Consider the following 102,812-nt stretch of genomic DNA (forward strand, 5'->3'; position numbering starts at 1 on the left):
AAAAATGGCCACAAAAAATAAAAACGATTGAAAAAATGGCCACAAAAAATAAAAACGACTGAAAAAATTAACGAATGGCCACAAAAAATAAAAACGACTGAAAAAATGGCCACAAAAATTAAAAACGACTGAAAAAATGGCCACAAAAAATAAAAACGACTGAAAAAATGGCCACAAAAAATAAAAACGACTGAAAAAATGGCCACAAAAAATAAAAACGACTGAAAAAATTGCCACAAAAAATAAAAACGACCAAAAAAATGGCCGCAAAAAATAAAAACGATTGAAAAAATGGCCACAAAAAATAAAAACGACTGAAAAAATAATCGAATGGCCACAAAAAATAAAAACGACTGAAAAAATGGCCGCAAAAAATAAAAACGATTGAAAAAATGGCCACAAAAAATAAAAACGACTGAAAAAATAATCGAATGGCCACAAAAAATAAAAACGACTGAAAAAATAGCCACAAAAAATAAAAACGACTGAAAAAATGGCCACAAAAAATAAAAACGACTGAAAAAATGGTCACAAAAAATAAAAACTACTGAAAAAATAATCGAATGGCCACAAAAAATAAAAACGACTGAAAAAATTGCCACAAAAAATAAAAACGACCGAAAAAATGGCCGCAAAAAATAAAAACGACTGAAAAAATAATCGAATGGCCACAAAAAATAAAAACGACTGAAAAAATGGCCACAAAAAATAAAAACGACTGAAAAAATGGCCACAAAAAATAAAAACGACTGAAAAAATGGCCACAAAAAATAAAAACGATTGAAAAAATGGCCACAAAAAATAAAAACGACTGAAAAAATGGCCGCAAAATATAAAAACTACTGAAAAAATAATCAATTGGCCACAAAAAATAAAAACGACTAAAAAAATGACCACAAAAAATAAAAACGACTGAAAAAATGGCCACAAAAAATAAAAACAACTGAAAAAATGGCCACAAAAAATAAAAACGACTGAAAAAATGGCCGCAAAAACTAAAAACGACTGAAAAAATGGCCACAAAAAATAAAAACGACTGAAAAAATGGCCACAAAAAATAAAAACGACTGAAAAAATGGCCACAAAACATAAAAACGACTGAAAAAATGGCCACAAAAAATAGAAACAACTGAAAAAATGGCCACAAAAAATAAAAACTACTGAAAAAATAATCGAATGGCCACAAAAAATAAAAACGACTGAAAAAATTGCCACAAAAAATAAAAACGACCGAAAAAATGGCCGCAAAAAATAAAAACGACTGAAAAAATAATCGAATGGCCACAAAAAATAAAAACGACTGAAAAAATTGCCACAAAAAATAAAAACAACCGAAAAAATGGCCGCAAAAAATAAAAACGACTGAAAAAATAATCGAATGGCCACAAAAAATAAAAACGACTGAAAAAATGGCCACAAAAAATAAAAACGACTGAAAAAATGGCCACAAAAAATAAAAACGACTGAAAAAATAATCGAATGGCCACAAAAAATAAAAACGACTGAAAAAATGGCCACAAAAATTAAAAACGACTGAAAAAATGGCCACAAAAAATAAAAACGACTGAAAAAATGGCCACAAAAAATAAAAACGACTGAAAAAATGGCCACAAAAAATAAAAACGACTGAAAAAATGGCCACAAAAAATAAAAACGACTGAAAAAATGGCCACAAAAAATAAAAACGACTAAAAAAATCGCCACAAAAAATAAAAACCACTGAAAAAATGGCCACAAAAAATAAAATCGACTGAAAAAATAATCGAACGACCACAAAAACTAAAAACGACTGAAAAAATGGTCAAAAAAAATAAAAACGACTGAAAAAATAATCGAATGGCCACAAAAAATAAAAACAACTGAAAAAATGGCCACAAAAAATAAAAACGACTGAAAAAATGGCCACAAAAAATAAAAACAACTGAAAAAATGGCCACAAAAAATAAAAACGACTGAAAAAATGGCCACAAAAAATAAAAACGACTGAAAAAATGGTTACAAAAAATAAAAACGACTGAAAAAATAATCGAATGGCCACAAAAAATAAAAACGACTGAAAAAATGGCCACAAAAAATAAAAACGACTGAAAAAATGGCCACAAAAAATAAAAACGACTGAAAAAATAATCGAATGGCCACAAAAAATAAAAACGACTGAAAAAATGGCCACAAAAAATAAAAACGATTGAAAAAATGGCCACAAAAAATAAAAACGACCGAAAAAATGGCCGCAAAAAATAAAAACGACTGAAAAAATAATCGAATGGCCACAAAAAATAAAAACGACTGAAAAAATGGCCACAAAAAATAAAAACGATTGAAAAAATGGCCACAAAAAATAAAAACGACTGAAAAAATAATCGAATGGCCACAAAAAATAAAAACGACTGAAAAAATGGCCACAAAAAATAAAAACGACTGAAAAAATGGCCACAAAAAATAAAAACGATTGAAAAAATGGCCACAAAAAATAAAAACGACTGAAAAAATGGCCGCAAAATATAAAAACTACTGAAAAAATAATCAATTGGCCACAAAAAATAAAAACGACTAAAAAAATGACCACAAAAAATAAAAACGACTGAAAAAATGGCCACAAAAAATAAAAACAACTGAAAAAATGGCCACAAAAAATAAAAACGACTGAAAAAATGGCCGCAAAAACTAAAAACGACTGAAAAAATGGCCACAAAAAATAAAAACGACTGAAAAAATGGCCACAAAAAATAAAAACGACTGAAAAAATTGCCACAAAAAATAAAAACGACTGAAAAAATGGCCACAAAAAATAAAAACGACTGAAAAAATGGCCACAAAAAATAAAAACGACTGAAAAAATAATCGAATGGCCACAAAAAATAAAAACGACTGAAAAAATGGCCACAAAAAATAAAAACGATTGAAAAAATGGCCACAAAAAATAAAAACGACCGAAAAAATGGCCGCAAAAAATAAAAACGACTGAAAAAATAATCGAATGGCCACAAAAAATAAAAACGACTGAAAAAATGGCCACAAAAAATAAAAACGATTGAAAAAATGGCCACAAAAAATAAAAACGACTGAAAAAATAATCGAATGGCCACAAAAAATAAAAACGACTGAAAAAATGGCCACAAAAAATAAAAACGACTGAAAAAATGGCCACAAAAAATAAAAACGACTGAAAAAATGGCCACAAAAAATAAAAACGATTGAAAAAATGGCCACAAAAAATAAAAACGACTGAAAAAATGGCCGCAAAATATAAAAACTACTGAAAAAATAATCAATTGGCCACAAAAAATAAAAACGACTAAAAAAATGACCACAAAAAATAAAAACGACTGAAAAAATGGCCACAAAAAATAAAAACAACTGAAAAAATGGCCACAAAAAATAAAAACGACTGAAAAAATGGCCGCAAAAACTAAAAACGACTGAAAAAATGGCCACAAAAAATAAAAACGACTGAAAAAATGGCCACAAAAAATAAAAACGACTGAAAAAATGGCCACAAAGCATAAAAACGACTGAAAAAATGGCCACAAAAAATAGAAACAACTGAAAAAATGGCCACAAAAAATAAAAACTACTGAAAAAATAATCGAATGGCCACAAAAAATAAAAACGACTGAAAAAATTGCCACAAAAAATAAAAACGACCGAAAAAATGGCCGCAAAAAATAAAAACGACTGAAAAAATAATCGAATGGCCACAAAAAATAAAAACGACTGAAAAAATTGCCACAAAAAATAAAAACAACCGAAAAAATGGCCGCAAAAAATAAAAACGACTGAAAAAATAATCGAATGGCCACAAAAAATAAAAACGACTGAAAAAATGGCCACAAAAAATAAAAACGACTGAAAAAATGGCCACAAAAAATAAAAACGACTGAAAAAATAATCGAATGGCCACAAAAAATAAAAACGACTGAAAAAATGGCCACAAAAATTAAAAACGACTGAAAAAATGGCCACAAAAAATAAAAACGACTGAAAAAATGGCCACAAAAAATAAAAACGACTGAAAAAATGGCCACAAAAAATAAAAACGACTGAAAAAATGGCCACAAAAAATAAAAACGACTGAAAAAATGGCCACAAAAAATTAAAACGACTAAAAAAATCGCCACAAAAAATAAAAACCACTGAAAAAATGGCCACAAAAAATAAAATCGACTGAAAAAATAATCGAACGACCACAAAAACTAAAAACGACTGAAAAAATGGTCAAAAAAAATAAAAACGACTGAAAAAATAATCGAATGGCCACAAAAAATAAAAACAACTGAAAAAATGGCCACAAAAAATAAAAACGACTGAAAAAATGGCCACAAAAAATAAAAACAACTGAAAAAATGGCCACAAAAAATAAAAACGACTGAAAAAATGGCCACAAAAAATAAAAACGACTGAAAAAATGGTTACAAAAAATAAAAACGACTGAAAAAATGGCTACAAAAAATAAAAACGACTGAAAAAATAATCAAATGGCCACAAAAAATAAAAACGACTGAAAAAATGGCCACAAAAAATAAAAACGACTGAAAAAATGGCCACAAAACATAAAAACGACTGAAAAAATGGCCACAAAAAATAGAAACGACTGAAAAATGGCCACAAAAAATAAAAACGACTGAAAAAATTGCCACAAAAAATAAAAACGACCGAAAAAATGGCCGCAAAAAATAAAAACGATTGAAAAAATGGCCACAAAAAATAAAAACGACTGAAAAAATAATCGAATGGCCACAAAAAATAAAAACGACTGAAAAAATAGCCACAAAAAATAAAAACGATTGAAAAAATGGCCACAAAAAATAAAAACGACAAAAAAAATAATCGAATGGCCACAAAAAATAAAAACGACTGAAAAAATGGCCACAAAAAATAAAAACGACTGAAAAAATGGCCACAAAAAATAAAAACGACTGGAAAAATGGCCACAAAAAATAAAAACGATTGAAAAAATGGCCACAAAAAATAAAAACGACTGAAAAAATGGCCGCAAAATATAAAAACTACTGAAAAAATAATCAATTGGCCACAAAAAATAAAAACGACTAAAAAAATGACCACAAAAAATAAAAACGACTGAAAAAATGGCCACAAAAAATAAAAACAACTGAAAAAATGGCCACAAAAAATAAAAACGACTGAAAAAATGGCCGCAAAAACTAAAAACGACTGAAAAAATGGCCACAAAAAATAAAAACGACTGAAAAAATGGCCACAAAAAATAAAAACGACTGAAAAAATGGCCACAAAGCATAAAAACGACTGAAAAAATGGCCACAAAAAATAGAAACAACTGAAAAAATGGCCACAAAAAATAAAAACTACTGAAAAAATAATCGAATGGCCACAAAAAATAAAAACGACTGAAAAAATTGCCACAAAAAATAAAAACGACCGAAAAAATGGCCGCAAAAAATAAAAACGACTGAAAAAATAATCGAATGGCCACAAAAAATAAAAACGACTGAAAAAATTGCCACAAAAAATAAAAACAACCGAAAAAATGGCCGCAAAAAATAAAAACGACTGAAAAAATAATCGAATGGCCACAAAAAATAAAAACGACTGAAAAAATGGCCACAAAAAATAAAAACGACTGAAAAAATGGCCACAAAAAATAAAAACGACTGAAAAAATAATCGAATGGCCACAAAAAATAAAAACGACTGAAAAAATGGCCACAAAAATTAAAAACGACTGAAAAAATGGCCACAAAAAATAAAAACGACTGAAAAAATGGCCACAAAAAATAAAAACGACTGAAAAAATGGCCACAAAAAATAAAAACGACTGAAAAAATGGCCACAAAAAATAAAAACGACTGAAAAAATGGCCACAAAAAATTAAAACGACTAAAAAAATCGCCACAAAAAATAAAAACCACTGAAAAAATGGCCACAAAAAATAAAATCGACTGAAAAAATAATCGAACGACCACAAAAACTAAAAACGACTGAAAAAATGGTCAAAAAAAATAAAAACGACTGAAAAAATAATCGAATGGCCACAAAAAATAAAAACAACTGAAAAAATGGCCACAAAAAATAAAAACGACTGAAAAAATGGCCACAAAAAATAAAAACAACTGAAAAAATGGCCACAAAAAATAAAAACGACTGAAAAAATGGCCACAAAAAATAAAAACGACTGAAAAAATGGTTACAAAAAATAAAAACGACTGAAAAAATGGCTACAAAAAATAAAAACGACTGAAAAAATAATCAAATGGCCACAAAAAATAAAAACGACTGAAAAAATGGCCACAAAAAATAAAAACGACTGAAAAAATGGCCACAAAACATAAAAACGACTGAAAAAATGGCCACAAAAAATAGAAACGACTGAAAAATGGCCACAAAAAATAAAAACGACTAAAAAAATCGCTACAAAAAATAAAACGACTGAAAAAATGGCCACAAAAAATAAAATTGACTGAAAAAATAATCGAACGACCACAAAAACTAAAAACGACTGAAAAAATGGTCAAAAAAAATAAAAACGACTGAAAAAATAATCGAATGGCCACAAAAAATAAAAACAACTGAAAAAATGGCCACAAAAAATAAAAACGACTGAAAAAATGGCCACAAAAAAAAATAAAAACAACTAAAAAAATGGCCACAAAAAATAAAAACGACTGAAAAAATGGCCGCAAAAACTTAAAACGACTGAAAAAATGGCCACAAAAAATAAAATCGACTAAAAAAATGGCCACAAAAAATAAAAACGACTGAAAAAATGGCCACAAAACATAAAAACGACTGAAAAAATGGCCACAAAAAATAGAAACGACTGAAAAAATGGCCACAAAAAACAAAAACGACTGAAAAAATTGCCACAAAAAATAAAAACGACCGAAAAAATGGCCGCAAAAAATAAAAACGACTGAAAAAATAATCGAATGGCCACAAAAAATAAAAACGACTGAAAAAATGGCCACACAAAATAAAAACGATTGAAAAAATGGCCACAAAAAATAAAAACGACTGAAAAAATGGCCACAAAAAATAAAAACGACTGAAAAAATGGCCACAAAAATTAAAAACGACTGAAAAAATGGCCACAAAAAATAAAAACGACTAAAAAAATCGCCACAAAAAATAAAAACGACTGAAAAAATGGCCACAAAAAATAAAATCGACTGAAAAAATAATCGAACGACCACAAAAACTAAAAACGACTGAAAAAATAATCGAATGGCCACAAAAAATTATAAAACGACTGAAAAGATTTTCGAATGCCACAAAAAATGAAAATGACTGAAAAAACTGTCGAATGGCGACAAAAAATTAAAAAACGACTAAAAAAAAACAATCGATTGTTTTTTTGTGGCTATTGGATTGTTTTTTGTGATAATAAAGCTTCAAATGAAGTTTTAACTTGCAAAATTGCTTTCGTACCATTTTTGACATCTGCATTTTGAAAATAAGTTTATCTTCATTTTGGTAAAAAAATATGGTTTAAAATGCAGCACATAGGCAGCCAACAATACATTCTAGTTACTTTGTATTTTTTTTAGTAATTTTCGTGTTCTTAGGTTAGTGCAGGTACACACTATTTAATCAACCAATCAGAAGTGAGCATGTTTTGTGTACTTCAAGTCTAGTGGAAACTGAACATAAAAACATTAAGTGAAGTTAGGTGCAAACAAAACTTCAAATTTTTAATTTAAAGCCACCTAGCGGAATAATGCCAAAGTTGTTAGTTCATGCGTTCTCTCACCAGAGGGCTAAAAGTTTGGTTTGAAACTTGGCTAACCAATTTACCTGAGATTCATACCAATTTTTGACAATTGTTCGTGTTTACAACCTAACCTCCAATACAAACATATCGTAAATTCTCCAAAAAACGTCCACAAATCACGTGCATGGGTTTTTCAGCAGTTTCAGATGCAAAATGTCAACCAGATCATACACATCGTGTATTAAAATCGGAGGTGTCCCCATAATCCCTCCATTGGTAAGTGAACGACCCCCACAGTCCAGAATTTGACCCAAATTACTTCAGATTACCCCACAAATCCGCGAACAATGTCTGGGCTATAAGATAAAGGCCATCGAAATTGAGAGGAAGGCGGAGCGAACTCGGCTATTTAAAAAATGTTTGGACGATTTAGAACGACTTGAACATCAGACCAAAGATTTATCGGTCCAGACAACGTTGGAGAATCAGTTGGAGTTTATTGAGGAATCGCCTAGTCCTGTGCCTTATTGTAAATACAAAAAGCTGCAAAATTTAACGAGCGAAACCGTAGATGTGAGCGAGTATAGCGATGAAGGAGTCAAGGTTTTAAACGTGGGGGCTCAACAACTTGCAGAGCCTGGAGACATGGAGAAAATCATTCCACCTAAACTGATAAGAAGTAATTCGTACACTTTGGAGAGCCCCAGTCCTATTCTGTTGGCACACTTGGAAAAGGAAGCCCGAAAATGCGTGGAATTAAATGAGAGTGACTCCTGCAGCAGTTCACCCATCACTATAATTGATAGTGAAATTGAGCCCTCTTTGCAGGCTCTAGACACGGATATTTTAGTACAACAGGTCGTTGTGACCACCCCTTTAAAACCGCGAGAATTAAATTCCAGTTTTGACCCCCAACTCTTGGAGATCCTGGATAAATTGCCCGATGAACACGCGAGAAACATCCTCGAGATTTTATCGAAACAAGAAGAGACCAACAAGACAATCAAAGAGATCATAAATGAAGACGAAAAATCAATCAGTGTCTCCGTATCCAGTCAGTCCTTGTACTACTCGACGTTGTCTCCCGACACCACAAGAGAGAGCCCCCCTGAACTCAATCTAATAAATTTACGGAATCTCAAGAACTCCACTATGGACAAAGAAACAGCAACGCGGGTGATCCAGGCCTACGTGCGCGGATATCTCGTGAGAAGACTGATAAGGACTGAGAAGGTCCAAGGCTTGATCAACACGATCAAAGACGCGATTGTTTGCGCCGTCCAGTTGCATGGGGCTGAAGTGATCGAAGAATCGGACGTGGAGCTTCATCGGCGACTTATCCAGCAGGTTTCAGCGGCTTGCTACGCTTTTCATGACATTTTTTTCACGCTTTCGACCAAAGAACAGATGGGGGTTATCAGTACGGATCGGCAGCGAAAAGTCGAAAAGGCCAGTCGGCCTCCGTCTGCTACCAGCTCAAATTTATCGCTTTCTCGAAGACACAGCGCTCGCATGATCAAATGATTCGACCAAGTGGCTTAATAAAACGGATTATATGTCTATTTTTTATTATTATAACAATAGCGAATATGACTAAATAAAGTAGTATTTTATGATTATTTACACGGATGGTTGCTATTTATAACAGATGATAGTACATTCACATTAACTTAACCACATACCAGACTAATTACAATTATACATAAACAATTTTATTGAAGGCACATAACTTATACTTTTCTTGTAGTTTATTAGCTCCTAAATGACTTATCACTTCATGCAAGGAATGATCATCGCTACGACGTAAGCTAAGAAAGTCTATCGGATTAGTAGTATACAAGCGTTCGATTTAAGAAGTGTTGCTAAAAGCGAGTTGTTAACGACATACCAAAATATACACACAAACGTTGCTTGGACTTGAAATTTGAAAATAAATAAGATTTGTTAACACCGATAAAAATTTATAAGTGGGAAAATCACTGTGTTGTCTCAGTCGGATGTCACTGCGTCGTAATGTGAAATACTGGTCCTATCCTCAGGAACACTCGGCGGAGGATCGAGCGCAGCTCCGCCTTCAAGTCGAAGCACACAATCTCGCACAACAGAGGGTAGTACCTCGACACGTGAACAGCGAACTGCAACCGAAACGGCGTCAAATCAACTCAATTCATTGCAGAACACAGTTTGGCGAAGAGAATTTTATTCGAAAAAAAAACCCATTAAATCGCAAACAATGTATTCTAGAGCATCATTTTTTTCAAAAAAAGTCAAATTTTAAATGATCGTAGGTTGAATTACTTTTATTTTGAAAAATTATGTAAATAATAGTTATTTATTTTGACTTTTCGTTTGAATTTGAAACGTCATTCTCTCATTTAGGGGAATTTCATCAGCTGGGAAATAGGTTGGTAGCAACCCATTCAAATCAAACGATTGCAGATTAATGTAAATTCAAATGTGTTTCAACTATTGTGGTATCTTTACTTAATTAATTTACCTTTATTATTTTTGAGGGTCATTGGCCTCCAAATCTGCACACAAATTGACACAATTTACATTTATGCAGCGATGCCAACTTGTAAAATAAAACCAACTATTCGAAATGTCACGTTTGATTGCCTAGACATTCAAAAGCTGATTTTCTTGCCGCAAATGAGGATCACAAATCTCATGAAAAGGCGCACAATAGTTATTTGTTTCACTAGGCTAGAAAATGGTCTTTTGGAAATGCGAGGAAAGTATTGAAATCCGAGCCCGGAGGGCGAGGATTTCAATTTCCGAGCATTTCCTAAACATTTTCTAGCCGTGTCAAACACGAAATTTTGTGCGCCGACAATTATTAATAGTTATTTATTTTGACTTTTGATTTGAATTTGAAACGTCATTCCCTAATTTAGGGGAATTTTATCAGCTGGGAAATAGGTTGGTAGCATCCCCCTCAAATCAAACGATTGCAGATTAATTTAAATTCAAATGTGTTTCAGCAAATTTTTGTGGTATCTTTGCTTAATTAGTCTACCTTTATTATTTTCGAAGGTCATTGGCCTCCAAATCGGCACACAAATTGACACAATTGACATTTTATGCAGCGATGCCAACCTGCAAAATAAAACCAACTATTCGAAATGTCACTTTTGACTGCCTAGACATTCAAAAGGTGATTTTCTTGCCACAACTGAGTATCACAAATCTGATGAAAAATGACGGAGGCGCACAAAAATATATATTCTGTTGTCGATCATAGAATTTTAACCAGATAAACCATCAAAAATAAAAAAATAAATAAAAAATGCAATTAGTAAAAGTAATTTTCCTTCGGCGAACTGTTAAAACTCACCCTATCGTCCGGCATTTTCAGCAGCCTCGTCAAAACCAGCAGCAACAGCATCGTCCACTCCTCCCGATGCGCCTCGCTCTGCAACTTCAAGAAGTAATCCAACGCCTCTTGACACACCCCGATCAGCTTGGGCTCAATCAGCGACCAATGCTGCCGCCGACTCTCATCACAGTACATTTTGAAGAGGATCCGCAGCGAACACGCCAAACTGTGCGTCTCCTGCTTCAGCAAATTCGGTTTCGTCGATCCTTTGTACCCTGCTTTCCACAACAAGTTTCGCTGTTCATGGTCCAAGTTGAAGGCTTTGGCGAATCTGTGCGCCTGCAGCAAACAGTCCGTCAATTGGAGGAGATGGGGGGACGTCAACACTCGGTACATCCCCTGTTCCTCTCTTTGAAATTCAGTCAGAGCGCCGTTTCCGGCCATATCAGCCGCCGCGAGAGCCAAAGTCTCAGCGTCTTCTTTGCGCGAAGTCGCCGGGTAAAACACGATGTTATCAATCGTTTGTATCAACTCCAACTGGACGGCGCTCTTAATCGTCAACTTGTTGAAGAGCGCCGCGTCGGAATTACTCCTCTCCAGAGTGATGGGCTTCTTGAGAATCCCCTTAACATCGCCGTTTTGTTCAATAACCGCGGTGGTCTTCATCCAGTCGGGTTTCCACGTCAGAAGAGCACTAGGAACTGTTGAATCGAAGATATCCAGCATGCAGCGACACGTCCGCTCCCAGGTCGCCTCATCGAACTTGTGTCCGTTGGAATTGACCAAATTCTCCAAACAGTTCGTTCCAGATCTCGCTAGTTGTTCGTTGTCTTGTTGAACGCACCAGTGGAGTTGGTTGTACAACTCCCCCAGGAGAAGAGGCCCCAGCACGTCGAAATACTGCGTGAAGACGTCGACGATGGCGTACAAGGCGTGGTTGCAAGTTGTGGTCATCCACTCGGCTTTTTCAGTGTGCTGCTCCGGCAACTTCATGTTGTCGAAGATCCTGAAGAGGATCTTAAACAGATCTTTCCACCAGTGGCTCGAGAAGGTGTCTCCGTAGGTTTTTATGATCTCGAACATCACAGTCAAGGCGCGCGTCCGTACGTCCAGCTTACACCTGCAAAACTACGGTGAAAATGCGACTTAATTGGAGTTTCCTCACCTGTTGACAACACAGGATAATGAGAAGAGCAGCGGGAACCATCCTCGCACCCAAATCCTGTCTTCCTCCGCGACGGTGACGTCGTTTTCCATGCCGGCGTGCTCGGCGAAGAGGTGAGCGCACGAACTGACGCTGTTGGCGCAAGAGCGCACGTAGCGGATGGCCTCCATTGAGGTGTCCAAGAAGCGGGCGTTACAAGCAAATTCCGATAAACACTTAACGGCGTCTTGGAAGGAGTCGATCATCGCCGGGAACTGCTTGTCGTACAATTCAGTGATAATTTTACCGGTGGTCTGGAAGGCCAGTTCCACGATGGCTTCTTCTTGGTCGCTGGCGGCGAGGTGGAACACCGAGAAGATGTTCTTCCAGCCGGATCTTATGTTGCTGGCTTGGGAGTTTACCATTTGCGCCACGCAACGAACCTGGGGAGTTAAATTTCAAGATTCTCAGGAATGGTTTTCGATAGAGGGAGGATTCCATACCAAATCGACCACTTTTTACCCTGACAGTTTTCGATTTGGCTGGAAGTTTTTCATCTTTTTTTTACCCTATGAAAAACAGTTCTTACAACGTTTTCAAATTTTTCAAAAGTTATGAATTTTTCCAGAAAAATGGCTTTTATATTTTCAAATAGCTATAACTTTTTCAAAATTAACTTATTGTTTATTAACATATATATTTTTTTAAACCGGTGATTCGGATAATCGAGGTTCTACTGTAATTTTTAACTTACCACCATGTCGCGGATGGTGGGCGAAACGTTCTTCTTCATGATGTGTTCAAAGGGCCTCAAGAAGTCCTTTTGGAACCGGAAATTCGGAAATTCTCCCTTCTCGATGAACTTCATCGAGAGCTGTCTCAGACTATCAACAGCAAAGAAGCAGATATCTTCGTTCGGATTGCACCCAACGGCGTTGAAATGCTCGCCCAGAACTTGCCAGATTCGCGACCATTGTAATCGAATCCGCCCCATATTATAGTACGAAATTTCCACGATTTTCTGAAGAGAGAACATTCGGGGGTGTCCTGGATGCGCGAGCTCCTCCAACGACACCTGGAGACCATTAAATCAGTACAAATTTTCCCAACCTCGATTGAGTACCTGACACAGAGCCTTGACGAAGTCGACGATAGCATCCCCGTCGAGCCTCGTCGACCCGGTGAAGATTCTATCCACGGCCACGACAACACTCTGCGAACTCGTCTGCCCGATGTGCTCCTTAGAAGTCGAGTCCGGGGGCTTGTGTCCCGGACCCGAGAGAAACTCCGGTCGAACCCCCGTCCCAATCAACTGAGCGAGTTCCAACTGAGATATACACTTGAGGATGTCCAACCAACTCGTCCCAAGGTAGTTGCCGTCGGTGTGTGCCACCATAATGAGAGTCTTAATAGTGTCGATGTTCTTCGCTTTCATATCCATGATGGGCGAGTTTGTCGTCAACAGAGTGAACCTGAAGATTCCAACAATAAAACAGCAAGAGCACCAGGAAACCTCACCTAGCTAGAGCTTGAACGTAGGCGTCCCTCTCCAATGTCATGTGAAAGATGCAGGCGACTCTGATGGCGCATCTGATGCCGTCCAAACACAACGTGGCGACTTCCGGGTCGTCGCAGTCCTGCAGCCCCACACTGAAAGCCGCCAGGAAGGAAGTCCAAGCAGTTTTGAACATCGGTCGGACGTGGTCTAAATGTTTGGCTAGAGTGAACGGGGCTTGGACGTGCGAGACCGATTCCATCAAGTTCTTCGCGGCGGTGGAAATCGCCTCCATCTCCATGTTAAAGAGGATTTTTCTTCGTTTCTCGCTGTTGATCTGCTGCTTGCCTGGTTTGTTGACGGTGTTCTTCATTTTGATTTCGTGTCCGGCGATTTCGTCGTAGATCTGCGATAAGTACTCTTCCGGAACGTCTTTACTCTCAGTGTTTCCGCGGTTGATTTTTATGTACTCTTCTTTCGTCATTTTGTTCTTCACCTGCGGCGAGTGCAAGTCGGTCGTCAACATGATAATAGAGAAGCCCAAGACGTAGGCGGTGTCGGCACTGGCGAACAATCCGTTATTCGGATTGCACTCGCAATACCGACTCGCGAATTTCTCCATCAAACGGTCGATTTTTTGGGCTTCGCCCGGCAGTCGAAACCCGTCAAGAAAGTGTCTTAGCGCCGCCACGAAATCCAAGTTCGCGAAGTCCATTTGGTCCACGTAAGTATACATGACTTCTTTGCAGAACTCGTCACTGTCCCCCAGATAGTCGCCGATGAAAGTCTTATCTAGCCTGTCTTCGTTGTGGAGGAACTTGGCGATCTCTTCATGACCACTCCCGAGGAGTCCCTGTTCCTGTAAATACGCCACGCCTTTGCGCGGCTTCCGGTTAAACAACTCAATCCCCGTCTCCCAGACTTCCTTCTGTTGTTTCAAGACTTCTAGTTGTTCAGGAGAGTCGAGAATCTCCTTGTTCCCGCTGGAGCAGTCGCTGGAATGGAGACTGGTCGTGGAGCCCCCGTGAGACTTCAGAGATGCGTTGTCGCTGCCATTCGCCGTTTGCTCTCCGAGGGTTGACTGCGAATTGGGGTTGACGTAGAGGTCTTTGCTCCACTCCACCATGCATTTGAGGATGGAGACGAGGCACTCCAGGCCCAGCATCTTCATGGCTCGCTCTGTTAGAGATAAATTAAAGGGGCCATTAAACTATAAAGATTAGGGCTTATCGGGATTATTGGATTACCTTGATTGGGTGAGGCCCCCAGCTCCACGGAATGCCTCCCTTGTGCCACCTTGAACAAATCATTGACTAGACGTTCAAACAGATTCGCGGCTGCAAGGTCACAGTCGTAATTCACGTAGATGTCCACCACGCTCTGCGCGTCTCCACAGATCCTCGTCAGCGCCTGGATGACCATCCATTTGTGTTCAAAAGACGAATTGGTGGTCTCCAGGATATTCAAGAAGATCTCTTTGAAGAACACCTCAATTTGCATCTTCAGATGCATCTTGAAATTGGACAATAGCGCCAGGAAAATCGCCAGAGACAACTCGAAAACTTTCGGAATCGAACTAACTCCATTCTTAGACAGAGCAACACAGAGATATTGTTTGATGGCGGTTATAAACATTTCGTTGGACCTAAAAACAGGACCGGCGTTCTGGAGGATGGAGAGGAGAAGCTGGAGGGAGAGAATCTTCGAACGGAGCTCGTGGGACTTGGGATCTGGTGTTCCCTCAGGAAGAGGCTTCATAGAGAGCTTGCAGAGCGCCCGGAACACCAAAAACGCGTCCTTTTGAAGGACATGAGTGAATTTGGCGGTGACGGCCGTGTCGTTCTCGCTGTGGGTGTCGACGCTCTCCTGCGACGGAACTCTAGAAACCCCAATTAGTACAAACAAACTTCAACGAGCTGCAGACCTGGGTAATGATGAGAGACTGCCTTCAGAGACCTGTTTACTCTCGACTTCTGTAACCACGTCACTGATGAGACAGTCGAGAATTTCACCAATAAACTCGGCGCTCCCATCGACTTCTTCAGGGGCGTCGACACTGTCCTCGATCTTCAAGGATTTGACCGACTTGGAGTCAATGCCATTGCAGGAGTTGTTCAGTTCTGATTGTACTTCAGCATCCAACGCTTGATTCTCCATCCGCGTGAAAATCACGTTTAGCATTTGCGTCAGAGTGGCGATCGCTGTGGTTTGGTTAATGAGATTTTTGCTCGCCAAGAAAATGTTGTAACAAGTTCTAACAGCCAAGAGGACGGTGCCTTCGTGGACCTCCACATGTTGACTAGTTACCACAGTCAAGAGGGCCTTAATGATTTGTAGTTGCACCCCTAAGAAAAATTGAAAGTTTAAAGTGGTTACAATGGAGGTACAATCAAACCTTCATCTGTTTGGGGCCCCGTGAAACAAGCACAGATGGTTTCAACTATCCGATCAATGAGTAATTTTCCGGGAGTTGTAGAGTCAGGTACATTTGCTGTCAGATGTCCATATGCAATCAACTTTTGCAAACAATCAAGCGCTGTTACGACAATTCTCGCAGATCTGCTCTGACAAGCCAGTTCAAACGGAAGGAAGTATTTTTCGGTGGTCAAAACGTTCACTTCTCCACTCTTTGGCATGGGAAGAGCGTCAGAGACTTTCTCTCCATCTGGCTCATCCTCCTTCACCTCCTTCTTGATGTCCTCTGTTAAAACAACCCAAGTCAAATCGAGGAAGTGAAACAAAATAAAACTCACCCAAGGCAACCTCACATGCTCTTTTCAGCTGCGAATGGTGAGACCTCTTGATTTCCTTATCATTGAGAATCTTTTCCAGCGCACGCAAGATGAACATTTCTTTGGTTTTGGAATTTGATTGCATCATTAAAATTAGTTAAAGCCTTTCAATTTATGCATGGGGATCATACTGTGTGACGTGTGAACTGTTCAGATATTGAACCATTTTGTTTAGACATTTGCGCGTTTCAGAGGTTTCTCAATGCGGATATGACTATTTCGATCAAACGCTCGATTTGTAGAATGCTGCTGTCGTACGGATTCTTTGTTAACACGAGTTTTTAATCACTTCACAAATGTTTATCCCGTAACTTGACATGTCACCCAGCTGTCAATATTTGACAAATGACAAGAGGTTGGTTACGCAATGTTGCCAACGCAGTGGTGAAAGTTGCCAGATTGTATTGTTGGTTGCCTGAAAACGGGCGTTTTGTTGTTAATTTCTTTTACGCTTGTGGATAAAAGTAGGAAATTGTTTGATGCCTCATTAATTATTTATGTCCTTTGGACAGGTAACTTATTGTTACGATTTTATGAGCCGAATATGCCCGAAATTAATTCTTGAGATTACGATTGTGAAACGTAGAACTATTAATAGAAGAATTTTTTAATTAGTAGGTTCTGCTGGATGCTGGAGTACTGAAGTAGTGTTATCCACAACTTATTTATATGGAATAACATTATACTTATCCATTTACCAATTTTAAGGTAAGAAAAACTAACTTAAGTCACTTATTATTAAACAATCCTAAATGGAATTGACCACAAATTAGTAATTTTGAAACTAACAGCTGTTTTTCCGCAGCCCCCAAGGAGAATTTGCCACGTCAGCGAAATGGAAAACATTTTAAATCAGATCCATGGACAATTTATAAAATTACCAGACGCAGAAGTCCGAAAAAACAAAGAAATTTTGCAATCGGTGAGAATCTCTTATTTGGACTTCACGTCGATTTAAAAAAAAATGTTTTTTCCCATTTCATCGACCTAGATTGTTGCTATCTTCGTGGACAAACTAAAAAGCAAAGACCCCCTTTTCAACAAGCTATTTCGTCGCGTGTTTTACGGTGGCAGTTTCTACGATGGCCTACGAGTCGGAAAACCTGCAGAATTTGATTTGGATTTTCTCCTTGATATGAGACAATACGGGGAGTCTGTGTTAACCGAGAGCGAAATGGATGGTTTTGTGCATTTACAAGTCGTTCCCTTTATGGAAAAGGGCCGAGTTGCGCCCAATCCGCCTTACCAAGTGTTCCAAAGAACACTATTAAACTCGACTAACTTTTTAAGTACAACTAAAGTTTTGAAATGGATGGAAAGTCTGTTTCAGAGATGCATGAACGACTTTCCACACCAAGGTGGAGGTTTCTACTTCATGCAAACTCTTGCAGGGCAATTTCAGGTAATACAAACCTCCAGAGACTTTTGCGCTAATTTAGTTCTAGATAAAATTCCATAAAGGGCCCCCGGCTTTGACGCTTCAAGTTGTTGGAGAAGGAGTGAATTTTAAGATTGATTTAGTCGCATGCTTCGTTTTTGCGCAAGGTAAATGGCCTTGCACAAGTTACCGGATGAATCCTTTCCCCTCAAGTTTGGTAATGTTAGTTAGGTTCATTAGGATCGATTACTAAAGTGTCTTTCTAGACCGAGTTTTTTATAGTACCAAAACCTCCAAAGAACCCTTCAACTTTCCAAGTTGAGACGTATTGGCGATTGTCGTTTCAGGAACAAGAAAGGCAACTCCTGGCGAACAAAGGAAGATTGAAAACTGCGGCGCGGCTTCTAAAAGTAAATGTGCACTTATAAATGAAAGAATTTAATTTTCGTGTTTTAGAAAATGAGGGACACTCAGGGGCACCACTGCATTGCAAGTTATTACATAAAAACGGTCTTTCTTCATTTCCTGGATAGACAATCATCTGCATTTTGGAATAACAGTTTGAGCCATGTTTTTATGACCACCTTAATTGAGTATAGTCAATTTCTCACTCATCAAAATGTTCCCTACTATTGGGACCCAGAACACAACTTGTTGGATCATGTTAATGGGGACACTTTGCAGAATTATGGGCGTCGGTTAGAGAATATTATCAAAGATATTACAAAAAATCCAGAAAATGTCGCCAAGTATTTACGTAAAGATTGCACAAATATGAGAAGCCTAATTCTATTGTTTTTTTATTGCAGTTTCACAAGAGGAGTCCAAGATGTTCTTTAACCTTGGCATTTCCGACTTTTTGCCAGATCCATTTGCTACCCCAATCCAAAATAATGAAGTGTTTCAGAACAGTAATCAATCTCAATCGCAATGTGCAATTTTGTAGGAAATAAGTGAAGTAAAGGTAAAAAATAGTTACAAGTATGTATCATGGGGCATTTTATAAAACTTTATGTAAATTTTTTTTATTAATGATAAGGATGACCTTAATTTTACTTTTAAAATAGATTTAAAAAAACATTTTGATAAAAAATCTTACTTCTAATTCATTAGCTATCTTTTGTAAGTAATAACGTTTTAATATATTAAATAAAATGACTTCAATGAAACGTTTTCTTTGAGATTAAACACTTTAAAAATCGATTCAGATCACGTATTGAAACAAAATCTTTGGTAGTAAAATTGAACTTGTTTTTACTTAAAAATTTCAGTCTTCAATAAAATGACTTACAGTCCAACCTTTCTACCAAGCTTCATCACTGGAATGCTGTTAAAAGTGACCGAGTGATCATTGGCATACTCTACAAATTTTTCGCCATAAACTGCAGCACAAGTTAACAACATTGTAACGTCACCTTCAGCTTCGTGACATTTAATTGGCTCTTTGGAAGTAAGTCTGGTGTAGACATCCCCTAATTTGTAACTAAAATTGCGCAATTATTCTCTGAACGTATTAAGGACGATTATTACCTAACAGGGTGTAGAACCCGCTTGACGGAAGCGTCTTTTCTACCATTCTTATTAGAAATCATTTGCTTCTTAGGAGTGGTTTCATTGATTTTTTGTCTCTCCTCTGGACTCAATTTTGCCTCTTCTTCGCGCTCAATTTGCTCCGCTATTTGACACAACATCTCATCATAACCATCGTCGAACTCAAAAGGCACTTGTTTAGGCTCAGTTTTCTCTTCTTTAAGACTGTCATGTTTATCAATGTGTCTAAAGGCAGTAAGAGAATCCACACAAAGTATACTTTCATCCAAACTATTCCCAGTTTTCTCAATTTCCGTCCGAAAAATTGGGTAATCAAAACGACACCCATTATGGGCGACCAAACAAATCGGCTTCTGATTCATGTCAAGCCAAGTTTTGATCACCCCAACCACCTCGGTGGAGAAATGCGCCTGGTGCTCCAACAAATCGTTCGAGAGCCCTAAAACAACAATATAGATTTGTACGATAAAAGCAAAACTCACCTGTAATAGAGGTGCTCTCAGGACTGATCATTTTTCGTGGATTAAAACACAACGCGAGTTTGTTGTGGACTCTGGGGAAGCACCCCAGCTCGAGGTGATCCGCTTGGACCGCCACAGCACACAGCTCGGTGATTTTCGTTTGGTTGTGCTCCAAATGCGGCAAACCGGTGGTTTCCAAGTCGAGGAACACGAAGGTTTTGATCGACATGTTAAGTGCGGTTATGGTGAACACTTTGGCAACTTTGGTCAATAGGAAATGAGAGATTCGGAGGAATTTCATAGCAATTGCCTACATTATTAATCAGGGGACGATTACCCTGTAAGAAAGTTCAATTACTGGCGACCGGCTTAATAGTAATGTGAAATTAATGCGGAACTAATGACAAGTGACAGTTCTCATCGTGAAAAAATTTGTTTACTGTTGGTATAGGCAACCAACAATGCACTCTTGGATTGTATCAACATTTGAACTATTTTGGCGAAAATAAAAACAATAAAATACTTGCGATATCAATTTGGACCTGCAAATGAGAATACCAAGTTTGATTTACGATTCAGAACTTGATTAGTGTTTTATTTGATTATTTAACGGACTGTGTCGACAGGACAATTTTCAAATTCCACTAGACATGTTGGTCGTTAAAAAACGAAGCACCAACCGCACGCCAAAACTCCCTAGTATTGTGTCATTGTCAAAAATATATAACCTTCAAATGATATAAATACAGAAATAGTCCGTTTCCCGTAAAATGGTTTAAAATGCTCCATTCGCTTAATTTCGACAGTGGTTAGTGATGCTAACCCCTAGAATTAATAATTGAGGTTAAAAACTAACTAAAAATGGCCCAATCAGTGTTGAGTTTCTTTAGACCCCTCGCAGTTTTGCCCCAACACTCCAAAATGGCAATCATTAGGTAAGCCGTCAACTCCGCCGCCAACTTGTCACCTTTGTCAATTTCAGACAGTTCCAAACCTCCGCACATCTCTACCGAAAATCTCTCTACAAGACTGAAGCGAAGAAGATTCGCTTCTACGTCGTCCACCGCTACATGGAATACCTGAAAAACTACGACAAAGTCCTGGAGCGCAGCTTCCCCGGAGCCATGCACGTCTACCGCGTCTTCACCGTGGGAATCAAAGACTTCGCTCTCGACCTCAAGGAGTACTTTAAGATAGTCAGACTGCTCAACGCGCCTGAGAAAGACAAATTCGCCAGATTGACGCGGCGGGAAATCGAGCTGTACCACCAGATGCCCAAAGACATGCGGAAGGTGGCGCCCGTGTTGTTGATTTCGGCGTTGCCGTTCGCAAATTATGTTATTTTCCCCATTGCGTACTTGTTTCCTAGGATTTTTCTGTCGAGGCACTTTTGGACCTTGCAGCAGAAGTCGGAGTTCAAGATTTCGTTTCTCAAGGCGCGATTGCTCTACAATCGCCCCCTTTTCCGTTGCGTCCAAGCGGAGTTAGACAAAATCAAAGAACACAAGTTGTACGAAAACTGGGCGGGGATTTTGGGGAAGATGGGCAGTGGCGTGCAGCCCACGCTGGAGGAGATCCTCAAGTGCAAAGATCTCTTCATGTGTGAACCCTATCACCTGTTTTATTTGAAGAGGAAACACGTGGTAAGTTACCTTTAGGCGTTTTCACGGATTCAAGTTTCGTTTCAGAAATATTTGTTGAAGATTCACGATCTTCATACAGGGTGGTTCAGAAGATCGCGACTAATTGAGCGCGCTGTGATACTCAGAGAAATGGACAAGGCCATCATTAGAGAAGGGGGGGTCCATAACATGCCTGTAGACGCTTTAAAAAACGCTTGCCTCATCCGGGGGCTCAACCCCTCCAACATGCGAAATGAAGACATGGTAAATTGGTTGAACAATTGGATTAAAATATCAACCGCTGTAGATAGAGAGACTTTGTCTTTACTTTTGCATTGCCCCATTCTGTTGGCTTATAACGAGCCTTCAAACTGGATGCTAATATATAAAAAGTGACAGTTTTAATTTATTTTCGTGACATGTGATATGTTAAAGTACCAAATACTTTTTGTAAAGAGTTTAAATGAGAGACTAACTTGTTACAAGAGTTTATTGTTTTCTTTTCCAATTATAATAATAAAAAAAACACTAAAAATTGCCAAGAAATATTCGTCACGATCCTTCAAAAAACGGAATAAAAGCCGGCAGTTGCCCCAATTTCGGCCTCTCTCTCGAAACCGTCTTAATAACAGACTCCTCCCCTAATTCTTTAGTCTCCGCCTCCTTGTAGTATCGATTTTTTTCCGAATCATCTTTAACTTTCACAACTTTCTTCTTTTTCGAACATTTCTTGGCAAGCATATTTAAAACCTTAGTACTTTTTCTTACCACATTTCCGTGCGGGTACGAACACCTCCGTTTTCCGCACTTGTTGTTCTTCTCGAAATCAGGACACAAGAACTGATGGCGCTTATCGCACTGAAACAATTCGATTGATTACAAGACGTGGGTGAGATCATACGCACTTCTGCTCCCTTCTTGCAAAACCCTTCGAGGAAATCGCGACAGATGTCCGCTTTGGGGCTGATTTTCACATGAAGGTAGGGGCAGTTGTCTTTGGAGCACATCCCCTCCAAGAAGTACTTGCACGTGGGCATCTTCTCCAGGGAGACTTTGTGGGAGAGAAGGCAGTTTTCGTTGCGACAGGCGCCTTGCAAGAACCTTGAATCAAAATTGGTACAAACTCCTCCTTTACCAGTAGAGCCTCACCTGGTACACAGCACAATCTGGTCGGGATTGTGCACCTTGAAGCACTTTCCCGACGCTTTTCCTGGACACTTCCCGTATTTCCGAAAAATCGGACACGGGATGTTACACTTCCGCATTTTACTGAGACTGGGAGTCACTTTAGTTGATCTAAAACCACACGATCTAATTGTTGCACATTTGTGGGGGCAACAAGACCTGATAAGTTTGTGGCGCTTGACCAGACTTCGCCGAGTCAAATTAACTAGCTTGCTGTCTTTTCTCACCAATTTGTACTTTGAACTTCTGAAGGAACTCTGCGACTTGTTAAAGGACGCGTCCGACGCTCTTTTCAACGAATTTGGCGACTTTTTGTACAAAATTCCGTTGATGTTAACGAAGCCGGGTTTACACAAGTTGGAGTTCTTCTTCAGCAAGACGTTCTTGGCCATCACGTCCATGCTCAAGAATCGGTTAACATACACGTACTTCTTCTTTGCAGGCTTTAGAATTGATTTGTTTGCAGTCTTGTCCCTTTTATCTAATTTAAATTTATTTCTACTCCTATCTAACTTGAATTTGGTTGGGGTTTTAGCACCACTCGACGACCGGACAATTTTGTACTTTGTGTGCACGGAATTACGTCGTTTCCTAACTACTGAACTTGCATTACAAGGAATCCTAACTAATTTATTTCTAGTCGATATCACAGTTACAGGTTTTGTTTCAACCGCTGGTTCATTATCCGGCTTAGTTTTCGCGAATTTTTTCAAAACGTTCGGATTAACGTGGATTTTGGGCTTCACTGCTGGAAGAGTCTGAGGGAGTTTAAACTGGGGGTTAACAAAGACCTTCTTTTTAAAATGGGGGTTGACCAGGACTTTGGGGGCTGCAGTCGGAACTTGATTAAGAAAATTGTGTTTTACGTAAATGAAGCGATTCGTGGTGGCATAGGAAGGATTCGTGAACTCGGGAGGCGGATAATGGAATGGAATTTCAGGGGGCATATGGTGGTGGTTCACTGCTAAAAGTTTAGTTTTCTATTACAACTCAATAAGACGTGTAAAACTCACCTGGATAGTAATTCATTGCGATACAAAGTCGTTTAAACTGCGAACTGGTTTAATGCCTTTAAAAAGGGGAAAAATCGTGGAATTTCACTGCACTAATAGAGTTTTGACAGAAGTTTGACATTTGACAGCAACGAACAAAAGAGGATGATCTTGTGAAATGACTATTTAGATTTAGTTTCGAAAGGGTTTTTACTCCGCTTTTTAGAGAAGAGTGTGTACAAAAGAACACAAAAAATCAAGGTATAGATTATATAAAATACAATAAACTGCTTTATTGCCCGCAACTCAAAACAGGCTTTTGCGAAGTTGCTGTTTTGACTCACTTCTCCTCTGTCAAAATTCTATTTCCGGTAAGGTGGCGGCCATCACTCTTTTCGTTGTAGAGTGAAGCATGGTGAGTACGACTTTGTTGATTTTACCGAAAATACGCTCAAAACAAGTCAAACTTGTGTTAAATTAACTATTTCTAATTGTGATTAACTCTTGACAACCCACAGTTTACTCAAATCAACAACCATTGTTTAGTTAATTTAGTTCAAAGCTTTGGTGTCGTCCACATGGCACTTTTCAATTCGCCTCTAAAATTCTCCTTTTGCAGCCTTTCGAAAGGTTTGTCGAAACCGGCCGTGTGGCCTTCGTCGCCGATGGCCCCAACAAAGGCAAATTGGTCAGCATAGTGGATGTGATCGACCAAACAAGAGTGAGTAGAAATTTAGGTTATGTTGTAGTCATTTCACCAGTGATGATCCAGAATTGATAGGAATTGCCGACTGATCGTAAATGAAGTTAATCTTTAAACTGAGTAATTCGCCCCCTTTTACCAAAAATCACTGTGAAAATGGTGTATTTAAACAAATTTTTTTTCAGGTTTTGGTTGATGGGCCCTCCAGCAATGTCCCCAGGGGTCAACTCCGTTTAAATCAGTTGCATTTAACAAAATTCCGGCTGAAATTTCCTTTCACTGCGTCCACTCGTGTCGTCCGCAAAGCCTGGACTGAGGCTAAAATTGATGAGCAATGGCAAAATTCCGTTTGGGCCAAGAAAATGGCTGCCAAGGAAAAGGTACTTTCATCTCCAGTCCTCCACTGTTTCTTACTAATATGATGATCCAGTAATTGATAGGAATTGCCGGCTGATTTAAAGCTGAAGCCACTTTTTACACTGAATTGTTTAAACCAACTCTTTATATTATTAATTGAAGGGTTGTTTGTAATTAGTGTTAATTGCAGAGAGCCCAGTTGACGGACTTTGACCGCTTTAAGTTGAGGAGGGCGCGTTCACGTAGGAACCACATAAGGACCATTACGTTCAGGAATTTGAAGAAGGCCGCGTCTAGAAATGGAACTTTGTATGGCAAGAAGAGAATGGCGAAAGGTGGGGACAAGCCCAAACCCAAGAAGGCCGGGAAAGCTGCGAAGCCCAAAGCCAAGAAGTAAATAAGTTGTTACATATAACAAAATAAATTTTTTAAGGAAGAACTCTTTTTATTTAAACAAGAATTTAAGTTATGCGAGTTTGCGATATCTGCAAGGTCTCGTACGTGAAACAAAAATTATAAATTCCCCATAAAGCCGGAGATTAGGCCGCGAAAGCGCCAAGACCTGCTCTGCATTGTGCCGGAAAATCGATATTTTCCAGCATCTCTGTCAAGTGGTGTGCAGTTCATAGAGTGGTGAGGCAAGGCCCAGTTGACCGGGACAAGATGAGGCATAAAATCCATTTTTGTTGTGTTGGAAGAACGTGAATTCGTGAATTGTTTCACCCCTAATTTTAACAGGTAGGCATCAATTTTCATCCTCTTTTTACCTCATTTAGCACACCCCAATTTCAGAGTTTTCCATTAAACTAAATAGTAAGACACGTCGGACGTTTATTTATTCATTCGTTTCCATGCATGGATTATTGCGTAATTTTTTTGTAGGTTTCAGGTGTTTTTAAATGTTTAAAGAAATTGGATCGATTGTCGTGAAAGATTTAGATTGATTGTGAGGGCTAAAAAACATAAATTAGTGCCTTCCGGTCGCATTTCCTCCACTGCCAATCGATAGGGGAAGCACATTATGCGTTTATTATCGTCATTTCCAGACAGGGATCGTTTTCCATATTTTATTACGTGGGAATCGACAAAAGTTTGCAGTCAATTAATTGCTCTAATTACACCTGTTTTAGGTACTTTCCTAGCCACGGTTAATCCAAATAATAAAATCGCGAAAAAAATTGTCCATCATTTTTAACAATTGTGCGTGACACAACTCATTTCTTCAAATACAAAAAAGCTTCATGTAAATGCGTAAATATGTTTTGTTTTAAAATAAGCTCAAAAACAGTTTTTTTAAATGTGGAATGAAAAAGAAACAATAACAAACAGCCATAAAAATTAATGAACAATAAAAAACAATAAAAAAAAATTACAAATGTAATGCATTAAAAAATTTACTAGCGAGTTTGGGATGAAATTCAAGAATTTTGTATCTCACCTATACAGGTGTCCCAGAACTCGCGCCCCAGAGAGCAAGAGAGGGTGCCGACAGCAATACAGATGGTAAATTTCAAAACAAAAATTGACTAAGTATAATAATATTCGAGAACTGATAAAAATTTAACAACCAATCCCGAAAGCTTATTTGAGAAGGGGAGTAAATGGCTATCCCAATTTCCTAGGCAACGAGAGTGTAATGTTAAACTGACCAATGGATGATAGTATGTGTCCATAGTTACCAATTTTCAAATTCTGTTCAGCTGTGAAAAATGTGTGCTAATTCCTTGTTACAAATTAAGATTAAATTAAGAGAAAACATTTTTAGTTAAATTCTTTTTTTAGGCAACTTAAACTAAAAATGGATTTTTTAGGCCTCAAAAGCGGCCCAAAAGTAAGTCTTTTCTGGCCGCAATCATTTTTGGCCTATCTCTGGTGGCGCCATCTATCCATAGTTTTGCTTATTACAACAAGATACCGACATTACCCCCAATTTTTTCATTTTTTGGGTAAAATCAAATCGACAAACTGCTGTAAAGTGCAACAAAGACGTGTTGAATTATTGAAAATGAACAAGTCTAGCAGTGCTGCTGCAACAACATCAAAAAGCACATCAAATTGTGAAGCTACACATGCCGAAACTGCAAATGTAAATAAAGAAAATATGAACTTTTTTGAAGGATTCATAAATATTTACAATTATTCAGTTGTTATAATTGATGAAATCAATAAATCATAAATAATACTTAATTAACTTGTAAATTTAATGATGTCGCCTAAAAAATCTTGTGTGTATCACGGCCAAAAAGGGCCATTTTGCCCTCGCCTTCTGTCTGGCCTCGGCTAGCGTCTCGGCCATTAAAAAAAGGCTCGGCCAAAAAAGAATCACTTTTTGGCCTTGGTACACAAATAGCTATTGTGTTCGAGATAAAATTGCACAAAAATTTAAATGAATTTGCTTGGGCGCCACTGATTTAAAAGTGAATAATTAATCGAGTTGGAAAAAAGTCAAGCGCTTTTTGCCAGTGCTGTAGAAAGTACGTGGATTGGGGTTAATTTTATCTTGTCAGTTTATGATCTGAAAATTGGTTTTTCGTACTTCATTAAAAATCCTTCTCCTCCATCAATCGCAATTTTAAGATGACGAAATTGTTTATTTAAATTTTGTTCTTCGCATATAAATTTTTTAAGGGTCGGTAAATTAGTGTAATACACAAGATCTGGTATCACATAGAAACAAAATGTAATTTTTTTATGTTTTATGTCATTATTTTGCACATTAAGTCACCCATCTTTTCCGCATATTAGAAATTGTGGAGAATTTTTTTCTCATTTTTGAAACTGGACTAACCGTGTAGCTTTATTTTACTCATTCTACATCGTAGTTGCTAGGCCATAATCGTAGGTGCGACACTAAAATTTCCAATTGACCTCACTTTTGCGATAATTTTTTAAAACTAAACGAGCAATTCGCTCAAATATTCGTGCGATAAGTTATTCCCGCGAGAATCAAGGTCGGGGCCTCTTATTTCTCCCAATCGATCAATTGTTTCTTCGCTGTTTTATTTCGAGATCAGTTTGCTCTTCGATTAAAATACGCCCACAGCGCCTCATTAGTAAATTGGTGGTTGGGCCAACACCTAAATCTTTAATGCAAAGTCCTTAGATAAACGAACGGTTAGCGATATTCAATTAAACTAAGAATCGATTTTCTCGTGGATCGTGGATTAGTAGTGGTGAGTAAATCGCCCGGCGCGGAGTGAAAGATGACGGGGGATTTAAGTTGATAAATTCGAAGATCACCATGTCAACGGTGATCTAATGACGTGACGGCGCTAAAACTGAAGCATGAAAAACGTCTCGTATTATGCGGCCATGTATGTATGTACGAACAAAACCCCCTAAAATCATTCCAATTCTTCCCAATTTCCACTGAATTTCTTCGTTTTGCAGCAATGTCTGCCGCCCTCTGAAGATGCTGGATAAGCGAGTGTGGCCCAACGTCATCTACGCGGTGATCATCTTCGTGGTTTGCGTCACACTATGGCAGTTTAGCGCCGATTCCGACCACTTCCCCGTGGCGGTTTACAGTTTATACTCCTCCAACTCCTCTTTGTACTCGTATCCGGTCAACACCCTCCCCGCCGATGACTACCACCAACTCGTCGATCTCAACAATTTTACCTTCACCATGTTGAACCTCCCCTGCAGCAACGACTCGAACGTCCTTCTTCTGATTCTCGTCCATTCGAACCCCAGCAACTTCGATCTGCGAAAACTGGTGAGGGCGACGTGGGGGCAGAACACTCTTCAAGTGAAAGTTCTGTTCTTCGTCGGACTGGTCAACTCGACCGTAAAGTCGAAGATCGAGCGAGAAAATGAAGAGTTCGAGGATTTGATCCAAGGTTCCTTCGTCGACGCTTATAGGAACTTGACGTACAAGCACGTGATGGTGATGAAGTACGTCGTCTATCATTGTCCACAAGCGAAATATATTCTCAAGACTGATGATGACGTCTTCGTCAATATGCCTCTTATGATGAACTTCTTGACTTCGGATTTGTCCCCGTTTGGGGGGTCAAGAATGCTGTTTTGTACGTTGAAAAAACGCAGCATGGTGTTGAGGACGTGGAGGTCCAAGTGGAGGGTTTCGTTCAAGGAGTATCCAGCCAAAATCTACCCTCCGTATTGCCCAGGATTCGCGATACTCTACTCGCCGGACGTCGTCTTCGAGTTGTATCGAGAGGCGCAGAAAACTGCGTATTTCTGGATCGACGACGTTTTCATGACGGGGATTCTGGCGGCCAAGTTACATTTAGCCCATGTTAATATAGATAATGTAGTTTTAACGAAAACAGCAATGGGCAAAGCTCTGCACAAACCACCAAAGATCAACCAGTTGTTCCTCTTCGGATCTCCGGATGTTAACGAGGAGGAGATTAATGCGTTGTGGGAATACGTGAACAACCACGATATGCGCAGTTCTTTACTCAGAGACATCACTTAAAACGTTACCTCGATGGATAATCAAAAAGTTTGGCGGATGGAAGACTGTCCATAAATCATAGGTACTAGAAATTGAAGACTGTCAAAAAACGGCCAAGTTTTTAGTAGAGCACTTTTTTGCAATTTTAGAATCTAGTTGAAGTGCCTATGGGTATTTAATTTTCATTCTTGCAATTCGTTTCAGAGTATTCTATTACTGTTATACTGTCTCTTGATGAATTGGTTTTGTCAAGACGCAGTCACGTCAAAGGGGTCCATGTAATTTAGTACCTAAGTAGCTAGATCAAAAGAATATATTTTTCTCCGTGTTACGTGGAAAGTGATAATTTCGTGCACATATCTGCCAAATTTATCACTATTCGTATCAAAAATGTGATTTCAAACTAGAATTTTAGTACAAATTGCGTTGAATTATGTTAATCTTAAGAAACAGAGTGCTAACGACTCTTTAAATATGTTACGTGAGTGAATAAAATATCATTTGTTAGGGACGAAGTTTAGCCGAGTAAAGTAGATTATTTTAATAACATAACTGATATAATTAAGAATTTAAAATACTTATTGTTGGAAAAATTACTAAATTAACACATGTTACCTGCTAGTATTACCATGTACCATTCTGAAAAAATATGAATCGTGCCAAGTTCAACATTAAACGCATTCAATGAAGTTGGTAGTTTTATTTTTGGATTTGTTTGTAGAATCTTATTTTCAATGCCTCTGGGTGCGACTTGGGGTTATTTAAAGCAGCGGTCTTTTACGATCGCTGGAAAATAACAACGCTTTTCACGTGAAAGCTAATTAATTGTTGGTTGCATATGAGTTAAAAAAAGAAGGAAATTACGTTTAATCTTTCTGCAGACAAGTTCTGTTTATTGGGGTGTTTTCCCCTGTATTTATGGATATGATTTATGTTCTGCAGTGCTCTCGATTATTATCGATTGGAAGCAACATTTTATTGAAGTTAAAGTGTTTTAGGAAAAAGGCAACAAGAAGTGCAGTTCAAAAGCATGTAATCCGTCAAGTTTTTGGGATATCATATCTGAGTCTGTTGTCTGAAAGTTTTGAAATTTAGTACAGTTAATAAAGGAGTTAAGGGTAATAACCGTCCCACATTTTATCGCTGTAGCGCTAACACAATCAGAAATACAATTTTTTTAGAAAATTTTGAAATTTTTTGGTTCGTTCTAGAAATAAAAATTTCTAAAATCTGAGTCTGTTGCCTGAAAATTTTGAAATTTGGTACAGTTAATAATAGAGTTAAGGGTAGCAACCTTCCTAATTTTCATAACTGAAGCAATAACACAACCAAAACTACAACTTTTTTAAAGAAATATTATAGAATTTTGAAACTGTTTAGCTAGTTTTAAAAATAAAATTTCTAAAATCTGAGTCTGTGGCATGAGAATTTTTAAATTTGGTACAGTTAATAAGTGAGTTAAGGGTAACAACCTCCCCTAAATTTTATCGTTGTAGCGGTAACACAACCTGAAATACAATTTTTTTTTATAGAATTTTGAAACTTTTTGCTTCGTATCCTAAAAATAAAAATTTCTAAAATCTAAGTCAGTTGACTGAGAATTTTGAAATCTTGCGCAGTTAATAAATGAGTTAAAAGTATCAACCTCCCCAAATTTTATCGCTGTGGCGCTAACAAAACCAAAAATATAATGTTTTTATAGAATCTTAAAACTTTTTTGTTCGTTTTAAAAATAAAAATTTCTAAAATCTGAGTCTGTTGCCTGAAAAATTTGAAATTTGGTACAGTTAATAAATAAATTAAGGGTAGCAACCTCCTCAAATTTCATCGCTGTGGCGCCAACACAACCAAAAATACAATTATTTTTTTAATTTTGAAACTTTTTGGTTTGTCCTAAAAATAAAAATTTCTAAAATCTGAGTGTGTTGTCTGAAAATTTTGAAATTTGGTACAGTAAGTAAGTGAGTTAAGGATAACAACCCTTCCAAATTTCATCGTTGTAGTGCTAACACAACCGATAAACAAAACAAAAGTTCGTTTCAGAGATGAAAAATGTTCAGTTCAAAGCGAAGAATTTAGCTTAAGTTACGATTATATAAAAAGTATCTTCGATAATAAAATCAGAAAATAAAAGCCGGCAATAAAATGTTATTTTTATGTGTACATTAGCGGGTTATTGCAAAGTTTGGCAGAGAATATTTTAGCTTTCAAACCAGTTGACATAATTTGCTCGAGCTATTGACTTGTGCGGATGTGGATGACTTGGCAGTTTTTTAATTTATAAGTAAGCAGTTTTTGTTTTGCATATTAATTTGTAAATACTAGAACTAACATTTTTCCTTAGTTATAACAAGCAAAATTTTAAAATATTCTTAAAAATATAATTCGCATTGATTAATAGATTTAAAATCTGTTAGTACTCAACTATTCTATATCAATCGAAAAAGGAACTCATAATCTAAAAGTGAACCAAACCTGATATCTATCAGTCAATTATTTTAGAAGTTATAGGCAAAAAAACCCCAAAAAATATCGTCTACTGTTTCCTTCAACTGATCTAACATTAAGCTGTTGAAACTTATTATTTCATCATTTCTTTTAATTATTATCTTTAATTATATTAATCTTAATACAATCCGAAGACAAACATAAAATATATAGTAACGATAATAAAACTAAAATACATCCATTGAACTATCATTTGGCTTCCAAATGTAGGCCGCGGATGTCGATAACGTGTCGGTAAAACAAATACGATGATGAAAAATGTATAAGTTAGGATATCGGTATAGCTCAAAAATTACACAAATTGGAAAAATTATATTCCCACAAGCTATGTCATAAATTATTTATTAATGAGGGATTGCTTGACATATTTTTTGCTCATTACTTTGAAAGGCGATTGATGGAAACTAGAGATTTTTTGTGGAAAATTTCAAGGCTTATTAAACGACCAGTGTGCTAATTTACAATGAGTTTTTTTCTGCGTAATAGGAAAAGTTTAAGATAATGAAATTTGTTTAGTTTTGTAGGCACTTTTTTTCCCACGCCAAAAGTGCATGTAATCCTCAGTCTCTGCACAACTTTTTTAATTTTCGACTTTCGGAAAATCTAAGCACGATTTCTTAGCTTAAAAATCGCGAGAAACACGATGGCGAAAACCGCATCTCAATATCTGAAATAGTTTTCGAGATATCGAGCACGAATTGTTTTGAACCTTCAAAAATTTGGCCTTCTGGCGACAACCCAAAATTTCAAACGGTCATAACTCGGTTATTTATTGACAAGTATTATAAAATTATCAGGTTTTTGGATTCAGCGTGAAATTCTACGTAAAATGAGACCCAAATTTGTTGAGTTTGCTTAATAAATAAACGAGGTATTGGCCAAAAACTGTTTTGGAAACATCAGGAGCTCGAAATCTATCTACTGGCCAAATTTGAGATCTATCAGACAACTCGTTTACGAGTTATGGCCAAAAATCAAAAAAATTAAAAATTTTCATCGTTTCAATCGTAATTTTTTTCGCGAAAAATCGACTGTCGAATTTTTGGGCTTTTGAGAACATTTTCTAACGTAAAATAAGCCGAAAAAAAGAATGGCGCAAACCGCATCTCAATATCTCGAATAGTTTCTGAGATATTTAACTTTAAAAATTACGAAAAATGAGAAAAAATGAAAATCAACTATTCAAAATTTTGATCGGCCATAACTTAGTTGTTTGTTGTCCGATCTGAATTTCAATTTCAGATTTGGAATCTGCGGAAAATTCTGCGTAAAATTATGTTTACTCTAAACAATAAGCGAGATATCGATGTCAGAAATTTAACATAGTTTTAGTCTTAAATTTTCGCGAAAAACTGCAACTTTCGACTTTTGGAAAATCTAAGAACTCATTTTGAGGAAAAAAATCGCGAGAAAAACGATAGCGCAAACGGTTTTCCAATATTTCTAATGGTTTCCAAGATATTGAGTATAGATTGTTTCGAACCTTAAAAAATAAGGCCTTTAGGCGAAAACCCAAAAATTTTAATTCCTGATTTAGAATCTACGTAAGATTCTGAGTAAAATGAGATATAATAACGTGATTTACCCAAAAAACTAAGCGAGAAATCGATCGTAGAAAGTTTAGGTATTTAAAGTCATAAAATTTTTGTGATTGCTAAATTCGTCGTAAAGAGCTTTGAAAAATGAAGTAAATAGTCGTCAAGCTTTATTAGACTCTAAACAAAACCTGCTAAATAATAGACGCAGGGTTAATCCACCGTCGCAGGAATCCGCCTCGCGCCCAAAAGGTCACTCACCCGTCGAATCACCCCAAAATATGTTGACCACCGTCATCCAATCCCTCACAAACCTCCCTCAACCCTTAATCCATCGTCCGAATTATGATTGTATCGAGTTACCATGGCACTAATTGGAACAAAGGAGCACACTAAGAGGCGTGGCGCCTCGAACATCTGCCAAAATCCCACATAACTTGATAATCTCATAAAAAATGCAATCTTGTCCTCCAGGCATCCGAGGACACGTGTACCTATCAAAACCCATTCCACCCATCGATTACCAACACTAAGAGATCACCGGAAAATTAGCGGTTACAAACATAATCGCGCTCGCCCAATCACACTCAAATGCTAAATCAATTACAATACATTAGGAGCTTTTAAAGTAATTTTTCAGTTTTGTAAGCTTTCGAAATTGTACCCAACTACACACGCGATCTATGCGCGAGCTTGCGCGCTGACTTCTTTCGAAACTGTGGCAAATACAAGTGCGGCAACGTTCATCACATTGACATCTATAAGCTCTGGTAAATAGTGCCACGTTATCCTGCTGGAAAAACGCACTCGATGTCAACGTCCTGAAGCGGTTTCTAATTACTCAAAATTGCGACCGTACTCGTTGTGAAACCCTATAACAAGGTGAGTTTGCGAATGTTCCACGGCCACAATTCCACTGATTTTAACAAAAATTTGAAAAGCTCCGTTCGGAATTTTTGTTTTATTTGATCACTCTCTGCTAATTCTTTTTACTTTCTTTCTTATTTATGTTACAAGCCGACTCAGTTTTAAGTAAATAGCCAGTCAAGGTCCCAGTATTTATAGTCGAAATACGAGCGCCGAAAATAGCGAGTGATTAAAAGACGTGCACAGTCAGAGAAAAGCTTCCTTCCTGCGGGAACTCCACTAGTAATGGAGGAACTAGCGTTGGAACTCTCCAATCAAATTCCAAATCCATCATTTGCTCAATAATAGAATGTTGTTGTGCCGAAGGAAATCCAAAAAAATTACCCTAAAGTTCGACCTTTATCGATTGAGTGTTGCCATGTGCGCTAAATGGAGACGTTAACAACAAACACGATTAACGAAAGTGCACGACAGAATTTTTAATTCCCACAATTGCGCATCTTAAACTCTATTTTAAGTCCATTAATTGATTTCCCGCATTAATGTGAAATATGCAAGAGGCTAATAGTTTCTAAGTAGTATCGAACGAGTTATTTTCTATAGTCTGACGATGCGATTAATTATTAAAAATGGTGTTGAGTTCCGAGGAAAAGTTCCCATGATGTTCTAAAAATATTTCGTGGTCGCGCGCGCCATTTTTTAATTTATGGGCGTATTTACAAAAATTCGAATTGGGTTTATGATTTTTCTAATTTTATTTTATTGATTTTGGGTGGGTAAATAATGTTGAGAAATACAGAAAGGTGAATATTAACGTCGAAAAGTGACATAAAATTCGGAGTTTTATCGTGTAAACTTTCCACAGTTTCGTGGATTTTAGCCCGCGGAGAGTTCTTTGATTTTTTATTACTGAGTGTGTTGCCAAGAAATTAACTTGTGTTTAAATCTTTTTTGGTGGCAAAGTTAGTCGTTTTCTTAAATCGGCGAATGAGCTAATCTGCAATCAGCTTTGCCGACTTTAGGGTCTCTCTGGCGGCAATTTGAAATTTTAATCGAATTTTACTTTTTTGGATTCTACGTGAAATTCTGCGTACAATGAGCATCAAAACGTTAATATAGCTTCAAAGATAAGCGACAAATCGATCGAATTATTTAAATTTCAGTCTAATGTGATTATATCGTGTAAAAATTCTCACATTTAGCTTGCAACTACAACAGTGCAAATATCTTTTATCCTGTCATTTCAAACATTTATTTTATTTCCTTTATAATAACCAAGAGGACGAGCGCTGTATATTTCAAACGGTCTCTGACAGCTTTTAACCCGCAAACAGCTACACTTTCCTGGTATAAAATTATTTCCAATTTTTTATGACCAAGTCTGGTGCCAACTATACTCCCAAATAAACTGTCTCATTCCCCAGTCACCTCTCTGTCCATATGTACGATAATCTAAGTTCCAAGGATTTAAAATTACACTTTTTTCTCCTGGAAACGAACTCAAAAAAAATTAAAAAGACAATGCCGGCTACTAAATAATTAATAAATTAAAAGAGAATGTCGTGTTTGTCGGTAGTAATTATTCAAAGTTTAATTGAAACAGCGAACCACTTTACCTGTAGCCCAGTGCTAATTTAACTTGCATTGTGGCCTCAAGGCGGAAAAATTACTTCAACGTTCTTAATTGGTAATTTAAAAATACATAAAATAAATTCAGAGGAGGGCAGCACGCGGAAGAATTATTCTCGTTCGGCGATTATCTCAGGACGGAGATCAAGCGGGATTAAGATTCGCTGGTGAATAATTTGTGCGTGCAACAGGGTGATGAATTAAAAAAAAAGTTCCTAGAGGTTTGATTTCTTTCTTGGCGGCAAATGGTTTTGGGGTCGTATTAGCATGCACTCACAAGGAGAATGACCTAGTTATGAACGATAAACATGAACTCAGGGAGTATTGAACAGCAAACGAGGAAAATGCAGACTGCAAACTCTAAAAAAAGGAGACAGCTCGCGGAATTTATTACCCCGAATAAACAGCCAAGTGCACACTGAATTACAATAAAGTTATGCTGGGCAGAAAAAGTACTGGAGTGGGGTGAAGTTACTTCTAGCGATGCTCCAAACTGAATAATCAGCGAATTTTCTCAAGTTACTGTGGGGAAATAATCAAATTTTCTCAAAGTGAGGAAGTGGGGCAGCTAATTTGCTAAAGTAGTTATGGCCATTGCATACTTTTGTTTCATGAGCTTAAAGGTTAAATTTTAATTTATTTGAATAAATTTAGGATTTTATGTCAGTTTTCCTGCAGGGAAAGTCAGCAGGATTTGAAATAGATAAGTTAGATACCTGTAATGCATGAATGGCAATTTTGATTAATAGATGGCGCCACAAGCAACTGACAAGTTTTTATCCTAAATTCATTACTATCGGTCCCCTTATTAAAAAGTTAAGTTAATTTTTATCGGTAATAGTTGGCAGCAAAAGCGTTTGACGTTTCTCCCTTAAAAATTAAAAGCCTGATTTACATCCAAGAATTTTCGAAAATTTACACAGGAGTGTAGTCTGTTAGCAATGATGAAAAATTTAAGGTCGGTTCACAGAATGATTTGATTGCGATTAAGTTAGTTTTTCAACTAATTTGCCGATTGCTGACATTTGATTGACGGAAACACAGCCACATGACACTTTAACACAGCGCTAAATAATTAATCTGAATTAATAACTAAAACAAGTCAATTCCTGATGCTTCTACAATTTGGTGACAAATCTTGTTTTACATTCTGCAGGAAAAATAAACATTATTGTGTATACAGGGTCCGGCAACACTTGTGTCCACCCCCAAAATCGTCTTTAATTTTAAAGATAAAATTTTGAAAATTTGCATACGCTCACAGTTGACAAAGCTCTAGAAGCTGACGCAAAAATTTGTTTTTTATCACCAATAGTTTTGGCGTCGCGACGCCTTAAAAATGTAATTTTTATTTAATTGTAAATGTTTGTGATATCAACCCCTAATTTAATTTTTTTTGAATATAAATGTGTTAAAAATATCTCAGTTGTTATTTTAGATTCAATGCAAATTGTCTTCAAAATTTGAGAAAAAAATGCTGTTTTATCAAGTTAGTTTTCAATTTCATTACGTCAAAGTTGGGAACTACGTTTACACCCATCTGTCAACATCTTGTGTCACAAATGACATCTGTCCTTTGGCCCGCTTTAGATTGTAACAAAAGTCTTAATTAGTGAAATTGTCGCTTTGTCGATGTTAATTAACGATTTCTGGTGTCCATAAAGTGCAACATGCCCGTGTTAATCAAAATTAACCTTTATAAAAGTGAATAAAGTGACTTGTGAAATTTTGGTGTAAACGTAGTTTGCCACTGCGCTGTCATAATTTTAAAAACTAACTTGATAAAACAGCGTTTTTTTCGCAAATTTTGAAGACAATTTGCATTAGATTTAAAATAAAAACTCAGATATTTATATCACTGTTATGTTGAAAAAAAATTGAATTCGCGAATATTTCCGCAAAAACTCAAAAGTCGCTAAAAATTATACTTCTTAGGCGTCGCGACGCCAACCAAACCGTGATAAAAGACAAATTTTTGCGTCAGCTTCTAGACCTTTGTCAACTATGCGCGCGTGCAAATTTTCAAAATTGTAACTTTAAAATTAAAGACTATTTTGGGGGTGGACACAAGTGTTGCCGGACCCTGTATAACTTGCTTTGGCGAACGACCAATCACAAAGTCGCGTTTTGAATTTGGGGTCTCCAAAAAGTCTCTTCAGGAAAAATAGCCTTTAGATGAGTCGGAAATTTGGTTGTAAGTGTTCACTTTGATAGTCATTATGTGAGATTGGAATTTTAATGAATTCATTAACTTGGGAAACTTGGGAACTATAAAGTTCATAATTTTCCAAAATCTCTATTTCTTGTTCGAAACTTTTGCATTTTTGCACAGTTATTGAACACGTTAAAAATAGCATTCTTCTTAAAGTTTATTGACAAAACTTAAAAACTAACAGAGATACAAATTTAACCAAAAAAAGTTAAAAATATTTGGTTAGTTCTAAAATAAAATTTTCTAAAATCTCTATTCTTGTTCTAAAATTCTGCACCTTTGCACAGTTAATGAATACGTTAAAGAAAGTAACCCCTTTAACTTTCATTGCTATAACTTTAAAACCAACAGAGATTTAACTAAAAAAATTAAAAATATTTGGTTAGTTCTAAAATAAAATTTTCTGATACCTCTATTTCTTGTTGATCTTTAAAGAGAAATTTGTAAAACTCTGTAATTTAAGTAAGAAGTTAATTTCCCTAAACAAGGATATTTTAAGCAGCTCTTTCATATTAATTACCATAATTAAAATCTTAAAATTATGAGGAACAATGTTACCGTTATTTGAGAACATTCAAAATTTGATCGCTCCTAACAGCCATCAGTTACAAAGTTAATTAACTAAACGTAGACAGTTTAATTTACCTAACTAATGTCTGATGTTTATTCTTAGTAAAACTGTGACCCGAATTGTGAAAACCCAAACATATTTTCGTTTTAACGTTAAGAAAGTCCAATCATTACTGGTATTAATAACAAAATAGTTAGTAAAGTTTCGTACGTAGCTTCTCAATAATTGTCACAATTACCGTCACGCGAACTCCTCATTGTTCAGTGTACATAAAACTTTAACAGAATCTAACTTGTCCAGTGAATAATTCAATGCATATTTTTACGTCACGACCTCTTTTTATAGATTTTAACAGAAATAGATCAAGATCGAGTTGAAATATGAGTTTAAGTGTTTGAAAGCTCGTAAACATAGCATCCCAACATTATGCCGTTCATCACCTGCGAATACCACGTTTATTTATAAAGCCCAGGGTTTAGTGCTGGTATTTAGGGATTAGGCGCACCACCTGTCGTAAATTACAAAGGGTGTGTCTAGAAAGTCGTTTATTAACCAACACTTTTTCCAGGTGGCGGCAACGGAAACGAAGATATCTCCGGATATGGCGACCACCGTCACGAATGGGCACCAGGCGAGCGCGGAGGACTTCGCCAAGCACGTCTTTGGAGGTACGAAATCATTTCCAGAATTCAATTCTGTCTATGATTCATTAAGTGTTGTTGTTGTCTAACCCAAGCGGTGGTGGCGGAAACGTACGATTGTCTTTATTTAAGTGTACTTTTGGTACTATTGGCGGTGAAGTACAATTTTTATTTTTTTTTGTAGCGCATGAACATGGACATGGTGAGTAAAGCTACTCTACTGTTTTGTATAATTCTGTAGGGCTTCTTAGAAACTCTGTTGAGGCTTACGTAGGTTTCCCATCAGCTGCAATTTGTGTTGTAACGGCTCAATTAGGGGACGTAGTTCGGGCAAAATAGACTCGAAAATTTTAGAAGCTCGAAATAATTCTCATAAACTGATTTTTGGTGTGGATCTTCTTTTAATTGTTCTAAACAAATTGTACCTTATCAAATTTGCCACAAAAAATATTTTTGAGATATGAAAGTATTTTTCTAAATTTCAGGAATACTTCATTTTAGTCTTCATACCTGTTTTCAGCAGCAATCAGCAATAAAATTGGTAATGCAAAACATTTTTAACTATTTTGTCACTGCAAAATCCTTTAGAGTTTTTTAAAAGCAAAAATGGTTTCACTTTTTGGAAGTCTGCTGCGAGGTTAATTAAATTTTCTAAAATTAGTATTTTTTGTTCTAAATTTTTGGCCTTTGGTACAGTTAAGAAACACTTTAGAAATAGTGACCTCCTTAAATTTGATTGTTCTACCTTAAAAACTAACAAAGATACGAATTTTACTAAAAAAATGGAAAATTTTTAATTCGCCCTTAAATAAAATTTTCTAAAATTTGTATTTTTTGTTCTACATTTTGGGCCTTGGGCACAATTAGTGCACACTTTAGAAATAGTAACCTCTTAAAATTTCATTGTTATAAATTAAAAACTAACAAAGATACGAATTTTACCAAACAAAAAGTTGAAAATATTATGGAAAGTATTTATTCTAGCAATAAGTTTTATAAATTCTTAAAAAGCTTATTAAATTGGCGTTCAAAAACACTATTAATCAGTCCCATAACTTCAAGTTTTCAAGAAAAAGTGAAAATTGTGGACTAGTGTAATTATGAAAATGGTGGATGCGCCGGGAAAATTAAAAAATTCGAGAAATTTGCCAACTTATTCTTTACTACAGTAGTGCACAATATTTTTAACCATTTTGTCACTGTAAAATCCTTTAGAGTTTTAGAACAAAAAATACAGGTTTAAGAAAATTTTATTTTAGAACGAATCAAAAATATTCAACTTTTTTTAATAAAATTTGTATTTTGTTAGTTTTTCAGTTATGACAATGAAATTTAGGCAGATTACTATTTCTGACCTGTTCATTCACTATGCCAAAGAACAAAATTTTAGAACAAAAATTACAGATTTTAGAAAATTTTATTTTAGAACGAATAAAAAATTTTCAACTTTTTCTAGTAAAATTCGTATCTTTGTTAGTTTTTTAGTTATGACAATGAAATTTAGGAAGGTTACTATTTCTTAAATGTTCATTAATTGTGCCAAAGACCAAAAATTTAGAACAAAAAATACAGATTTTAGAAAATTTTATTTTATGACAAATAATTTTTTTTTAACTTTTTTTAGTAAAATTCTTAAAATCATTGTGAGTTGTTAAGTTTTGACAATAAACTTTTGACAGATTACTACTTTTAAAGTGTTCATCAACTGTGCCAAAAGACAAAATTTTAAAACAAAAAATTGAGTTTTTAGAAAATTTTATTTTTGGACAAACCAAATAAATTTAAAAAAAACTCGACCAGCAACTTAACTACATAATTTTTATCTATGATCGTCTATTCTGACCAGGGATATTAAAAAAACACGAAATTTATCAAAAAAAACTACAATTTTATGAGTATTCAAATCAAAATTTTTAAAAAGTCTTTAAAAGTTAACAAAACATATTTTTTTTCTTTTTCATTTGCTGCAACAATGTTCAATGTAAATTGCTAATTGTTAAATTGTCATGGGTCTGTGAATTCTAAGAACAGTTCTAAGGTGTTTAAAATACTTTGTTTTACATTAAGAATTTTTCCAACAGTCAACGTTTTTGGACACGTGAAACACACTTCTGTCATTTGTGGACAAAGAATTGCTCAAATATTTTAAACTATCGTTCTAGATAACTAAATTACTATGTTCTTACAACTATAGAGGGCAGATTTTGGTATTGTTAAGTGTCAAACTTGCCTCTAAAGACGGTGATGGAGACTAAAATGTAAAAATTTTCATAATAAATGTTTTGCCATTGAAATCACCAGTGAGGAGATATTTGCAAAGAATTGTTTTTTTTACATTTTTAGCAGCACACCTATCGATGAGGACTTTTGACAATTTGTTTAGAACAATAAAATGCTAATCTACACAAAAAATCAGCCATATGCGAATTACTCCCAGGTTCATGTTTATTTTGCCTGGACTAACGAGGGGTTTTTCAAACGACAGAAAAACTCCGAGTCTCTTGTAGCAAGCACGTAGCACGACAATTATTACAAAGTCACATTTTCTTCTTTGCACTCCTTTTCCGTTGAATTTACAGTTAAAAAATTGATCCGTTCGAGAGCCAAAATCCAAACAGACAAACGCAATTACAAACTTCCTTCGAAAGTGATCGTTTAATTCGATTTATTTTTAGTCGTTCGACCCTAGCAATTAAAAATTAAAACGTAATTTGATTCAGGAAGTGGCTCCAAACTAATTATTACAAGGTCAATATCGGTTATCTACATCAGTGAGCAATGTGTTAAAGTATTGACTTCTTCAGTTTGACACGCAAAGTGTTAATAACTTTATTAATTATTCCGAGGCGACAAGAATCACACGCATGTGATGTTGTAGCTGTGTTGTGCTTGTTGTGTCGTCTTGAAGATGTTGAGGACCGCGAAGAAGAGGCCGTGACAGCCGTCATGTACGTACGTCAATGGTAATTTCACGAATTATTTCCAATTTTGTCTGAGCATGTTCTGTTTATAAATATTAAAAACACATTTCAACATACAATTGTCACGCAAACACAATTTCGTTTTATTTATGTAATTCGAAAGAAATTATCCGCTTTTCTCTGTACTCAAATTCAGTGATAAACGGGTGGTCACTACATTCGTGCTCGATTAACAAAGTTAAATTACGAGGTGGAATTGTCGATTATAATGTGCATTCGTCGTCTTAATTGATTCTGGGGTGCTTTCCTGTTATCTTGGTCCTTTCGAGGAGGTCCGACTTGCCGAGATTTACCTACTTGGGGCTATTTGAGAATGAGATTGAGAGAGGATTGAATTGGAGGTTTCTCTGCGGAAATTTGACGAATCTCACTGTTCTAATGTATAGAAATGGTAATTGCAGTTAAATATTAGTTTTAGAGCTATGATAAGCTGAGTGGTTACTGCCGCCACATATCAAGTGGTTTTAGTTTCGTGGTAGTTGTAACTATAATTTTGAAAGGAAATCTATAATAAATACATTTTGGAGAAAATATGCACTAGAGCAGTTCTAAAGTTGGATTGTCTACTTTTGTTTTTTCAGTTTTGCTTAACAACTTGCAAAGTCATATAACTCTATAATACATCATTGGGAAGGTAATTGAATAAACTTTCTAATGAACTATAGAACTTGCCGGTAGAGTTAGTTTTGGCCAAAATATTTGAGAAAAACTGATGAAAAACGAGCGGTTTTTAAAAATTTTTTGACACTTTTGGAGAGAACTTTTAAATTAGTACTTTGATTTTCTATTGTAATTCGTCATTATAAAGGTTGAAATCTCTGTTTTTGCAGAGGTGTTTAACAAGTTTTTATCTCTTGCCATTTCAAAATTTACATGAAGAATGCGGAAACATTTTTAGAAAAAAATCACGTTTTGTTAACTTTCAAAAATTTTGTAAAAATTTTGATTTAAATACTCACAAAATTGTAGTTTTTTTTATATATCTCGCGTTTCTTATTGATTTTACTGGATAGAATAAACGATCATAGATAAAAATTATGTAGTTAAGTTGCTGGTCGAGTTTTTTAATTTATTTCGATCCTTATAAAATAAAATTTTCTAAAATATCTATTTTTTGTTCAAAATTTTTGGCCTTTGGCACAGTTATTGCACACTTTAGAAGTAGCAATCTCCCCAAATTTTATTGTTCTAGCTATAAAGCTAACAATTTTACTTAAATTCTTGATTGGAACTTAAATATAAAATTTTCTAAAATTTGTAATTTTTGTTTTTAAATTCTACTTTTTGGCACAGTTAATGAACAGTTTAGAAATTCAAATTTATTTGTCATAACTAAAAAATTAACAAAGATACGAATTTTACTAAAAAAAGTTGAAAATTTTTGAGTTGTTTATAATAAAATTTTCTAAAATCTCCATTTTTTGTTCTAAAATTCTGCACTTTGGCAGAAAATTATAAAACACTTTAGCCAAATTTCATTGCCATAACTAAAAAACTAGCAAAATTACGAATTTTGTTAAGAAAAATTTGAAAACTATTTGGTTGTCTTAAAATAAAATTTTCTAAAACTTCCATTTTTTGTTGTAAAGTTTTGGAATTTAGCACAATTAATAAAAACTTAAAAAGTAAAAACTTCCCTAAATTTCATTGTCATAACTCAAAAACTAGCAAAGATATGAATTTTAATATAAAAAAGTTGAAAATTTTTGAGTTCTAAAATAAAATTTTCTAAAATCTCCATTTTTTGTTCTAAAATTTTGCACTTTGGCACAGTTAACAAACACTTTAGACATTATAAATTTCCCAAATTTCATTCCCATAACTAAAAAACTAGCAAAATTACAAATTTTGTTAAGAAAAATTTGAAAACTATTTGGTTGTCTTAAAATAAAATTTTCTAAAACTTCCATTTTTTTGTTGTAAAGTTTTGGAATTTAGCAGAATTAATAAAAACTTAAAAAGTAGAAACTTCCCTAAATTTCATTGTCATAACTCAAAAACTAGCAAAGATATGAATTTTAATATAAAAAAGTTGAAAATTTTTGAGTTGTTCTAAAATAAAATTTTCTAAAATTTCCATTTTTTGTTCTAAAATTCTGCACTTTGGCACAGTTAATAAACACTTTAGATATCATAAATTTCCCAAATTTCATTGCCATAACTAAAAAACTAGCAAAATTACGAATTTTGTTAAGAAAAATTTGAAAACTATTTGGTTGTCTTAAAATAAAATTTTCTAAAACTTCCATTTTTTGTTGTAAAGTTTTGAAATTTAGCACAATTAATAAAAACTTAAAAAGTAGAAACTTCCCTAAATTTCATTGTGATAACTCAAAAACTAGCAAAGATATGAATTTTAATATAAAAAAGTTGAAAATTTTTGAGTTGTTCAAAAATAAAATTTTCTAAAATCTCCATTTTTTGTTCTAAAATTTTGCACTTTGGCACAGTTAATAAACACTTTAGACATCATAAATTTCCCAAATTTCATTCCCATGACTAAAAAACTAGCAAAATTACGAATTTTGTTAAGAAAAATTTGAAAACTATTTGGTTGTCTTAAAATAAAATTTTCTAAAACTTCCATTTTTTGTTGTAAAGTTTTGAAATTTAGCACAATTAATAAAAACTTAAAAAGTAGAAACTTCCCTAAATTTCATTGTCATAACTCAAAAACTAGCAAAGATATGAATTTTAATATAAAAAAGTTGAAAATTTTTGAGTTCTAAAATAAAATTTTCTAAAATCTCCATTTTTTGTTCTAAAATTTTGCACTTTGGCACAGTTAATAAACACTTTAGACATCATAAATTTTCCAAATTTCATTCCCATGACTAAAAAACTAGCAAAATTACGAATTTTGTTAAGAAAAATTTGAAAACTATTTGGTTGTCTTAAAATAAAATTTTCTAAAACTTCCATTTTTTGTTGTAAAGTTTTGAAATTTAGCACAATTAATAAAAACTTAAAAAGTAGAAACTTCCCTAAATTTCATTGTCATAACTCAAAAACTAGCAAAGATATGAATTTTAATATGAAAAAGTTGAAAATTTTTGAGTTTTAAAATAAAATTTTCTAAAATCTCCATTTTTTGTTCTAAAATTCTGCACTTTGGCACAGTTAATAAATACTTTCGAAATAATGACCTTTTCAAATTTTATTGTCATAATTGCAAAACTAGCAAAAATTCGAATTCTTCTTTGAAAAATTTGAAAATTATTAAGTTCTCCTAAAATAAAATTTTCTAAAATCTCCATGTTTTTTTCTAAAATTTTAGAATTTAGCACAGTTAATGCACACTTTAGACGTAGTAATCTCCTAAAATTTCATTGGCATAACTAAAAAACTAACAAAGATACGAATTTTACTAACAAAAAAGTAAAAAGTGTTTGATTCGTCCTAAAATTATTTTTTCTAAAGTCTCCAATTTTTGTTCTAAATTTCTGATTTCTGGCACCGTTGTTGGACGCTTTAGAAGTAGTAACCTCCCCAAATTTCATTGTCATAACTAAAAAAATTAACAAAGATAAGAATTTTACTAAAAAAGTTGAAAATTTTTGATTCGTCCTAAAATAAAATTTTCTAAAATCTGTAATTTTGGTTCTAAATTTTTGGTCTTTTGCACAATTAATGCACACTTTAGAAATAATAACCTCCCAAAATTTCATTGCCATAACCTAAAAACTGACAGAGATACGAATTTTACCAAACAAAAAGTTGAAAATATTTGGTTAGTTCTGAAAGAAAATTAATATTATGGAAAGTATTTACTCTAGTAATGAGTTTTATAGATCGTTGGAAAGCTTATTAAATTAACTTTTTAAAACATTATTAAATAATCCTACACCTTTGCAAAATTTCAAGAAAAGTGAAAAATTATTGACAAGTGTTACTGTCGAAATGGTGGATGCGCCGGGAAAATTAAAAATTCTAAAAATTTGACAACTCATTTTCTAAAAACGGGTTCATATTAAAAGCGAGCCAAGTGCGAGGTCAATCAATACAATAAATTATGAATAAATTCCCGTCTTTAATCACCAACAATCAAAGAATTGGAAATGAATCAATGAATATTTTAAGTAACGACCAGCAATAACCACCGCCAAGGTAACGAGTTTTGTCCATTACCAATACGTGGCACAAGAAAAACCACCATTAAGATGTGAAAGTGTCTCTGTAGTCAACCAGTCGGTGTCATGCTAAACGGGTCCAAAAATAGTCCCAACGCTAATGGATCGTCCGGATCCGCAGCCTCCATATACCACAATGGTAAAGTTACAAATTATCTTTTTAATTAATCGCTCGGCTATTGTATTAATTCGTTTTTTCGCCAGTTTTGTAACATAAAACTGAAAGTTTTAGCTTTCATTGTTTCTCAGTTACCATGCAAAGTGCGTGCTTTTTGCTCGGAATATGCAAATAGGATGTCGGATCTAAGGGAAAAATGAGAGGATGATGGAATGAATAATAAATGGGCGGCGGTATCGTTAACGCGGGTAATTAATTCATTTGAAATAAAAGATAATGATTTTGACATTAATTCGCTGCGGACATGCATAATTGGTTTGAGTTCAGGCGAATTATTTATTAGATTTGGTGGGCATAATTCTGAAAGTGGCGCTCTTGAAACCAACAGGGATTTTATTAACAGTTTGTTTGGTAATTTTTACTTGATGGGTAAGATAATAATCGATGGAAAACTAAACTTTTTATTGTACCTTTTTTCTCCATTACCTCTGGGGACGTCCATTTTTTGTGGAATTCTCTAGAGAGTTTTGACCGGCTTATAAAATCGCCTCCCATTAAGCAATTTACTACAATCTGCGATTTCGCTGAATCTCAGTTAAGATTTCCTTCTCTTACTCGAAAAAGAATGATAACGGCAGAGTTCAAACCATAGATATAAAAAACAAACTAATCCCGAAATAAAAGGACGAAGTTTACAGTTCTAGATATAAATAGATTCATAAATTAACATTAAAACTTAACCCTGGTCATCATAATTTTGATCCGACAATAAGTTTAAAACTTGCGGCTTTCAGTGTGGTCATTTTCCTTTGAAGATTACCGCTAATCATTTCTGTGTTCAGGATATGTTTCAAAGCACTTTCTAGAGTCGAATTGAATTCCAACATTTAATTAAACTAAACGAAACAAGTTAAAAAGAAGTTTCAGAGCATTTTTTTTGTCGGGAGTGAAAAATTATTTTTGAGAGCAAATCAATAACACTAGCCAATACATTTTGGGCGAAAATTGGGGTAGAGATAATGGAGAATTGTTTTCTGATTCTGAATTCAAAGTCCGTTTTGCGACATCAAGTCAGGAGTCAGAGATATTTCTAAAATTTTATTGTTGTAATTTAAATACTAACAACGATACAAATTTGACTAAAAAAAAAGTTTAAAATGTTTTGTTCGTCCTAAAATATTTTTTTCTAAAATCTCTAATTCTTGTTCTAAAATTTTGCACTTTGGTACACAGTTAATATACACGTTAAAGGTAATAATCACTCCAAATTTCATTGTTATAACTGAAAAACTAACAATGATACAAATTTTACCAAAAAAAAAAGTTGAAAATATTTGGTTCGTCCTAAAGAAAATTTTCTAAAATCTCCATTTCTTGTTCTAAAATTCTAAATTTTGGCACAGTTAATAAACTTTTTCAAAGCAATAATCTCTCACAATTCTATTGTCATAACATAATTAAAAACTAACAAAAATACGAATTTTACTAAAAAAAAGTTAAAAATATTTGGTTCGTTCTAAAAGAAAATTTTCTAAAATTTCTATTTTTTATTCTAAAAGTTTACATTTTGGCACAATTTATAAACACTGTAAAAGTAGTACTTTCCCAAAAATCACTTAAAACCAACAAAGATACAAATTTTTCTAAAAAAAAGTTAAAAATTTTTTATTCTCTCTAAAAGAAAATTTTCTAAAAACTCTATTATTTGTTTTATTAAATTTTTGGCCTTGAGCACTGTTAATACACACTTTAGAAGTAATAACGTCCCAAAATTTGGACTTTGGCACAGTTAATAAACACTTTAGATATCATGAATTTTCCAAATTTTATTCCCATAACTAAAAAACTAGCAAAATTAAAAATTTTGTTAAGAAAAATTTGAAAACTATTTGGTTGTCTTAAAATAAAATTTTCTAAAACTTCCATTTTTTGTTGTAAAGTTTTGGAATTTAGCACAATTAATAAAAACTTAAAAAGTAGAAACTTGCCTAAATTTCATTGTCATAACTCAAAAACTAGCAAAGATATGAATTTTAATATAAAAAAGTTAAAAATTTTTGAGTTGTTCTAAAATTTTATTGTTGTAACTTAAATACTAACAACGATGCAAATTTTACTAAAAAAAAGTTTAAAATGTTTTGTTCGTCCTAAAATATTTTTTTCTAAAATCTCTAATTCTTGTTCTAAAATTTTGCACTTTGGTACACAGTTAATATACACGTTAAAGGTAATAATCACTCCAAATTTCATTGTTATAACTGAAAAACTAACAATGATACAAATTTTACCAAAAAAAAAAGTTGAAAATATTTGGTTCGTCCTAAAGAAAATTTTCTAAAATCTCCATTTCTTGTTCTAAAATTCAAAATTTTGGCACAGTTAATAAACTTTTTCAAAGTAATAATCTCTACAATTCTATTGTCATAACATAATTAAAAACTAACAAAAATACGAATTATACTAAAAAAACGTTAAAAATATTTGGTTCGTTCAAAAAGAAAATTTTCTAAAATTTCTATTTTTTGTTCTAAAAGTTTATATTTCGGCACAATTTATAAACACTGTAAAAGTAGTACTTTCCCAAAATTTCATTATCATCACTTAAAAACCAACAAAGATAAAAAAATTTCTAAAAAAAAGTTAAAAATTTTTAATTCCCTCTAAAAGAAAATTTTCTAAAAACTCTATTATTTGTTCTAAATTTTTGGCCTTGGACACACTTAATACACACTTTAAAAGTAATAACGTCCTAAAATTTCATAGCCATAACTTAAAAACTAACAGAGACACGAATTTTACCAAACAAAAAGTTAAAAATATTTGGTTTGTTCCAAAAGAAAATTAATATTATGGAAAGTACTTACTCTAGTAATGAGTTTTATAGATCGTTGGAAAGTTTATTAAATTAGCTTTTCAAAACATTATTAAACAATCCTATACCTTTGCAAGTTTTTAAGAAAAGCAAAAAATTGTTGACTACTGTAATGGTAGAAATGGTGGATGCGCCAGAAAAATTTAAAATTTAAGAAATTTGTCAACTTATTTTCCGAAAACGGGTTCATATTCTTTTTGCACAAATAATAAACCTTTTAAAGATAAAAATCTCTCAAAATTTCATTATCATAGCTTGAAAATTAACAAAGATACGAATTTTATTTAAAAAAAAGTTGAAAATATATGGTTCGTTCTAAAAGAAAATTTTCTAAAATCTCTATTTTCTGTTTTAAAATTCTGTGCTTTAGCACAAGTAATAAACCTTCAAAAATTAATAATCTCTGAAAATGTCATTGTCATAACTTAAAAATTAACAAAGATAGGAATTTTATTAAAAAAATGTTGAAAACATTTCGTTCGTTCTGAAAGAAAAATTTCTAAAATCTATATTTTTTGTTCTAAAGTTCTGAACTTTGGCACAAATAATAAATCGTCAAAAATTAATAATCTCTCCGAATTTCAGTGACATAACTTAAAAAGTAACAAAAATACGAATTTTAATAAAAAAGAGTTAAAAATCTTTGTTCGTTCTAAAAGAAAATTTTCTAAAATCTTTATTTTTTGTTCTAAAATTCTGAACTTTAGCACAAGTAATAAACCTTACAAAAGTAATTATGTGTTCAAATTTCATTGGCATATCTTGAATTAACATAAACTTAAAACTTCGGAATCAGGAGCCCACTCCACTTAAGAAACGATTTTTTTCCAAAAATTTATTGACTCATGTAATTTCCACCATTAGAAGCTATTATTTTCTCCTGAAAACCGATGCTTGTGCGACCTTGCCTTATGTTTTTCCACTTGATATCAACGTAATGACTAGAAGTTAAATGTATGAATTTTTAAAAGCGTTCAAAATAGATGTATCGATTTGTTTGTATTTGGCGCGATATTGTTGCTTGGGAATTAATAGCTAATAAAAACATTTAATTTCACCGCCAGTTGATCAACAAACTTCTTAAGTCTGCTATAAACATTTTTTGTACCCTAAAAAAATCTCATCTTTACGTTTAAAGTGATTGCATGAAAGAAATGCCCCCGAGCATTACCTAAATGAATATTTTATTTATTTCTGTGCAGGACCAGAGAAATAAAAGTTGATGTTGAATAAATAATATAATTCTGGAGTTGAAAGCAAAAGTGTCGAACGTTAAAATAGCAACAGATTTTTTTCAAAATATGAAATAGCTCGTGGAGAAAATAATTTTTAGTGTCTGAAGAAACGTCGAGCTTTCCAGGCGTTTTGGGTTTAAACTACACATGTCATTACCGGCAATTTACGCTGCAGTTTAAGAATTTATGCACGTGTCCAAAGTAACAGGTGTTTCCCCGGTTTTTATAGTTCCTGTCACGCAATTTTGTTGATGTTCCCATCACTTACCGGAATTAAATTTTTAACTAAAGAACGAACCCTCAAGACTGTTGCAATTTTGCGCCACTCGCACGTCTAAATTTCCCAAAACAAACATTCCACAATTTGAAAAATGGCGTTCTGCAACCGCCACTAATCTCCAACGTCACAAACCGAGAGAAGCTGTCTAATAATTCCCGATGATTAAATTCCCCCAAAGATCTCGGATTCCTAATAATCAATTTTTTGCGTAACGATGAAAAGAAATTCCGAAATTCCTCCGTTCTCAATAAACACGTGACGGATCGCCACCAATATTGGAAAAGATCATAGCGCCCAAAAGGCACTTCAATTTGCGAAAGAAAGCTCAAAGCTCGACTTTTGATCCCGTCTTTTACACTATCATTCCCGCTGATAAATCGGGAGGACCTGGTCGGGGGAACTCGGGAGCTTTCGAGTCGGGCGGAAGCTCGCAAGCTGCGAGCTTTAAGCTCACACAGTCCTGAAACGTGCGCCCACCAAGGCATGCTGCTCTTCGATTTGCACTGAAAACGATCTAGTTCATTATGACTGAAGGTCAGTTTTATTTGTTGCATGCGCTGTTTCCATGTCTGTTCCAATAAAGGCGGCTCTGAGCCCTAAAGCTCAAGTTTTCTGGTTTTACTACGTCATGACGTCATGCAATGACGTCACTCTTGCCCCACTTGCTGGGCACAATTCGCTTGTTTACTTTCCTGCGGTTGCAAATAAAACTGCGACTTTGATAAGTTTAATTGGAGATGTTTATTGCCGCCAAACAAAGTCCGGGAATAAAATGACTGTAGCGAATACTCCGGGGAATGATAATAATAACGGTAATACCGGAGGCGGTACAATGGGAATTTATGGCGAACAAAGAGGCGGTGACCAGCTCAGAACCGAATTAATTGAGGTGAACAAGTCATTTCTAACTGTTTTAAACGAACAGACTACTTTTTCTTAAATTGAATTTTAAATTTTCAACGACTGCAATTTGATGTGGCTGTGAAATTTATGTTGGCATTGTTCGTTATTGTAACTGGAAATTTTCATTCAAAGCACAAAAGGAGTGGAGCTTTGAGGTTGGTTGTACATGCGTAACTGAGGAGGAGACTTAAGGGATTTCGGAGTATTTTCGTCCAAGCCTGCCGGAAATAAAATAAAAAATTGTATTGATCTACAGGATAAGCACTGTCCGAGTTTGTCGTGTTATAAATAATCGAAATTGTTAGTTTAAATTTAGATGAGGTTATTTTTAATGCTAACTAAAATATCGTTGGCTGGTTGGGATCGGCAATACACTGGTCGGCAAGTTTTGGGAAAAATTGTTCTAGAAAAGTGGACTTTTGATTCCGAATTTGAAGTCCCTTTTGGTCGATCAGGTCCGGATTAAATGAAATTTGTCGCTAAACCTTAAAACGAAAAATGTAGATTTTTAGTTTTATAAGTTATGACACTAAAATTTTGAGAAATTATTATTACTAAAGTGCTCATTAACTGTACCAAAGTACAAAATTTTAAAGCAAAAATTAGAGATTTGAAAATTTTTTATTTTAGAACGAACCAATAATTTTCAACTTTTTTAAGTAAAATTCGTATCTTTGTTAGTTTTCAAGTTATATCACTGAAATTATCATTTCTAAAGTGTCCATTAACTGTGCCAATGTGCAAAATTTTAAAACAAAAAATAAAGTTTTTAGAAATTTTTTTTACAACGAACCAAAAATTTTCAACTTTTTTTGAGTCAAATTCGGATTTTTATTAGTTTTTTAACTTATGACAATGAAATTTTGGGAAATTATTACTTTTAAAGTACTTATTAACTGTGCCAAAGTACAAAATTTTAAAGCAAAAATTAGAGATTTAAAAATTTTATATTTTAGAACGAACCAAAAATTTTTAATTTTTTTTAAGTAAAATTTGTATCTTTGTTAGTTTTCAAGTTATGACACTAAAATAATCATTTCTAAAGTGTTCATTAACTGTGCCAATGTGCAAAATTTTAAAACAAAAATTAAAGTTTTTAGAAAATTCTTTTTAGAACGAACCAAAAATTTTCAACTTTTTTTGAGTCAAATTCGGATTTTTATTAGTTTTTTAACTTATGACAATGAAATTTTGGGAAATTATTACTTTTAAAGTACTTATTAACTGTGTCAAGGTACAAAATTTTAAAGCAAAAATTAGAGATTTGAAATTTTTTTATTTTAGAACGAACCAAAAATTTTCAACTTTTTTTAAGTAAAATTCGTATCTTTGTTAGTTTTTAAGTTATGACACTAAAATTATCATTTCTAAAGTGTTCATTAACTGTGTCAAAGTGCAAAATTTTAAAACAAAAATTAAAGTTTTTAGAAATTTTTTTTTAGAACGAACCAAAAATTTTCAACTTTTTTTGAGTAAAATTCGTATCTTTATTAGTTTTTCAACTTATGACAATGAAATTTTGGGAAATTATTGCCTTTAAAGTACTTATTAACTGTGCCAAAGTGCAAAATTTTAGAACTAAAATTAGAGATTTGAAAAAATTTTATTTGAGAACGAAACAAAATTTTTTAACTTTTTTAGTAAAATTCGTATCTTGGTTATTTTTTAAGTTATGAGAATAAAATTTTGGAAAATTACTACTTTTAGAGTGTTTATCAACTGTGCAAAATTGCAGAATTTTAGAACAAAAATTAGAGATTTCAATTTTTTTTTTAACGAACTAAATATTTTCAAGTTTTTTTTAGTAAAATTCGTATCTTTGTTGGTTTTCAAGTTATGACACTAAAATAATCATTTCTAAAGTGTTCATTAACTGTGCCAATGTGCAAAATTTTAAAACAAAAATTAAAGTTTTTAGAAAATTCTTTTTAGAAGGAACCAAAAATTTTCAACTTTTTTTGAGTGAAATTCGTATTTTTATTAGTTTTTTAACTTATGACAATGAAATTTTGGGAAATTATTACTTTTAAAGTACTTATTAACTGTGCCAAAGTACAAAATTTTGAAGCAAAAATTAGAGATTTAAAAATTTTTCATTTTAGAACGAACCAAAAATTTTTAACTTTTTTTAAGTAAAATTCGTATCTTTGTTAGTTTTTAAGTTATGACACTGAAATTATCATTTCTAAAGTGTTCATTAACTGTGTCAAAGTGCAAAATTTTAAAACAAAAATTAAAGTTTTTAGAAATTTTTTTTTAGAACGAACCAAAAATTTTCAACTTTTTTTGAGTAAAATTCGTATCTTTATTAGTTTTTCAACTTATGACAATGAAATTTTGGGAAATTATTGCCTTTAAAGTACTTATTAACTGTGCCAAAGTGCAAAATTTTAGAACTAAAATTAGAGATTTGAAAAAATTTTATTTGAGAACGAAACAAAATTTTTTAACTTTTTTAGTAAAATTCGTATCTTGGTTATTTTTTAAGTTATGAGAATAAAATTTTGGAAAATTACTACTTTTAGAGTGTTTATCAACTGTGCAAAATTGCAGAATTTTAGAACAAAAATTAGAGATTTCAATTTTTTTTTTAACGAACTAAATATTTTCAAGTTTTTTTTAGTAAAATTCGTATCTTTGTTGGTTTTCAAGTTATGACACTAAAATAATCATTTCTAAAGTGTTCATTAACTGTGCCAATGTGCAAAATTTTAAAACAAAAATTAAAGTTTTTAGAAAATTCTTTTTAGAAGGAACCAAAAATTTTCAACTTTTTTTGAGTGAAATTCGTATTTTTATTAGTTTTTTAACTTATGACAATGAAATTTTGGGAAATTATTACTTTTAAAGTACTTATTAACTGTGCCAAAGTACAAAATTTTGAAGCAAAAATTAGAGATTTAAAAATTTTTCATTTTAGAACGAACCAAAAATTTTTAACTTTTTTTAAGTAAAATTCGTATCTTTGTTAGTTTTTAAGTTATGACACTGAAATTATCATTTCTAAAGTGTTCATTAACTGTGCCAAAGTGCAAAATTTTAAAACAAAAATTAAAGTTTTTAGAAAATTTTTTTTAGAACGAACCAAAAATTTTCAACTTTTTTTGAGTAAAATTCGTATCTTTATTAGTTTTTTAACTTATGACAATAAAATTTTGGGAAATTATTACCTTTAAAGTACTTATTAACTGTGCCAAAGTGCAAAATTTTAGAACTAAAATTAAAGATTTGAAAAAATTTTATTTGAGAACGAAACAAATTTTTTTAACTTTTTTAGTAAAATTCGTATCTTGGTTATTTTTTAAGTCATGAGAATAAAATTTTGGAAAATTACTACTTTTAGAGTGTTTATCAACTGTGCAAAATTGCAGAATTTTAGAACAAAAATTAGAGATTTCAATTTTTTTTTTAACGAACTAAATATTTTCAAGTTTTTTTTAGTAAAATTCGTATCTTTGTTAGTTTTTAAGTCATGACAATAAAATTTTAGGAGGTTACTATCTTTTTAAGTGTTCATTAAATGTGCCAAAGTGCAAATATTTAGAATAAAAAACAGACATTAAAAAACTGTATTTCAAGACGAACCAAAAATTTTTTCCTCACCAAAAACTTATTAAGCCAATATCTCTGATGTCGCAAAACGACCTTCGAATTAAGAATTAGCAGACAATTCTACTTCAGAAACGACTTTTCGCTGCTTCAGTTCAAAATTTGTTGACCCAAAAACGAATTTTCGTCACAACTCCAAGTGCAACTAAAAATATCTCGTAAACAAACTTACATTATAAAACCACACATTTATTTTTAGAGTTAATCCAATTCTTTTTATCGCTTAAGGCTATCTAGCTGACGAATCCCACAATTACCGTAATAAGCGACGATATAAAACTTTTACGTCGTAATATATTCTTCGAAAGTTTTTCTATTCTAATATGATATATGATATTACATCGTAAAGACACAAATGATCTATTGAATTACTTCTTGTGAACATTATCGCGTCCAATTTTAGTAAAAAAATCTTAGGCAATTCCGGATCGATACAGGCGTAGTTGCCAGAACGAGATAATGAGCTCATGCATGCACAATTTCCCAGAAAAAATATAGTATTGTTGTTTGGACCGAACTTTTTTGTTTGTTTGTTTAATCCAGTTCTACCCTTTTGTTTGTTGCGCAAAAAATTAATTTAATACATTCTAGATTGGGAACAAAGTTACATAAAATAAAATCCAGTTTAAACTTCATACAAACAAATCAAAGTCTGACAGAAACTCAATTTTGCTCCACTACATTTCAAATTCGCATTTTTATTGGCTGTAATATTTTCGTTTATTGTCCATTACAATGTAATCTAACCGTCGAATTTCTCACAGCAAATTTAGTTTACATGATTTGTGGCTTCTGTGTAAAAAATGAATAAAAAGAGTTTCCTCGTCTTGCGGACACAAAATTCCACTCTTAACTAATAAACGTGGTCATAATGGAGCTCAAACACGCCGAAGATAATTAACTCCGATAATCTTTTTTATTTGTCTCCACCTATTTCAATTTGGCGCTCAAGAGAACTCATTTTTTTCCACGTGAAACACTGTTTTAATTCTTCCAATTGCCATCCGTCTTTCCATCTCGAATATCACGAGATTTGTGCAAATATTGAAACAGGACAGATTTGAATATGGTATTTCCATGAATCCACACACTTATTCCGCAATCACGTCAAGTTTCCTGCTGTGGAAACCTGCGATATCTATCAAGTTGATTGGTTTGATTAGAAGAGATTTAAGACTTTGCAGGGAGGATTCAAACAACGTAAAGTTCTGAGATTTCGCGTTCATAAATAGAATATTGTATTTTATGTGGCCTCATGAGCACAGTTATGGAAAACTGGTTATTATAACCGTGCAGAAATGGTGGATGCGCCAGGCAAACTTTACTTATTAATAAACGTCGATCTCATTTGTGTGAAATTTCGAGCACACATTGTCGTTTCTGAAAAAGAAAACTCTCTGCTACATGGCGCGTAAACCAGGAATTTCTCTCATAATACTAAAAGATAATTAGCGAAATTACTTGGCAACAACGATCGATCGTCGCAGAATTTCTAATTCTGCCCGTAAGGCAACATATGTTAATTAATCGAACAATATAATGATGTCGTTATAAATTAAATGTTGAGTCAAGACGGAAAATGTGGGCTTTGATGTTCTGTGGATTGTTTAGTACCGTCTGGTATTAATGGGGAATTATGAGAGATGTATTGTCGTGTTGGTAGGAATTATTGATGGTTGAAGAGTTGATGCGTTGGAGATTAGAGGAGAATGGAGTTACAACAGTCGGAATATGTTATAGTGTGCAATAAATTTGGTTCAAAGGGCGCAGGAGTTTGTTTGGCGTTTCATTGTGAATAATAGTGGGGCATGCATATTGTGAATTGGTTACAAGAATTAGAGGGACAAATTTGTAAAGGAAAATTTGGAGTTTTTTTTAAGGGAAAGTTGAAAAAATTACTGATATTTGTTCATAAAAATCGCGGAAAAATCCGTAGTATGTGTTTTTGAGACTACACATACTTTCGAACTTTCAAAAATTTGACCCCAAAAAGTTCAAACGACCATAACTCAATTATTTGTTGACATACACTAAAAAATAATTAGTTTTGGATTTTGCGTAAAGTTCTGCGTTAAATGAGCTTAATGAAACAAGTTTGCTCCAAAAACAAGCGAGATATCGACCTCAGAACTTTGACATAGTTTTAGTTATGAATTTTTCCGAAAAACTTTCAACTTTTGGAAAATCTAAGAACTATTTTATATGTAAATAATCGCGAGAAAAACGATGGCGCAAACCGCATCTTAATATCTGAAATAGTTTTCGAGATATCGAGCACGAATTGTTTTGAACCTGCAAAAATTTGGCCTTCTGGCGACAACCCAAAATTTCAAACGGTCATAACTCGGTTATTTGTTGACTAAAATTAAAAAATTCTTATGTTTTGGGATTCAGCGTAAAATTATACGTAAAATGAGACCCAAATTTGTTGAGTTTGCTTAATAAATAAACGAGGCATTGGCCAAAAACTGTATTGAAAACGTCATTTGAGGAGGGTGATTTTCAATCAATGTTTTCAAAATGAAAACGACGTTTAATAGCTTTGAATTATACATCAGTCGAAAGAGGAGCTCAAAATCTATCTACTGGCCAAATTTGAGATCTATAGGACAAATGGTTTACGAGTTATGCCCAAAAATAAAAAAAAATGAAAAATTTTCAGCGTTTGAGTCGTAATTTTTTTTCGCGAAAAATCGACTATCGAATTTTGGGCTTTTGAGAACATTTCCTAACGTAAAATGAGCCGAAAAAAAGAATGACACAAACCGCATCTCAACATCTCAAGTAGTTTCCGAAATATTTAACCTTAAAAATTACGAAAAATGAGAAAAATTGAAAAACAACTTTCCGAAATTTTGATTGGTCATACCTCGGTTATCTGTTGTCGGATCTGAATTTAAATCCCAGATTTGAAATCTGCGTAAAATTTTGCGTAAAATGATGTATAATAACGCAAGTTTACTCCAAAAAATAAGCGAGAAAGTGACATCCAAATTCAAATTATTTTTGCAAAAATGGTGGATGCGCCGGGAGAAACACATACCTAAAGTTCGTTATTTTTATTCTCATGTTTAATTTAAATGTCACGCTAAATAAATATTGAAATAATTAATTATAAAATTCCTTCGCAGATCTGCGCACTTATTTCAATAAAAACTTCCTCTTGATATGACGAGTTTGTTTCTATTGCTTTGTTAAGAAAATTAAGTTCCTTAATCAGTGGTATAATTAGGTTTTATAATGTAGACGTTGCAGTTCACGAAAGAAGCAGCAATTTTCCAATCTTGTAATTACCTCCACTAAGAACTCTTTTAATTAAGTCGAAAAAAATCAAATATAAAGTAGTGTTTTTCCCCAACTTAAAGCACTTAAACTGTCAATGGCATATCACAAAGGTGAAATTATCTGCTTTGTCAAACCTAAGTCTCTTGAGAGCAAATTAAGTGAAAAATGTCGCACCAATCCCAGCCAAGCTAAAATCACGTGTTCCCGACCCCGCTCGACATTTTCCGATTTGCACTTGTAGTCTCTACTGTACCATTAGCTCTGCTCTTAGTCCGGTGTTATCTGTGACGCAATCACGAACCACCACCAGGTGACACTCCCCTGTAGCATTGTCTCACCTCTCCAAAACTCCACCTAGGGTTTTCCTCAAAATAATTCGAACTGAAGCCACATTAATCTGAACCGATCAACTCAATAAAGCACATTCCCATTTAGTTGTGCACGTTTCTAATCACATTTCCAATAGCGCAGCGGCTCGATCTCCCTTCAGCTATTATTTAAACATTACGTGCCCACCTATTTTCTCATTTTTGGCATTATTTAGTCGGCGTTATTAAATACTTCCTTGCAAGAACTTTATTACATTTTTCGTCAAATTTTAATATTGCGCCGACTTGATACGCCGGAATACTTTAACAGTAACACGGCCCGTTTTATTGGTTTTCGCGATTCCACCTCGGAAAAATTTCACATTGTTTTATTGTCATACCTGCGCGAGGAAAATCTTCCTTGATCTCCCCCAACTGGCGTAATTACCTGCCGATAAAGTCGCGCTTTTCAGGGCCGATAACAACGTGTTGCGGGCGTGATGGATGGCTTTCGAAGCACCAAAAACATTTGCATAATTCACAGATTTATGAATTTTAATAGCACAGTATCGATTCTGTGTGGAAGAATTAAGCGGGAATTAATGATTCGCACAATTAGCGTCGAAGTTACGAGCGCCTGCATTAATGTATTGCTGTTTCCTCATCTGGTTTTGTCGGGGTCTTGCGTTCTTTCATCTGGTAATGCGTTTTTTCCGAGTTGTTTCCTCCGCACACACTAATGTGATTAGTACAATTTAAATTTCAGTTGTTTGACCCTGAGTTTTTCGCTGGTTAGTGTCTTTTTTGCGGTCAATTGGAGAGATAACATCTCTTTCTGCTGGAAGTTTACTAGCAACTTTAAGTAGTTCTAATTTGGTTGTTTATTATCGTACGTGGAAAAATGACACAGACTTGGATTCTGCGTAAAATTATGCGTAAAATGAGCACCAATACTTTAATATTGCTCCGTAAACAAGCGAGATATTGACAAAATTAGATTTAGAGTCTCTAAAACCGTAAAAGAGAGCTACTTTTGGTCTTAAAATTTATTTTCTCAAATTTTGAATTCAAGTTAAGATCGCACACTACAATTCAGCCAAATTAGAACAGAAACAATAAAGCCTTTCCTCCTCCAACAGAAAAATTAGTTCAATATTAAGTGTATTGTAACAAAATTTGGTCAAAGCATTTAGCTGTGTCGAGTTTGTCATTACGTAAAAGCTTTTTTATTACGCTTTTACAACCTACAAACCAACATCTCGTGAGATAAATGACACTTGCAGAAATATTTATTTAAGTGAGCGAATTTAAAATAATTTTCTCTTAAATTCCAACACTGGTTACAAATTACAACGACTCCCAATGAATTAAACTAATGGAAACATTTAATAAAAATAGAGATAATTGACGTGTTTACTTTGCCGTTCACGTGGCTGACCTTTCGACCAATTCAATTTTGTTACAAAATTAAGCAAGTACGCGATACCTTAACACTCGTCAAAACGATTTTGTCCCCGAGCTCGATTTCCGCTTTGTTTCAGAGTGCCTTATTGGAGCGTTGTGTTGCAGCACTGAACTGTACAAGTGTTGTTTTGCAGAAAAGGGACTCATCTATTGATTCAGTGTGGTATTATAGTGTTACAAAGTATTTTTAAGGTGGAACTAATCAAGTGTCTAAACTCTCATGTGAGCGCCGAGTCGATAATCCAAATATTTTGGTTGCTTTGTGAGATTATCGCACGTTTTTATTTCCAAAAACGAAAACAATTTAATGTGTGTTTGGTTAAGGCGAGTTTATCAATTTTTAAAGCAAATAATGAGGGCGAAATTTCGAATTTGTAATGCGTGACCGAGGGAAAATTGTATTTTCATGTTGGTGAAGTTTTAACCGATTTTGCGTGTTTTGAGAGACTGTTTTTTCAATTTATTTGGTTTCAACAGTTTGACATGGCGATTGGGTCTATTTTTCCGCTCTAAACAAGCGCCTATTGTGGACGTGCAACTGCGAAACAGAATTTGGGGGCAGAGACAGTTTTAAAAATTGAACGATTTTTTTTATCCGGGAAGAGAAATTGGTATTAAACTGTGGAGGCTCCGGGGAAATATATTACAAGACTTTTCGTTCGTTTTTAATATCTCTTTTACGATTTATTAAGAAGAGAAATATGTGTTGATATTGCCCTTGCAACACGTTCAAAAATAATTTATTACGATATTTTACTCCTATATACTGTAACGCGAAATGGTTTATCAAACGAAAATTTCAAGTCAAAAGCATAATTTTCTCTTTGCGCATAGCGTAAAGCCGGTGCGGTGCAGTGGAGTTTTAGTGTCGTAAAGAGGTTGGAACGAGTATTTGAGTGCAGATATTGAATAATGGTGGAAAATATATTCCATGTTGGTTTAACTTTGGTAGCTAAGTGGATAAATTTGCAAGACAAATATGCTAGACTTTAGTTTTAATGCATTTCTAATTTGATGAGAAAATGCATTGTGAATAATAAGGAAATATTAGTCGACAAATTTTCTAAAGTGTGATTATGAATCTGAAGTCCGTTTTGCTCAGAAATAAAAAATTTTTCTAGGACGAACCAAAATTTTATATTTTTTTATTAAAATTCGTATCTTTGGTGGTTTTTGAGTTATGACAATGAAATTTGAAGAATTTATTATTTCTAGTGTTTATTAACTGGACCAAAGTGAAGAACTTTAAAATAAAAAATAGAGATTTTAGATTTTAAGGCAGCTCAATAATTTTCAAATTTTTCTAAGCAAAATTACTATTTTTGCTAGTTTTGCAATTATGACAACGAAATTTGAGAAAGTTATTATTTCAAAAGTGTTTGTTAACTGTGCCAAAGTTCAGATTTTAGACCAAGAATTTTAGAAAATTTTATTTTAGGACAACCCAATGATTTTCAAATTTTTCAAAGTAAAATTCGTATCTTTGCTAGTTTTTGAGTTATGACAATGAAATGTTGGGAGGTTATTATTTATAAAATGTTCATTAACTGTGTCAAACTTCAAAATTTTAGAACAAAAAATAGAGATTTTAGAAAATTTTATTTCAGAACAGCTCAAAAATTGTCAAGAGTCAACTTTTTCAAGTAAAATTCGTATCTTTCTTAGTTTTTGCGTCATGACAATGAAATTTAAGGAAATTATTAATTTTTAAGTGTTCATTAACTGTGGTAAATTCCAAAATTTTATAACAAAAAATGGAGATTTTAGAGATTTTTATTTTAGAACAACTGAAAAATTTTCATAATAAAATTCGTATCTTTGGTAGTTTTTTAGTTATGGCAATACAATTTAGGGACGTTATGACTTCTTAAGTGTTTATTAACTGTGTAAAATTCCAAAATTTTAGAACACGAAATTGAGATTTTAGAAAATTTAATTTTAGGACGAACTAAAAATTTTTTTCTTTTTTACTAAAATTCGTATCTTTGTTAGTTTTCCAGTTATGACAATAAAATTTGGGAAAGTTATTATTTCTAAAGTGTGTGCCAAATTCCAAAATTTTAGAAAAAAAATAAAGATTTTAGAAAATTTTATTTCAGAACAGCTCAAAAATTGTCAAGAGTCAACTTTTTCAAGTAAAATTCGTATCTTTCTTAGTTTTTGCGTCATGACAATGAAATTTAAGGAAATTATTACTTTTTAAGTGTTCATTAACTGTGGTAAATTCCAAAATTTTAGAACAAAAATTGGAGATTTTAGAGAATTTTATTTTAGAACAACTGAAAAATTTTCATAATAAAATTCGTATCTTTGGTAGTTTTTTAGTTATGGCAATACAATTTAGGGACGTTATGACTTCTTAAGTGTTTATTAACTGTGTGAAATTCTAAAATTTTAAAACAAGAAATTGAGATTTTAGAAAATTTTATTATAGGACAACCCAATAATTTTCAAATTTTTCAAAATGAAATTCATATCTTTGCTAGTTGTCGAGTTATGACACTGAAATTTGGTGAAATTATTATTTTTAAAGTATTCATTAACTGTGTCAAATTCCAGAATTTTAGAACAAAAAAATGAGATTTTAGAAAATTTAATTTTAGGACGAACTAAAATTTTTTTTCTTTTTTACTAAAATTCGTATCTTTGTTAGTTTTCCAGTTACGACAATAAAATTTGGGAAAGTTAATATTTCTAAAGTGTGTGCCAGTTTCCAAAATTTAAAAAAAAAAAATATAGATTTTAGAAAATTTTTATTTCAGAACAGCTCAAAAATTATCAACTTTTTCAAGTAAAATTCGTATCTTTATTAGTTTTTGCGTCATGACAATAAAATTTAAGGAAATTATTACTTTTCAAGTGTTCATTAACTGTGGTAAATTCCAAAATTTTAGAACAAAAAATGGAAATTTTAGAGAATTTTATTTTAGAACAACTGAAAAATTTTCATAATAAAATTCGTATCTTTGGTAGTTTTTTAGTTATGGCAATACAATTTAGGGACGTTATGACTTCTTAAGTGTTTATTAACTGTGAGAAATTCTAAAATTTTAAAACAAAAAATTGAGATTTTAAAAAATTTTATTTTAGGACAACCCAATAATTTTCAAATTTTTCAAAGTAAAATTCATATCTTTGCTAGTTTTCGAGTTATGACACTGAAATTTGGAAAAATTATTATTTTTAAAGTGTTCATTAACTGTGTCAAATTCCAGAATTTTAGAACAAAAAAATGAGATTTTAGAAAATTTAATTTTAGGACGAACTAAAAAGTTTTTTTCTTTATTATTAAAATTCGTATCTTTGTTAGTTTTTCAGTTATGACAATAAAATTTGGGAAAGTTATTATCTCTAAAGTGTTTAGTAACTGTGCCAAATTCTAAAATTTTAGAAAAAAAAATAAAGATTTTAGAAAATTTTATTTCAGAACAGCTTAAAAATTGACAACTTTTTCAAGTAAAATTCGTATCTTTGTTAGTTTTTGCGTCATGACAATGAAATTTAAGGAAATTATTACTTTTTAAGTGTTCATTAAATGTGCCAAATTCTAGAATTTTAGAACAAAAAAATGAGATTTTAGAAAATTTAATTTTAGGACGAACTAAAAAGTTTTTTCTTTTTTATTAAAATTCGTACCTTTGTTAGTTTTTCAGTTATGGTAATGAAATTTATGGAAGTTATTATTTCTTTAGTGGTCATAAACTGTAGCAAATTTCAAAATTTTTTAAGACAAAAAATAAAAATTTTAGAATTTTTTTTTAAAACCATCCAATAATTTTCAATTTTTTCAATTAAAATTCGTATCTTTACTAGTTTTTTAGTTATGGCAATAAAATTTAAAAAAATTATTAGATCTAAAGTGTTCATTAAGAGTGCCTAAGTGCAAAATTTTCGAACAAAAAATGGAGATTGTAGAAAATTTTATTTCAATTTTTCATAATAACATTCGTATCCTTGCTAGTTTTTCAGTTATGGCAATGAAATTTTATTATTTCTACAGTGGTCATAAACTGCGCTAAAGTGCCGAATTTTAGAACAACAAATGAAGATTTTTAAAATTTTATTTTAACACAATCCAATAATTTTTATATTTCTCATAGTAAAATTCGTATCTTTGCTAGTTTTTTAGTTATGGCAATGAAATTTAGGGAAATTATTATTTCTAAAGTGTTCATTAAGGGTGCTAAAGTGCAGAATTTTAGAACAAAAAATAAAAATTTAAAAATTTTTATTTCAGAACAACTCAACAATTTTCAACTTTTTATAGAAAAATTTCGTATCTTTAATTGTTTTTTCGTAAGAATGAAATTTTGAAGAGAGGTTACTACTTTTGAAGTAGTTATTAATTGTGCCAAATTCCAAAATTTTAGAAAAAAAAAATTAAGATTTTAGAAAATTTTATTTCAGAACAGCTCAAAAATTGTCAACGTTTTCAAGTAAAATTTGTATCTTTGTTAGTTTCAGCGTCATGACAATGAAATTTATTACTAAGTGTTCATTTACTGTAGTAAATTCCAAAATTTTTGAACAAAAAATGGAGATTTTAGAGAATTTTATTTTAACTACAAAAATCGTATTTTTGCTAGTGTTGCAATTATGACAATGAAATTTGAGAAAGTCATTATTTTGAAAGTGTTTATTAACTGTGCCAAAGTCCAGAATTTCAAAACAAGAAATAATGATTTTAGAAAATTTTATTTTAGAACAACTCAATAATTTTCAAATTTTTCATAATAAAATTCGTATCTTTGGTAGTTTTTTCGTTATAAAAATGAAATTTTGAGAGATTATTATTTACAAGGTGTTTATTAATTCTGCTAAAGTGCAAAATTTTAGGAAATTTTTAAAATAAAAAAAAAGTTAAAAAGGTGAAAGAACTTTTTCCAGTTGAAAAAAAATCAGAGTGCTCGACCTCACTTAACACGCCGTTCATGTGCGTCCACGAACCGAATGCCATTAAATGAGGACATTAAAACAACTAAATCAACGGTTTTAATAACGTCTGAAAAATATCAGAGCACCTATTTCAATTTAAAAATTGTTCGTTGAGCAATTTCAGCGCAAAGCTCCGTAAAAAGACGTTTCATTATTTCGCTGATACGACTATAATGGCGTCCAATAAACTCATTTCAGTCTTCGATTTAACTATTAAACTCTCAAGTGTCGTAACTTATTGCCCGATAAAAAAATTGCAGTTGTAATAATTTCAATTTTTTTTGCAGCAGAGCTAGTAGAGGAGGACACGAAGATGTGCGGCAGAATTCTGACAGGCCTATCATGGGTGATTGTCATTCTGACCATGCCGTTCTCCCTCTTCGTCTGCTTTAAGGTGAGTCCGTCATTGTGCTAAATGGAGTAAACCGGCGAACTCCATAGAAATTAAATTGGAGTTGCTTACCTTTTCGTGGCTACCACTCTGAATTGTAAATAACAGTCTAAATTGAATTTGGGAATTTATAGAAACGCGGGACTCTCCAGATATCAAGCCTGGAATAGTTTAGCGGCCGCGGGAGAATAACGAAATTTATACAGCTCGGAGAGGAATTTCCCCGAAAACTTCGCCACTGAGGGGGATAATTGGGCTAATTACGCAACATCTCGATTAAAAGCGCGAAAATCGAAAAGAAGTTCGCTCGTTGTAGCTTACGTTTTCGAGTACAATGCAAATTTACTTTTCCACGTGAATGGACTGTTATAATTATTCTCTTTTTAATTGCGCATTGATGCGGTCGGGAAATTCGCCATTCTTTGAAAATCACGTTTAATGTAATTTTTCTCTTTGCTAATTTAGCCCAGATCGAGGCAAGTTCGTTGAAAGCTTTTAATTATGAATTCCGAAAGTTTGTAACCTTTGGGGGTTGTACCGGATCTTGTTCTCGATTTCGCTAATCTTGTGGAATATATTGGAATGCAGAAGGTGTGGCGGAGCTCGAGAGGATTCTCGGTTTTTCGCCTTTGGGTTTTGTTTTAATTACTCTCCTGTTATTGATTATACTTTTGAACAAAATTTGGAATATCAGGGTTGGACTGTGAGATATTTGTAAAATAAGTTTTTAAAAAATATTTTCGCCCGGCGCATCCACCAATTTTTTAATTTAATGATACGAATAAACTACAATTAGAACTAAACGAACATTGTATTGGAGCAGTGGAAAAACATTTTTAAAGTAGAATTGCTTCCTGATTCTAAATCCGACGACCGTTTTGCTCCATCAGGTCAGGACTCAGAGATATTGGCAAAATAAGTTTTTCTCTGAGTATCCCGCGTTCACTTTTGCGTTTTTTTCAGTTATGCTTAACAACTTGCAAAATCATAAAACTCTATAATACATCATTGGAAAGGTAATTAAATAAGCTTTCTAACGAACTATAGAAGTCACCGGCAGAGTTAGTTTTAGCCAAGATATTTGGGAAAAACTGATGACACTTTCGAAAATCGAATGGTTTTTAAAAACTTTTTGACACTTTTGCAAAGAACTCCTAAATTGGTACTTTGATTTTTTATTGTAATACATATAAAGGTTGAGATCTCTGTTTTCTAATTCTGTGATAAACAAGTTATTATCTCTAGCCATTTTAAAGTTACAGGACAAAGAATATGAAGATATTTTTAGAAAAAACTTGTGTTTTCTTAACTTAACGAATATTTTGTGAAATTTTTAACTTGAATGCCCACAAAATTGTAGTTAAAATTATTGGATGGTCCTAAAAAAAATGTTTCTAAAATCTATGTTTTTTGTCCGAAAATTTTGCAATTTGACAGTTTATGACCCTTTTTCAAGTAATAATTTTCTTAAATTTTGCTGTTATAATTAAAAAACTAGCAAAAATACGAATTTTACTATGAACAAGTTGAAAATTATTGAATGGATCAAAAAAAAAATTCAGAAATCTTTATTTTTTGTCCGAAGATTTTGCAATTTGATGCAGTTTATGACCCTTTTTGAAGTAATAACTTCTTAAAATTTTATCGTTATAACTGAAAAACTAGCAAAGATACAAATTTCAATATGAAAAAGTTAAAAATTATTTGATGAATCTAAAAAAAAAAATGTAAAATATTTATTTTTTGGCCGAAAATTTTGCAATTTGACACAGCTTATAACCCTCTTACAAGTAATATCTTCCCTAAATATCATTGTCATAACTGAAAAACTAGCAAAACTACGAATTTTACTATGGAAAATTTGAAAATTATTGGATGATCCTAAAAATTTTTTTTCTAAAATCTCTATTTTTTTGTCCAAAAATTTTGCAATTTGACATAGCTTATGACCCTTTAAAAAGTAATACCTTTTCTAAATTTCATCGTTATAGCTAAAAAACAAGCAAAGATACGAATTTTACTACGAAAAAGATGAAAATTATTGGATGGACCTAAAAAAAATTTCTAAAATTTTTATTTTTAGTCCAAAAATTTTGCAATTTGATACAGCTTATGTCCCTCTAGGAAATAATATCTTCCCTAAATATTATTGTCATAACTAAAAAATTAGCAAAACTACGAATTTAACTATGAAAAAGATGAAATTTATTGGATGATCCTAACATTTTTTTTTTCTAAAATCTCTATTTTTTTGTCCAAAAATTTTGCAATTAGACACTGTTTATGCCCCTTTAAGAAGTGATAATTTTGCCAATTTTCATTGTCATAACTAAAAAACTAGCAGAGATACGAATTTTATTAAAAAAAATTGGAAAATATTTGGTTCGTCTTAAACGAAAATTTTCTAAAATCTCTATTTTTCGTTCTAATTTTTTGCACTTTGGCAAAAATATTTTAAAACTCAATAGTAGTCTAGAAATTAAAATTTTTAATACAATATAACGTTGATTTTTTATGAAATCGCCAAAAAATAAAAAAGTTTAAATTATTGAAAAACCGTCCAACTTTTTTAGTCCTGTAACTTTTAATCGATAAGAGAGAATAATGAATTTGCCATAAAAGCAAGATCTCAATCTTTTCAATGATGAATTACAATAGAAAATCGATTTGAAAACTCTTGAGTTATATGAAAATTGCTTATGAAAATTAGTGAAAATTGCTTTTTTTTAACATAAGATCTATTTTTTGAAAATTTCACGGAAAATACATACCCTAGCAATAAGTTTTATAGGTCGTTGGAAAGCTAATTAAATTACCTTCTTAAAACACCGTCAAGCAATCCATAATTTTGCACGTTTTCAAGAAAAACTGACGTAAACTAACTTTTGTAATTACAGTAGTAGAACTTCAAAAAATAATTTTTCAAGAATCTCTCTGAATTCGAACCTGACAGACATGGCATTTTAAAACAATGTTTATTTTAATTCTACCTTTCGAATTTTATTGGTTTATTTATGGAATTTGAAAAAGCACTTATTACACAGACAAAATCCATACAACTTCAATTTTAAACAGTTAGAAAAACAAAAAGTTGGGCGGCCAACACAACACACCTTAATTGGTAACAAAATCAATATTTGATTGATTTGAAATCAATAAATTATTGCACCTTACAGCACCAATTACACAAACTCGCAGCCTCATATCACAAATGAAATTTAATAACGCAAAACCAAATTCTCGTGAAAGGTGACCTAACTTCGCCCCTCACAAATTGAAACGCGAACAGGCCATTTCCACGACAATACGCTTGTTTGCGTTTTCTTCCGTGAAAAAATACGCCTCTCGAAACGTAACGGAAAAATTGTATCCTTCGCATTTTTCACCGTTGATGCGACTAATTTATTTACAAAAAATCTCAAAAAGCACGTCGCCTCTTACACTTTTATTTTATATACCTGCTATTCGGTGGATTACTCGAAATAAATCTAACCACGTCTCTGTCTGCAGATTCTGCACAATAAAACTCCATCTTGACTCCTGAAATTGATGCGAGAATCATCAAATTTTCAGCGGCAGCAGAAAGCCATCGCGTTTATTTAATAAAATCCGTTCATATTGAAGCTGCAATGTTTTTTCCGTAACAATGAAAGGTTCTGCGAAAGGAGTTAAATTATTGAAGTTCGCGTGCTTCAATTAAAAGTTGCGGGAAAAATTCGAGATTTGCAGGAATGGTGAATAGACAACAATTAATTAAAAATATCGATTGCAAACGACCTAACCTTTGAGTGTTCTCGTGAAATTGTGTGAGACACTTGTAAAGTTTCGTTTCCTCCAACAAAAGCTCGAAATATTTTGTTTGCAAAGTTATTTGTCCCGGAGCAACAGGAGTTATTATGAAATGCCCTCACCACGCTTCGTACCTAATTTCCATCTGGAAAATAACCCAATTTTCATTGTCGTTGAAGTCGTATAATCCTGATTCATTTCGGCGCCGAAGAATTGAGGTTCTAATTGGAAAATTTCGAGTTTAGGCTCGTTTCTTTGGAAAATTCGAATCCTCGCAACTCGTGTGATATTTTGAGCAGAAATGAAATTTAATTTAAAGCCTCTTAGAGGAAATATGCCAAACCAACTGGAGCTTGATTTCATTCGCAAATTAAGCGCTTTGCCGGACAGCGCGTCTGGTAATTTTAGGAATTCTTCATTAAAATACCGAATTAACATCATTTTCATCTTTCTCACAGTAAATTTTTTATCTTTGCTTGTTTTTTAGTTATGACAATGAAATTTAGGAAAGTTATTATTTCTAAAGTGGTCATGAACTGTGCAAAATTGCAAAATTTTAGGACAAAAAATAAAAATTTTAGAAATTTTTTTTAGGACCATCCAATAATTTTCAACTTTTTCAATAAAAATTCAAATCTTTGCTAGTTTTTTAGTTATGGCAATAAAATTTGAGGAACTTATTAGTTCTAAAATGTTTATTAAATTTGCCTAAGTGCAGAACTTTTGAACAAAAAATGGAGATTTCAGAATGACTCAAAAATTTTCAACTTTTTCATAATAAAATTCGTATCTTTAGTAGTTTTTTCGTTATGACAATAAAATTTCGAAAGGTTACTACTTCTAAAGTGTTTATTAATTATGCCAAAGTGCAAAATTTTAGAACAAGAAATAGAAATTTTAGAAAATTGCATTTCAAAACAACTCCATATTTTTCAAATTTTTTATAATAAAATTCGTATCTTCGCTAGTTTTTCAGTTATGGCAATGAAATTTGGAGAAGTTATTATTTCTAAAGTGGTCATAAACTGCGCCAAAGTGCCGAATTTTAGAACAACAAATGACAATTTTTAAAAATTTTATTTTAGGACAATTCAATAATTTTTATATTTTTCATAATAAAATTCGTATCTTTGCTAGTTTTTTAGTTATGACAATGAAATTTATGGAAGTTATTATTTCTTAAGTGGTCATAAATTGTGCCAAATTTCAAAATTTTAAGACAAAAAATAAAAATTTTTGAATTTTTTTTTAAAATCATCCAATAATTTTCAATTTTTTCAATAAAAATTCGTATCTTTACTAGTTTTTTAGTTATGGCAATAAAATTTAAGAAATTTATTAGATCAAAAGTGTTCATTGAGAGTGCTTAAGTGCAAAATTTTCGAACAAAAAATGGAGATTTTGGAAAATTTTATTTCAATTTTTCATGATAACATTCGTATCCTTGCTAGTTTTTTAGTTATAGCAATGAAATTTGGGAAATTATTATTTCTAAAGTGTTCATTAAGGGTGCTAAAGTGCAGAATTTTAGAACAAAAAATAAAGATTTAAAAAATTTTTATTTCAGAACAACTCAACAATTTTCAACTTTTTATAAAAAAATTTCGTATCTTTAATAGTTTTTTCGTAAGAATGAAATTTTGAAGAGAGGTTACTACTTCTGAAATGGTTATTAATTGTGCCAAAATGCAAAATTTTAGAACACGAAATAGAGATTTTAGAAAATTTTATTTTAAGACAATCCAATAATTATTTTTTATATTTTTTATAGTAAAATTCGTATCTGTTTTTAGTTTTTTAGTTATAGCAATGAAATTTGGGAAAATTGTTTCTAAAGTGTTCATTAAGGGTGTTAAAATGCAGAATTTTAGAACAAAAAATGGAGATTTTAGAAAATTTTATTTCAAAACAACTCGATAATTTTCAAACTTTTCATAATAAAATTCGTATCGTTGCTAGTTTTTCAGTTATGGCAATGAAAATTGGGGAAGTTATTATGTCTAAAGTGGTCATAAACTGTGCCAAATTGCAAAATTTAAGAACAAAAAAATAGGAATTTCAGAAATTTTATTTTAGCACCATTCAAAAATTTTCAACATTTTATAGTAAAATTCGTATCTTTGCTAGCTTTATAGTTATGACAATAAAATTTGAAAAAATCATTATTTCTAACGTGGTCATAAAATGTGCCAAATTGCAAAATTTTTGGACAAAAAATAGGAATTTCAGAATTTTTTTTTTTTAGGACCATTCATTTTCAACTTTTTCATAGTAAAATTCGTATCGTTGCTAGTTTTTTAGTTATGACAATAAAATTTGGTTTAAAGTGCTTATTAACTGTGCCAAAGACCAGAGTTTTAGAGCAAAAAATGGAGATTATAGAAATTTCATTTTAACTAAATAAATTATGAAAATTCGTCTACTCAACAAAAACTTTGTTTATAAATATCTCTGAATCTCGACCTGATGTCGCAAAACGGGCTTCGGATTTAGAATCAGAAAGCAATTTTTCTATAAAAATGCCATTCCCCAGCTCCAGTACAAAGTTCGTTGAGTTCTAATTTTACTTTATCCATATTATCAACCTTTAAAATTGGTGGAGGCGCCGGACGAAAAAAATCCAACTTAATTAAATAAATAAACAAAAACGTTAATAAATTCATTCACCTTCTTTTCGCCTTCAGAGTCTTTGATTCCACTGAAATTTACTTTCTCACATGCATACACCCCCCAATCACGCCGTATGATAACCTGCAAAGACCGCAAATGAACAGTATTGAAGTTCGAGCTTATCCAACCGTCTGAAATTAGTTGTTTATGATGTTGCCAAACGCACAAGTCTGATGAGGGTTCATGGAGGTCGCCGTACAGAAATATCGCTTAATATCAAGAAGAACGTCACCACCAACTGGGAAGCAATTTCAACGAATTCTCTGACGGGGCTGACGTCAAACTATGACGTGACGTGATCTCTGATTTGGTTACCATGTTTGCATTTATTGCCGAAAACTGAGACATGTGTGGGGGCTGCGGTTTCCGCCAGATTAATCTAGGGAAGCGAGGTGGTGGCTCTTGCAAATTAGTCGTTGTCGCATAGATTATTCTCATTTCTACTGCGAAATCCGAAGCTATTTTCTTTATCGCCGGTCCTCGATTTCGCAGTTTCGTTTTCGCTCCGTTTACTCGTTAGTCCGATTTTATCCCATATTTCAATAGAGTCGGATCTGACACGATTTCACGGAGATTTAATAACACGAGATATTCGAACATCTCTTTCATGATTTACTGAAATTTATGTCGAGTTTTGGGGTGAACGTATCCAGGTAGTTTGTTGAAAAACAAAGATAAGGTAAAAAGGACGCGAGAGAACGCCGCCGCCGCCGAGGCGGAAATTTTGAAAGTGGCGGCGCAAAGTGAAATTTATGCACGAAAAATATGAATTTATATTTATAGACTCTACCTATCGAAACAAGAGACTGGGAGTTTAAAAATCTAAGAATTTCGTTCGTCAAAGAGCTTCGACCGGAACGTCTAATTAAAATTGAAATGTCAGGAGAAAAGCGGGTGGTATTTTCCGGCATTGCACAAGAAGGAAAATCTCGAACGAGCACACGCAATTATTTTAAATCCTGAATGTTTTTATTATGCAGGATTTCCGTTTTAAACCCTGGGAGCTTTATTGTTATTATTAAAGTCCGAGTTTGTTGCGAGTCAAACTCCTCGTATTGCAAAATTCAAAATCTGCAACATGCCTTTGCAGTAATCCGGAAATTGACAAACTGAATCGAAGCGCATTTTTTGGAGCTCTCATGAATGAAACGGAATAATATATCAGACGATTAAAATTTCAGACAGTCGAGTGGCCTCCCGAAGCACTTTTCTGGAGTTGCCATTAAAATTTACCTATGAGCTTCTTTTAAAGATGAGAACTACAAGGTGTTTATAAATGTTTCTAGCATCAAGGGTGGCTATGAAATGTCAAATAAATTTGCCGCTCATTACAAATGTGGGTTTCGATTTTTCAACTGACATTTTCAGTTAACCTCAAACATGGAGCAAAGTAAATTTTGAGAAATAAACGGGTCTAATTGTGGTTTAAAACCTGAAAATCAAAAACTTGGACACAAAACTGTCATGGCCGTAAGTAACATTATCTCTATTATAAATAATTTTCAAGATAGTTATATTCACTATGAAAACAAAGCGGCAAAATAGTGCACGGCAGGAATTCCAGAGCTACCCTTGATGCTAGAAACATTTATAAACACCTTGTATAAAATGACGTCTAAAATTTGAAAAATGCAATTGGGTCGTTTTTAGGTACTGGTATATTTGGGATAAAAAATTCAAAAATAAAAAACAACATTCCGAAATTTTTATTGATCATAATTCCGTTATTTGTTGTCGTACGTAAATTTTAAAACCGGATTTAGAATCTGCGTGAGATTCTGCGTAATATAAGCTCAAATAAGCAGGCAAGAAATATGAGGAAGAATGAAAATCAACTTTCCGAAACTTTGATCGGCCGTAACTAAGTTATCTGTTGTCGGATCTGAATTTAAATCCCAGATTTGAAATCTGCGGAAAATTCTGCGTACACTGATGTAAATAACTTAAGTTTACTCTAAAAAACAAGCGAGATATCGATATCAGAAATTTGGCATAATTCTAGTCATGAATTTCGCAAAAATCTGCAACTTTCGCCTTTTGGAAAATCTAAGAACCATTTTATATGTAAAAAATCGCGAGAAAAACGATTTCGCGAACGTTTTCCCAATATTTCTAATAGTTTCCGAGATACTGAACACGGATTGTTTCGAACCGACCGAATCCTTCACTAAAAATCGCAAAAAATCGACGACGCGTGTCGTCTTAATTACCAACAACTTCTAAAAGCGTTTTTTAAAACGGGCACAGCGGGAACCCCTAACCCACCCCCACATCCGTCGTTTAAAAACATTGATAAAATGTCGAGAACAGGAGAGCCTCCGTCCCAATCAGTCATCTTTAAACCGCCTTTCAAACCGTAAATGATTCACTGGCATTATTTATGGTGGACGTATCACATTTCCTTTATTTTTCACACGAAATTCAGAAAAATCGCCCCATTTGTCCGTGTTGCGTTGCACGGAATTTATCGAAATAATTACACGAAAGCGGAAGGAGAATACGCAATAATTAAAATAAAACACCTCTGTTTATTAAATTACGCCGCGGCGCAACAATGTAATCTAATTTTTTATCCCACGAGCAGATTTACTCGCCGATTGTAATATTGTACCTAAAAAACTAACTGTACGTTTCGTGCGCTTATTATCCTACCATTGAAGAGTGGATATTAGGGGCAAACAATGTCACTGAGGGGTGTTTCCGCTCGCAGAACATTAATTCGCAGCTTAACAAACGTTAGTTTGTTTCTGCGGATTAATACTTGCAATACCGACTTTAATTAATCATTTGCCATTGTTTTAACGAGATTAGAAGTGAATAATCGAATGGCAGCTCTCCCTCTGCGTTAAATTGTTCGAAATTGCGCTGTCAATGCGAAGTGACAAAATAATGAAATTTCACGAATTTCGGCCAATTATAAAACTGTTAATTAATTCGGAAACAAAGCGTGTTTCGGCCGAGCTTATGATTTAGAAGTTGCAATCGTAAAGTGTGTTTAAATGAAGTTAGTGGAAATGCTGAAAACACATTTGGGGATGACCTAATTGCAGATCTAAAGGACTCGTCCACAAATTATGCGATTCAGGTTAAATTTACTAACTAGGGAACTGCAGAGTGCGTATTGTGAAGGCTATTAAGGCGTTATTTAGGAATAAGTTTCGATTAATTTTGAGGAGGGTACGAGAGACAAGTTGGAAACAGACATTAGCTTTGACGGTGTACATTGCTCATGTGAATGAATAGACAGACAATTTGGCTCGTTAGCCTGCTCACTGATATTTTATTAGACGCACTGATATTAATCAACTATTGTTATTTATTAGCTGAAGAAACAAGTTTTTTGGCGAAACGCGAAATAATTCCTTCAAATATTGCGCTTCTTCGTCGTTTCTTGATTTCAAATTATCTAGCTTGTTACGTGTCGTTGCTGCGGGGATGTTATTTATTTCCACTTTTCCGCTTTCTACGTTTGCTTTTCTATTCGTTAATGATCGTTTGGTTCATTTCTTTTTGGCCTCATGAATTGTAAACGTCAAATTAACATTCAATTGACATCTTCGGAAACACTAGATTTACACACGCCGTGCGGTAAAAATTGCCCAAATCGTCTGCTCTTCAGATGCGTTTATAAATAAAAATCACTTTACCATAATGAAGATTGATCACCCAAAGTGGAATCTACCTAAATTATTATCTCAATTAAGACAATATTTCTATTTTTAAAGTAATATTAAAACGTTTTTATACAGCGCCATCTTGTGTACTTTTTGTGCACCAACTACAAAATTGACAGAATTGACAGATGATGAAATTTACAAATGTCAGATGTGACAGTTCTCATGAACTTTGAAAAAACCAATTATTTACATTAAAATTTTTTGGCCAAAAAGTTTAATACAACTCTTGTGCGTTAACCATTTTACAGCGCGAAATCATTAAAGCATTCCGGCTACGCCGTCGTGCTTCAAACTGATTTCGCGCTGTAAAATGTAAGTTACCACACGCGACTGTAAATAACTATTTTCGGTTTAATTTCGCCAGTGACTTCACTCAATTTTGATTCTTATATTCTGTGTGTACTTTGTGTTCTTAAATAACTAGATAGTTTACTCCTTATCAAAAGTCTTACTTGAATTTTGACTGGTCATAACTCAGTTATTTGTTACTTTCGACTTTTGGAAAATGTAAGAACAATTTTTTATCTAAAAAATTGCGAGAAAAACGATGGCCCAAACGGTTTCCCAAGATTTCCAATAGTTTCTTAGATATTGAGCACGGATTTTTTCGAACCCTCTAAAATTTGGCCCTCTGGTGACAACCCAAAAATTTTAAAGCATCGCGAGGTCCATCGTCGTTCAATTCCCGTCACCCAAAAGGAAAAAATCCTACCTTGTTGGATCCAACGTCGCCATCATCTTCGTACACGGACTTACTGCAAGAGAAATTTTTATTAGAAATTTGAACTAACATTTTAAAGTTAGCAGTTAACTCACCCTTTAATCCTGATCCCAAAGCTGCTTCGACAGGCTCCTACCACTGCAGCCCCCTCTAGGAATCAGGAATCAGGAACCAGGAACCACTCACTCACTCACTCACTCACTGTTTTAAAAACGATTTTAATATATTTATTTTAGTATAAAAAAGATAAAATTGGTAAATGAAGAAATGATGCAAAAATGCAACAAGAACAAGGAACTAGAAAGATGCAACTAAACTGTCCTACCCTAATCCTTCGTCTAAATTAGGATGATATCTGTAACAAATAAATACGAATAAGTAAAAAAGTCGAATATGTACGGAAAAAAACTAAACTACACTAAAATAAATTTCGAGCCACCGTAGCACCACATCTTTCTTACTCAAAACTCGGAGCACAACTGAATAATAATGGCTTTACGGACGTTATTAGATAACGATGATTTAACTCTTTTTTCTTGAAAAAAATGACTATGAAATTTATTTGTGATTGCACTGACCTTTTACTAATTAGGAACAATGCAGCTCTATCAATTACGTAATGTGCGTTAAAAAACAAGACTAAAATGGACGGAAAAATGCCCCAAATATTATAGCTGTAGCAGTAAAATTACCAAAATAACGAATTTTAGTGAGGGATGAGAGAACATTTTGCTTAGTCTCAAAACTTAAAATTCCTAAAATCTGTGTCCTTTGTTCTACAATTTTGCAATTTGGTAGAATTAATAAACGACTCTAAGCCAGTAACTTCCCCAAATTTCATAACTGTAGCACTAAAATTACCAAAATTACGAATTTTACTATTTTAAAGCTTGTGACCATCATTGCACTCGTGTAAAGTTGGTAGCGACCCATGCAAATTTTTAAGTTTGCCAAAATTCATATTTAAATCTAAATCTCTCTTTTGAAACAAATTTTTAGTTGATTCGTGTGAGACGATGATACACCCAACATCACCTACGCCTTAACCTCAAAAATCGCAACATTCAATTTTCCCTTAATCTTCTCCTTAATAAAGAATTGAATTGATTTACCCCCAATAAACTTCGAAAATTAACACAAAAGACTGAAAAAAACATTTTTTGCTGCAACACAACTCCCCTTTGTTGGTGAAAATGAACCAACCCGATTTTGTTAGAAAAATCGTGAAATTTACCTTAATTTCCACTATTTTGGCTGGAAAACACGAGCAGAACACTTCTATGAATGTTTTAGAACGCTAAATTTCACGCGGGAACACTAAACACTGTGTTTTTACATGGAATTGAAGAGCCGGCATTTTGAATCACAACACTTGCGAATTTTCCGAAAGTTCCACAGCCGTCTCCGTCAAGCTCTAGCGCGCGATTTTTGAAATTTGAATTTCGTGGAGTTGGAGTTGGAAAATAAAAATCTACGGTTGGTTTAGGTTGCAAATGGGCACAAAAATCACAATTCTTTTTTTAAATCTCTCTTATTATTAATCAATTTGAGATGTTGATATGTACACAACGTGGTAACCTCAAAACTCGAGCTATAATCAGTTTTTTTTTCAATTTTTTTTAAGAATTGAAAGTCTGATTTACACGAAAGAATTTTCGAAAATTTACACAGGAGAATAGACTGACAGCAATGAGCTCTACTTTATAGGTTGTCAGCAATTTTTGCTTGGTCTCAAAAATAAAAATTTCTAAAATCTGTGTTTTTTGCTTTACAATTTTGCAATTTGGTAAAGTTAATACACAACTCAAAAATAGTAAAATATTCAAATTTTATAACGATGGCACTAAAATTACCAAAATTACGAATTTTAGTGGGATGTGAGAATTATTTGCTTAGTCTCAAAACTAAAAATTCCTAAAATCTGTGTCCTTTGCTCTACAATTTTGCAATTTGGTAAAATTAAAAAACGACTCAAAGATAGTAATTTCCCTAAATTTCAGAACTGTAGCACTAAAATTACCAAAATTACGAAGTTATTTGGAGGTTGAGGAAACTTTTTGCTTGGTCTTAAAAACAAAAATTTCCAAAGTCTGTGTCTTTGCTCTACAATTTTGCAATTTGGTAGAGTTAATAAACGACTCAAGAATAGTAACGTCCCAAAATTTCATAACTGTAGGACTAAAATTACCGAAATTACGAATTTTACTATGGTAGAGCTCGTGACCATCAATGCACTTGTGTAAAGTTGGTAGCGGCCCATGGAAATTTTTATAGTTTGCCAAAATTCATATTTAAATCTAAATCTCTCTTTTGGAACAAATTTTCAGTTGATTCTTTATCAGTGTGAGACGTTAATACACCCACCAATGTCTTAACCTTAAAAATCGCAACATTCAATTTTCCCTTAATCTTCTCCCTAATAAAGAATTAAATTGATTTATACCCAATAAACTTTAAAAATTAACACAAGAGACTGAAAAAGGCATTTTTTGCTACAACACAACTCCCAATTATTGGTAAAAATGGACCAACCCGATTTTGTTGGAAAAATCGTGAAATTTACCTTAATTTCCACTGTTTTGGCTAGAAAACACGAGCAAAACACTTGGAACATTTCTATGAATGTTTTAGAACACTAAATTTCACGCGAGAACACTAAACATTGTGTTTTTACGTGAAATTGGAGAGCCGGCATTTTGAATCACATCACTTGCGAATTTTCCGAAAGTTCCACAGCCGTCTCAGTCAAGTTTTAGCGCGCGACTTTTGAAATTTGAATTTGGAGGAGTAGAGTTGGAAAATAATAATCTACTGTTGGTTTAAGTTGCAAATGGACACAAATCTCACAGATCTTTATTTAAATCTCTCTTGTTATTATTCAATTTGAGATGTTGATAAGTACACAACGTGTTAACCTCAATACTCGCTATATTCGGTTTTTCTCCAATTTTTTCTGTAAAAAATTTAAAGTCTGATTTACACGAAAGAATTTACAAAAACTTACACAGGAGAATAGACTGATAGCAATGAGCTTTACTTTCATAGTTGTAGCATTGAAATAACCAAAATTACGAATATTTTTGGAAGATGGGGGAATTTTTTGCTTGGAATCAAAAATAAAAAATTCTAAAATGTGTGTTTTTTGTTTTACAATTTTGCAATTTGGCGGAGTTAATACACAACTCTAAAATAATAACTTCCTTAAATATTATAGCTGTAGCACTAAAATTACCATAAATACGAATTTTTTTGTAGTATTTATCATATTTCGGCTTCTTCTTGGAAATAATAATTTCAAAAAATTTGTATCTTTTGATTTAAAATTTTGTCTGAAACTTTAATCGCGCCTAATTTGTGAAATTCTGCGCAAAATGAGCATTAATACTTGAAGTATTAAAATACTTGAAGATTTCTAAGTGAGATTTCTTGATGCGGAAGAAACCATTGTTGGTTTAATTCTAGTCCATCTTATAATCTGACTGTATAATCCCAAACTGCATTCAGATGCAACAGCTGCGCCCCACAATCCCAGTTTCGCTCTACCGAAGCAGCAAAGAACGCACGCTCTTGTTGCATTATTCACACCCAAAATAATAAACTTTTAACGCCAAAATCCCAAGTTGAAGCAACTCGCGACTTTTATTTTCCCTTTCCGGCTGAAAACTAATTGTGCCGTTCCGCTTATTTCCAGGTCGTCCAGGAATACGAACGCGCCGTGATATTCCGCCTAGGCCGGCTTTTGTCTGGAGGCGCCAAAGGACCAGGTAAGCATTTCAATCTTGGAGTTCCTTTGAGATGAAACTTGTCTGTTTTTGTGTACATTTTCTTAATAATTCATGTTCGGCTTGGCAGTTGGGCCAAAGTTGCGAGAATGGGGCTAAATAATTAATTACTTGATTGACATTTTCATGATCATAAAGCTGGTTTACGCGTTGGGGTTAACTCCTTTGGTAAAATGTCGGAGGTGAGGCCCCGACATTCCGTGGGCTGTAATTACGAAATTATTAGTGTTATATTACCAACCATCGCACCGGAAAAGTTTCCAATAAGTGCAAGGGACGTTGCTGGAATAAAACAGAGATTTTATGGGCGCACCACAATCGATCCGCAAGGCGATTGGAAATTTCGTGTTTGTTTTATTACAATGCTGCCTGCATAGAATCAGAGTTAATTTTTAAATAGGGCGCGAATATCGCATCGCATTTTCTTAACTCAAACAGAACAGGAAAAGTTATAATTCGATTTATTCCCGAGCCGAAACTTTGTGTGTTTTGGTGACCGTTTAATTGGGTTTTACTTGGCTTGTACAGTCGCGAGGGGATTCTTTAATTACGTCATTAATGCGTTCTTTGTCTGTTTGTCTTCTGGTGTGGCTTGGAGGGGCTGATAATGGCACTTTGGACGGTTTTCGTGTTTTTGTATTCGGGTTTAGACAGTCGAAAGATAATATTGACTCTGAAATAGTTTCTGAATTAAAGGCGCGATCTTTGAGTAATTGGTTTGGTAATGTTAAATTATTAACTAGATACGCAAAATTGTGCAGATTATTAACAAAATAGTGATAATTCAATTATATAGTTATCGGCGTGCACGTTATTACAAAGAGCCTCATTTAAAGTCAACCATTATAAATTTTTAATTAAATTTTATATTATGCTAGTTAATTTTTCATGGCTAAACTAAAATTTTGCCACTTCCAATAGCTCGAATTTAATTTTTCTGGTAATATTATTTATGAATTTTATGTGGAAAACTATGTTTGTGATAATTTTTCAATACGCGAGATAATGACACGAAAATTGGAATTTAATATTAATAAATTTTAAATGCATGTCCACAAGCAAATTTTGATGAAGTCTGACACCTATAAAATTGCAATGGTTAACAAACTTTGGAATAATAAATAAATTGAAGGCCTTCTGATTTCGAGTCTGAAAGTTTTGCTCCATAAGGTTCGAATTTGGAAATTTTATTTTTAATTTAAAACAAGAAATAGAAATTTAAGGAAAGTTTTTTTAGGACAAACTAGAAATTTTCATTTTTTTTTTTAATAAAATTGGTACCTTTGTGGGTTTTTTTGTTATGACAATGAAACTTGTGAAAGTTTTTATCTCTAAAGGGTTTATAAATTGTGCCAAAATGCAAAAATTTAGAACTAAAAATAAAGATTACAGATTTTTTTTAGGACAACCCAATAATTTACAACTTTTTCTTCGTAAAATTCGTATCTTTGTTGGTCTTTAAGTTATGACAATGAAATTTGGGGAGATTACTTCATCTGAAGTGTTTATTAACTGTGCAAAAGTGCAAAATTTTAGGACAGAAAATAGAGATTTTAGAAATTTGTTTTTGGATCATTCTTTAATTTTCTTAATTTCCTAGGAAAATTCGTATCTTTGCTAGTTTTTTATTTATGACGATGAAATTTGGCCAAGTTAATACTTCTAAAGTGATCATAAACTGTCTTAAATCGCAAAATTTTAGGACAAAAAATTAAGATTTTAGTAATTTTTATTTAGGACTATTCAATAATTTTCAACTTATTCATAAAAAAATTCGTATCCTTGCTAGTTTTTAATTTATGACGATGAAATTTGGGGAATTTAATACTTATAAAGTGGTTATAAACTGTCTTAAATCGCAAAATTTTAGGACAAAAAATTAAGAGTTTAGTAATTTTTATTTTAGGACTATTCAATAGATTTTAACTTTTTCATAATAAAATTGGTATCTTTGCTAGTTTTTTAGTTATAACAATGAAATTTGGGAAAATTAATATTTCTAAAGTAGTCATAAACTGTGTTAAATTGCAAAATTTTTGGACATAAAATAGAGATTTTAGAAATTATATTTTTAGATCATTTAATAATATCAACTTTTTTTAGCAAAATTCGTATCTTTGCTAGTTTTTCCGTTATAACAATGAAATTTAAGGAAGTTATTAGATTACTAATAAAGAGGTCATAAACTATGTTAAATTGCATTTTAGAAATCTTTATTTTAGGACTATTCAATAATTTTCAACTTTTTCATAGTAAAATTCGAATCATTGCTTTTTCAGTTACGACACTGAAGTTTTTACTTTTAAAGTGGTTATAAACTATGCCAGATTTCAAAATTTTAGGACAAAAAATAGAGATTCAAAATTTTTTTAGTGTAGGACTATTCAATAATAATTTTCAACTTTTTCGTCTTAAAATTTGTATCTTTGTTATTGTTTTAGTTATGACAATGAAATTTTAGTGAATTATTACTTCTAAGGTAGTCATAAACTGTGCTAAATTTCAAAAATTTAGGTCAAAAAATAGAGATTTTAGAAAATTTTATTTTAGGATAGACCAAAAATTGTTAACTTCTTCATAATAAAATTCATATCTTTGCTAGTTTTCTAGTTATGACAATGAGATTTAGGGAAGTTTTTATTTTTATAGTGTTCATTAATTGTGCTAAAGTACAAAATTTTAAAGCAAGAAATAGACATTTTAGAAATTTTTTTTAGGAGGAACGAAATAAATTATAAAAAATTTGACCAACAACTCTCTCGGGGACTTCTATAGTTCGTTTAAAAGCTTATTTAATTTTCTTTCTAATGATGTAAACATAATTTTATAATTTTGCAAGTTGTTGCACAAAACTAAAAAGAAGCAAAAGTGAACACGGGGTACCCAAAATAAACTAATTCTACAAATATCTCCGAGTCCTGGCCTGATGAAGCAAAACGGACTTTGAATTTAGAAATAGAAGGTAATTTTACTATAGAAAAAATTTTCCACAGCTCCGTAAAAATGCATGTATTTTAAAAATGCTAATTTTAAACCCGGCGCATCCACCAATTCTATAAATTTCACAAACTATTCTCATTTAATTTATTCCGCAAACTTTTATTGTAAAGTTGTGTTATTATAATTACTTTTGTGTTTTGCATTTAAGCGCACTACAATTTATGACTCTCTCAAATAATCCACAACAATATTTAAATTAGCTCTGTTGTTATTTCTCCGACGAAACCATCAGTGCACTCGTGCAAATCTCCACTTTTCTCTTCCTTTTTTTCCACCCCACAACCTCTAAATGCATCCGACATGTTTCGAATCAATCACTGCTTTTTCCGTTCCATCAATTTAAGCGTCAATATTGGATTCCAATTAATGCACACCGAACAATCCGCAACCCTTGTTCCATTCCCTGCGGAGCTGAATTCCAATCTGTATAAGACTTGAAAAGTTTCCTATTTTACCACCTAGCGCCGAAGTTTATCGCACACAAAGACAAAGTTTTATGATTGTTTTCCTCCATAGGCACGCGTCTTCAGAGACGGGCTTAATGTTACAAACCTCCGAACGTTCATTATGGAGATTCACCTGAATTTCGGTCAAGATAGGTGTGGGGAAAAACTTGGATTTGAATTTATAAACTGTTTAAAAGCGTTTCGGTGTAACACCTTCTGGTCGAACATTTGTTGGTCTGGCGGGCTGAAATTCCAACTTTTTCCAGGCAAAATAGACACAAATACTTCAAAAACTCGGATTATTCCCATAAGGCATATTTATTTTTCCTGGACTATAAGTGGACAGCGGAGTTTGAAATGATACAGTGAAAAATTGTGTAGGAAACTTTGAATAAATGTTGCAGTTTGTCGGGCTGGAAACTTCATCTCCAGACACGCCTGCGTTTCCAAAATTCAACTTCAAATCGGCTTGTTCCGTTAATTCTCCTCTTCTTCGAAAGTTGCTAATGTTGATTTTTCCTCTTTGACAGGTATTTTCTTCATCCTGCCTTGCATCGACGCCTATGCTAGAGTGGATTTACGAACAAGAACTTACGACATCCCCCCACAAGAGGTAAGTCGAAGTTTCTCCTCCATCGATTAAGGAACGCGCTCCTTTTGTCCTTTTCCCGTTCATCCTTCTAAACAACGTCAACTTCTTTGTGTGCGCGACTTTAAAACAATGATATATGACCTAAAAGGGGCAAGTACAAGATATTTCTTTTTTCGTTTTTCTCCGGGAAAGCTCAAGAAAATCTACGTCAAAACCGCGACAATTTCCACATGATGGATGTGGCGGGAAGGCTTTTTATGGGGCGCTTAGTGATAAGAAATATCGGGGAAAACTCATTTATGCAATTTCTAATAACTTTATGTTTAAATGGAATACACGTCTTTGTGGCCTAAAAGGTAGCTTAATGAGTAAGTTTCCACCTTGTTACGGCACAGTAAGTGCACGTCAAGTTCTATTTATAAGTGAATTTAAATGCGAAGAACGTCGTATGAGTTGCGAAAGTTGGATTTTGCCGGGAAATGGAATAAAAAAATGCAAAAAAATGAAGCGGAGGTCGTTTGCCAGGCAGGAAAACGGGTGGAAGAAATCGGTTTAAAAAAAAGATTGTTTTCTTTAAGATACAGTGGTCGTAATTGGAATATAATTTAATTTATTCGAAACGGTGGAAATTTTTTTGGTTCGTGCCAATGTGAAAATTCATCAAAATTGGTTTTTTTGCTCTAAAATGTGAACATTCAGCACACGGAAGAAGCTAATTTTAATTAGTAATTTTGACAAATTCCATTGTTTTAAAATTAAAATTGGCCAAGTTACGAATTTTTAAAAGAGATGGTTAAACATTTTTTATTTGTACAAATATAAAATAAAATTTATAGAAACTCTTCTTTTAAAATTTTAAAATTTAGCGCATTTAATAAACTGATCTTAGATAATAGATTCCCAAAATTTTCTTGTTTTAGAAGTAAAATTGCCCATTTTACGAATTTTTTCACAAAACGGTAAAAACTTTTGATTTCTACGAAAATAACAATTTCTAAAAACTCTCTCTTGCTCTAAAATTTTTGAAATTTAACATCCTTAATAAACTAATTTGAAATAATAAATTCCCCAAATTTTATTCTTTTAGAGGTAAAATTGCCAAAGTTACGATTTTTTATTGAAAACGGTGGAAATTTTGATTGGCACGAAAATAAAAATTTCTAAAATTTTTTTCTTTTGCTCTAAAGTTTTGAAATTTAACACACTTAATAAACTAATTTTAGGTAATAAAGTCCTTAAATTTTATTAATTTAGGATTTAAATTAAACAAGTTACGATTTTTTATTCAAAATAGTGAAAATGTGATTTGTACGAAAATAAAAATTTCTAAAAACTTTCTTTCTTGCTCTAAAATTTTGAAATTGAGCACACTTAATAAACAGAGTTGACTCAATAAATTTCCAAAATTTTATTGTTTTAGAAGTAAAATTGCCCAAATTACAAATTTTTATTTAAAACGGTAAAATTTTTTGATTTGTACGAAAATAAAAATTTCTTAAAATTTTCTCTCTTGCTCTAAAATTTTGAAATTTGATACTCTTAATAAACTAATTTTAGATAAAAAATTTCCCAAATTTCATTGTTCTTGAAGTAAAATTGCACAAGTTACGATTTTTTGTACAAAACGGTGAAAATTTTTGATTTGTACGATTTTTTATTGAAAACGGTGGAAATTTTGTTTGGCACGAAAATAGAAATTTCTAAAATTTTTCTCTTTTGCTCTAAAGTTTTGAAATTTAACACACTTAATAAACTAATTTTAGCTAATAATGTCCTTAAATTTAGTTGATTTAGGATTAAAATTAAACAAGTTACGATTTTTTATTCAAAATAGTGGAAATGTTTGATTTGTACGAAAATAAAAATTTCTAAAAATTTTCTTTCTTGCTCTAAAATTTTGAAATATAGCACACTTAATAAGCAGATTTGACTCAATAAATTTCCAAAATTTTATTGTTTTAGAAGTAAAATTGCCCAAGTTACAAATTTTTATTTAAAACGGTAAAAATTTTTAATTTGTACGAAAATAAAAATTTCTAAAAATTTTCTTTCTTGCTCTAAAATTCTGAAATTTGGTACACTTAATAAACCAATTTTAGATAAAAAATTCCCCAAACTTCATTGTTTTAGAAGTAAAATTGCACAAGTTATTATTTTTTGTACAAAACGGTGAAAATTTTTGATTTGTACGAAAATACAAATTTCTAAAAAATTTCTGTCTTGCTCAAAATTTTTGAAATTTAACATCCTTAATAAACTAATTTGAAATAATAAATTCCCCAAATTTTATTCTTTTAGAGGTAAAATTGCCAAAGTTACGATTTTTTATTGAAAACGGTGGAAATTTTGATTGGCACGAAAATAAAAATTTCTAAAATTTTTCTCTTTTGCTCTAAAGTTTTGAAATTTAACAAACTTAATAAACTAATTTTAGCTAATAGAGTCCTCAAGTTTTGTTGATTTAGGATGAAAATTGCAGGAGTTACGATTTTTTATTCAAAATAGTGAAAATGTTTGATTTGTACAAAAATAAAAATTTCTAAAAACTTTCTTTCTTGCTCTAAAATTTTGAAATTTAGCACACTTAATAAACAGATTTGACTCAATAAATTTCCAAAATTTTATTGTTTTAGAAGTAAAATTGCCCAAGTTACAAATTTTTATTTAAAACAGTAAAAATTTTTAATTTGTACGAAAATAAAAATTTCTAAAAACTTTCTCTCTTGCTGTAAAAATTTTGAAATTTGATACACTTATATTAAACTAATTTTAAATAAAAAAATTTCCAAATTTCATTGTTTTAGAAGTAAAATTGCACAAGTTACGATTTTTTGTACAAAATGGTGAAAATTTTTGATTTGTACGAAAATAAAAATTTCTAAAAATTTCTTTTATTGCTCAAAACTTTTGAAATTTAACACTTTTAATAAACTAGTTTCAAATAATAAATTCCCCAAATTTTATCCCTTTTGAGGTAAAATTGCCAAAGTTACGATTTTTTATTGAAAACGGTGGAAATTTTGATTGGCACGAAAATAAAAATTTCTAAAATTTTTCACTTTTGCTCTAAACTTTTGAAATTTAACAAACTTAATAAACTAATTTTAGCTAATAGAGTCCTCTAGTTTTGTTGATTTAGGATGAAAATTGCAGGAGTTACGATTTTTTATTCAAAATAGTGAAAATGTTTGATTTGTACAAAAATAAAAATTTCTAAAAACTTTCTTTCTTGCTCTAAAATTTTGAAATTTAGCACACTTAATAAACAGATTTGACTCAATAAATTTCCAAAATTTTATTGTTTTAGAAGTAAAATTGCCCAAGTTACAAATTTTTATTTAAAACAGTAAAAATTTTTGATTTGTACGAAAATAAAAATTTCTAAAAACTTTCTCTCTTGCTGTAAAAATTTTGAAATTTGATACACTTATAATAAACTAATTTTAAATAAAAAAATTTCCAAATTTCATTGTTTTAGAAGTAAAATTGCACAAGTTACGATTTTTTGTACAAAACGGTGAAAATTTTTGATTTGTACGAAAATAAAAATTTCTAAAAACTTTCTTTCATGCTCTAAAATTTTGAAATTTAGCACACTTAATAAAAAAATTGTAAGAAATAACTTTCTAAAATTTCATAATTTTAGAGCTAAAATTACCCAAGTTACGATTTTTTGTTCAAAACGGTGGAAATTTTCGATTTGTACGAACATAAAAGTTAAAAACTTTGTCTTTTGCTCTAAAATTTTGAAATTCAGCCCACTTTATAAGCAGATTTTAAATGATAAATCTTCAAAATTTCATTGATTTAGGAGTAAAATTGCCAAAGTTACAAATTTTTTATTCAAGACGGTGAAAATAAAAATATCGAAAAACTTTCTTTCCTGTTCTAAAATTTCGAAATTTTTTCCATCCAGGTCCTAACGAAAGACAGCGTCACCGTATCCGTCGACGCCGTCGTCTACTACCGCGTCTCCAACGCCACGGTGTCCATCGCAAACGTCGAGAACGCCCACCATTCAACCCGTCTCTTGGCTCAAACGACCCTCCGAAACATCATGGGCCAACGCCCGCTCCACGAGATCCTCAGCGAACGCGAAAGCATTTCCCAGCACATGAAGGCCCTCCTCGACGAAGCCACCGACTCCTGGGGGATCAACGTCGAGCGAGTTGAAATGTAAGATTAATTTAATTTTCATTATTTTTATTTAAACATTTTGATTTGCAGCAAAGACGTCAGGTTGCCCGTGCAGCTCCAGAGAGCCATGGCTGCCGAAGCCGAAGCTGCTCGTGAAGCCCGCGCTAAAGTTATCGCCGCCGAAGGCGAGCAGAAAGCCTCCAGAGCTCTGAGGGAGGCTTCTGAGGTGATTGGAGACTCTCCTGCTGCCCTGCAACTGCGATACTTACAGGTGAGTTTTTCTTTATTGTTGTGCATGAGATCTGAAGCTTTTTCCACGCTTGAATGCTCTTGGATTGTATCGTACGCTAGCACCGACTTGACGACTTTGATGACACTGTTTCAAAAGACACGATCTTTTACTTGTAGCGTTAACATTATTTATTCCGTGGCGTTGAGGTTCTCTGCAAATCTTCAGGGTTTTTGCAGAGGGTTTCTCTTGTTGTTGACACTCTCGTTAGTGCCTTGTTCCAAACCGAAATCTTAGTAAATTAGACCCTTTAGGATAGTCATAGTAGATAGTTTTTAGGGTGGGAAGTATAAGGAAGATTATATTAACACTAGTTGCTTGTAACTAACCGCCAGTACTCAACTTACAATTTAACATTTTATGTTTGTCACGTCTAATTTCTTTGAAGTTTGATGACTTCCCGTCGTCTTTAAGTACACTCTCCTGTCCACTTTCCACGGCATTAAAAACTTAAGCCATCAGGAGTGAGCTTAAACCTCATTTTCATGCAACAGCGCTCGGAAAGTTTAGTGGTAAAATGGGTCGGCTGAATGGTATTGATGGTGGCTCGGATGGAAACAGCGATGAATCACAATTTGGCTTCCAGGGATGACAGGGTAAAATTCTCGCCCTTGCCTTAATTAACTGGTTTTCCTCTTCTTCTATGACAACAGAATTTCATAATCTTCCTTGTATAAGGCCCACTTTAGCTTAGAACCTGTCACGTGTCGTAAACTGATTGGTTGCTTCTGTTAGACGTTGAACACGATTTCGTCGGAGAAGAATTCGACCATCGTTTTTCCGCTGCCGATCGATATTCTTTCGTACTTCATCAAGTGCAAAGGGGCCGATATTAAGAGTCCTTTTTAAGGATTCGAGGATTTCGTGATGGGCCTAGTTTGCGAGACGCCATCGAATTTTATGTCCTATTTATATGTGTGTCCTCGTCGCCGTTAGTGTCTTTCCTATATAATATGTGTGGATTCGATTTTTTTTATTCTGAGCTTCAGTTTGACGTTTTAATGAGGCACATTGTACACTCGTCTTTCAGTATTATATGTATGACGTCACCGTTTAATTATTCCGGATAAGAGGAATAATTGGCGTTTTGCACGTTCAGGTTAAGATAGCAAGTAGAAGTTTTAGGGCAAATTTTAAATATTTCAATGCAGTGCACTAAGGCAATCGATTAAAGTAATTTGTAGCAGGGGTGTAATCGTCTTTATTGGAGCCCTGCGTATCTCAAACTAGACATTACTATAGTGTTGTTATCAATTTTTATATGATGTAACATCAAAAACACCAGAATTTGAGGTTTTTAAGAGCTCTTCTCTAGTCTGTCGCATTTAAATTCAAAGTTTAAGTAAAATAAATTAGTGTAATTTAAAGTAGTAAAAACCCTCGAGAAATTTTGGATGAAATTTGTACTGGAGCTGTGGAACATCATTTCTGAAGTAGTATTGCCATTTCTGATTCTAAATCCGATGGTCGTTTTGTGTCATCAGGTCAGGACTTAGAGATATTGGTAAAATACGTTGTTTTGAGTACTCCGCATTCAAAAAAAATTCTAACTTTTCGAATTTTTACGCCACGTCAACTAAATTTGGAGTGGTTACTAATTAATTTAAGCTATTCTATTAATTGTGCAAAATTGCAAAATTTTAGACGAAAAGAGACAAATTTTGGAATGTTTTATTTCGGGAAAGAATCAAAAACTTTTGAATAGAAATGTTAAGGGATGTAACTCTAATTGTAAAAATGTGAGTCAAGCAAAACAAATTTTGGAAATTTTTAGTCTGAAGATGAACAGAAATTCCCCAAAAAAAATTAGATTTTCTAATTCTGACAATTTTTTGCCACTTGAACTAAATTTGGAACTCATTTGGAGTTGCTTATTAACTGACTTAAATTGCAAAAATGTGAGTCAAGCAAGACAAATTTTGGAAATTTTTAGTCTGAAAATGAACAAAAATTCCCACAAGAAAAAATTAGAACTTCTAACTCCGACATTTTTTTTGCCACGTCAACTAAATTTGGGGAGATTACTAATTCATACTTTCTTATTAATTGTGCCAAATTGCAAAATTATAGACCAAAAGAAACAAATATTGAATTGTTTTATTTTAGGAACAAACCGAAAACTTTAGAAAAAAATAGTAATGGCTCTAACGCTGGTAATTTTAGCGCCACAGTAATCAAATTTGGGGAGGTAACTTATTTGGAATTACTTATTAACTGTTTTAAATTTCAAAATTGTGGGTCAAACAGAACAAATTTTACAATTTTTAATCTAAAGATGAACAAAAAATTATCAAAAAAAATATTAAAATTTCTGACTCTAGTACTTTTTGCTCCACGTCGACTAAATTTGGGAAGGTTAATAATTCAAACTTTTTTATTAGTTGTGCTGAAGTGCAAAATTGTAAACCAAAAGACACAAATTTTAGAATTTTTTATTTTGAGGATGAACCAAAAACTCTTGGAAAAGTATGTCAAAGGCTGTAACTCTGGTAATTTTGGCGCTATAGTAATCAAATTTGGGCACGTTACTGATTTGGAATTGCTTATTAACTGTCTAAAATTGCAAAATTGTTGGTCAAACAAGACAAATTTTAGAAATTTTTGATCTAAAGATGAACAAAAAATTACTAAAAATAATATTAAAATTTCTAACTCTGGTACTTTTTACCCCACGAGGACCAAATTTGAGGAGGTTACTAATTCGAATTGTTTTATTAGTTGTGTTAAATTGCAAAATTATAGACCAAAAGACACAAATTTTAGATTTTTTTATTTTGAGAATGAACCAAAAACTCTTGGAAAAGTATGTCAAAGGCTGTAACTCTGGTAATTTTAGCGCTATAGTAATCAAATTGGGAAAGGTTACTCATTTATAGCTGCTTATTAACTGTCTTTAATTACAAAATTGTAGATCTAATAAGGATAAATTTTAGAAATTTTTAATCTGAAGAAAAACAGAAAATTACCAAAAAAATATTAAAATTTCTAACTCTTTTAATTTTCATGCTACGTCAACTAAATTTAGAAAGGTTACTAATTTAAACTTGTTTAATAATTGTGCCAAATTGCAAAATTATAGACCAAAAGAAACAAATTTTGAAATTTTTTATTATGGGATAAACCAAAAATTTTTGAAAAAATATGTTAAGAGCTGTAGCTCCGGTAATTTAGGCGCCATAACAATTAAATTTGGAGAGGTTATTCATTTAGGGTTGCTTATTAACTGTCTCAAATTACAAAATTGTAGATCTAATAAGATAAATTTTAAAAAATTTTAATTTGAAGAAGAACAGAAAATTACCAAAAAAATATTAAAATTTCTAACTCTTATAATTTTTACGCTACGTCAACTAAATTTAGAGAGGTTACTAATTTAAACTTGTCTAATAATTGTGCCAAATTGCAAAATTATAGACCAAAAGAAACAAATTTTGAAATTTTTATTTTGGGATAAACCGAAAATTTTTGAAAAAATATGTTAAGAGCTGTAACTCCGGTAATTTAGGCGCCATAACAATTAAATTTGGGGAGGTTATTCATTTAGGGTTGCTTATTAACTGTCTAAAATCACAAAATTGTAGATCTAATAAGACAAATTTTAGAAATTTTTAATCTGACAAGAACAGAAAATTACCAAAAAAATATTAAAATTTCTAACTCTTTCAATTTTTACGCTACGTCAACTAAATTTAGAGAGGTTACTAATTTAGATTTTCCTAATAATTGTGCCAAATTGCAAAAATATAGACCAAAAAAAAAAACAAATTTTGAAATTTTTTATTTTGGGATAAACCAAAAATTTTTGAAAAAATATTTTAAGAGCTGTAACTCTGTTAATTTAGGCGCCACAACAATTAAATTTGGGGAGGTTACTCATTTAGGGTTGCTTATTAACTGCCTCAAATTACAAAATTGTAGATCTAATAAGATAAATTTTAGAAATTTTTAAATTGAAGAAGAACAGAAAATTACCAAAAAAATATTAAAATTTCTAACTCTTATAATTTTTACGCTACGTCAACTAAATTTAGTGAGGTTACTAATTTAAACTTTCTTAATAATTGTGCCAAATTGTAAAATTGTAGACCAAAAGAAACAAATTTTGAAATTTTTTATTTTGGGATAATCCGAAAAATTTTAAAAAAATATGTGATGAGCTGTAACTCCGGTAATTTAGGCGCCACAACAATCAAATTTGGGGAGGTTACTCATTTAGGGTTGCTTATTAATTGTCTCAAATTACAAAATTGTAGATCTAATAAGACAAATTTTAGAAATTTTTAATCTGAAGATGAACAGAAAATTACCAAAAAAATATTAAAATTTCTCACTCTTTAGAGAGGTTACTAATTTAAACTTTCTTAATAATTGTACCAAATTGCAAAATTATAGACCAAACGACTACTTTAGAAGTGACTTTTCACTGCTCCATTACTAGTAGAATGTCTCAAAAATTCACAGATTTTTTTTTTATTTTGCCACTGAGTGTTAATATCACTGTTACCAACTCACAATTTCATTCTATATTTTAATCAAAAGACGACAATAGAATAAGAGGAAAGTTTATCAAAAATTGTAATTGTATAATTAATTGTTACTGTTAAATCATAAAAGTGTTATTTTATTAACATTTTAAAAATTTTATTAACTGTAATACCCAAAATAAACAATTTTTGATTACTTTATTTTATAATAAAATGTTACTAAATGTCTAAATAGTTATAAAGGAACAACCGAACAAAAACTAGTAATTTTCAGAGTCTATCGGTTGTAATTACTGAGTGTTTAATAAAAAGTTGCAACCTCCTGTGTTCCCGCTTCTGCAGTTTCACAGAAACTCACATTTCGTGATCTGATGTCGCGAATTAAATTAAATTTTTAAACTTTTATAAGGTAAAAGGGTCCACCCCGTTCTTAAAAGATATCAAGGTGTTTTATATTATTAAAGGAATAGTATTATTAGATCACTCTGTATAGTCTTCCAAACTTAATTGTACCATAACTTGGATGCGTATTTGCAGGCTATGCGTCCATTAGTGCCAAACAGTACTTCGCCGAGCATTTGGAAATACAGGGTGGTCAGTACAGTAAACCAAAACCTAACTTCACTCTATAAAATCGGCTGTGCGAACAAAGCCATCAAATATTCTGTGTTATAATTAAGACGACGGGCTATATTACCACTTGTTAGCCTAATTAGTTATAAATAATTGTGTGGGTTAGTACCCGTTCATATGCACACGCTTGAAATTGAGTCACTGTATATAATCAACCCATATAATAAATGTAGTGTGACCATAGGCTTCTTGTCACCGTTTTGAAGCCACCTTCACTCCTGTCTGTATTTTTTGATCACAGTTTTCTCTCGATCCACTGTATTGACTCAATAAACAAGACTTGACCGAGCATTCCATGTTTTGCTTCAAACCTTCAAACTCACTGTCACTAGCTTAAGTACCCGGAATCAACCCAAAATGCTTTCCAGACTCTAAACACAATCTCAGCCGAGAAGAATTCGACTATCGTGTTTCCGCTCCCTATCGATATGTTGACGTACTTCATGAAAGCCCACGAGGCCTCTTCATAAAGAGGGTAAGAAGTGTTAACTTGTTGATCTCTAGATCCATCGAGGGACGTTTTACCGCACCGTAAGTTTTCAAACACGTTTTCGCGCACATTTTCTCATGTATGCTACCTTTACATTGTTGTTCTTGATGTTATTGTAAAAATGTATTGTATAAAGTTACGTAATAAAGTTCTTTAATAATTGGCGTGTTTTTGGGGCGGAGGTATAATCTTCCTTGTTGACCACCGATTTTGTGGATTGTTTGACGTCAATATGATTTCTGTTAGACGTTGAACTCGATATCGACCGGAAAGAATTCGACGATTGTGTTTCCGCTTCCGATCGACGTGCTTTCGTACTTCGTCAAGGTCCAAGAAGCGCTGGATGATGAGAATCAAATTCGTGTCTAATTGTGTCCTTGCACCAAAGGTGTCCAAAGTAGTGTGTACACTTAGTGGAGGTGGAAATGCATGTTAGTTTGATGTGGACACGCTGTAGATTTTACAAGGAATTAGCAAAACACGCTGTATTATGTACAGATAATTGAGTAAAACGCAAGTCGGCGTAGATTTATTACTTTTATAATTTTTACAAATTAAATAAGACACGTCCGAAATGTCGATTCAACGAAATATTAATTTTTATTTATTGTGTAATTTCGAACGCTGTTTACCAGCTCTAATCCGTGATCTAAATTAATAGGAGGGTTACAAAACAAACATTTCCATACCACGGAATAGATAATGAACTCTCTTAAATTCATGCATAAATTTTAATTACAAATGTGGCCAAATAACAAGTGATGTTACTAACTGTTTTTCAATTTTGTTAGATTAGTTATTTAGCTAGCCAAAAGTAGTGCCAAAAACTGGGAATTTACAGGGTGATTTTTTATAAATTTTATTAAATTATTTATGTAAAAAGAAGAGAAGCCACTATATCTAAAGTTGAATCAAAATAATTAATAGCACTAGTTAAGTAATTGTGAGGAAAATTGTACTGGAGACGTGGAATGGTGTTTCGATTCATCAGGTCCGGATTCAGCGATATTTTTTTAGGTTCAATTGTACAAAAATTATTTTTTAATGTTTTTTTTTTAAATTTGGAAAGTTGTGGGATTGGTCGACGGTGTTTTCGTACTTCATAAGCTTTTTAACGACCTATAAAACTTGTTGCTAGAAGTACTTGCTGTAATATTTTTAAAACTGATTGGATATCGTTGTGATTTTTATCCGCAATTTTGGATATAACTCAAAAATTATTACATCGATTTTTAATTGTGATGCATCGTTGTAAAGATTGAGATTTTGTTTATTTAACACGCTGACAAAAACATTTCTGTTTCTTATCGTTTAGAAGCTACAGAATAAAAAGCATTAAGTTTTTCAATTTATTTTTTGGTAATTTCATAAAAAAATTAATTTCATTGCTTTAAAAATTCTACATTTTAGACACATTTTGAGTTTTAAAATAACTTTGTCTAAGTACAAAAATTTAGAACAAAAAATAATTGACACTTTTAGAAAATTTTATTTTAGGACGAACTAAATATTTTCAATTTTTTTTTTAATAAAATTCGTATCTTTGTTAGTTTTTTAGTTATGACAATGAAATTTGGGCAGGTTATTACCTCTAAAGCGTTTATTAACCGTCTCAAAATGATAAATTTTAGAACAAGAAATGGAGACTTTAGAATTTTTTTTTTAAACGAATCAAAAATTTTCTCCATTTTTATTGTAAAATTCGTATCTTTGTTAGTTTTTTAGTTACGACTATGAAATTTTAGGCAGTTATTACTTTTAATATGCTTATTAACGATGCCAAATTGTAGAATTTTAGAACAAGGAATAGAAATTTTAAAAAATTTTTGTTTTAGGACCATCCAATAATTTTGAACTTTTTTTTAGGAAAATTTGTATCTTTGTTAGTTTTATAGTTACGACAATGAAATTTGGGAAAATTATTATTCTTAAAGCGTTCATTTTCTGTGCCAAAGTGCAAAATTTTAGAACAAGAAATAGAGATTTTAGAAAATTTTATTTTAGGACAAATCAAAAATTTTCAGTATTTTTATAATAAAATTCGTATCTTTGTTAGTTCTTTAGCTATAACAATGAAATTTGGGCAGGTCATTATCTCTAAAGCGTTTATTAACTGTGTCAAAATTCAAAATTTTTAAACAAGAAATGGAGACTTTAGAATTTTTTTTTAAAAACGAATCAAAAATTTTCTCCATTTTTATTGTAAAATTCGTATCTTTGTTAGTTTTTTAGTTACGACTATGAAATTTTAAGCAGTTATTACTTATAATGTGTTTATTAACTGTGCCAAATTGTAGAATTTTAGAACAAAAAATAAAAATTTTAGATATTTTTTGTTTTAGGACTATCCAATAATTTTGAACTTTTCTTTAGGAAAATTTGTATCTTTGTTAGTTTGATAGTTACGATAATGAAGTTTGGGAAAATTATTATTCTTAAAGCGTTCATCTTCTGTGCCAAAGTGCAAAATTTTAGAACAAGAAATAGAGATTTTAGAAAATTTTATTTTAGAACAAATCAAAAATTTTCAGTATTTTTATAATAAAATTCGTATCTTTGTTAGTTTTTTAGCTATAACAATGAAATTTGGGCAGGTCATTATCTCTAAAGCGTTTATTAACTGTGTCAAAATGCAAAATTTTAGAACAAGAAATGGAAATTTTAGAATTTTTTTTTTAAACGAATAAAAAATTTTCTCCATTTTTATTGTAAAATTCGTATCTATATTAGTTTTTTAGTTACGATTATAAAATTTTAGGCAGTTATTACTCTTTATGTGTTTATTAACTGTGCCAAATTGTAGAATTTTAGAACAAAAAATAAAAATTTTAGATATTTTTTGTTTTAGGACCATCCAATAATTTTGAACTTTTCTTTAGGAAAATTTGTATCTTTGTTAGTTTTATAGTTACGACGATGAAATTTGGGAAAATTATTATTCTTAAAGCGTTCATCTTCTGTGCCAAAGTGCAAAATTTTAGAACAAGAAATAGAGATTTTAGAAAATTTTATTTTAGGTCAAATCAAAAATTTTTAGCATTTTTATAATAAAATTCGTATCTTTGTTAGTTTTTTAGTTATGACAATAAAATTTGGGCAGATCATTATATCTAAAGCGTTTATTAACTGTGTCAAAGTGCAAAATTTTAGAACAAGAAATGGAATTTTTTTTTTAAAACGAATCAAAAATTTTCTCAATTTTTATTATAAAATTCGTATCTTTGTTACTTTTTTAGTTACGACTATAATATTTTAGGCTGTTATTATTTCTAATGTCTTTATTAACTGTGCCAAATTATAGGATTTTAGAACAAGAAATAGAAATTTAAAAAAAAAATTTCTTAAGACAAACCAAATATTTTCAGCGTTTTTATATTAAAATTATATTCATTGTTCTGTAACTTCTAAATGGCAAGAGACAATATTGCGTTTAACACTTCTTTGAAAAGCAGAGATCTCAGCTTTTATAATTCTCAAATTTCTTGGAAAAAACTAACTTCATCAGCGACTTCTGCAGTTCTTTAGAAAGCTTATTTAATTGCCTTTCCAACGATATATTATAGAGTTTCATGACTTTGCAAGTTAAGACAACAAAATTGAACGTGGGATCTTCACGAAAAACTAATTTTACCAATATCTCTGAGTCCTGACCTGAAGGAGCAAAACGGACAACTTTCCACTGCTCCAGTACAAACTTCGTTCAAAAGTTCTTGACTACTTAATGTTAAGAAACTCGTAAAAACACGTGCAATAAAAATGTTTTCGTACACTTTATCTTCTATGAAATTGATAAAAATCGCTCAATTATCAGAAATATCAATTGTTGTACTCGTATTTGTTATTTTATTATGAATGAATAATTCGAAAAATTGCCTATAAATTACAAATGGGCTACAAGGAGCAAAGAAAAAAAATCCGATTATATTGATTTTTCGAATTATTCCTGAAAATTCGTAGTTCTCCAAAATTGTACTTTTCCCATTCTGTCCCAAAAATGTATTGGATCTGAACATATTAATAAACTCTCTAGCACCCAAATTCGTATTTGTTACAAGGCACGTCCACTCCGCCGTGAAATTAGCATGTATGTTAATATTGCATAATTAAAACTAATTAAAATCCAATTCACTCAATGCGTCCATAATTGATGTCATTTGAAACAACCTGTGATCGCTTCCTCCACGTCTTGCGACTTTAATATTAACATCTTTCGTTCTCCTCCTTTCATATAATTAGTGGAAGTTACGGTGTGCATGGTTCTTATAAGGTTTAAGTAATTAGCAGTTGTAGTGGCTTGCCTTAGAAGCTGAGTCTACTAATTAATTTACCTGAATACTGCAAATTTGCTGTATTGTTGCAATCTAGGTCGTAGTAATTGAATGCGAATTTAGCTGCTCTAACATTTGCTGTGGAAATAGTTAACACGAATTGATTAATTTGCAGACTTTAAACTCAATCTCGGCTGAAAGAAACTCTACCATAGTTTTTCCTCTTCCTATCGACATTCTGGCGTACTTCCTCAAACCCAAAACTTCAGACTCTTCGTAATTAGGTCGACGTGGGATTATCAGACTTGTACTTATTTTATCGATGTATAAATTAGACTAAGGAGTTAATACTAATAAAGATTTATATACGTGTGTATTTGGGGGTTTTAATGATTATCGGACTACTAAAGGTAAGTAAAAGTTTGTTTTTTGCACGATTAACATTACAAGATAGGTTTGTACTTAGAGACAAGTCAGGTAAAACCAGTAAATCGTTGACAATATTCAGTTCACTCCAAAAATTTTTTTCTATAATCTCTATTTCTTGCTCTAAAATTTTGCACTTTGGCACAGTTAATATACACGTTCAAAATAATATCTAAAATTCATTGTCTTCACTTAAGGATAGCAAAGATTCAAATTTTACTAATAAAAAGTTGGAAATATTTGGTTTGTCCTAAAAAAAATCTAAAATTTGTATTTCTTGATTTAAAATACTACAATTTGGCACTGTTAATAAACACTTTAACAGTAGTAACCTCCTAAATTTCATTGTTATAGCCTTAAAACTAACAGAGATTCAAAATTTAGTAAAAAAAAATGAAAATATGTGGAACATCGATAAAAAAAAAATTCTAAAATTTTTATTTTATGTTTTAAAATTTTGTATATTGGCACGAATAATAAACACGTCAAAAGTAGTAACCTTCCAAAATTTCGTTGTCGTAACTTAAAAACTAACAAAGATACGAATTTTACTAAAAAACTTGGAAAAATTTTTATTATTTCAAAAATATTTTTTTAAATCTCTGTTTCTTGTTCTAAAATTTTGTATTTTGGCAAGGATAATAAACATATTAAAAATAGCTATCTCCTAAAATTTTACTGTTGTAACTTGAAATCTAACAAAGATGCAAATTTTACTAAAAAAAGTTGGAAATATTTGGTTTGTTCTAAAAAAATCTAAAATTTGTATTTCTTGATTTAAAATACTCCAATTTGGCACAGTTAATAAACATTTTAACAGTAATAACCTTCAAAATTTTATTGTTATAGCTTTAAAACTAACAGAGATTCAAAATTTACTAAAAAAAATGAAAATATGTGAAGCATCGATAAAAAAAAAATCTAAAATTTTTATTTTATGTTCTAAAATTTTGCATTTTGGCACGAATAATAAACACGTCAAAAGTAGTAACCTTCCAAAATTTCGTGGTCGTAACTTAAAAACTAACAAAGATACAAATTTTACTAAAAAAACTTTGAACTATTTTGATTATTTAAAAAATATTTTTTTAAATCTCTGTTTCTTGTTCTAAAATTTTGTATTTTGGCACGGATAATGAACACATTAAAAATAGTAATCTCCTAAAATTTTATTGTTGTAACTAGAAATCTAACAAAGATGCAAGTTTTACTAAAAAAAGTTAGAAATATTTGGTTTGTCCTAAAAAAAAAATCTAAAATTTGTATTTCTTGATTTAAAATACTCTAATTTGGTACAGTTAATAAACATTTTAACAGTAGTAACCTTCAAAATTTTATTGTTATAGCTTTAAAACTAACAGAGATTCAAAATTTACTAAAAAAAATGAAAATATGTGAAGCATCGATAAAAAAAAAATCTAAAATTTTTATTTTATGTTCTAAAATTTTGCATTTTGGCACGAATAATAAACACGTCAAAAGTAGTAACCTTCCAAAATTTCGTGGTCGTAACTTAAAAACTAACAAATATACAAATTTTACTAAAAAAACTTGGAACTATTTTGATTATTTAAAAAATATTTTTTTAAATCTTTGTTTCTTGTTCTAAAATTTTGTATTTTGGCACGGATAATAAACACATTAAAAATAGTAATCTCCTAAAATTTTATTGTTGTAACTAGAAATCTAACAAAGATGCAAGTTTTACTAAAAAAAGTTGGAAATATTTGGTTTGTCCTAAAAAAAAATCTAAAATTTGTATTTCTTGATTTAAAATACTCTAATTTGGTACAGTTAATAAACATTTTAACAGTAGTAACCTTCAAAATTTTATTGTTATAGCTTTAAAACTAACAGAGATTCAAAATTTACTAAAAAAAATGAAAATATGTGAAGCATCGATAAAAAAAAAATCTAAAATTTTTATTTTATGTTCTAAAATTTTGCATTTTGGCACGAATAATAAACACGTCAAAAGTAGTAACCTTCCAAAATTTCGTGGTCGTAACTTAAAAACTAACAAATATACAAATTTTACTAAAAAAACTTGGAAATATTTTGATTATTTCAAAAATATTTTTTTAAATCTCTGTTTCTTGTTCTAAAATTTTGTATTTTGGCACGGATAATGAACACATTAAAAATAGTAATCTCCTAAAAGTTTATTGTTGTAACTAGAAATCTAACAAAGATGCAAATTTTACTAAAAACAATTAGAAATATTTGTTATGTCAAAAAAAATTCTAAAATTTTTATTTCTTAATTTAAAATTCTGCAATTTAACACTTTAGGTGTAGTAACCTTCCAAAATTTTATTGTCATAACTTAAAAACGAACAGATACGAATTTTAATAATAAAAATGAAAAATATTTTGTTAATTCTAAAAGAAAATTTTCTAAAATTTTTATTTCGTGTTCTAAAATTCTGCATTTTGGCTTAGTTATTGAATGCTTTAAAAATAATATTTTTTTCAAATTTTGTTGTCATAATTTAAAAACTAACATAAATACTAATTTTACAAATAAAAAGTTGGAAATATTTGGTTTGTTGAAAAAAAATCTAAAATTTGTATCTCTTGCTTTAAAATACTCCAATTTTTCACAGTTAATAAACACTTTAACAGTAGTAACCTTCCAAATTTCATTGTTATAGCTTTAAAACAGATTCAAAATTTACTAAAAAAAATGAAAATATGTGGAACATTGATAAAAAAAAAATCTAAAATTTTTATATTATTTTCTAAAATTTTGCATTTTGGCACGAATAATAAACACGTCAAAAATTGTAACCTTCCAAAATTTCGTTGTCGTAACTTAAAAACTAACAAAGTTACGAATTTTACTAAAAAAACTTGGAAATATTTTGATTATTTCAAAAATATTTTTTTAAATCTCTGTTTCTTGTTCTAAAATTTTGTATTTTGGCACGGATAATGAACACATTAAAAATAGTAATCTCCTAAAATTTTATTGTTGTAACTAGAAATCTAACAAAGATCCAAATTTTACTAAAAAAAATTAGAAATATTTGGTATGTCAAAAAAAAAATTCTAAAATTTTTATTTCTTAATTTAAAATTCTGCAATTTAACACTTTAGGTGTAGTAACCTTCCAAAATTTTATTGTCATAACTTAAAAACGAACAGATACGAATTTTACTAATAAAAATGAAAAATATTTTGTTAATTCTAAAAGAAAATTTTCTAAAATTTTTATTTCGTGTTCTAAAATTCTGCATTTTGGCTTAGTTATTGAATGCTTTAAAAATAATATTTTTTTCAAATTTTGTTGTCATAATTTAAAAACTAACATAAATACTAATTTTACGAATAAAAAGTTGGAAATATTTGATTTGTTGAAAAAAAAATTCTCCAATTTTTATTTCTTGATTTAAATTTCTGCAATTTTGCACAGTTAGTAAACACTTTACTTGTAGTAACATGCAAAAAATTTTATTGTCATAACTTTAAAACTCATAGAGATACGAATTTTACTAAAAATATAAAAATATTTGGAACATCGATCGAAAAATTCCAAAATTTAAAATTTTGTATTTTGGCACAATTTTTGAATTTTTTAGAAAAAGTAATTTGTCGTAACTTTAAAATTAATGGAGATACAAATTTTACTAAAAAGTTTTAAAATATTTGGTTCACTCCAACAAAAATGTTTCTAAAAACTCTATTTTTTGCTCTAAATTTTTGCACTTTGGCATAGTTAATAAACACGTTAAAAATAGTAATCTTTTTAAATTCCATTGTCATAACTTAAAAACTAACAGAGAAACAAATTTTACTAAAAAAAATTAAAAATATTTGATACATCA

General features: G+C 32.3%; 9 protein-coding genes across 23 annotated transcripts; 6 read left to right on the forward strand and 3 right to left on the reverse strand.

Annotated features, from left to right (window-relative positions):
- Window positions 1–7,768: 7,768 nt before the first annotated feature.
- Window positions 7,769–9,309, forward strand: Cp110 (Centriolar coiled coil protein 110kDa). Its single transcript, XM_088050622.1, has 2 exons — window positions 7,769–7,962; window positions 8,011–9,309. The coding sequence occupies exons 1-2, from the start codon at window positions 7,900–7,902 to the stop codon at window positions 9,208–9,210; spliced, it is 1,263 nt and encodes a 420-aa protein (XP_087906748.1). The 5' UTR covers window positions 7,769–7,899; the 3' UTR covers window positions 9,211–9,309.
- On the reverse strand, window positions 9,238–16,777 carry Sec71 (ADP ribosylation factor guanine nucleotide exchange factor Sec71). Its single transcript, XM_088050618.1, has 10 exons — window positions 16,398–16,777; window positions 16,040–16,345; window positions 15,569–15,989; window positions 14,892–15,523; window positions 13,668–14,823; window positions 13,273–13,621; window positions 12,904–13,224; window positions 12,171–12,592; window positions 11,024–12,125; window positions 9,238–9,821 (listed from the first exon to the last, which is right to left on the reverse strand). The coding sequence occupies exons 1-10, from the start codon at window positions 16,522–16,524 to the stop codon at window positions 9,687–9,689; spliced, it is 4,971 nt and encodes a 1,656-aa protein (XP_087906744.1). The 5' UTR covers window positions 16,525–16,777; the 3' UTR covers window positions 9,238–9,686.
- Window positions 16,778–16,844: 67 nt separating this feature from the next.
- Window positions 16,845–18,983, forward strand: LOC148180075 (cyclic GMP-AMP synthase-like receptor). Its single transcript, XM_088050624.1, has 7 exons — window positions 16,845–16,948; window positions 17,052–17,144; window positions 17,242–17,358; window positions 17,428–17,838; window positions 17,882–18,031; window positions 18,081–18,224; window positions 18,271–18,983. Exons 3-7 carry the CDS (start codon window positions 17,272–17,274, stop codon window positions 18,652–18,654), a joined length of 1,176 nt encoding a protein of 391 aa, XP_087906750.1. The 5' UTR covers window positions 16,845–16,948; window positions 17,052–17,144; window positions 17,242–17,271; the 3' UTR covers window positions 18,655–18,983.
- On the reverse strand, window positions 18,801–20,275 carry LOC148180076 (three-prime repair exonuclease 1). The gene is made up of 3 exons (XM_088050629.1): window positions 19,848–20,275; window positions 19,345–19,804; window positions 18,801–19,297 (listed from the first exon to the last, which is right to left on the reverse strand). Exons 1-3 carry the CDS (start codon window positions 20,125–20,127, stop codon window positions 19,102–19,104), a joined length of 936 nt encoding a protein of 311 aa, XP_087906755.1. The 5' UTR covers window positions 20,128–20,275; the 3' UTR covers window positions 18,801–19,101.
- Window positions 20,276–20,491: 216 nt separating this feature from the next.
- On the forward strand, window positions 20,492–21,935 carry LOC148180077 (LETM1 domain-containing protein 1). The gene is made up of 3 exons (XM_088050628.1): window positions 20,492–20,761; window positions 20,809–21,469; window positions 21,515–21,935. Exons 1-3 carry the CDS (start codon window positions 20,688–20,690, stop codon window positions 21,842–21,844), a joined length of 1,065 nt encoding a protein of 354 aa, XP_087906754.1. The 5' UTR covers window positions 20,492–20,687; the 3' UTR covers window positions 21,845–21,935.
- ZC3H3 (Zinc finger CCCH domain-containing protein 3) lies at window positions 21,925–23,855 on the reverse strand. 3 transcript variants are annotated; one of them, XM_088050621.1, is made up of 5 exons: window positions 23,647–23,854; window positions 22,793–23,594; window positions 22,598–22,744; window positions 22,354–22,549; window positions 21,925–22,306 (listed from the first exon to the last, which is right to left on the reverse strand). In XM_088050621.1, exons 1-5 carry the CDS (start codon window positions 23,660–23,662, stop codon window positions 22,001–22,003), a joined length of 1,467 nt encoding a protein of 488 aa, XP_087906747.1. In that variant the 5' UTR covers window positions 23,663–23,854; the 3' UTR covers window positions 21,925–22,000. The 3 variants fall into 3 exon arrangements, with proteins under 3 accessions (XP_087906747.1, XP_087906746.1, XP_087906745.1); XM_088050620.1 differs by having other exon boundaries at window positions 22,793–23,597; window positions 23,647–23,850; XM_088050619.1 differs by having other exon boundaries at window positions 22,598–23,597; window positions 23,647–23,855.
- A 93-nt stretch (window positions 23,856–23,948) lies between these two features.
- RpL14 (ribosomal protein L14) lies at window positions 23,949–25,124 on the forward strand. Its single transcript, XM_088050642.1, has 4 exons — window positions 23,949–24,040; window positions 24,245–24,346; window positions 24,514–24,708; window positions 24,876–25,124. Exons 1-4 carry the CDS (start codon window positions 24,038–24,040, stop codon window positions 25,080–25,082), a joined length of 507 nt encoding a protein of 168 aa, XP_087906768.1. The 5' UTR covers window positions 23,949–24,037; the 3' UTR covers window positions 25,083–25,124.
- A 77-nt stretch (window positions 25,125–25,201) lies between these two features.
- On the forward strand, window positions 25,202–29,797 carry LOC148180080 (beta-1,3-galactosyltransferase 5). Of its 3 annotated transcripts, none has more exons than XM_088050627.1 (2): window positions 25,202–25,423; window positions 28,076–29,797. In XM_088050627.1, exon 2 carries the CDS (start codon window positions 28,098–28,100, stop codon window positions 29,127–29,129), a length of 1,032 nt encoding a protein of 343 aa, XP_087906753.1. In that variant the 5' UTR covers window positions 25,202–25,423; window positions 28,076–28,097; the 3' UTR covers window positions 29,130–29,797. The 3 variants fall into 3 exon arrangements, with proteins under 3 accessions (XP_087906753.1, XP_087906752.1, XP_087906751.1); XM_088050626.1 differs by lacking the exon at window positions 25,202–25,423 and adding an exon at window positions 27,606–28,003; XM_088050625.1 differs by lacking the exon at window positions 25,202–25,423 and adding an exon at window positions 27,606–27,999.
- Window positions 29,798–33,726: 3,929 nt separating this feature from the next.
- LOC148180081 (band 7 protein AGAP004871) lies at window positions 33,727–98,936 on the forward strand. Of its 11 annotated transcripts, none has more exons than XM_088050632.1 (9): window positions 33,727–34,033; window positions 38,999–39,098; window positions 39,256–39,273; window positions 65,482–65,585; window positions 80,131–80,203; window positions 84,198–84,280; window positions 88,176–88,435; window positions 88,487–88,667; window positions 94,539–94,680. In XM_088050632.1, exons 2-9 carry the CDS (start codon window positions 39,032–39,034, stop codon window positions 94,659–94,661), a joined length of 909 nt encoding a protein of 302 aa, XP_087906758.1. In that variant the 5' UTR covers window positions 33,727–34,033; window positions 38,999–39,031; the 3' UTR covers window positions 94,662–94,680. The 11 variants fall into 11 exon arrangements, with proteins under 11 accessions (XP_087906758.1, XP_087906765.1, XP_087906756.1 ...); XM_088050630.1 differs by having other exon boundaries at window positions 33,728–34,033; window positions 65,479–65,585; window positions 94,539–94,677; XM_088050633.1 differs by lacking the exon at window positions 94,539–94,680 and adding an exon at window positions 89,421–89,897 and having other exon boundaries at window positions 33,728–34,033; window positions 65,479–65,585.
- Window positions 98,937–102,812: the final 3,876 nt, after the last annotated feature.

The sequence above is a fragment of the Gnatocerus cornutus genome, chromosome 2, assembly GCF_029298725.1.
Source record: "Gnatocerus cornutus isolate USDA-ARS CGAHR chromosome 2, icGnaCorn1.1, whole genome shotgun sequence".
NCBI lineage: Eukaryota > Metazoa > Arthropoda > Insecta > Coleoptera > Tenebrionidae > Gnatocerus > Gnatocerus cornutus.

Coding starts and splice junctions, on each gene's coding strand:
- LOC148180077 (XM_088050628.1), top strand. CDS start 20,688: ATGGCCCAATCAGTGTTGAGTTTCTTTAGACCCCTCGCAGTTTTGCCC. Junction 20,762..20,808: donor TCCAAAATGGCAATCATTAG/GTAAGCCGTCAA, acceptor TGTCAATTTCAG/ACAGTTCCAAACCTCCGCAC. Junction 21,470..21,514: donor ATTTGAAGAGGAAACACGTG/GTAAGTTACCTT, acceptor GTTTCGTTTCAG/AAATATTTGTTGAAGATTCA.
- LOC148180081 (XM_088050630.1), top strand. CDS start 39,032: ATGGCGACCACCGTCACGAATGGGCACCAGGCGAGCGCGGAGGACTTC. Junction 80,204..84,197: donor TGGAGGCGCCAAAGGACCAG/GTAAGCATTTCA, acceptor CCTCTTTGACAG/GTATTTTCTTCATCCTGCCT. Junction 88,436..88,486: donor AACGTCGAGCGAGTTGAAAT/GTAAGATTAATT, acceptor TTTGATTTGCAG/CAAAGACGTCAGGTTGCCCG.
- LOC148180076 (XM_088050629.1), bottom strand. CDS start 20,127: ATGAAATTCCTCCGAATCTCTCATTTCCTATTGACCAAAGTTGCCAAA. Junction 19,805..19,847: donor TGAGAGCACCTCTATTACAG/GTGAGTTTTGCT, acceptor TTGTTGTTTTAG/GGCTCTCGAACGATTTGTTG. Junction 19,298..19,344: donor CGGGTTCTACACCCTGTTAG/GTAATAATCGTC, acceptor GCGCAATTTTAG/TTACAAATTAGGGGATGTCT.
- Sec71 (XM_088050618.1), bottom strand. CDS start 16,524: ATGATGCAATCAAATTCCAAAACCAAAGAAATGTTCATCTTGCGTGCG. Junction 15,990..16,039: donor GGGGCCCCAAACAGATGAAG/GTTTGATTGTAC, acceptor AATTTTTCTTAG/GGGTGCAACTACAAATCATT. Junction 13,622..13,667: donor TACGTTCAAGCTCTAGCTAG/GTGAGGTTTCCT, acceptor TGGAATCTTCAG/GTTCACTCTGTTGACGACAA.
- ZC3H3 (XM_088050619.1), bottom strand. Junction 22,550..22,597: donor CAGATTGTGCTGTGTACCAG/GTGAGGCTCTAC, acceptor TTTTGATTCAAG/GTTCTTGCAAGGCGCCTGTC. Junction 22,307..22,353: donor TTTGCAAGAAGGGAGCAGAA/GTGCGTATGATC, acceptor GAATTGTTTCAG/TGCGATAAGCGCCATCAGTT.
- LOC148180080 (XM_088050625.1), top strand. CDS start 27,971: ATGAAAAACGTCTCGTATTATGCGGCCAT. Junction 28,000..28,075: donor GTCTCGTATTATGCGGCCAT/GTATGTATGTAC, acceptor TTCGTTTTGCAG/CAATGTCTGCCGCCCTCTGA.
- RpL14 (XM_088050642.1), top strand. Junction 24,347..24,513: donor ATGTGATCGACCAAACAAGA/GTGAGTAGAAAT, acceptor ATTTTTTTTCAG/GTTTTGGTTGATGGGCCCTC. Junction 24,709..24,875: donor AAATGGCTGCCAAGGAAAAG/GTACTTTCATCT, acceptor TGTTAATTGCAG/AGAGCCCAGTTGACGGACTT.
- LOC148180075 (XM_088050624.1), top strand. CDS start 17,272: ATGGAAAACATTTTAAATCAGATCCATGGACAATTTATAAAATTACCA. Junction 18,032..18,080: donor ATCCTTTCCCCTCAAGTTTG/GTAATGTTAGTT, acceptor GTGTCTTTCTAG/ACCGAGTTTTTTATAGTACC. Junction 18,225..18,270: donor CTGCGGCGCGGCTTCTAAAA/GTAAATGTGCAC, acceptor TTCGTGTTTTAG/AAAATGAGGGACACTCAGGG.
- Cp110 (XM_088050622.1), top strand. CDS start 7,900: ATGTCAACCAGATCATACACATCGTGTATTAAAATCGGAGGTGTCCCC. Junction 7,963..8,010: donor TCCCCATAATCCCTCCATTG/GTAAGTGAACGA, acceptor AAATTACTTCAG/ATTACCCCACAAATCCGCGA.